Source organism: Lynx rufus, unplaced genomic scaffold, assembly GCF_022079265.1.
Source record: "Lynx rufus isolate CCGP_SWC_20201006 ecotype Redwood Valley unplaced genomic scaffold, mLynRuf1.p SCAF_4, whole genome shotgun sequence".
NCBI classification, from domain to species: Eukaryota; Metazoa; Chordata; class Mammalia; order Carnivora; family Felidae; genus Lynx; species Lynx rufus.
The window spans coordinates 162,386,427-162,530,605 of NW_025814856.1; the positions used below are offsets into that span (position 1 = coordinate 162,386,427).

At 45.1% G+C, this 144,179-nt stretch overlaps 1 protein-coding gene across 4 annotated transcripts; it reads right to left on the reverse strand.

Moving 5' to 3' along the window:
* Nucleotides 1-302: 302 nt before the first annotated feature.
* On the reverse strand, nucleotides 303-42,223 carry EZH2 (enhancer of zeste 2 polycomb repressive complex 2 subunit). 4 transcript variants are annotated; one of them, XM_047097022.1, is made up of 21 exons: nucleotides 41,664-42,223; nucleotides 40,695-40,818; nucleotides 40,008-40,136; nucleotides 29,538-29,585; nucleotides 26,035-26,151; nucleotides 22,994-23,114; nucleotides 22,033-22,173; nucleotides 21,070-21,172; nucleotides 20,199-20,362; nucleotides 12,386-12,477; nucleotides 10,782-11,019; nucleotides 9,791-9,960; nucleotides 9,316-9,410; nucleotides 7,648-7,688; nucleotides 7,081-7,206; nucleotides 5,929-6,107; nucleotides 4,665-4,760; nucleotides 3,942-4,023; nucleotides 3,213-3,293; nucleotides 2,963-3,047; nucleotides 303-622 (listed from the first exon to the last, which is right to left on the reverse strand). In XM_047097022.1, exons 2-21 carry the CDS (start codon nucleotides 40,809-40,811, stop codon nucleotides 562-564), a joined length of 2,286 nt encoding a protein of 761 aa, XP_046952978.1. In that variant the 5' UTR covers nucleotides 40,812-40,818; nucleotides 41,664-42,223; the 3' UTR covers nucleotides 303-561. The 4 variants fall into 4 exon arrangements, with proteins under 4 accessions (XP_046952978.1, XP_046952977.1, XP_046952976.1 ...); XM_047097021.1 differs by lacking the exon at nucleotides 29,538-29,585 and having other exon boundaries at nucleotides 40,035-40,136; nucleotides 41,664-42,222; XM_047097020.1 differs by lacking the exon at nucleotides 29,538-29,585 and having other exon boundaries at nucleotides 41,664-42,222.
* Between the last annotated feature and the right edge of the window lie 101,956 nt (nucleotides 42,224-144,179).

The following is a 144,179-nucleotide window of genomic DNA, read 5'->3' on the forward strand; positions in this document are numbered from 1 at the left end:
AAGGCAATCTCCCCCCCGCTATGGGATTTCCGAACGGCCACCTCGTCCAGCTCCATGATGGTCTACACAGAGATCGAGGCTTCAAGGCTCCTGTGCGCCAGGCCCCTGGGACCCGCCCGCCCAGGCCCCAGGACGCCAGCTATCTTGTCATATGAAATAATAACTGGGCAAGTTAATACAGGTAATAAATAGCCTTTAAATCGGGACCCACAGAAAGACACCCCAGGATTTCAGGGTGCGTGTGCTGTCCCCTCCGCGGACAACTCGGTACGATCAATGACGACACCAGGGAGAAGTTCAAGTATTCTTTTATTCAAAGTTGAAAAATGTACCATACTGCATTATTGCAAAAATTCACTGGTACAAAACACTTTGCAGCTGGTGAGAAGGCAATAAAAAGTTGATTTTTAAACTCATTACTATAAATTATTCTTACAGTACTTTGCAAATTCAGAATTTCAAACTGCATTTTATTCTTCTAAATTGCCCACAGTACTCGAGGTTCCTGAAGCTAAGGCAGCTGTTCCAGAAAGGAGGAGGGGGGGGAGGAGGTAGCCGATGTCAAGGGATTTCCATTTCTCTCTCGATGCCCACGTACTTGAGGGCGTCGGCCTGGCTGTATCTGAAAGAGCACGAAAACGCGGTGACCCGCGAGCCAGCACGGGGGAGACCGGCCCCCACCCCGCCCGCCTCCCGCAGCGTGGGCAGAAACTCGCTTCTACTCTGAGAACTGGACAAGCCTGTTGGAACGGCCCCCACCCCCTGCCATCCCCGCGGGCCCGGGAAGGTGGGTCCGCGTCACCACGGCCGGCCCCGCACCAGACCAAACAGGAGCCCCGGCCTCCGCGTGAAGAACCTGGACCCAGGGGACGGGACGCCCAAAACGGAGCGCCGTGGCTGCCGCGACCTCCCCGGGGCAGGGGTCCACTGGGGACCTGTCGGATGTGGTGCTGAAGGCCACCGTAGTAAGTGGCGACACGCGGCCCGGTTTTGCCGCCGCCGCACCCAAGAGCTGCGCTCCCCCGTGGGGGGGGGGGGGGGGGGGGGCGCGTATTTGGCCACAGGATGTAGTTTGCTCAACAGGCACCTGCTCACATCTAAACACGTTCTCGGCAATTTACCCCGCAGAGCCTGACGCCGTGTCCCCACCACCGGGGGCTGCGTGTCCTCTGCTCCCTGACGGCCCGCGGGACTTCCCACAGAAAGGACCCGGAGGTGACCGGGTAGGACGCTGGCCACCAGTGCCTTAACCGTTAAAATACTGAACACCGATGGCGCGGCGGGCGCCTCGGCCGTCGCAGGCAATGACATCGCTCTAACTGCGCTGGAGGGAAACAGAACCTCTGCCAAAAGCGAGTGCGTAAGGCTGCACGAAGGGCGAGGGTGAAAGTGGGCTTTCTCCACTCTTCTTCATACAGGCATACCTCGTTTTATTGCGCTTCGCAAACATTACTTGTTTTTGGCGGGGGCGGGGACTGAAGGTTCGTGGCAGCCTGACGGCGAACAGGCCGGTGCCATCTTTCCGTGTCTGGCACGTTTAGCCATTCGTGCATTATTTCAAACCCTCTCATTAACATCAGGCCCGTTCAGGTGACTGGTGACCTGGAAGTGACTGCTGGCACTGTCACGGGGCATCTCGAACTGCACCCATGTGGGGGGGGGGGAGGGGTGTCTAACGGCTACACGTTACAGGTGGTCTGGCCTGCCCGCACCCCTGCCTGGCCCTGCCCCCACCCCTCTCCCTCTGCTGGCGGGGGGGGAGGGGAGGGGAGTCCCTGAGATGCACCAATATGGAAATGAGGCCAGTGAGATGGGCCAGAAGCTAGGTCTCGGGCCATCAGTGAGCCACGTTGTGAAGGCGGAAGGAAAAGCTCGGGAAGGAAAAGAAAAGTGCTCCTCCGGGAACACACAGGTGCTAAGAAGGCAACGCGGCCTTCCGCTCGTGTGGAAGGGGTTGCAGGGGTCTGGACGGAAGGTCGCGCCAGCCACACGTCCCCTGAGGCCAGAGCCTAATCCGGAGCCAGGCCCCGACTCTGTCCGACTCCGTGAAGGCGGAGAGAGGTGAGGCAGCTGCAGAGGAGAAGCCTGAAGCTGGCAGAGGTGGGTCAGGAGGTTCCGGGAAAGGCGCCGTCTCCACAGCACGCAAGCGCAGGGCGAAGCGGGGGCCGCACGACACCCACCCCTTCGGTGGAGACACAACAGCCTTCTCCCGGAAGACGCCAGCCGGGCCTTCAGAGCCAGAGAGAAGTCCGTGCCCGGGGCTGACTCCCTCGTCGGGGGCTGACGCGGCGGTGACCTGGACCGGCAGCCGGGGCTCGGTGACCGTTCCGAACACCCGAGGCCCCCGCGAACGGCGGGAGGTCTGCTCCGCCTGCGCTCTGCGAACGCACGACGAAGCCCGTCGGTCTCCAGCACGGTCACTGAGCAGGGGACGCTGGCTGCTGAGTTCTGCTCAGCCAGAGATCCCTTTCAAGAGGGGGCAGCTCCCTGGCGGTGCACCCGGTCACATCCCAGAGCTCTGACGGAGACGGACGGGATGAGGGTCGTGCTCGTGCCTGCCGCCACCCCCGCCATCCTGCAGCCTGTGCCTCAGGCGGCCACCTCGGCCTTCGAGTCTAGTATTTAAGAAACACGGGTCACAAGGCGACTGAAAGCCACAAGGTCGAGCCACTGTTCTAGATGCCGTCACTGTCTGGCAAGCACCCCCCGGCAAGAGGATTGGGATTCGCTTTAGTGCAGGGGCCTGGAACCGAACCCGCGATAACGCCGAGGTATGCCTGTATTTCGAAAGTAAGCCTTACTTGTGTAACTTCCCCCCCACACCCCTGACAAATAATGACCAGAAATCAATCCCTCTAAGACCGGAAGATCCAACAAAGAGCTAAAAGCCAGGCTTTCCCCACAGCTTAGAGTCCAGGAAGAAAAAGCCCTCAGGTCACGCTAGAAATACGCTGTTACCAACCTGTAATCAAAAAACAGCTCTTCACCAGTCTGGATGGCTCTCTTAGCAAAAATCCCTATCCTGTGATCGCCGTTAACCATCATAACTGGAAAGAGATACACACACTGGGGTCAGTGAGCTGGATGAGGACGGGCCCCAGGGAGGGTCTGACTCGGGCACATAATCCACCTCTGTCCCCGGGCTGTTCAAGTTCACGGTCACTGGTCTGAAAGGGGGTTCTGTTGGCAATCCTGGTCCCTCTAGCACCTACCTTTTGCATAGCAGTTTGGATTTACTGAATGGTTTGCAAAACGAATCTTGTTACCCTTGCGGGTTGCATCCACCACAAAATCTGAAGAGAGAAAGAGAACCTAATGCAGTGAACAATTTCAGTCCGAAATCAGTAAACACGAAGTTACTACGGTTCTGGAGAAGCCACGGGTCAGGGTTGTTCAGGGCTGGCTTTTACGAAAAATGTGCATTCTTGATATGCCATTTCACCTTTTACTTTTTTTACTCGACAGCCTGCGGAACATGTTCGCAGAAAGACCTACTTGCTTCGGCGGAAAGTTACTCTGAAGGTATCGGGGGTGAGGGGCGCCCCCACCCCCCACGGCCTCACGTTCGCTGCCCCAAGACAGCGTCTGGAAAGCAGCTTCCTCATTCTCCCAGACCTTCTGAGAACAAGCAGGGAAGTTCTGGGGATGCGTCCACCTTCAGGGCTCCCCACCCTTCCCAGGTCACAGGGCCCGATGAGACCCGGCAGACTCCCCCCACCCCGCCGCCGAGGCCCCGGGGCAAACCCGCAGCACGTCTCCCAGCTGGAGCCGGCGCAGCACTAGCGGCCGGCGGCTCTGAACCATCCGGTTCAGCCTGGTGGCCTCGCCAACAGCCTGTTTCCGGGCGGTGAGAAACGCGCGACGCTTGGAAGTGAGGCGGAGACGCTCCCTGCAGCCCCAAAAGGACCCCTGGCTCGCAGATGCCACCCCCTCAGACCTACCATTGTTCAAGTTGAACAGAAAGCTGCACATGTATTTGTCGTAGACTTTCCCTCTTCTGTCTGCTTCATCTTGAGAAATAATCTAAAAAGCAAGACGGTTGTGGATTAGGTGACCCAAGCTCGAAGGGGACCACAGACGTTTCCCCACCTTCCTGACGCAACCCAACAGACGGTCCTACGGCTGGTTCCTCTCCTGCGTTCAGTCTACGTGCTGATGTTTCAGAACAGTGTTGACCCAGAAACACCATTCCCACATCTAAAGGAATCGTGCCTGGAGACAGCGACTGATCGACCAAAAATACAAACGGGGGGCGGGTGGGTGTTTCCAAAACGATGCCAGCCCAACGGGTCTTCTGTAACTCTGCGGCTACAAAAGTATATAATCAATGACACTGTTGTTTCTAGGTCCTTATCAATCAGCCTCTGGACCGAGTAGGGCGGACTCTCCAGCACGAAACGAAGCTCTGGTTCTCCCCCTCGTCCCCAGATGCTAAATGCGAAATGTGACGAGGACCGAAGCAGCCTAGGACCAGGCAGGCCAAGCCCACCGGCAGGAGTCAAGTCCAAGCTGAAAAGGCATTTTTTATGACTTCGTGGCTAACTGAACCCCACAGACCTACCCCGTGAAACCCCATCCCAGGCAAAGGCAAGTTACTACACACGACGCGAGTCCCCGCGGTCTGTACGTGCTGGCCCCCCGAGACCGGGTGAGCCCCGCCTTACCTCTCCACAGTACTCCGAGATGAATTCGTTTTTCTGTACGGGATCTTTGATGAAAATCCCCCAGCCCGCCACGTCGGACGGCGCCAGCAGCAGGTGCTAGAGAAGAAAGCGCCCGGCACCGACCGGTCAGCAAAGGAGGGCGAAGCCCGAGGGCGGCTTAACGCCCCGAGGACTCAGACCCGTCCTCACACAGCCACTGAGGCAGATGACATCGGGAGGGCTCCACCGAGGGGCCGGCTCCCCGGTGCTGCCGGCAGCTCGGAGAAGCCACAAAAACAGTGGGCTTTTTTGGGTAAATAAAGCCATCTCTGGTAATGCCCTTACGCGAACGAAACCCGGTCGGTAAAAAGTTATGTTCTTTTCTGTTGGAGGAGCTAAAAGAAGCCACGTCCACGTGAGCAGGAAGGAGGCTGTCATGCGGTGGGGGCGATGAGATTCTTAGGGCTGAGCAGCGGTGCCGGCGGCCCTGTGACGATGACACGACCTGCCTAGAATACGACGGCCCAACCCCTGAAACCGTCACAGCCAAAAAAATAAAACAGCTGCCACCGCCCCGAACACAGTGTCTGGCGGGAGGGCCCTACGCCCAGCGGTGCGGCCTCAGTTATGGCACACGACCGCTCACGACAGCTCGGTGACCGGAGCTGTGCGTGTCCTCCCACCCCGCCCCTCCCCCGCTTGCGCTCGCTCTTTCACAAATAAAATATCAGCTATCTGTAACTGAAGAAGCCCTTCATCTACCTACCCTAAAAACAGAAGATACAGAATTTCCCAAGTACGCGTTGTCAATTTCTTTTGTTCAGCAATAAACCTCCTGGTTGCTACGGTTAAAAGCACCCGCATGAAATTCCCGCTGTGTTGTTTTCAAGATTATTAAAGAAACTGGAACTATTTCCAGTGTGCAAAGTCCTCTTTCTTTTGCACTCCGCACAAAAAAGAACCTTGGATATTATCTGAGAAAAACAAGTCTCTAGGTTCTGATAGGAAGGAACACCATTTATTTACGTGGAGGCCATCCCGTTCTAGAAACAACTAGCAAAATCCCTCTTCTAAATCTGATGCCTTTCACAGCTGCTTGGCAGAATTGACTGGTTCAGGTGACAGCACTGTAAGGCATCCCGGACAGAACGGAGCAGCCTGCCTCCGGGCACATTCCCCAAAGAAAACCCAACCCTTCTCGGTCGGCCGAACCATGTGATAATCGCTTCACCGTCGGCCCTTAAGAGCCGGGCAACCCCCAGCACCCGGGGGGGACGAGCCCTACCTTCTTGGAGCCCCGCTGGATGCTACAGTTCTTGCAGGACACGTTTTTGCTGTCCCAGTGGTCGGCCGCACCACAGGTGAGGCAGAGGTCGGGGTCGCACTCGCGCACGGCCAGGTAGCACGGGCACTGCTTGGTGTTGCACTGGGCTTTGCAGCGGCAGCCGGGAAAGCGGTTCTGACCTTCGAGAGAGACGGTCCTGTCACCACCGCGGGGTCAACGTCACGTGGAGCCCTGCGTGGAGCCCTGCCTGACTCCTGTGACCCACCCCTCCCGCCCTCCACCCCGCCCCCGGACAGAAGAGGAAACACCAGGACACAAGTTACAGCGGTCACTACTGAGAACCACCACCCCGGGCTCCTGCTTTTCCGCTTTTACTCGCCGAACGGCATGCGTACTTCAAAGCTCTCTGATGCCCTAAGTGTGAAGGAAAAACGTGGGCTAAAGATGAGCCACGGAGGGGTGTCTGAGGGGCTCGGTCGGCTGAGCGTCCGACTTCGGCTCAGGTCACGGTCTCACGGCTCACGAGTTCGAGACCCGCGTCGGGCTCTCCGCTGACGGCGCAGAACCTGCTTTGGATTCGGTCTCCCTCGTTCTTTCTCTGCTCCTCCCCCCGCTTATGCGCGCACGCTCTCTCTCAAAAATAAACATTTAAAAACGAAAAAATAACAGTAGCAGCCATGGTTCGTAACCATTTTAAGAGTCCAGATTCTAGGTATTTCCCTGGAATCCGCACTGCCTGTGCAGTTTCACAACACGCGTGCAGTCAGGACGCTTACGCACACGTTCCTTTATGCTGAGTTCTAAATCCCGCGGACGGTTTCTGGTAGCCAGAGTATCTGGGTAGCCAACTCTAGACGCCCTGTAACCTTACTATTCCATGCAGCCTTACTGCGATTTCATGTAAACGATCAAAGAACAGCTCCCGTATCAAACCCACTTTTGCCTAACCTGCCCACAGACACGCACCGGCCAGGAGACCGGCTGGCCATTAGCACGGAGCCCGTTACGGGGGCCCACAAATCCTCGTAGGATAAGTGGAGGCCCTAAAAAGGAAACCCCGAGCAAGAGCTGTCGTGTCCTTGCTTTGATTTGGTCGGCAATTCAACATGACTAAACTCTCATGCAATTCATCAAAGCAAAACAAATACTTACACTCTGAACTACACTGACAAAACTTTTCACAAAAATTTTGTGCTATCACACAAGGGCACGAACTGTCACAAGGCTGACGCGGATGGTCACAGGGCTGGTAGTTGTAAACGTGGTTAGAGGAGCCATCTGCACAGAGAGAACAACGGCACACAGGTCACCCGGAGGTGTGGCGGGATCGATCGCACATAAAGAACGAGAATCTCTTCCGCGTTACACTCAAGGGCGGCAATTTTCCTCCCTGTATTTACAACGTGACACGTTTCTGTTTACAGAGCGATGGCAGATGTCACTTCCCATCCCCCAAGTGCTGGGGAAGTCCAGAACACTACCCCCCACCCCCCAATCCCAGAGTCCTCCCGTCACTGACTGACTCCCTCCATCCGACCAGCTCTCACTGCACCACAGGACTGACCGGAACTTCATCACCAGACATCCTCCATTTAAATGGGTTTAACGTACAGAAGTCAATTCTACCAGAATATTCCCCAACACTAATCCAGTTACTGTTCGGAAACAGATGAGTAGACCTTTTTAAGTTAATCGTAAGTTGAACGGAAAGACGCTAACCCTTTTTCAGCTGTATCTTTCTGCAGTGTGCAGCCCACAACCTGTAAAACACAGAAAATCAAGGTCGTCTTTGTGAAGCCAGGGAGTAGCCACCGCACAGATCCAACAGAAGCCGCTTCAGCGGGTCAGGGTGGGCCACGAACGTAGCTGTGCTCTGAATCCCAGTACGGCTGACCCTTGAACAACGCGCGGTGAGGGGCGCGAACCCCCTGCACCATCAAAAATCTGCATCTACCTTTTGACTCCCCCAAAACTTATAAGCCTTACGATACTAATTGGCTAATACGTATTTTGTACAATACATGTGCCATATACTGTGTTCTTACGATAAAGCTGCAGAAGAGTGTGTTGAGAAAATCATAAAATACTATTTCCAGGCCTGTACTTAACCCTACCACCCCCTGCAACACACATGTATATGAACCCAGGCAGTTCGGACTCGTGTTGTTCAAGGGTCAGCTGTAACCACAAAAAAAAGAGACCCGGCCCCCCCACCTGGCCATGGCCCTTCCCACCTCCCCCAGGCAGGACTCGGGGTTGGGCTTATTCGGATGCAGATGAACCAGAAATAGTAGTTTCTCTAACTTTAGGCATCTTTAATAATTCCATTGAGCCGTGTGATCGGAATTCAAGCAAGAAACTGACATCCAGCTCAAATTCCTGTGGGAAGAACTGCTAAGTTCTTCAAGTTCTAAATCCAGTGGGCCCTACCTTTCTTAAAGAAAGACAACACGAGCACATACACAACTTTCAAAGTGTGGCAGTCCTTTACTTCACACCCAACCATGTTTCTCAAGAACGCGGGAAAGGGGATGGAAATTAGACCGAGACTTCCACAGTTTCTGGCTCTGCACGAACAAATCAAGTCTGCCTTGGGGCGCCTCGGCAGCTCAGTCGGTTGAGCACCTCACTCTTGGTTTTGGCTCAGGTCATGAGCTCGCTCACAGTTTATGGGTTTGAGCCCCACATCAGGCTCTAGGGATTCTCTCTCTCTCTGCCCCTCCCCTGCTTGCTCTGTCTCTGTCAAAATAAATAAACTTCAACAAATAAATCAAGTCTTCCTGAAAACTCCCTTCCAGGTAAGCCTTTGTGAAAGGTGACCTTCACAGAGGCTTAATGCAAGGTGTCAAGAGTATAAAATGACATGGGACACCTGGGTGGCTCAGATGGTTAAGCGTCCAAGCTCAGGTCATGATCTCACGGTTCGTGGGATGGAGCCCCGCGTCAGGCTCCGTGCTGACAGCTTGGAGCCTGGAGGCGGCTTCGGGTTCTGTGTCTCCCTCTCTCTCTGCCCCTCCCCTGATGTGCACTCTCTCAAAAATAAACATTAAAAAGAATTTTTTAAGAACAGAAATTGACACCACACACGTAGAGAATTCAGGCTCCTAGAATAAAAACCAGGCCGGCGCCCCCCTCAGCTCTCAACACTCACACCCAAGAACACATGTTAGAGTAAATGCTCAAGCGCGGATGGAGCCATTACTACAGAAGCTTCTATTAGGTTCTCCTTAACACACCACATCGATTGCAGGGTACTGTGTTCTTAAGAGAAAAATACCAGCGACTACCTAGGCCGACAAGACTCCACATTCTGTCACCGAGCGAAGGCGGACCGCTGCCCTTGGAAGTGGCTCGGGGACCTGTCGGATCGGCCACACACTGACTTACCGGTGTTTCCTCTTCTTCTTCCTTGGAGGGGTGTCCACATCCTCGGCTGGCACCGGAGCTATGATGCTGGATTCTTTGACACGGAACTCATACACCTGGCAAGAGGCACAGCCACGGGGCCACGAGGACCGTGTGTTCAGTCAAACCAGTGTTACCCTCCCCCCTTCCCCACCCCCGGCAGCTGCCAGGCGTGGGGACAGAGCGGAAAGTCAAAAAGACACTGACCCAACCCACACTCTGACCGAGAGTCACAAGGCTCACCACCTAGTCTTCCTGGCCCTTTAGACCAGCCCTGAGAGACCTAAAGTCGGAAGAATCATTTTCCGTCAGTTCCCGCTCAGTGGAAAAAAGATCAACATGCTTTTTGGGAGACGAACAGGAGCTTAAGAATAACCAAGAACGTTCTTCTGTTTGGACAGGGACTGCCTGTTTTCCCTCTGAAGTTCCTGAACAGTGTTTTACCAGATATACTTACCTGCCTACAAGTTTTGGTCCCGATGAGCCTGGCAATGGCACAGAAATTGTCATAATACGTGCCAATGAGGACCCTGAACATCGAGGCCTCGGCACCACTCCACTCCACGTTTTCGGGAGGCTCGATATTTGGCTTCATCTTTATTGGCGTTTGACATCGAGAATTCGCTTCTAGAAAACCGAAATTACCCACTGGTCACGAAATGACAACCGGGGGCACCTGGGTGGCCCAGTGGGTTCAGCGTCTGACTCCTGATCTGGGCTCAGGTCATGACCTCACAGTTCGTGGGATCGATCCCCACGTCGGGCTCGGCACTGACAGCGTGGAGCCTGCTTGGGATTCCCTCCCTCCCTCCCTCCCCCTCCCTCTCTGAGCCTCTCTTCGTTCTCTCTCTCTCCAAATAAACAAGGAAGGGAAGGAGGGAGGGAGGAAGAGAAAAAGAAAACTCAGGGTTGTGCTTAGGACAAAAGCAGGAAGTGAATCATCTTGAGAAGGCTGGAAACAATCACTAAGCCTCCCACAGAACACAAGGCTGGGTCCCCTTTAACACAACATTCTAAATGCAAGCTGGGGGGCGCCTGGCTGGCTCGGCCAATAGAGCAGGAGACTCTTGATCTCGGGGTTACGGGTTCACACGCCCCACCCTGGGCATAGAGCTTACTCAAAAAGGTAATAATAAATAAAATGAAACCTGTTGTCACTCGGGTAAGTCACAGGGCCGAAAGCACAGAAACCTCACACGGAACGTCAACACCACTACACCGAATGAGAAAGGAACGCGACACGGAACGTGACCACACGCCGGACCCTCCACCTCCCCAGCACGCGGGCAGCGGTCTCCGCAGGCCGGGGCCGGGGTGCGGGCAGGGGCGGCAAGAAGCCAGCTCCACACCCTGAACGAGTCCCCCGGTCTGAGAGTTGTCAGTGTGCTGACGACTAGCCCACTAAGAGAAGCACTCGATCCGTCTCCTAGCGGTCACCCGCATCTCACCCGAGGAACTGGAAGTCTCGTCTTTTTTCTCCTCCTCCTCTTTATCGTTGTTCTCCCCGCCCGTCTCCGTCCCCGCTTCCCGGTCGCTGTCTGTGTCTTTCGATTCCAGCACGTTAATGGTGGGGGTGCTGGGCCTGCTGTTGTTGGGGAGCCGTCCTCTCCTGCGGCCTCCGGGCCGCTTCGGTGGCGTCTTTATCCGCTCGGCGGTGAGGGCAGCGGCAAACTCCTTTGCTCCCTCCTATAAAGTCAAGGACGTAGACATCAAGGTCAAGTTCTCCAACTCGTTTTGTTGCATGAGAGAAAAAGAATTGCACCAAGCAGGTCATCAGTAAATTCTCACGGTACCCACTTTTACCAATAATCATTTGCACATCCTGGTTTTCTATCTGCTTTTGACAGTTTGAAAATTTCCGAAAGATCGATCTAGGTGCTCTTTGTGCTACAGGGGTACGAAACCAGGCACGACAATTCTGTGTGAACTTGTGAACCATATTAACTGATTATAACAAAATATAAAAACATAGGTGAGTCTCTTTAAACACGAACATTCGTGAGAAGCATCACACTCCGTGCATGCGGAGCCAGACTTTCCTATTTCAGGGTTTAAGAAGCGTCTCTGGTGATATTTAAAGAATACCAGAAGAACACGAATCACATAAGCATGCTGGGCTTTGTCCCATCCTGCCTTACTATTAAAAAGAACATCCCCCTTTTTCCTGGGAGGGATGCCCAGCCCCCCAAAATCGTGAAAGCAGCACACTTCCACATCAACAAGTCCAGTAACCTGGTCTCGGAGAATATGTGCCAACGGTAAGATCACGGATTATACAGACCACAGAAACATCTTAGGGGAGCCCAGTAAAATTCGGCCTGGCCCAGAGCATTATAAAACTGTGCTCAAGACTCCGTGTTTACAGTGGCAGGAGAAGGGAGAAGTTTGAGAGCAGCCAACAGTCTTACACTTCATTCTACAAAAACCAAAATGCTTAAAAATAGGATACCTTCTGCAGGTGCCATTCAATGAATCTTCTGTCCAAAATCCAACAGGCAATATATACCCATTTAGTTCCTAGGTAGGAGTGGCTTGGTTCAAAGAGGGGAAATGGTAAAAATAAGATAGTGCCCATAAAACACTTTTCTACCTCTTCCTAAACCCTTATCTTTTCTTCATCATTAAAAAAAAAAAAAAAAAAAAAAAAACCTGTGGGCCCGATCACCTCACTCCAACCACCATGGGTCTGTGACTCTGAGGAAGGCTCCGGAACTACCCCGTACAATTACCGAGCTTCTGGGGCTGAAGGGGCTACCTGTGCTTCTCACGCTCACAAACCCTGTGGCGGGCGGAAGAGTCCTGCTCCTAACAACCTCGCAAGGTTGCTGAAGCGATTAACGCAGAGAAACCAATGAAACGAGTGATGAAGGACTAGACCGTGCAGTGTGTAACCGCGAGGAAAGCAGCTTGGGCAAGGGAGAGAGTCCCTGCCCCCCACACGGCCGAGGTACAGGAGCAAGAGTGTCATGTCAGCGCTGGCTCCGCAGACCTCACCACCGTTCACCGGGGACACTCCGCGAGTGCCTTCCGAGCGTGCGGCCCTCAGGCTTACCAAGTGCTGGTAACACTGTGGTCCACACGGCTTGTTGTCTAGAGCCGTTTCTGTGTTCTTCCGCTTATAAGTGTTGGGTGTTGCGTGAAAAGCTGCAAAATAAACATAAAATACCCAAATATAACTATATTTACTCGTCGTTTCCAGTTTCAGTGGAAACAACTGGTACATTACAACCTTGCCAACGTATGCTTTACATTACAGAACTTTCCTTCGAGCTCTTCCTAAACTGAATCATCTCATTGTACTCTCCTCAACTCTCCCCTGAAACAACCACCACTCCTCCCCACCAGCCCCTAACCAGGGAGGAAACAGTAAATTCTGGAATGATTAGGGATTTCCTCCTTTTCTCCTTGCAAGTGTAACTGATGCACATAAAACTCTCAACTCAGATCACGAACATTTGAGTCTTTAATTAGAAACAACGGATATATCCCTTCTACGATGAAATCAGGTTTCCTATTTTTACCCAAGATTTCTGGCATCTACAATTTCTTGATTTCTAAATAAAGGTCAGCAACCAGCTTGTCAAATGGGACAAGAATGGGACAGCACTTGTTTAAAACTAGTTTTTAAAAATAAAGAGGATGGCAGCTGGTGGGGGGGGGGGGCGCCTGGGTGGCTCAGTCAGTTAAGCATCTGACTTCATTTCAGGTCATGATCTCATGGTTTGTGGGTTCGAGCCCCACATCAGGCTCTGTGCTACAGCTCAGAACCTGGAGCCCGCTTCAGATTCTGGGTCTCCCTCTCTCTCTGCCCTCCTCCACCCACACGTGTGCGCGCATACGCGCTCTCTCTCAAAAATAAATGTTAAAAAAAATTTTTTACAAAAAAATTTTTAAAATATAAATAAAGAGGACAGGGCACCTGGGTGGCTCAGTCAGTTAAGCAACTCTCGGTTCCGGCTCAGGTCATGATCTCAGTGTGCGGGATGGAGCCCCGCTTCGGACTCTGCACGGACAGTGGGGAGCCTGCTTCAGACTCTCTCTGCCCTTCACCCCTCTCAAAATAAACTTAAAAAAAATTTTTTTTTAAGTAATAAGAAATAAAGAGGACACCCTCAGCCTACTGAAACTCCATTGCTTTGGATCAGACACAATTCAAGAACCTAGAGACGGCTTGCGGTCAGCGCCCTTCTATAGGAAATAAGTGGTCACACAAAACAGGTTCTAGAAACAAAAGTGTTTGAAACTTAAAATCCCCAAATAACCTGACAACAAAAAGATTCAAAGTATAACAGAGTGACAAACTAATGAAGCGTGAATGCACAGCAGTGAGAAGTTGGGGGAAACCTTCGAGAAAGCCTGTTCCAGCTACCAAGGCAAATGCTACAAATGCCCTGTTCAGAATTACAAGACGAAAACTATCTAATTTGGACAAAAACAAGTGACATATTCATGAAACGAACCATTTAAAAAACATCTGTAAAAAGCCATACTTCTATCCATAGAACTTAAATGGGATAGATGAACTGACTGATGAGGAAATCAAGAAAACAAAGACACAAAGTGATGTTGGTCTTGAAGTAGAAATTCAAGGCTCAAATTCTGTTTCAAGTGAGTTTGATTTCCCTGGAATGAAGAGACCAATACCATGACTAATTTAGCACTGGATTACATTTTTGAACAGTTGAGGACCCCTAAAATACAAAGTCGGAGCCTACGGAAGGTCAAGGCCACATCAGCAGCACATACTGAGTGATATATTTTTGGTAAAATTCGTTTTTAATCTGGATGTCTCCTCTGCTTAAAGACCGAAGTTCTCGATTTCACCTGAATCAGTGAGAAACATAAGACACGTGCGCAAGTGAAGACAGTGGCCACAGAGATGCCGCAGAGGCCCGGAAAAAAGCAATGGACACTCACGAGTCAAGTTTCAGCTCTAAAAGAAAAATTAACACATTGATGATAAAAGGCACTTTAAAAATTGCTTGAAGTACCACTGTTAATTTCACATTGCATTTAGCTCAAAAAAGAGAACTATTCTCATTGTTAGCCTTCCCTCAGCAGAATTTCAAACTTCAATTGTTTAAGAAAACTAAGGATACAAAGAATTCCCTCTTCCAGAAATGTCTGGACTATTTTAGATTTTCAGAGTACTTAATATTTTCACATAGGTGTCTTAAAGTACTAATATTTCAACTAAGTTATTAAAATATATTTCAAGCTAAATATAATCTGAGGGGAATCTTTTCATAAAGATTCTGAGGGGAATTTTTACATAAAATAACCTGATCAAGAAAACGGTTAAAAGAAAATTCAAGCAGGGCACTTTTTCTAAAACTTGACAGAAAGGAGAGAGCAAAGAACGTGGAGGGCTTTTTGGTTTTGTTTTTTTCAAAAGCAACCTATAAAATCTTGATGAAAAATCTTACCTTACGGTTTTCGAGCAAAGGTAAGAAGACTGTTACATATCCAGTTCCAATACCTGTATTTGAGTAAACTGGCGATTCTAAAAAACGGCTGCAAATACTAAGTAGCCCCTCAGAATCTTCTGACATTTCACCAAATATTGATGCCTCAAATGCAGAACTGGGGAATCCAAGGATTACAGAGCTGGAGCGAACCTTCGCAGTCACCTACTTCCAGTGGTGATTTTACAGATTAGGAAACAGGACTAAAGAGATAATCTGAGTAGCTGGTTAGCTGGCGGCAGGGGTGCTGAGACCCGCACCCAGCATGCTTCACCACGTGCAGGAAGAGCCACCTCCCCTCCCGCTAACATACAACACTTCTCAAACACTTTAGCTCATTGTCATGTGATAATTATGACAAAATAAATGATCACAGGGAAGTACAAAGTGTCAAGTTTATACATTAACTTCTGCCCAAAGTACTGATCTTGTCTGCTCCGATTAGAACTTGGTATTAAGAATTCTTACTGAACATACATACTTAATAGTTGTAATCCTATAAATTCTCTGTACATCAGAGATTTCAGACTATTAAGTATCTTACAAAATGACTGTGTCAATGCTCAGAGCATAGGACAGTAGTAACAGCAGGCAGTGACGGGAGCCAACAATAAAAGTTTCTGTGTTCAAAGCACACAGGAAGAGGCTCCAGGCATGACCTCACTGAATCCCCCACAAAATCCTGCAGGCATTAGGATCCTCACCCCCATTTATAGGTGAGGAAAATCAAGACGTAGGGAGGTTAAGTCACTCTGTTAATTACATGGCAAATATGAACTCCATATGTCTCAATTTTAATCATTACACATCTGAAAACTAAAAAAAAAAAAAAAAAAGTCAACCATCAGCTACAAACTTTGGAACACTGTTTCTGAAATTCTAACCATTAAAAATGTTAAAAGCTCTACAATTAGCATTAATACGCATTCCAAAAATAGACTTACATAATATCAAAAATGACAAACGGGTTTTATGCTTAAAATGGATTCCTCTGTAGGCCACTCAGGTCATAGAAAACCCAACAAAACATTTATTCCAGGGTTCTACTTTCGATCCTATGTAAGCACATAAAATTTCCCAACCTTAATTTCTCAGCCTGCCTTCCTTCCCTCCCTATCAGAAATGTAGACCCACCACAATCAATTCAGGAGCTGACCCTGGTTCCTCTAACAAGCATCAAAGACAGACTAGGCAGCCAATTTTAGGCTGAAACTTTTATAAAGAATTTACATCGGGGCGCCTGGGTGGCTCAGTCAACTCTTGATTTCGGCTCAGGTCACAATCTCCTGGTTCGTGGGACTGAGCCTTCTCTCTCTCCCTCGCTCTCTGCCCTTGCCCCACTCGCATGCACTCTCTCGCAAAAATAAATAAACTTTGAAAAAAAAGCAAGCAAGAAAGGAATTACAGGACTCCCAAGTTTGCAGAACAACCCGTTTCCAATTTACAAAATGGATCATGGTCTAAAAGTTATTTGGAATACAAAGTGGAATTTGTTCCCAAACCAAAACCATTTATCCTTCAAGGTTCCTTTGAACATGTAAGTCTAAGAAAAAAGACCATGGTCAGACAGATACTCAGCTTCTGGCTCGGATGAACTGCAAATCCCCCTAACCGTCGAAACTTCTTCCTTACCGACAGCCATGGTAGACACCCCTGACATCTAAGTAACAGGTGAGACCAGGTATCAGTGAGGCTACCACACAGAAATAATTAAAACAGAGAACGTTCAAAAAGGCCCTTCTCCCCAGAAGTTTAAAAATTCCCCCTTAGACAACGAGTTAAAAAGAAAACCTGAAACGTTCCTTAAAATTCCTGAAGAATAATAATAAACAGAACCTAAAAGAGGCTGAAACAGTGCTCTAGAGACGATTCATTGTATGTTAACCACATATATCCAAAAAAGAGGGAAGAATGAAAACAATGCAAAAATCTGACTCATAAAGAGAAACACAGTAAAATTAATACAGTAGCTGATTCTGAGGGAAAAATATAGGAAACAGATTTTTAAAACAAAATACAGAAACCACTTAAGTTCATCAAGAAAAATGGGAGAACGAAACATTTAATAAGCAGGAAAAAAAATCACTGGAGCACTCAGGTCAACTTTATCCAAATAAATTTCAAAACTTGGGTGAAATAGGTAACTTTTCAAAACTGATCCAGAAGTGATAGAAAACGTATCTGCTAGTACCACTGGTATTTAACACCGTACTGAAGATATCAGCCAATGTAATTAGACAAGGAAAGAAATTAAAGTCATAAAGACAGAGAATCTCAGTAATTGCCGATAGTCTACCTACAGAACTAGAAAACTCAACAAAGAATCCACTGAGAAATTATTATAAACAAGGACAATTCAGTAAGGTATCAAGGTATTAAACATGTAACATTTAAAGAGAAAAAGCCCAGCAACAATCCATTAATACCTAGAACTCATCTTACAAAAGAATGTACAAGAACTACGTGAAGAAAATTCAAGGTTACTAAAGGACACAAAAGGAAACTTGATCATATGGTTACACTTAATCCTCATTTTAAAATGTCAATTTCCCCGTGATTTATACGTTTAATGGAATTCCAATAAACATACTACCTAGACTTTTTTTTTTTTTATTAAACAAACTGATTCTAAAATTTACATTAAAAAAAAACAAGAAAGAATAGGCAGATCAGATCTCTGAATAAAACCTCCTGGAAGAGAACACAAAGAAAAAGACCCAAGCACACGTGGTAACAGGCAAGGAGGGCGGCACAGCAGTGAAGAGGGAACTTTCCAGTAAGTGGCATGGAAAACGACTAGGCAGCCTTGGAGGTGGGGAGAAGTGGATCCAAAACTCTATCAGAATCACTCGCTTCCAAAGGATCAAAGAGTTAAATGCAAAAGAGTGAAGTCAATACACGGTGGACCAGCTTAACTTGCACTTATGGCAAATGCTGTGCAGGTACAGCCAAGGTCATTCACCGCAGCGCCGTGGGAACGAAAGGCGCAACTCGATCCAAATGCAGGGTTCCGCTGCCTCCTATGACAGAAGGCTACGCAGCTCTCCAGACAGGAAGAGCGTCTACACCATGAAGTCAAAACAGGGAGAAGCCTCACTAGTATGGCACCTTGTGAGAAGGACAGTCAGGAAAAGAACATCTTTGCATTTTGCCGGAAGATACTACAGAAAGATACAGAAGAACGGATGTTAGTGGTTTAAGGAGTGAGGTACAAACGCTACGCACGGGGGCAGAGGTGGCAGGGAGAATTCACTGGACACCTTTTAATACATTTCTGAAGTGTAGGTCATGTAAATGACGACCTGTTTAAAAAATAACAATAAAAACAAGCCAAGTACTGTTTTAAGTATTTTACACATAATAATAAAATTAATCTTCACAACAGCTTATGAAGCACTATGTTATTCTATCAGAGAGAAAAAAACTTAAGGCACAAAATGCTATAGCTAACGTGTATCTAACAGTGTATTTACTGGTTCATTTTGCCTAGAAACATTTACAGTCTGTGAGATTCTGCTGAAGTTGATGGAAAGCAATGAATCCCTACACGATCCGTCGAGGCGGAATCCCAAAGAGACCGGCCCTAGTGAACGAGGAAGCAAGGGGCGCAGCAGCTGTGGACTCCGCCGGTCCACGTGCCACGGGTGGGCAGCCCCGCCTCCCACCGGAGAGAAGCTCACTAGTCAATGTCCCCCGCCTGACGGAGGAGGGACTGATCAGGTTCAAGGTTCATCACTATTACTCAAATCTGAAGATCACAATAAAATAACTCATGTGATCGGGGCGCCTGGGTGGCGCAGTCGGTTAAGTGTCCGACTTCAGCCAGGTCACGATCTCGCGGTCCGTGAGTTCGAGCCCCGCGTCGGGCTCTGGGCTGATGGCTCGGAGCCTGGAGCCTGTTTCTGATTCTGTGTCTCCCTCTCTCTCTGCCCCTCCCCCGTTCATGCTCTGTCTCTCTCTGTCGCAAAAATAAATAAACGTTGAAAAAAAATAAAATAAAATAAAATAAAAAATAAAAAAAAAAATAACTCATGTGATCATGTTCAGAAGCAGCATCCACTTCCTGATTCATTTGCACAAGGAAGGTACGAGAATGCTAAGTCTACAAACTGGACGGACCATTTCACTGACTTCCACGTAGAGCTTCCACACAACCATTCGCTATGGTGACACTTGGATGCAACTCATAATATTCTTAAGAACTGGGCACAACTTTATAAACCAACTGGGTGTAGGGATGCCTGGTTCAGTCGGTGGAGCTTGTGACCCTTGATCTCAGGGTCAGGAGTTCAAGCCCCACACAGGGGGTAGAGATTACTTAAAAAATACAATCTTTGGGGCGTCTAGGTGGCTGAGTCGGCCGAGCATCTGACTCTTGATTTCAGCTTAGGTCATGGTCCCAGAGTGGTGGGATCGAGCCCCACACTGGGCTCCACTCTGAGCGTGGAGCCTGCTTCAGATTCTCCCTCTCCCCCCAGCTCATATCCTCTCTCTCACTCTAAACAATAATAAGATCTTTAAAAAATAAAAAAATGAGGGGCACCTGGGTAGCTCAGTCGGTTGAGCGACCGACTTCACCTCAGGTCATGATCTCAAGGTTCGTGAGTTCAAGCCCAAATCGGACTTGGCTGTTGTCGGCCTGTCAGCACAAAGCCTGCTTCAGATCGCGCGCTCTCTCTCTCTCTGCCCCTCCCCCATTTATGCTCACTCTCTCAAAAAATAAAACATTAAATAATACATATTTTTTTAATTAAAAAATCATTGTAAAGAGAGAAAGAGGGAACAAGTGGGTACGGGGCAGAGAGAGAGGGCGACACAGGATCCAAAGCAGGCTTCGCGCTGACAACAGAAAGCCCGATGCAGGGGCTCAAATTCACGAACCATGGGATGGTGAACTGAGCCCAAGTTGCATGCTTAACCGACTGAGCCACCCAGGTGCCTGTCAACTGCAGATATTTTTAAAAGAAACTTACTCAGAGAACCAAAAAAAAAAAAAAAAAAAAAAAAAGAACACTAAACAGACAAAAATACCTACAAACATCTTTTTAGCCCATTTCTTATTCAACAAAATGCGTTCAACCATACGGCAGTGCTGCTCTAGGCTCTGAGATGGTTCATGGTCAGAGCTTCGCTACAAACAAGTGCTAGGTGAGCCTTTATGGGAACACCACTGACCCGTATTCCACGTTAGTGGGAGCCGGGTGGCCCAAGTCAAAGACTCCACAGCAACCGTCAAGCAACAAATTGAGCAACAACGGTCCTCTGATCCTAGCATAGTTCTCCGTCTTAACCGCCAGGCGAAATGATCAATTCTAGCTGCGATCAAGGACACCGCTTCCCGGCGCTGGACGACGGGACCCACAACAGACCCCAACGAGGGCGCGCGGCGGCCGCACTTACGGTGCAGGAAGCAGTCGTACTTGAAGCACCGCCTGCAGAAGAGCGTGTGGAAAGAGTGCAGGCTCTGCTCCCTCTGCACGGACTTGGCGTTCGGCCCGTCGATGTTCGGGGTGCACTCAGGAGGAAGTGCGCCCGGGAGCTGCTGCTCGGTCAGTTCTTTATACCTGACGGCGACCAGGGAAAAGGGAGGTGAGGGCACGGCCACAACTCCTTCTCTGAAAATAAAGTTTCTGAAAGGTCCCCTATAGCATCTGTGATGTTCATCGTGCCTCGGCCACACACAAGGAAAAGGTCTGACCTAAAACTAAAACCATCCTTATTTAGATGAAGAGCCAATTAAGCATTCTGTCCGGTATATCAAGAATCAAGGCGCAGTCAGTTAAGCGTCCGACTCCTGATCTTGGCTCAGGTCACAATCTCAGTTTGTGGGTTCGAGTCCCTCCATTGGGCTCCATACTTGGGATTCTGTCTCTCCTTCTCTCCCCCCCTCCCCAACTTGTGCTCTCTCTCTCTCTCTCTCTCAAAATAATACATAAAAAAGAATCAAGTTCAGGGATGGGATTCAAATCATGAAAAATGTTACCACATACATTAATTAAAATAAATAAACATCAACTACACTGACATTTCTATAAGTGTCCAGAGAAGTTCTCCTCTCCAAGCGCTACCGGAAATCACGCGTGTGTTTACTGGCACCACGGTAAGCGCCGTGCAGGGAAGCACCTCACGTACGTGGTGTCGAGAACCCCGCAGCACCATGAACACAGGAAGCGCGGGGGGCCGTCGGCTCCGTGAGTTCTACTTCTGATAAACCAAAACGCTGAGCTACGCACCATACAAGGCAAGACTGCCTCAAAAGAGCAAATCTTACTTTTCCTTTAGTTCTTCTGCTGTGCCCTTATCTGGAAACATTGAAGAAATGGCTTCAAAAATTTTATCGGAAGGAAATTTCCGAGGCGGGCGGCTTTCTTTGTCTGTATCAGGAAATAAGGAAGGGAAAAAAGATGAAAGAAAAGCAAGTCTTTCAATCTTGCATTTCCTCCACACAACTACATCTAACAAAGCTAATTTTCTACGAAAATTATCAACTCTGTGTTTCACTTACTTCTAACATATGTCACATGTCTGCATGGAGTGCCGGTAGGCTGGACGAACAAAACACTTAAAATCAAATATGGGAAGTTTCAGGTGCACCAGGAGGGAGAAGCCCCAGGGGCTAATCCCAGCTCGGCTACTGACTGGATCTGTGACCTTCTTGCCTGGTCACCTACCCACTGGGGTCTGATTCTTCTTTGTAAACTCTAAGGAGATGAACTACATGACCGCGGCCCGTCACAAAAACATTTCGCTTCTTTGAAATCGCAGTTGCTCCCCCACGCTCTTCTGTGCTGTTTACCGATGAGCTCTGCCAAGTCTCCGCCGACTATGGACTCTGGATCGGGCGCCGCTCTGAGAAGCCGTAACTAGCATAGGGCTCAAAAGCAGGGCTCTCGAGCCATTCAGAGGGGTGACCAGCACAGGGTTCTGGGTTCTGTTTCTTCCTCCAACAGCATACTAAATAAGCTACTTAAGTGCACTAAGCCCATCTCTTCGACTATAATAGATCTGATGCCAACAGCCACCGCTGGTGCACGTAAAGTGACTGGCACACTACTTGTGTGCAACGATCAATATATCGGAATGACGATTCTGATAACTACCCTGCAAAATCCCCCCAAACAGTACATTCTTTTGTTAGGCAAAGGAAGTAAAGACACTCAAGTACAGGATGAAACGTTACAAAGGACACTAAGATGCTGTCAGGACTGCACACAAACCTAATGAAGAAACTTACCATCTCTGTTCTCCTCCAGATCTTTCTGTTTTTCTTCTCTTTCATCAGGGTCATCGCCATCATCATCATCATCATCATCATTGTACTGACCAAGAGCATTCACCAACTCCACAAAAATTTCATCATTTATAAACCCGCATTCTGAAATTCATCAAGTCAAGTATCAGAAATATACAGAGGAAGGTGGTAATGCCAAGTTGACGCCGTTTCTAACGTGGAAGAAACAGCCAGAGCCTGTTAGCACTGGAACACTGCTGTTCAAATGAGGAGGGAGATCACCTTCAAGGCTGGCCTGAGGCAAAGTCAGGAAGAATTCATCTTCAACACCTGTCATCTTCTCTTTACTCACCCCCCAACCCCCGCCAGAAGTCTCCAGTGCCTGCCACTATAACCTGATGCCCTAGAAACGAACTGTGGCCTCGGCCTCCTCCCAACACCGCAGCTGACAGCCCTCACTTTCCCCAGAAGAGAAGGGACCATGACGACGTTACACATGCTACCCTCCTGCCAGACACTGACACGGTCCCCTGGACACCAAACGCAGAAGCCGTGAACGCGGGGACAGAAATGCAGGAACTGCGGGAGCTAAGGGGGACATCTTTCTGAGCACAGGGCCTTCTGGAGCCCATGTGTCATGTAAGCAGAGCCCCGGTCTTAATTTTACTGTGAAGGAATCTTAAAATCTACATACACTCAAACCATTCTATCTAATTTACATGTTACTGACATTATAATTTATGAGATAAGCAACTATGCATCATTTTTAAGTCAGCAAAAATGATTCTTCAATTTAAAAGTAGGGAAAACATTACAATTTTTAGGCTGGTAAGCCCAGGCCAATCCAGCAATAAACTTACTTTTAATATTAAAAAAAAAACCATGTTCACACCTATGCTTACAAATTCAGAATCTCTCTCAATGCTTTGGCCCCTTTTTCCAAGAGATTAAACACATGGCTCACCTCTATCCCCGTGTACTTTTCCATCATAGTTTTTTATTAGCTCTTCAATGAAAGTCCCATCCTGGTCTAAAACTTCATCCCCCATATAAGGAATGTTATGTAAAACCGTTTCATCTTCCACCTAAAAATAAAAAATGTATTTTAAAAGCAGGCTTATCCTAAGTATCAAAATATTTTTTAAATCAACGTAGGGGCAACTGGGTGGCTCAGTAGGTTAAGTGTCCTACTCTTGATCTCAGCTCCTGATCTCGCGGTTCGCAGGTTCAAGCCCCACATCGGGCTCTGCGCTAATGGCGCGGAGCCTGCTTGGGATTCTCTCTCTCTGCCCCTCCCAGGCTTGTGCTCATGCTCTCTCTCTCCAAATAGATAAACTTTAAAAATAAAATTAAAAATCAATGTAATGTAAAATACAATTTCTAAAGTAGATGTCTTTACTCAGTTCTCCAGATCTAAACTAACAACAAACTCAAAGCTACAAAAAAAAATAAAATAAAAGACCCCTCCCACCAAGAAGCATTATATGAGAAAACAAACTGTTCACAGCGGAAAAATTTTAAGAGAAAATACTCTATTTCCCTAATCTAACAGGTCATCAATCATTAAAACTTACCATTATTTTATGCACCTCAAGAAAGGAAAAAGTGTCGCACATTACGCTGTGACCCATCAATTTTAAGGCAAACCCAGAGTCTTAGAATCAATAAAATAAGGCTTATTAAAACCACTTATAAATAGCCATACAAAGTAAAAAAGGTAAGGATTTCCAAACTTCACTTAATGATCTAGTTATTCTGAGACCTTCAATATAATAAAAATCTGGGGATATAAAATAGATTATCATAAAGGTTATGCCAAAAGGATTTACTCTTATATGTAAAATAAGAACATTCTACAATGACATAAAATATTTTGATACAGAGATAAACAATCTCTGTATAATGCTAATCAAGACGACAGAGGAGTTTCTATAAAGGTCTGGAAGACAACAGGGGGGAAAAAGGCACTAACTTAGCAAGGAAGAACTGATCCGAGAAAAAGTTCAAGCAGAAGGGAGAACTCAAGGACACCAGGGACTGAAAGCAGATGTGTGGGAGGAAGAGAATTTTCAATAAAGAATAAAAAAGACAGTAATTATAAAGGCCATAGGGTTCTGAAGTCCATATTTAAACAAAGTAGGACGGAGCTGTCTTAAGAAGCCTTTCAAAGGGCAGCGGGGGGGCGGGTATTGGTTAAAAACAGAATTTTAGAATGATAGCTCCAATCAACAGAACGGACTGGCTGAGGGGCCAGGAAGAGGTGGCAGCCAGGGAGTGGTGCCGCGGGCTGGGACCAAGACGGAGGGGGAAGAACACACCAGGAAAAGGCCACCAGGCACTTGGACTGTCACGTAGCAGCAGGCAGGAAAAACCAGAAGGGGAAAATCTCAGATAATCCCCAGGTAACAAATTTAGGACAACCGCAGACTTCAGAAAGACAACAGGATCTTAGACAAATAGGAAAAAGGGAAATTGAGAGAGAAAGCACACAGGGGGATAAAAAAAATTAAGATTTAAATTTTAATGTACTGGTCTATCCAGATCCAAACTTACAGACAACTCAAGAGTCCACTTTTCACTAATCCCATCTGCACTAGGAGTATTAGGGGTTTTTTTGGATAAAAGCCACAATTAAGTGACAAACTGCTATTTTGTCTTCCCAACTGTATTCCACGTAACCTTTGCTCCCTCAAACGTATCCTAACCACAGGGTCTGCCTAATTTGCCTCGGTCAGTAACCAGCAAACCCATGGGTAACCCTAAATAATTTTGACTTTAAATACTATCTGCTGTCAGAACTTCAGTCTATGAATATCTGAAATCTCCCTTCAGCTCTTGCAATAGGATTCTTAAACTAGATGTTTTTGCAGAGGGCCTTAAACACACAAGTTTCAGCAATTATAGAAAAGTATCTGAACTTCATCTTTAATCTTCCACTATAAAATCTTTAAGTTACTAAAGACGTTAGAAACATCTATTTAAAAAAAAAAAAAAAAAAATCTAAGGGTGCCTGGCTGGCTCGGTTGGTACAGCATGGGACTCTTGATCTCTGGGTTGTGAGTTCAAGCTCCACCTTGGCTATGGAGCCTACTTTAAAAACAAAAAAATTAGGGGCGCCTGGGTGGCTCAGTCGGTTAAGTGTCCGACTTCGGCTCAAGTCACGATCTCGCGGTCGACGGGTTCAAGCCCCGCATCTGTCTCTGTGCTAACAGCTCAGAGTGTGGAACCTGCTTTGAATTCTGTGTCTCCCTCTCTCTCTACCCCCCCACCCCCCGCTCACGCTCTGTCTCTCAAAAATAAATGTTAAAAAAAAGAAAATTTAAAAACAAAATTTAAAAACCTAGTAAGCAATTCCTAAAGTAGGCTCACCAAGGACTTGTATCAGTACTTTTCCTTACTATTTTACATATCAAGTAAATAATGAAACTATTGTTTATTTAACAGTCTAAGTGAAGAATTCATACTCAAATTTCTTTTGTTCCATCCTCTTTCATCCTACGTCTATGAAGAATTAAACACCAGCATTTCTTTACAAAAGCTACTGGGCCAGTGTTATCTGTGGAAATATGCTTAAGTTTGTGTTTTATAAGCCCTGAGAATATTTCATACTGTTCAGTATCATTTAATAACACGCTGCCTAAAACTGTTCTCAATATAAAGTTCTCAATTAACAAAACCTCAAAATCATACTGAAATTACAGAATACTGCCCGACCTTCCCAAGGTAAGAACTATAAGCGTCCATCTTTTAACCGTTTTTAATCCCAGGTATGATTTCTCCTTAACACTTTTCCTTTGGAGAATATTTTAACTAGAAAAGACTAGAAAAACCACAACACCGTGAAGGCTTAAAATATATCTATCCATTAAAAAACACAAAGTGTTCTCATTTCGATAACTTTTTTTTTTTTTTACTTATTATCATTCTTGATTCACCTCGACAAGAAAATTGTTTTATTGAAAATAAATGATTATCAAATAAGCAGATGATACATGATTTACATACCATAAAATTCTGCTGTAGGGGAGACCAAGAATACATTATGGGTACTGAAGCAACTGCATTCAGAGTCTTTAATGGGATGATTTGCGTTGGAAAATCCAAGTCACTGGTCACTGAACACTAGAACAGAGAAAATAAAATTGACTCATAAGAATAAAAGGACAGCCTTAAACTGCAGCCATATTCTAAAGAGACACTGCCCACTTAAATCATTTTGAAAAGGAAATTCCTTTACCTAAGACAACAAAGTTCCTAAAACCATGAAGGATTCTCTCCTTTTTACTCTTTTACTTAGGGTGACAAAAATGCTTCAGATTTTGCAAATTTCCAAAAGCCTCCAACCCTTCCCATACTTACCAACATCAATCAGAATCAAAAACTGTATTTGTTAGCCTCAGGTCAGCTGCTCCTTGCTTTCACTATAAATTTCCTAGCTTGATGCTTAGTTTCTTTTCCATCTCAACCACATGGAATAATAACATATAACACCAAATATGTCTCTTAAAAATCTCACTTAATAAGAATATGGAAACTGTTAGGTTCACCTTTCTTATTTTTATCTTCCCTTAAAAACGAAAACAAAAACAAAAACAAAACCCCAAGCATCATTTGCTGATACTACCGGACGGAAAACAAATACGAAGGGTAAGAACAGATCTGAATTTCGATCACAACAAAACAGAGTGCTATCAATCCTGCAAAAGTATAATCTCGACATTAATAATAACAGCTAATATTATCAGGCACTTTCTACGGGCGAGGCACTATTTTAAACACATCACATGTCTTATCATATTCTGTCCTCAATACAACACTGTAAGATGGGGACTAATTCTTAGCCCCCATTTTACAGGTGAGAAAAGTCAGGTAAAAATAAGGTAAGCCATACGTTAACTAGATAGGGCTGGAATTTAAACCCAGAAAGAGAGTCTGACTCTGGAGCCTCTGCTCTCTTCCCCACTACACATACTGCCACGATACCATATCTCTATAACGTGTAAGTGCATATACTCTCTTGAAATACCGTATTTCATCCAACCTACGATGACATCAATTTCAAGGCATTCCATTACTTTCTGTATCACTAAGAAAATAATGTTGCCAGTTAAACTGTAACATAATGCTTTCTTATCACAGCAATTCTAAGATGCATTCCAGTTTCAGATGTTAAAATGTTCAAAATTTTGCATCTTTGATTCTATGAAATACGGTAAAAATCTGTGCCCAACTAACCACAGCACCTTCTATCCTGTCTAGGAATCCACCTTTTCTTAAGGAGCACCATTACCCAATTATCAGGCTTCCAAGAACCTTCTCAAAAATACCCTTGGACATCTATTTGTGATCTACAATCAGTGAAAATCGAGTAAAAAGAAGTAGTAAGCAAAACGGAAAATCCTATGTATACACACATAATTATTAAATGTTTCATTTCTATTTGAGAGGTGTTAAAAATAGCAGGGCTAGATTTGGTGAAATCACAGTGAAATCTCTGGCGCACAGGCCACACCTGGCCCTCAGCATCTCGTCAGGCCAGGGGGATAATGGTGCAATGGTCGGTCACAGTCACTGCAGCACAATAGTTCCTTCCTGGTGGAAACCGGTTTAGAGATCAGAGTAGTTAGACAGAACTGTGACAGTGATTAATCCATTAATTTGCTTTCCAAACGGCAAAGACAAAGATTGTAACACTAGAAAGCTCACTGCTCAAGTAAATGAGAAGGTAGGGAACAGTTCACTAAAACTCCAGAGCCACAATCTTCTCCTGTTCCGCACTTTGGCCTCTGATACAATTCTTCATCCATCCGTCCAATAATCCAATAATATTAGCAGTTAACATTTATTGAGCACGTACTATGTTGCAGGCACTGTGCTAAGTGCTTTATATATATCTTAACCACTCCTCGTGTCAGCCTTTAGCATCGCCACCTCACAAACGAGGAGACTGAGGTTCAGAGAAGTTCAGTAACTTGCCTAGTCAGAAAGGTAGTAAGTTACCAAGCCGGGAAGGAAGCCGAAATCTGCCTCCGACACCCAAGAGCTTCCTGGCTGTGCGAGGCTCCCGCCGTGGAGCGGCTCCCGGGGTCAACGAACAAGCACAACTGTGCACTGGGCGCCACACGGGAGGGGCGCCTCTTCCCCCAGGCCCTTCTCTTATTCCTGGTACTACCAAGGCGCCTCTCTTCCTCCTACCTAACTGGGTAAGCTTTGGGGCAAGGAGTGGTTATAATTACTGAATCAAGTACGATACACTGTCCAGTGATCTGAAGTGCACAGTAACTGTAATTTCTTACCAAAAAAAATTAGAGTTTTGAGGTTTTGTTTTACACCTGGGGGAAGTAAATTAACACTGTGACTTTAACTCTCAAGATTAGCCTCCTTTAAAGCTCAGGGGGTGAGGGAGAGCGTGCTGCCTCTCCAACTCTCATGTATCCACCTGCGTTACTCAGCGTCTGAACCCAAGGTCATACTTAAGGTCAGACGACTTAATATTCAATTCTACTACTAGACAGGAGGGACGCTGGCTCTGCCTCATCTGTTTGCTCTAAGGATGCAGAAAATACTCTGAATCTACTGAATGAGGTCCGCTGACGTTTCCCCCTGAACAGAAAGAACTTCGAGAAGCACAAAAGATGGCAAAGGCTGTGGCACTTAGGACCACCTCCAACCCCACGACGCTGTCATACCATGACCCCGTCACCTTAATCCTGTGCCCTACAGTCACCAAGGGGCCAGAAATCAGCTCTCTGAGAGCAAAAGCAGCTGAGACAGTGTGGTTTTTACCTCTCTGTCTCGCAATGATACTCAGCACAGTGTCTCAAAAAAGAGTAGGCACTCAAAAAATGTTTCTGAATGAGCAGACTGCATTTGCTAATTTTGCCTAATGGAGATTCGCTCCAATTTCCCTTTAAAGCTAAGGGAGCACCTCCTTAGAAAACTGAAGACCTATACCCACACCTCATGATCTATGTAGTTATGTCTAGAAACCGATCCCATTCCTTAACTATTAACCTTAACTAATAACCATATTCCTTTCATTTATGAAGTAATATTCAAATGCAAAAGCATTTGTTGGTAAAACAAGTTTGGGAATTCTTATTTATTGACTTAACAGAAAAATACTCAAAAAATTCCAGTTACTTACCAGTAACTTTTTTTTCTTTGAAAATGTATCATCCTTGACAGTTTATGTAATTAAGTCTCATATCACTCAGAATACTGAAAAGGATTTTGACCTCATGGGTCTCCAAAGCATTTTACCTGATCACAGTCAAGGGTCCTGGACTCAGGAACTCACTAGGAGACCTACACATCAACAAATAAAGTTCTCCGATTCTAGTTCCTACTTGAGGATCACACAAGGAAGTTACTATAGATGATTCATCATCAATGGTAAGTAAAGAAGGGAAAAAAAAAAACTATTGGTTTATCAAGGATGCTACATTTTCAGAGAAACACAGCTTACTGGTAAGTAACTGGGTTCCTCTGAGGATGGATAGACTTACATCAACCAGCTGGTACAATAGGCGACTGTGTGGCTGGACCACTGGGAGCTGGAGAGGGAAGTCAAGCCAAAAATAGTAGTTGTAGGAGGACACAACCAAACTGAGACTCTTGGCAGAAGGCTGGTTCCAAGTAAAAACTGTGTTATGGAAAATCGTAGAGGGAAGAGCAGGTGAATGGCCTGCAGGGAAGGGAAAGAAATTAACACACCCTACTATGTGCCAAGCACTGTGCTAGAGACTTTACCAAAGTTAACTTCTTTAAAATTCCCCACTACCCTATGAGGTCGGTATGACTCCCCATTTCACAGTGGGACATCCCAAAGGAAAATTGCCATGGCCATTTGGTCTCTGAACAATCTTTAACATCAGAAGGGTTAAGTCCAACTTCCGGATAGTAGGGGGAAAAAAAATACAGTCAGTTAGCCAAGTTAAAAATATTCTTGGATACTGGTTGGTCCATTTAATTCATGCCAGAGACACAATGAACTGTTGATATCGTCTTTCCAAGTAAAAACAATAAGGAACCATCTCACACCTAAGGCGTAGGAAAGAAAGGGTCAACTGCCACCCAAACTAGAGAAAAGCCGAGGAGGATTTCTGACACTGCCTCTATTATTCTTCAAAATCACAGCAGAGAAAAGATAACACACCCAAATTTTAAATTAGCCAGCCCTTCTGGTGAAAATGATAGCGTACACAATTTAATTTCAGACTGTTTTCATGCAAAGGAAGTCCTGAAGACAAAAACTGGAATGAGACAAATACCAAGTTTGGGTCAAGAGAAGTGAGAGAGAAGGGAGTCCCTAACCAGGTCTCGGGAGTGGATCAGGAGAAGGGGGGGGTCCAAGAGACGAGAGGCTCCAGCAGGACAGGGTCAGAAAGAAAAACCGGGAAGAAAAATTCCTGACCAGAGCCTGACACAGACGTATTTAGTATAAGGAGCAAATCGAGGGTGTTGGAGCTAAGAAATCAAAGAGTGGCTCATCCCAGGTCGTACAGTGCTTCCACTGTTCAGTATGTGATAAAGCCGGCCGACCCGACTGGGGAAAGGACCTCTCTACCTGCAGCACAGGGGTCCTGTGGGAGTTCACTCGAGCATCACAGAAAGATCCTTTGAGGGCCAGTTCCTATGCTTCTTAGAAAACACACCACACACACACACACACACACACACACACACACACACACACACACACACACAAATGCATTTAACACAGAACACAGAACATTTGGAATGCAACTTCAGGAAATTTCAACTCTTAAAACTCTCCCCTGCATCCTAATTTCAAAAGCCTGATTCTGAATGAAAGCAACCATAAAAATACCACCTCGTTAATCCTATTAAAACCCAATGCACAGGGAAAACCCAATGCAGTCTGGGGCCAGAAGGGGGCTACCGTAAATCATTCCTCATAATCTGCAGTTTTGCTACAAACTCCAGTTTTGCTAATGTAACTGGAAATCAGAAATTGAACAAGTCAATACATAAGTTTTGGTAAAACTACAAAACACACAAAAGGCACAGAAGCAGGTAACCAGAGCCATGCAAACTCAAATACCTAACTCAAGAACAGTCCTATGAGCAAGAAATATCATTTGTCACTGAAAAAATAAAAACAAGCAAAAACTAAGAAATGGAAGACAGAGGTTTATTTAAGTCCCTGGTTTCCATAAGCCGTGGCACCACGATCATTCTGAAGCCTTGCTTCCAGGAGCAGACGTGAGGCTGAACAAGTCAGGGCACCAGAGGCCCGAGTTACGCTGGAGACACCAGACCCGCACTAGGCCGTGGTCTCTGAGGAGAGGCACTAAGTCCTGGCTCAGGTGGAGATCTGCTCTGGGGACCACCACTCGGGTAGGCCAATTCGGTTGATCTTTGCAGGAAAGACTTGTGACTGCTCCTTTACTGTCCACTGACTACTCAGTTAAGTAGTGTTGGTTGAAACAACTAGAAAAGCTAAAAGAGAAAAATATTAAAAACCAAATCCCCCACTCATTTTTCATACCAAAGGAAATTCCTAACAGGTTAAGTATCAAAATATACAAGTGAGGGGCATGTGGCTGGCTCAGTCGGTGGAGCATGTGACTCTTGATCTTGGGGTTGTGAGTTCTAGCCCCATGGTGGATACAGAGATTGCTTAAAACTAAAATCTTTAGGGGCACCTGGGTGGCTCAGGTGGTTGAGCGTCCAACTCTTGATTTCAGCTCAGGTCGTGATCTCATGCAAGATCGAGCCCAGCGTCAGGCTCTACACTGACATCACATAGCCTGCTTGGGACTCTCTCTCTCCCTCTCTGCCCACCCCCCACCCCCCCGCCGACACACACACATGCACCCACACTCTCTCTCTCTCTCTCTACAATAAATACATTTTTAAAAATATAAAATAAAACAAAATCTTTAGGGACACTGGGTGCCTCAGTCAGTTAAGCCTCTGACTTCAGCTCAGGTCATGATCTCACAGTTTGTGAGTTCGAGCCCGGCATCCAGCTCTGTACTGACAGTACAGAGCCCGCCTGCAATGGTCTCTCTCCCTCTCTCTCTCCACCCCTTCCCACTCTCTCTCTCTCAAAATAAATAAACTTTAAAAAAAAAATTTTTTTTAAATAAATAAAATATAAACATGAAAACTAGAGAGGTAATTTATAATCTTTACTTTCTAAGCCTTTAGAAACACAGAAATCGAAAGAAATTCTAATTTGACTATGTAAACGTTTAAAACTTCTATAAACCGGTATTTGCCTAATAGTATGAATAAAGAATTTCTTCTTCTCTCCCTATAAGGTACATCCTACTATTTTGAAATCCTAAATATGCCCAGTCATCTTTTAAAATGTTGGACAGTCTTGGGGTGCCTGGGTGGCTCAGTTGGTTGAGCATCCGACCCTTGATTTCAGCTCAAGTCATGACCCGGGGTGGTGGGACTGAGCCCTGAGTCAGGCTCTGCACTGAGCACGGAGCCTCCTTGAGATTCTCTCTCTCCCTCTGCCCTCTCCCCCTCTCAGGCTTGCCCTGTCTAAAATTTAAAAAGGGAGCGCCTGGGTGGCTCAGTCAGTGAAGCGTACAACTCTTGATTTTGGCTCAGGTCGGGTTCATTGCTGAAGGGTGGAGCCTACTTGGGATTCTCTGGTTCTCTGCTCCTCCCCACCTCACGCGCAAGCTCTCAACACATGTGCGTGTGCGCTCTCTCTCAAAATAAACTTTAAAAATTTTTTAAAAATAAAAATTGAAAGTGACATTTGCCCACATCTGAGAAAAATTAAAAATAACTAAAGCTTTGGGGTGCCTGGGTGGCTCAGTCGTTTTAAGCATCCAACTTTGATTTCAGCTCAGGTCATGATCTCATGGTTGAGGAGTTCAAGCCCCACATCAGGCTCTCTGCTGCCAGTGCAGAGCCTGCTTCGGATCCTCTGTCCCCCCTCTCTCTGCCCCTCCCCTGCTCACACTTTCTCTCTCTCTCTCTCCCTCTCAAAAATAAACATTTTAAACGTTTTTTAATAAAAAAAAATAAAACTTTCATGAACCAAAATACACCAGGAATAACATCAAAATGGGAAGAAGGGAGTGGGAATCTGCAAAACATGATAAATAACTGAATATTTAACAATATACAAAAAGTCCTTAAAAATCCTAAGAAACAGTCCAACCTAATTTTAATAGATCCAACACCCTAGCAGTCACTTCAGAGAAGAAATATAAACAGACAATAGAAACTCAGCCTCACTGAATGAGTAAAGAAAAGCAAGCAAACTGTAATAACGTCTTACCTATCACACTGACAAAGATCCAAAAGACTGGTATTATGCGTTGGGAACAGAGAGGAAGAGACACTACCATCAACAGCTGGGAAGGTGAAGACGGAAAATCTTTTGGGGAAACAATGTGGTAATATCTATAAAAATTTAAATACGCAGGGTGCCTAGGTGGCTCAGTCGGTTGAGTGTCCCAACTCTTGATATCGGCTCAGGCCATGATCCCAGGGTTGTGGGATTGAGCCCAGCTTTGGGCTCCGCACTGAAAATGGAGCCTGCTTGAGATTCTCTCTCTCCCCCTACCTCTGCCCTTCTCCCTGCCTTGCATTCTAAAATAAAAAAAAAAAATTTTAACTTAATATGCATATCCTCTTGACTGAGTAATCCTATTTCTAGGAAGTTCTACAAAATTACTCAATGATACAAAGATGTACAATGAAGGGTATTCGCTAAAATACTAATTGCAAAAATAAAAACTAAAAAATAAATGTTTATCAATTAAGAATAGGGCAGGGAGCCTGTGTGGTCAGTGAGCTGAGCCTCAAGTCAGGCTCTGTGCCAAACCTGAAGCCTGCCTGGGATCTCTTTCTCTCTCTGCCCCTCCCTGCTCCCACTCTCCCTCTCTTTCAAAACTAAATAAACCTTCAAAAAAAAAAAAAAAAAGAATAGGGCAATAAATGATGTTATATCCAGTCATCAAACACTGAACACTGCATTCTTAGAGAATGAGGACCTGGACAGAGGATTTAAAGTGACAGCCCAAATGTGGGGGGTGGGAAGATGGGCAAAATGGGTGATGGGGGGAGAGATACAGGCTTCCAGTTATGGAAAAAGTCACAGGAATAGAAGGCACAACATAGGGAATATCGTCAATGATACTGAAAATAGTATATGGTGACAGATGGGGACTACACTTGTAGTGACCACAGCATGAGGTATAGAGAAGATAAATCACTAGGTTATACACCTGAAACTAATGTAACATATGTCAACTATACTTTAAAACATAGTTTTTTTTGTTTCAGTGATGGCCCAAATTGGCAGGCACATTTTATCTGGCCAGTAACCTTTTATTTTTTAAGTAAGCTCCACACCCAACATGGAGCTTGAACTCAGGACCCTGATATTAAGAATCCTGGTTCAGACTGACTGGGCCAGCCAGGCATCCCTGGCCAGAAACCTCTTAAAATAGTGTATTATTTATATATGACAATTATTTATACAAAATTTACATAATTATTTGTATAATGATAATAATAAATATTATCATTATTAACATGTTATCATATATAGAGAAAGAGATCAGAAAAAATCAAAAATCACAGGAGTTGTGCTACAGAAACTTTTGCCGTCTGTTTTATATTATTTCCGTGTTATCTGAATTTTCAAGAGTCATTTTGCAATGGCCTTTTAGTTGAAGAGAACAATAAGAAGTTTCATTAACCCAACAGATATTCATGTGACCTGGTATAAAGCTGCCTCAATCGATATAAGGTAGCTGAGAACTCTGCCCAACCCCCCCAAACGGTACTCAAGTGGTATTCTTTTATAAAATCTATTAAAAGAAGATAAAGCAGAATCCTAAGCAGTAAATTTCAGTCAATCCATGTTATCCCAGAAGTTCAAGGTCTAATAAAATCTTATTTCTCTTATTTCTTCAGAGCAATAAACAATTTTTAACAATGCAAGCTAGACAAGCACTTCTTCTGGCTCAACTGGTTCTTTAAATGGCTGTCAAAATTTGGTCTTGCATTTTGGGAAAAGAACTGGTCTTTGTAGATCAACGATTTTTGGTCTTGATCTTTGTAGTCAACTAAACAGGTGACAATGTATGTAAAATACCAACTATTTACACAATGTTCTAGCTGAAAACCAGCAAACTAAAAGCAACTTCTGGTTTATTCGTTGCACAAAATAAACATTTGACATTTTTTAAAAACTCACTTTTCAAATAAGATAGAGAATCTTAAGTTTAAAAAATAAACTCATACATCAAGTGTATGATATATATTTAATTACAGCATATTGATAATATAAACTCCGACATCTCAAGTGACCTTTTTTTTTTAATGTCCTTTTGGAAAAGCATTATAAAACCCATTAGTTTCCTTTCAAAAAAAAATAAGTAAATAAAAGGAAAGCCTCCTTTATGGTCACTTCAGAAAATGCTCCATCTATTTCAGCCTAAAGAAATCCAGAAAGTATGGAAACCAATTTGACAATAAACTTCATATATTGGAAAAAAAAAAAAAAAGGAAAAAGAAAAGAAATCCAGAAAGGAAGCAAAGGCTGAAATGATGTGAGAAGTTAATATGGTGGGAAGGACTGGCAGAGTTAAGGAAGACAGAACTGAACTCTCCAAATAAACACCAACCAGCACTCAAGAGAGGCAAAGAGCAGCAGAAAGCGACTTAGAAACCAGTTCCTTGAGGCAACAAGAAAGGATGGCTATGTTCAGACTGACAGCCATCCATTTATTTCTAAGACATGAGAAAAATGACCCAGCTCGCTACCATATTTGCTCAAATGGCTGAGAACCTAGACCTCCTGGTTCCACAATCTCAACATTTACAAAGGAAAGAAAGCACGTTACTGTATTTAAAGTTGACGGTGTACTGAAGAGGGCTAAATTATGTACTAGGTACACTAGCATATCTTTGTAAACAGTAACTAAATTTCTATTTACAATTAACGGAGGAAAGTGCATTATGAGTCAATAAATAATGCAATCACGTGTTTATGTCTAAAGAGACCACGTTTTTGTCTCCTTCAATAAAAACAGCAAGTCCAAACTGCAAACATATAAAAGAACGTACACTGTTATTTTGATAGAAGCCTCTTCCCCCTCCAAAAAATAATCTGTAAACATTAAATGTTACGTGATGAACTCATAATCATTTCAAATATTACTAGGAAAATCAAAATTGTTAAATTGTTAAAATTGTTTAACTCTTGGGGCACCTGGCACCTGGCTAGCTGGGTTGAGCGGCTGACTTTGGATCAGGTCATGAGCTCGCAGTTCGTGAGTTCAAGCCCTGCATATGCTCGCTGCTGTCAGCGCAGAGACAGCTTCAGATCCTCCGTCCCCCTCTGTCTGCCCTGCCCCCGCTGGCGCTCTCAGAAATAAAAAAAATGTTAAAAATTTTTAACTCTTCATAAATGAGGACTATGATGTCTTTCTAATGATGCTGCTTGTGTCAGACATCCTGAAGTAGCTCCACATTTAAATTGACATACAAAATTCTCGCCATTTTCATCAGTAAACATGACACAAAATTCTTACAAGAACATTAAATTCTCCTGAGAATCTGGAAATGCATATTGGCGGGCTATTTTTAAATTACTAAACCAATCCTACCACTTGGCCAGAAGACACATCATTTGCGCAAGCCTCTTTCAGTCATAATACACACAGATGATAAAAATCTCAACATGAACAATCGATGAAGTAAAGCGCCCTCTGGTTTTTAGCAAGAAATGGACAAATGTTCAAAAGAAATGCACTAAAGAACTACAAGAGTAGCTCCTAAACCAGTTTCTTCATGCAAACTGGAAAACAGACACGACAAAGATCAGGGCTACCGACGCGAAGGCTTACAGGAGATCAAGTTTTTTGACTGAGAAGACAAACTAATGAAAGTCACCTATACAAGCAACTGATTGTATAAACAGCCACATATTACATCGGTAAGGTGCACAACCCTTGGTGTGTATTTCTCTTAGTGACATTTTTCAAATGAAAGCTCCTTCAAAAGATTAACTGAAGGGCAAAGGAGATCAATGTCAAACATACAGCCACTGTCTTCAAGAAGTCAGAACTACTTTTAAAAAGAAAACTAGGGGCGCCTCCTGTGCCAACGTTCGACGGGCACTTCCGCACAGGCTCTATAACCTCGACGCCGGAAAGTGAGCGGCCGCAAGCGCCTTCGGGACACACGCTAAGAAAACGGCACATGGAAGATGTGGCCTCTAAGTGCAACTGCAGAGCCCCTTGATCTGAAGTCGGCGCCGAGGGCGGTCACCCCATCAGGTCACAGCAGCCTGTGTCAGACGGTCTCCGCTAAATTAACCCAGACAAAAACCTGTCGTTTTAAAACTGAACACATCTACTTTACAAACACAGAAGGGACTGAAGTCTAAGACTTGAGTGAAAAACTGAAAATTGTCATTGAATGGTGTTCAGGCCACAAAAGATTTCAACTGAAGACGCAGCACTTGCAAAGGATCAGCTTATAAAAATAAGCAGCTAATTAAAACAATGTTATAACAGCACTTCCCAATGTTGAAGGCCACAGACGTCAGGTGTTTGGAGCAACATTGCAGTCTGAACTTCTGCCAAGCCTACTACTAGGAAAGTCTTTGCAAAACACACTACCTCTTATTTCTCCTCCTGCTTCTGACCTACTTCGGACTCCCAACTTTTAAAGCATATAAAAGAAATTGACGTACAGCTGGGAATGCTCAAACCGAAGAAAGATAAACACGGATATACTCTCATCTTAAAAGTAAGGAGATCAGACAGAGATCATTAAAGTCCTTTTCAGTCCTAAAATTTTATTATTTTTATTGTGAGAACGCCAAAAAGCTTATCACAAACTGTATAAACGTTCAGCTTCCAAATGTCAGCGATGATGGTTTTAAAGGGGGAAGTAAAAGATGAATCACTTGAAGCAGAATCAGCTCTCAAGAGTAGCTCGAAAACTAACAGATTTGACCGGGTCAGAGTTCCAGGCAACAAAAACAGAGTTCCTGAGGCTGGGGGTGATTTTCCTCCTTTCCCATCATCCTATTTTGTGAAAATGGTTTTTCCTCAACCTGCATGGGGCACTAAGTTTAGAAAAGAATTTTGTTCTATTAAAATGCTAACTTCTTCTACAATTTCTCATATAAACTCACATTAAAAAGTTAGATATCTTTACACTCAATAATTTATCTCCATTTGACAAAATTAAAAGCAAAATTCAATCAGTAAGTATTCATTTGAATAATCTGTACTTAAGGTTACATCATGAACAATTCAACTTGGACATAAACAGCGAACTTGACTCCTTTTTTAACGTGTCTGAGCAAAGTGTACTCTTCTAGGCCCACATCAGATCATTAGAGCAAGCAAACTGACTGAAGTCTTCCAAGGCTCAGTGTCCTCATGGGGTGGGGGGGGGGGGGGAGCATAAGATGACCATCACAAACATTAAATGAGGTTCACGTGTGCAGAGTACCCAGCACTGGGTCAGAAATCATTACTGCCATCAACTTTTACTTATAAATAAAAGCTGGACTTTTGGTAGCATTTTGAGATTTGCAATGGGTGGCAAAAAGCATGTACTCCGTGTGTCTACTTCCTCCTCCAGATTTCTAAGATCTATTCCTCTGGGGAGAAGGAACAAGGTTTCCTTTTCCTTTACCTCAAAGTTTCCAAAAGGTCACCAGACAAAACTTTCACATAATTACTTAGAAGCCCCATCCTTATTCCTTTTGAGAACATTCTGACTAGCATAGAAACGAATTCCTTTCACCCTTAATATATGAATAGAAGTCATTTACCCCTAACACACGGGCCCTGACCTATCCCAGATGGTGCGGAAGGTGTTGTTAGCAGCATATGATATTTATCTACACAACTGCGAGCCCAGGCTTTAAAGAGGGGTCACCTGGCAAAATGAATAAATGACTAAGAATCATTCCAAGTCATGTGTCACCACCGAGACCACCACACCATGACCCAGTCACTAGGACTGGGCTACTGTGACAGCACCGACAAGTTGCTCTGAAGCCAGTGTGTCACAATCTCAACAGGTCTCACGCGGTAGCAAATTCTTGTTTATTACAGTATTTCATAAATATCATAACCTCACTGAACAGAGCCCACTGTCTAGATGCTTTTTCCATGTCTAGACATTCAGATAAACAATTACCCACTGCACGGTGTAACTTAATAAACTCCAAAGCGCTTTCTTCCTTCTGTTTTGATGCCCTTTCAAATAGCATTCCACCGCCTATGCCATCTTCTCCTATATAAAACAGGTACTTAAACCAAAATGCTTTGCATAAAACCCTACTGACTGGGTTCTATAGTTTTTAAGCTTCTGCCATTTTCTTCTCATTTTGCTGCCACTGTGTCTCATGTGTCATTTAATTATAAAATCTGCCATACGTTTATTACCTTCTTTTGAAAATAGGATTAAGATCTACTTTCTTCATTTAGAAAATGCTATATAAAAGGACTTCTGATCTCTCAACACTGAATTTAAAATTCTTAGAGAGCCTTAGAATTTGAACAAAATGTTCCAATAACAAATAACTTTCTTAGTGTGTGAATATGCATGAAAAGGAAACATTTCTTGTAGCATGGCTAATTCACACTAAGGGGCAGAAAGAAAGATAACTACGAGTCAGAAAGCCTTGCTCTAAATAGTGATCTGATGAGGACATTAAAGAGTATTTAGTTTAAAAACTTTTTAAAATCCACAATCCTATAAAAATCTACGAATCTACCTGGTAACAGTGAAAATATATTCTAAACGCTACAGCTCTCTTACAGGAGTAGCTCGTAGTGTTACCTAAGGCAGCCACCAACAGTTAGTTGCACATTAGAAAGAAATAGCAGTGAACAGATGGACTTCCAGAAGTGAGTGACTTCCTATCAATAACCAGCCAACATTCCAACAGCAAAAACCAGAATGCACTGATAATCACTCCAGTGCGTGAGTTAACCAACCTCCCTGGTCCCGCGCAATGAGCTCACAGAAGTCAGGATGTGGACAGGCTGTATCCTTCGCTGTTTCCATTCTTGGTTTAAGATTTCCGTTCTTTCCAAAATTTTCTGACGATTGGAACTAAACATACTCTTTAAAAAAATGGAGGAGAGGAGAAGAGAAATTGTTCATTGTTAGAAAATTGGTAGTATCTCCAAAGCAGGTTAAAATCTAGTGATTTCTCAAAAATATCAGGAGCATTCCTGCAAACACATATAGATTTTACACTAAACTGTAGTTTCCCCACATTCGAGTAACACAAACACACCACACCTATTATTTTGTCAACATGATATAAAAACGAAATCACAATGACTTTAGAAACACAAAACCATGAAACACATTCCTTTGTATGGGGGTCCAGAGTCTACACATGCAATACAAAAGATACACTAAAAAGACAGTGATTTCTAAGCAGATTGAACAGCCATTAGATTACAATCTTTCCATTATCATTACGGTGCCTGGTACAATCTTTATGCTAATTAAGACAGATCAAGGCCCTTGGCTTCCAAGCCTTCGTTTATCTTTACTATAAACATGACCTTGGCTGAAAATGGACCCTTTGCAAATTGAAACTTCTCTTTGGGGGGCGGGGAGGGGGAACGACCCTTAACCGTAGGTGCACTGCACAAAAGATAAAGCTGTACCTTAACTTCGTCAGCCCGCCTGAACCTCTTGAGCTGCCGCAGCCGCATGTACTCTGATTTTACACGCTTGCGCCAACAAACCGGTCCCTTCTCAGATTTCTTCCCAGTCTGGCCCATGATTATTCTAAAAGCAATGGTTTCATATTAAAATCACTAATCTAACCAGCCTGAACATGATCACTTGCGTTTCAATCCCCAGCAAACTAACAAACAAAGTAAATAATACATGACACTGTTGATACTTCCAAGAAGGGGGGGGTGCTCATTCGTTCTGTAGGGTTAAATGTAAAACATTTCATTCAAAGTTTAAACGTTTACTTAATACAACTTTTAAGAGGCGTTTTGAGTTACAAAGGTTCTCTACTCCCAAAGGACAACCGTCTTACAGAAACGTGATCGACCCCATTACGGAAATAACTCTATTACAGAAATACTCGAACAAGCTGGGTTTTAGTCTATGAGACTTCTGGAGCAAAAAAACAGACACATACTTTAAGTTTCTGATCATTAAATTAGCAGCTACAGGCATAAATGAAGAATGTAACTGAAAAAGGGAAATCTGAAACAGCAAAATATACACACAGCACTCACAGTAGGAAGTACACAGTACATCGTCTGGTGCAAACTCAAGCATTCTCCCCGCACACTTTTAATTAACCAGGCTTCTCACCTTCAGCACAGGGAGAAAAGTCTGTACTTTTGCCCCCTGTGCCACCTCTACTCACACGAGGGATGTCCCGGCCAGCAAACAAAAAATGCAGCAAATGCCGAGTAAATTCTTCCACCTTATCTGTAGTTGCGGGCTCTAGGAAGCAATTATGTTTGCATGTGGGGACAGCCCATCATTCCCCAGATGCCGAAGTCGTAACACAGAGTCCCCATTTTAAGTCTAAACCAGAACATCTGCTTCTCAAAGTATTAAAATCAAACTTGTGAAAAAATTAAATATAAATAAATAGAAAATCATACTTGTATCTTCAAAAGATTAGGACAGTTCTCTGTCAGATGGTGCAAGGTGCAAAGCCGTCACACGAAGGACGTTTGCTTTAGTTTATCTAAGAGCAAAGGAAAGCCAGAATAAATAAAAGGGGAGAGGGAGACTGACATTTTGCAAAGAGCAGCAGACCAGCAGAGAGGAGGTTGGGGGGCTGCAACACGGTCTGGGCACCAGAGGTGAGGGCGGCTTCTGAGACCACACTGGTGAGGAGAGAAAAGGAACAAGAACTGCTGAAAACTCGGGGAAGACTGAAGTATAGGAGGGGATGATGCCCCGGATTGAGCAACTGACAACTGAGCAGGGCTTCACTTCCCCGTCGGAGAAAGCCCTCGGGCAAAGAGAAAGCGCCTAAGGAGACAAGATCTGCAGGAAGGCAGGGAGCCCAAAGGTCAGCGGGTAACTTTCTGTCAGAAGAGTCAACCCACCGATGACAAAGAAAGCAGATGTGTGGATTTCTCAGGCTGAAAGAGCGGCAAGACAAGCGCGTGATAGACTAGATAGGCCAGACCGAGACTACACAAAGACACAGAACTTGCCCTTAGGGAACTTAGGTCCCACCCAACAAGGCTGAAAAGAAGAAAACACACTGAGACTTACAGGAAAAAGCGGGGGGGGGGGGGGGGGGGGGGGGGGGCGGTAAGGGGCAACAAAGGTGACAACTCAACCTTCAAAGCTGGGCTGGATTTCAAAAGGCCAAGAGAAATCGGAAGGGACCCTAAGGTATGAGCAGAGGACAGCTAGATACGGGACTCTGAAGGCGGGCAGGCCAGCGGGCAGGCCCCATGAGCAAAGATGGTCACCAAACTAGCTGAGGACCCCGTATTACAGGCACTGAGGGAATGAGGAGAATAAACAGGCTTCAGAACTTGAGAGAAGTCAGCTGGAGGAGGCCACAGAGATAACGTGAAAAGGATAGTGTGACCTCACCTTTGGGCTGCTGACGTAGAGCAAAGATAACAGCCCTAAACCCCGAGAAGACTGAACTCAGGAGGGCGACCCCATCTTTGAGGCAAAGCACACAGTGTGGAAGACAGAAGATGCTGAGGCGGAGCAGAAAGACACCAAAGGCAGGAAGAAACTGGGGCTTTATTTGAGAAATAACTTGGTGGCCATCGTCTGCTTTCCTATCTGCCAGTTAACAGATGAGCTCAGGTAACTCGGTGCAAATCCTTTTCAGACTTACGGCACTTCAAAGGCCTAGGAACTAGAAGGGAAAGCCATCAGATAAAAAGGGATTATCTTGCTTCATTAGCTCATATAACTCATCACAACTACCCCATCTGCTGCCTTGACAAACTCTTGGTCCTTGGAGGTAGCACCCCTGCACCTGAGGAAAGTTCCAGCAGAACATGGCACTTCTGATGTGAAGACAGGGACTACCACGGTTCATTTTTTTAAGGTACACATTTTATGTGCTGGTGAAGGGGCATCATTCCATCAATCACCATTTCCTGTTTTCAGCCGAGAATCCTCCTTGTTGAATAGTCTGGAATCCCTTCCATGGCATTTCTACCATTAGTAACTTTATCTCTGATAAAGTATGTCACAATAAAACAGCCTCTCTGACCAAAGGTATAAATGTACAAGTTGCAAGATCAACAAGAGAACATTTCAAAATCGATTATGGAACCAACCTCTCTGTAAGACAGCATGTATGGATAAATTTCCACGTTTATAAATTTCACACAACTCCTCCAAATAAAGAAGTACATCAGTGAAGGCTTTAAGCTACAGGATGGTCTGGTACATACGCCCAATAGAGAAGAAACAGGTAAAATTATGGTAATTCACTTACAGGAGATTATCCAAATACAAGGATCACGACCTCTGAATAACAATCTAAGAAATAAATCTAAAAATGTTTGGACTGTTTGAAAGCACAGGGATAAACAGGCTGGTCCACTAAAAAGTAATAAAATTTAAGGCACCATTTATAACGTTTTATATAAAATAAACCCTCTCCCACTATCACAGCATTTACAACATATTAAAATCCTATTTTCATGTTTTTCAATCCAACACATCCCCACTGTAAGTTCTTCAGTAGCAAGAACCATTTTTATTCATTTGTAAAATCGCAGAGCCTGGCTGTGTGCCTGGCAAGTACATTTTAAAACAAACGCAGACAACAGGTCTATTAACGCATGCTGACCGGGAACTGCTCAGAGTCCAGCTGTGCCCAGGTAGGAAAAGGGCAGGACTTTCCACGCAGGGGCACAGTTCCTGTGCCCCACTCCAGAGAAACCCCCAAGGAGATGAGTCTCAGAGACAATTAGGACCCTATGGTCCAGATGTCCCACCCATCAACAGGTCCGGAGCATACGACCAGGAGCTTCTGGAATTCTTTTTACTAAGGAAGTTGACGTGGCCTTACAGATCTTTACCAAACTAAGGGTAACATCAGTACCTCACAGCTGGCCGCCAGCACCAAACACACGCAGAAAAACGGAGTAGTGAGCCTCCAGATGTCAGGCGGCCCTCACCCTTCCCAGCGAGTGGCAGCCTCGGATCAGGTTTTCCAACTGTTTTCCACCACACCACAGCCCAGCAAATATTAAGCTACAGTTCCAAATATTCATACATCAGCAGAAAGAAACCTATGTGAAAATGACACGGCAGGGTGCCTGGGGGGCTAAGGCCGTTGAGCGTCCAACTTGACTTGGGCTCAGGTCACGACCTCTCGGTTCGTGGTTTTGAGCGAGTCAGGCGATGCACTCACAGCACGGAGCCTGCTTGACATTCTCTCTCTCTCTCCCTCTCTCTGCCCTTCCCCTGCTTGAGGGCCCTCTTTCTCTCTCAAAATAAACAAACTTGAAACTTTAAAAAATAAAATGACATGGCACTAAATGGATGAGGATTTGCGAATACATACAATTTATGAATTTCTCACAGATCTGTTTAGTTCCATAGGTGAAATGGTACTATATGACTTTTATCCAGAATATGAATAGCTTCTCTCATTCAAAACAGAGAGTACAGCTGTGGTCACTAAAACAGGATTCTACCTATATGCAGTAAAACCAAAACAACAGGTATTCTTTAATTCAAAAGACAGACCCGATCATGGCAGGAGACCGTCGAAACCGTAATACAATGCAGCAAAACCTTACAGAATAGCCTACCTACTTACAGGTTAAATAAAATCAAGGAAAATTACATAGTCTCGAGGCTATTGTACGAATCAACCAAACCCCGATATTCGGAACACAAGCCCCGGCATCCAGCTGTCCCCCTAGAGCAGACGTGGCGCTGTTCTGCCACCCGGCATCAGCTCACTTGCTCTGGACCTTCCCAGCAGCCCACCGCTCCCGGCACACAGTCCGGACACGTGACCAGACCGGTCTGGTCACAGGGAAAATCTCAGGAGGCTCCCTCCCAAGCAGGGACAAGAATGCTCACTCCTCCACTGAGACTCGAACCTGGATGGACGCTACCAAACAACCCTGGAAGCAAACCCGCACGCTTGAAAAGAGCCTGCAAAAAATGGAGTCAGTAACGGCAAAGGAAGAGACACGCAAAGCCGCGACCTGGGCTCTCGTCACCTCACTGAGACCTGAACCAGGCGAGCTTTGCCGAACCAACTCCAGAACCTCAGTTACACGAGCCAAGAAATGCCCTCCTTTTTTGGGGGGTCGTAAACCAGTTCGGCTCGGGTTTTCCTGCCACGTGAGACAGAGGGGCCTGAGACACATTCTCGTGTGGAAGGTACGCGCACAACCCTGCCCGAATTAACAGATGTGTTCTGGTGAGCATCTCCTCGCGGTCACGGTGAGGGCATCACCAGAGGGCCCAGTTACAACAGTGGGGCTCTGCTGCCCACCTGGTAAGGAGCCTCCTCCATCCTCTGGTCTGTACAGCTCCTGCGACATGCCAGGACACACGTCTCCACCTCTCTGGGGACAGGACACACAGCCCAAAGAACCAGCGTTCCTGTCCCCCGGGTCCAACCTGCGAGGGCCCTTTACTGAAGATGGTATCCCTGCCCCTCCCTCCTTACTCAGTCAAGGACAAGGAATTAAAAAAAAGAAGTTCCCTAGGCATTTTCCGTTCCCCCGATGCCTCTCTTTAAAGGTTCTTCATTCCTAAGTGATTTGCTGAATCAAGGCACTAGCCATGTAGTTAGTCTTGCCCGGTTCTGTTTCTACTTGTCTTAAGAAAACTAAATAATAAACTACATGTACTACTTATCCTCCCTAACTAAATTAATAGCACTAACTCGACTCTTTACGGACTACCAGACTCAATAATGTCAAATCCAAACCTAACAAAATTTAAATATGACGACGACAATATTCTTGATGTCCTTCCCTAACTAGAATGTCTTTTTACTTGAGTAAGAATGCCATAAAATTGCCCATTTTGAAAAACTGCCAGTCTTCAATAGTGCTTTTATGTTTAAAATGCTTTGAGGGCGGCTGTCTCATTAACAATTTCATTTATTTTATTTTTTTCCAAGTTAAACTCTCAGCCAACGTTGAGGCTTGAACTCACGACCCCAAGATCAAGAGCTGGCCAGGCGGCCCAATTTCATTTATTTTTCTAAGTTAAAAATCCACTGTTTTAATAAACTCAAATATAAGTTAACAGTAATTAAGATTTGCAGGTAAGAAGGAGACAGATACAAAGAGAATTTAGAGCGACATGTCGATGTTACTCTTGGTAAGACAAAAATTAATTGCCCGAGAAGCAGATCTCCTGCCTGAGGGGAAATAAAGACCGTGTGTCCTATGAAAGGAAGGGAAGACGGTGAGCGAGGAACCCGGAGCCAAACCAGTCAAGACTCCGTCTCAGGCCACCCCCCCCCCCCCCCCCCCCCCCCGCCTCGGTCCGCAAGGACTCAGGCTGGGTTACGGTCCTGCTCAGCCAAAGCTGGAACTTGAGTAGCAAACTAAATCACAATGGGATTAGAGTAACCGAATTAACAAAATAAGTATCCATGAGTCCATGACAGAAATAAGTGGTTAATAAATTAATGGGGGGGGGGGGGGACAAATCTCCCTTACAAGGAATTCCAAATAATAATAATTCTGTAACAGGAGAGGGAGAGCTCAGGTCCCTTCTCCGTGAGCACGGGCTGGACTCAGTAACTGGCTGCCACGGGAGAGTATGGCTCGGGAAACAGTAAGGTCACAGCACAGAAGCCCAGAAGGCACCACCCTCAAGTGATTATGGTTAAAAGATCAGGGATGAGCCACGCGGTCGTCATGCACAATGTAACGCGATGTGATGAGAAGGGATGTCACTTCTGTGGTATCCTTCCCCCAAACCTCACAGCCCATAGCCTCAGTCTAGAGCAGGAGAAAAAACAAAAATCAGACAAACCCAAACCAAGGGACATTTCTGCAAAATACTTGACCAATATTCCTCAAAACTATCAAGAGGACTTGAAAGCAAGGAGAGTCTGAGGAACCGTCACAGATGTGCAGGCCTAAGATCATTCAGTGTGGTATGGTCTCTGGCCTGGATCCTGGGACAGAAAAAAAACAAACATCAGTGGAAAAACTGGTAAAATCCAAATAAAGTCTCTAGTTTAATTAACGGTATCATACTGATGTTGCTTTCTACATCTTGACAAATGTACCAGGGTTACCGAAATCTAGTTATTCCAAAATAAAGTTTTTAAAACACACACACACACACACACACACACACACACACACACACACAAAGAAAGAGAGAATTAAGTTCTACAACAACCAAATATAAAGACATTCACTTTTTTTTTTTTTTCAACATTTATTTATTTTTGGGACAGAGAGAGACAGAGCATGAACGGGGGAGGGGCAGAGAGAGAGGGAGACACAGAATCGGAAACAGGCTCCAGGCTCTGAGCCATCAGCCCAGAGCCTGACGCGGGGCTCGAACTCACGGACTGCGAGATCACGACCTGGCTGAAGTCGGACGCTTAACCGACTGCGCCACCCAGGCGCCCCTAAAGACATTCACTTTTAAAATGACATCGACGTGGACGCCTGGGTGGCTCAGTCAGTTAAGCATCCGACTTCAGCTCAGGTCATGATCTCACAGTCCATGAGTTCAAGTCCCGCGTCAGGCTCTGTGCTGACAGCTCAGAGCCTGGAGCCTGCTTTGGATTCTGTGTCTCCCTCTCTCTCTGCCCCTCCCCTGCTCATGCTCTGTCTCCCTCCGTCTCAAAAATAAATAAAAACATTTTTTAAAAAATTTTTTAATGACATCAACTTTTGGGTAGCCTGCAGGCTCAGCTGGTGGAACATGTGACTGTCGAGCTTAGAATTATAAATTTGAGCCCCACGTAGGGTGGGGTATAGAGATTACTTAATAACAAAACCTTAAACACACAAACAAAATGACATCCACTTTTTAAAATGCTAAACAGGGACATCAGGGTAGCTCAAGTCATGATTTCACAATCATGAGATTGAGCCCCACGAGGGAGGGGTCTGCGCTGGGCATGGTGTGGAGCCTGCTTGGGATTCTCTCTGCCCCTCCCCTGTGCAAGTGCACAGCCTCTCTCAAAAAAAAAAATAAATAAATAAAATGATAAACAGAACAAAAATACATTAAAAAGTATTAAAATCCGATGTAAAATGTTAAATAGGAAAAACAACAAAAAAAAATGATTAGAACTAATTTGAAAACAAAGTTAAAAAGAACAGGCAGTAATCAAGGGCAACCGGTACTTTTATGAACCTTAACTTCAAACAAAATTGAGGGGAAGATTCCCACATATAATTGTACTATTTTAAAACTGAGATAACCTTGTATTTGAACAATTTAAAAGGAAGAAAAAAAAAAAACAAAAAACTCCATAAAAGCTTTAAGATGATGTCTACTTAAAAAGATAATGCACATTTAGGCTGCACTAATAGAACTACAGAATCTGAACCAAGGAAAGTAATTGTGCTCTGATACACATGCACTGATCAGACGAACCAAAAGGATTCTATACAATTCAAGTCCAGTTTAGGTGTGCTTAAGACAGCCAGAAAAACAGATCTTTGCCCCAGCTGCGAAGACAGCATTAGGCACATTACACAGAAAAGAGCATTTGAGTTTAGAATTTGAACAGAGAGAAGTGTTAATATACATTCACTCATTCAACACACACTTAGTGAACATCTAACACATACCGGGTACTATTGCAGAAACTGAAGAATTAGCAGTAAACCAAACAGACAAAAATCTGCAACCCCATGAACTTAAAATCTACTTGGATGGAAATGATCAAAAACAAAGTGAAATGTTTAGTATGTAAGATAGTGTTAAGTGCTATGAAAGCGCCCAAACCAAAGACAGGGGTGGTCAGCTGACAAAAAAAGGAACCTGGGCTAAAACACTTAAGGTAAATTTCCCTGGTAGAGATTCCCAAATAATTGGATTAAGTATCTATCCGATGTAGATTTCAGTACTCTACAATTCTCCAGTGATCAACACAGCCTGATAGGCTTTTCAAACACTGACATTAAAGATGGCATTCAAGGATTGCCAGGTGCCACTGTTCAGGTTAACTACTAGGTCTGATTATCCCGAATAAAAAGTTAACACACCATTTTATAAAATATATTTATGCAAATATCCATTATCTGTGTTAGCGTTATATCAAGCCAAATTAAAGAAACAGATTTGTAAAACTGGTCCTGAGGCTACAGCATTCTGTTACAAGCTCTAATGTTGGCTATTCAGTTTTAACCAAACAGTATCATTAAATACGTGCTCATCTGACCCTATTTAATTTCTAACTCTGCTTTGGTTTTACCGTAAGAAGTTTTTATCTGTAACATCTCCAGGGAATATATAAACAAAATTAAAGTCAAGTCAACTCTCAGATTCCATTTAACACTCGAGTTCCAAGAACGTATTAGGAAAATCCGGGGCACTTAAGTAATTCAGGAATAGAGCACTATGTGCTCTGACTGGGTTAACGGCAATGTGAATGCAGAAAAAAGATACCAAGAGACATTCTAAAATTAAAAATCAGATGTACTTACAGGAGAAGGAAAAAGGACAGATCAAAAGAGGTTAAGGCCTTAAGTGAGCCATCTAGATGACAAAGAATTTGGCACTTATGATGCAGATTGAGACGTTAATTACTCACAGGGTTGTCCCCAGCAGAGAGAATGATGGACCCTTCACAGGAAGGTTCACAGGAAACATACATACCTTTCTTCTCAAGCATCTGGTCTCAGGACCCCTTTAGTTCATCTGGGCTCTAACTGCAGGTATCCAGCATCTTAGAAATTACAACCTGAGGGGCGCCTGGGTGGCTCAGTCGGTTGGGCGTCTGACTTCAGCTCAGGTGATGATCTCACGGTCTGTGAGTTCGAGCCCCCTGTCAGGCTCTGTGCTGACAGCCCAGAGCCTAGAGCCTGCTTCGGATTCTGAGTCTCCCTCTCTCTCTGCCCCTCCCCTGTTCACACTCTGTCTTGCTCTCTCTCAAAAATAAATAAAAACATTAAAGAAAGAGAGAAAGAAATTACAACCTGAGAAATTTTTAAGCCACCAACTCATTTGGGGCACATGGGTGGCTCAGCAGGTTGAGCATCTGACTTCAGCTCAGGTCATGACCTCACAGTCCATGGTTTCAAGCCCACGTCGGGCTCCGTGCTGACAGTGCAGGGGCTGCTTGGGATTCTTTCTCTCCCCCTCTCTCCACCCCTCCCTCATTCACGCCCTCTCTCAAAATAAATAACTTAAAAAAAAATCAACTCATTTAAAAATAATAGCAAGGTTATTACATGTTAATTGAAATAACACCTTTTAATTAAAAAACTATTTTCTGTTAAAAAAAAGTCAGCAAGTGTATGGTTCTACATTTTTGCCAATTTTTAAAATATCTGTCTTAAAAGAAGACAGCTGCATCTTATCTGCTTCTGCATCCAATCTGTTACAATGCTGGTTTGGTTGAAGACTATGAAGAAAATCCATTTCCAAACAGGTATTTAGCTAGAAAATGGAAGTGTCTGAACAGCCTTGAGGTCATTGTGGATCTCATTACACTTAAACTGTCCTTTGAAAAAAGTAGCTAGTTGAGTTTCAACCTCCTAAGTACTTGTCCTCAAGACCACACTATTCTTCCACAAGCAGTGGTAGTTCCTTAACATCATCCCCCATCTGAGAAATATTGGTCCACAGGGTCATGCAGATTTTCCAGGAATTGACCTATTTCCCAAAATCGTATTTGGTAAAGCCACTGAGCTCATCAAAAAAGTCTTTTTATTAAGTATTTACTGGGAAGCTGTCAAGCTCGGTGACAGATACACATTTTCCGAAAATTCTAATTTTTGCTTGAAAGGTCGAACATTATCATCGGCGACAAATACAGTTGTTGTTCTCCTTGAAGGACAGGCTCCCCTCCCTGAAAAATGTTTGCCAAATACCTGTCTGAATAATCTTAGTCTGTCTGTCAACCCCTCTTTCAAGTAAAAATGTTCTCCATGAAAAAAGCGGCCAATGCAGCCTGCAACCCGATCAGGTCAGCGCCGTCCTCGTCCTGGAGGCCAGACCCGGCATACTTTGGTCCACAGCACTTTACACGTTCCCATCCTGTGCAACAGGATATTTAACACATGCACACTCAGGATCAGAGTTAATAAAATCAGCGACTTGACATTCTCTATAACTTTTTGGTGTTTTGTTTTGTTTTGTTTAGCTCTAAGGTGCCCGTGGTTTTTACCCACTATTGCTTCTCCACCACAGTTGCGTATGTCAACACAAGGAAGGAAGGAAGAAAGGACGGAAGGAAAAGAAAGAGGCAAATGACATTTTAGTATTTTACAAAGATGACTTCACAGACCCTCTGAGGTCCACAGACCGTGCTTTGAGAACAGCCACCGTAAGTACATCCAGACACCGTATGAATCAGAACCCTAACAATCCCTTCCTTTCCATTTGCCTCGCAAAGCACCTAGAATGGACAATATATTCCAATTACATACTTCTAAAAGACACACTTACAAGAACGAAGGCCTAGAAATCACCATTCTTGCAACTAAAAACAAAAATCCATGTGACGAATATTTAATGAGGGATACTTTGCCCTGCCAAACTATGGAACCTAAACGGTAAGATTTGGCATTCGTCTGTGCCAAATTAAGAGACTAAGGTCTAACAAAATGCATTTTAAAGAAATTGCTTATTTTCAAACTTGAGAGGCCTATGTCTAGCAAGATGCATTATAAAGAAATTGCTTATTTTCACCCATCTGTCTGTCCTACCCTTCACCACTGTAAGAAAGCATCATCAATGGTCACGGTCACTCTTCTGACCCTCCAGCTACCTAAAACCACCTCGTCCTACCAACCAATGCCCCACATACTCACACTTCACCCTGCTCCCATAAAAGAAAGATAAAATAAAAATCTTGTTCCAGGGACCTTTTCAATTCCTAGGATGCCTCTACTTGTATTTAGAAAGGAGAAAAATGACAAAAATATGCAAGCTCACTACTGCTGGACACAAGCATTCCACCCAAACGACACGCAAAACACTAGCAGAAGAAACTTCCACAACTTCTGTTTGAAGGACCTGGGCAAGCCAGAAATGAGAGCTATTATCAACCAGAATTTATGGAGCATTCTGAAAATCTAAACACCGTGTTGCAACAGGCATCTTGGTGCCTAAACTTTAGCAGACCACTCGGACATGCAACTACAGATAAGCAAGTATCATGAACAGCATTTGTGTTCAAGTGTTGAGGAAACAGATGAGCCAGTGGCTACGGAGAGAGAGAAATAAGGGCAAAAACACGTATCTCATTTGTAGCCCTGGTTTAAGTAATACTAAAAATGCACAGTACTGTCAAAAGGCTCAGAAAAATTATGGTAACGTGGCATCTTGGCTGAACAGAAAACACTGACTTGATTGTTATAGCGAATGTGAGTAGACCCTAAACTAATGCATTTTCCACAAAAATAAGATCACTCTCCTCCTCTAGCAGAAGAGTAAACTAAACTCGAAGTTCAACATGGAGGCTTACAGACCAGCATTCCTGTGTTTATCTGAAAAGGCTATCAGTTTACAAAGACAAGTCTTAGAAAAGAAACGGCCATCTAAATTTAAACCAACTGGAGGGGGTGCCTGGCTGGCTCAGTCAGTGGAGCATCCAACTCTTGATCTCTGGGTCATGAGTTCGAGCCCCATGCTGAATGTAGAGATTACTTAAAAAAAAAAAGTTCCATAAATTTAAACCAATTAGAGAACTGAACTATCATAAATATTGTAAAGAAGCTGCTTCAACTTTATAAAACAGATTAAAGTGACACTCAGAAATTAAAGTTTTCTTTGGGGCACCCAGCTGGCTCAGTTGGTGGAGCGTGCAACTCTTTCTTGATCTCGGGGTTGTGAGTTTCAGCCCCATCTTGGGTGTAGAGATTACTTAAAAACATCATCTTAATAATTCTGAATTGAAAAAAAAAAAAAAAAAAAAAAAGGACTGGGGAGTTCAAACTACTAAGCCCAAACCGTGTGCAGAACCTCTCAGAATTTCCAGGCATCCTGCAAGCCAAGTGACCATTATCTGGCAGTTTCGGCACCTGCACGTACACCACAGGGGGATAAAACGTGTGCGAGTGCCATCGCTTTCATCTATGGACACCCACAGAAGTCTTCATTGAGTGAGACCCTTCAGAAACTCCTCTGGCTCATCTCGGCCCTAACGTTCATTTTCCTGCTAAGAATGATAGTAGTTTCGGGACAAGATGGAAGTCAAGGAGGTAGGTAGGGGTAGTTAGGGGCTACAAACATTTCCATGGCTTTCCTACACTTAAGGTTTCTCACGAATAGAACTATACTGCTGAGGTTCTATATTAAGGTACTAGGTAACCTTACAGCATCATTTACAACGAATGATATCTTTCAGTATGTTTCACCAAACATATATGTTATCTACCTAATTTATGAGTATAACATCACTTATCACTAATATTTAACGCCCTGGGGGGAAAAAAAATCTCTTTTTCAGCCTCCAAATATCTATGGAAATGCTATAAGGAATTCATCAACTGCAGGGAAACCCATCATATAATCCCTGCAGTTACCGCCCTGGAATTTCCACAGTGACACAAAGGTTTTTAAGCAGGAAAAAAGACTTCCATCCCAGCACTTCCATGTGGCAGAGGAGAAAGAGAAGGCTAGGACGAGCACCCACCATCTAGGCCTCTGACTCTGGGGCCAGGAAACACAGCACTTTGGGAGTCCAGAGTTAAATATTGGTATTTTCACTAGCACAGAAGGTCTCTTTACACAGGGTAAGGAGGCGAACATCTCACCCTTTATCTGAATAGTCCTAATGGGTGAAGACTGAGGCAACCAACAGTGGGAAGAAATTTCCTTTCCAGAAAATGTGTATGGTACAGCCAGTATTTGGTTGCATGCTGTTAGCAGCTAACAAATGACACCAGACAAATGGTGAAGAAAACTATTTCATTTCTTTAAATACAAGAGTAAATTCTGTAAGAAAAACTGGAAAATAGTAACTTTGAACTTGCCAGTGCAGTTCTGTGTGGACAGAAACTATTTTCACTACACACAATACTCTCCGAATGGTACTGCACTTTGGATACTTCTGGTCACCAAATGTGTGGCGACACCAACTGGCCGTCCTACAATTTAACTCAATGCTGCCGCGAGCTACCTGGAGAGATTTGTCCCACCCTACTTCAGATGCCAACCGCAAGTCCAGATTGTCACCTGAGCTCCTACCAACTAGCTACAGACTGTAGGCTCCCATGATCCCCTTCTTGGTTTCAACTCATTTGCTAGGGCAGCTCACCGAACGCAGGCTAACAGTTTCTTTACTAGGTTACCAGTTTGTTATAAAAGGATGTAACTCAGGAAGAGCCAGATAGAAGAGATGCACGGGGTGAGGCACGTGGAAAGGGGGCGGGGCTTCCACTGTGGGGGGGGGGGGCGGCAGCAATCTCCCAGCAGCTCCTTGTGGGCACCAACCCAGCCCTTCTGGGTTTCTCCAGAGGCTTCCTTAGGTTAGCATGACTGAACTCCGTATCTCCAGCCCCACTCCCTCCCCAGACGCAGGGGACAGGGAGGGTCTGCAAGTTCCAACCCTTCTAATCCCAATATTAGTTCCCCCAGGAACTGGCCCCATCCATAGGTGCTTCATTTGCACAAACTCAGGTAAGATTCAAAGGGGTTTGTTGTGAGTATCAAGACACCTTCATCACTTACAAAATTCCAAGGGTTTTAGGTGCTCAGTGCTAGATACAGGATAAACTGATTACAAATCACAATATACCAATCTGATTGTTTACAAAGTTAGTTTAGTCAGATACATAACAGTCCTAAAAAAGCTTTTAGGTGCTTATTCCTATAATGCAGAGACAAAAAAGAGGAAAAAACGGGCTTATAATCACCATTAGAGATTTTATGAATGAATTAATAAAAAGAATTTGAGAGAAATGCGTATCATGTAACAACTCAGTTAAATGCCAGCCAAGAGGAAGCACAATCACCTGCGACAGGGATGTGACCTCCGGCCCAATGCTTCTCAAACTCCCCAGAGAAACGGCTCTAAATTGGTAAAAGAAACCAACCACCTTGAGTCCTACAAAGGACCCAGAGGCAGCAAAAGCTCAGGGACTTTGGTCCTCCTAGCTGCGTGAGCCTATACAAGTTACTTACCCTCACACCAAGGTCCCACTTCTTTACCTCCGAAACCGACTTCCTCTTTGAAGGCACATGGAAGTCCTCAATAATCACAACTTGTTCAGTTACTTGTCTGTCTCCTTTTTGCAATGAAGATCAAGTCCACAAAAGCTCTTTGCTAAGGAGACACAACTGGTTTAATGGCAGAGCCTAGACTAAAGCCGAAGTTCTTTGCACAAAATCTAGCTGCCAATGGAAGCTGCCCTTTAAAAATACCTTCTTCACAGAACTTGAGCTCTGTGTTACAGGCAGATATTCTCCAAAGGCCAAATTGCTTACAGGCCAAAGCGGGACAGCAACTCCTCATTTCCTTCCCAGCCTGTTCAAGCAACGTTTCTGCCATTTATAAGTCTTCTTGATTTCTCTAGAAGGACATTTCCCAACCTTTTCTGACTCGTCAACATTTTGCATAGGAACATATCCCATAGTACCCACTGGGACTGTTTTAAACAGTTTTGCTATTTTTGCTTGTACTATTAAATAATTTGAATATGGAAACAATTTACATCAAAAGTTTATAAATAAGGATACTCATTGCAGCTTCTTTCCACCTAGTAAGATGACAGATCAGTACAGTGGTAAAAAAAATTCTAAAGTTTATCACACTAAAATCTTTAAAATATTCAAAGGACAGATATTTCATTTAGCAAATATATAGTGCTTATTTTAAAATAATTAAAAATGCATGATTTTCAACAAAATTTAAAAGGAAAATGTTTGGTTTAGAGACCCCATGTTTATGAGGCACAAGGTAGATTCTCACTGAACAGTTGTTAGTTCTATTATTTGTAGGCACATGGCAGGCATTCGTGTATCTACAAATAAAATACGGTGGACATTTCACTATTAAGTTATGGCATCAAAAACGTACAAAAGCTGCTTTAATGACTGAAACTCTTTAACTGTTTAAAGAAAATCATCTTGGGGTGCCTGGGTGGCTCAGTCGGTTGGGTGTCTGACTTCGGCTCAGGTCGTGATCTCGCAGTCCGTGAGTTCGAGCCCTGCGTCGGGCTCTGTGCTGACCGCTCAGAGCCTGGAGCCTGTTTCAGATTCTGTGTCTCCCTCTCTCTCTGACCCTCCCCCGTTCATGCTCTGTCTCTCTCTGTCTCAAAGATAAATAAACGTTAAAAAAAATTTTTTTTAATAAATAAATATTAAAGAAAATCATCTTATTTTCTTAAATTTGGGGGTTTACTTACAAAGCACTTCTCAGTCTTTAGTACCAAAAACAAAGGCACTATAGATAAAATAGCCATGATGTTTTGTCTTTTTGACACATTTTTAAAACTCACTAGACATCTTGATGTATGAATTTAGCTCACATGAATGCAACTGAGGGCTAAAGATCATCCTGAGATAAATCTGCAGAATTACTATCTGACACTCCTCACTTGCTTCCAGTTTCTCAACCTTTTTGCCCTTAATCAACGGTATATTAAAGATATAAATTAAAATCTTATAATAATACCTGACAATAAGTAACAAAGTTCACTGAGTGATACATAATATAGCCATGTAAAACTCACTTGATAGAATCTAGAAGGCTCTGCTTTAGGGGCAGGGGTGCTATTTAAATTACTTACTGAGTCACTTCTAAAGAAGCGATCTACCAAGTTTTCATGGCTGCGATCGTAAATCCATTTCACAAAAACTTTATTTCTATCCACTATGTACAAAACCCTTTTCTACCTGCACCACGCAGATGAGTAAAATAATGTTTAAAATGAAGGAGAGAGGGAAACAAAGAGATGTTCTGTGGTATTGCTTTCTACGCAGGAGATAAACTATCTGGTTTGGTTGGGAAAGTTTAAGGGTGTTTTGAGCCAAACAAACTAAACAGTATCTTGAGATGCTAAAATGGCAGGGAAGGCATTCCAGAAAGAAGACAGAGCACAGACTTTCCACAGGAAACTTCCTGGAGACTAGTAAAAAGACCAATCGAGTGCAACAGAGGAAGGGGATAAGAAAGCTATCAGAGAGGAGACCAGTTAAGATACAAGAGTTCAGGCTGCTCTGCAGACTGCCTAGCTTCAGGAGTGTCTTACAGGAACTGACACCCAGGGAAAGACTGAGTTGGGCAAGGGCATGGTAACTGGCAGAGGTCTAGGACGCCCGACTGAAGCCCAGAGGCTTGCGTCCCCCATGCCCTTTACTAAATAAGGAGGGGGAGGAGTAATGGATTACTTGTATGATGAAGAAAAACTGAAAATTGTGAGGGTAATCCAGCTGTTGAGCAAAAGAAAGAACGGATACTCTGCAGAGATAAAACAAGCAGATGCAGAAATCAAGTATATATGCTCTTAAAAACCATCTGTGTATATAACAAAAAATTTACTTAACTGTCAAAATAGGTAGACCAAGCTTGCAGTCTTACACGTTTGCACACCAGATTCTAAGATGAGGATTACTTTTGACTGACTCTTAATATTCTCTTTATCCTTTAATTCTAATAACTGAAAAGGTCTGAATTACCCAAAATTGAAAATTTAAAGAACTACTAAATATTATTACTTTCGAAAACAGCTCAATTTAAAAATTCCCAAAAAACTTAATAAAAATTCCAAATCAAAAACCTAAAAAATTAAAATCCCCCATGCCACACACCTAATATTATTCGCATAAATAATATCCTTTTCATTTTCAGGTCTCTGCAAACATGTAACAGTTTGTTACAGTAAGAACTAAATGACTTTTGGAATAAGAATAAATTCATTTTCACATAATTTAACTGAATTTAAACAATTATGCCTCCAGCATTAACAATTCTTAACTTGACCTATACATTGTCAGTAACACACAAAAACCAAAGCAAAAAATTTAGTAAACATTTGCAATACATACATGATACCGAATGTGTACCAAGAATATACAAAGACCTCTCAACAACTCACTTAGACAAAAAAACGCAGTTTAAATGGGTAAAAGTCTTGATCAAAAAAACGTACACGAATGGCCAATGAGACAGATGAAAAGATACTCAACATCACTGATCACCTGGGAAATCTGAATTAAAACCACAATGAGATACTTAACAGTTTTTAGGGGCCGACCAAGTGCACTCAGACCCATGGAGCTGGAACTGGAACCAGAACCCTTCGCGTAAAATGGCACAAACACGTGGGAAAAGAGTACGGCAGTTTCTTCCAAAGTTAAACCAGTATTTACCGTATGACCCAGCAATCCAACTACGAGGTATTTCCCCAAGAGAATTTAAAAGATATGCCCGCAAATATGACAAATGGTCATAACAGCTGAATTAATAGCCAAAAAAACTGGAAACAGCCCATGTGTCCACCAACACGTAAATGAATTAAAAAAACAGTACAGTCACACAATGGACTACTACTCAAATGAAGAAGAAACCGCTGCAACAGGCAACAACACAGATAAATCTGAAAAACATGCAGGATTAAAGAAGCCAGTCACAGAAGAGAATACACTGTGTCACTCCGTTTTTAGGACACTCTTGAACGAGAAAAATGGGATCAGCAGCAAAAGAGGGAAATGACTGTATAAAGACCATAAAAGAACTCTGAAGACACCAGCGTCACCCCTTGACAGAGGTGGCGGTGACACACATGTATACATTTGTCAAAACTCTGCAGCCCGTAGTCTTCAAATGTGTTCATCTTACTGTACGAAAGTTATACTTCAATGAAGCTGGTTTTTCAAACTAAAAAACTGGTACCTTTCTAGAAAGCAACTTGACAAGGTCTACTAAAACTTGAACTGTGCATAATCTTGAAACAGCAATTCTCCTTGTAGAAAGTGGTCTCACAAATGATCAAAGATAGAGAAAGATGTTCTCTTCTTGAGGAGAGAACACAGTGTCCATCACAACTGGTTTACCATGTGATGACACATTCATAAACTGGAATACGATGTATTCTACTTAACAAAACGGCCTAATAGCTCAGTGTTGGAAACGGCACACTTTTTCTATCAAGGGCCACATTGGAAGTATTTTAGGCTTAGCAGGCTACGTGCAAGTCTCCTTGCGAATTCTTTTTTGGGAGTCTTGTTGTTGTTTTACGACTCTAAGAAATACTAAAATCATTGGCAGTTCATTGGCCCTACCAAAAAAATAAATAACAGACAAAACCCAGGCTGGACGCGAGAGATCATAACTCTGAAAACAAAGTGTGCAAATCCAAACCCTTAGGCTACCGCTACCTAGCTGTCACCGGCCCTCTGCACTTCTCATTATTGCGGTATCTACATAAAATATATAAAGTAAACAGAAGCACTGAGCACAGTGCCAAGGACACAGTGAGCACTAAAGAAATATTCGTTATTTTTTAATAAGAACAGGTCTCTATTGACCTAAAAAAAACTGTTCTCAGACAAAAGAACTTGATCCCATTCTTGTAAAATTTATGTATAAATGCATATTCATATGAATACATTGAAAAGTTGGGGAAACTGTTACGGGTAGGGACTAGAATTGGAAGGATCGAGAAAGCTTTCACTTTGTAGTCTAAATTGTTTCAGTATTTTAAACTGAACACCTATTACTCAATCAATAGACATTTCTAACATAAAGCATATGTAGCACCATATTCTTTACTTATAGGTCCTTAGCACACATTTCAACTTGCTAAGTGGTTAGTTCCATTCATGAGAAAGTATATTAATTCTCAAAATCAATACTGGCACAATAACTAAAAATCAACCATTTAACAACTTGTGCCCAAACAAAGTGACTCCACAGACCACACTTAAAACTCAACTGTACTCCTCCCTAGAGCAAACACCATTAAAGCTCTGGCTGAGAAAGAAATCTGCAAAGACATCTTTTAGTTTGTCTAGGGCATCAGACTGTACCTCCCAGACAACTACAAATTACCTACTTTTAAATATACCTTTCTGATGGAGTCAAATAAACTCTCTTCTTGGGACCAACAAGTCTTTAATCATCCGGGAGACCAGCAGATAATATGGAGTAGATGATATGGAATCCAACAATTTAAACTGGGATCCTGACTACAAATCCCTAGCTGAATGATCCTGGACAAATTCTTAAGCCCTTTAGACCAACGTTTCCTTAACCGGTAAAGGTTTGCAGAGTGCAATGCTATCACCATTGTTTAGTTTTTTCCCATTGTAAAAATACACAAAATTTAACGTTTTAACGATTTTTAAGTGTATAATTCAGCGGCATTAAGCACATTCAAAATGCTGCTTAACTATCACCACCATCCACGTCCAGAATTTTTGCATCATCCCAAACAGGAACTCTGTGTACCCATTAAACACTAATTCCCCAACTCCCCTCTGCTCTCGGCCCCTGGAAACATCTATTCTCCTTTCTCTCTGTGAGTTTGCCAATTCTCAGTATCTCCCATGGCCAGAATCACACAATTTTTCTCCTTTTGTGTCTGGCTTATTACCCTCATGTTTTCAAGGTTCGTCAACGCTGCTGTATCATTGTGTCAGGCAGGATGTCACTCTTTTAACGGCTGAGTACTACTCCACTGTATGCGTATTCCTCCATTTGTTTATCCACTCAGGTTGATGGATGCAGGGTGGTTTTAACAATAATTAAAAATAAAGCATCTCACATAAATGTTACCACAGTAGGAAACAAAACCAGCCAATGAATAAAGCATCTGGCAAACAGCAGGTGTTTTAACGTCTTTTTTCATCTTTGTTTTTGTCATATCTTTGTACTAAGTAGTATAGTGGCAAGATATGGGACCATCTTAGAAACTTATCAGCTATGCCTTTTGAGAGGTTATTGCATTTGCTAATCTATATTTATCCTATCATTTTAAAAGAATGAAAAGGCTACACCAGTAAATAATCTGTAATTACACTGGCACTACTTCCTTCAGTTTTAGCTCCAAAACCCACCTCGAAGTATTTCAATAAAGAACTCATCAATTTAACTAGACACCTTTCAATTAAAAGATTTACTACTGTCTCCAACACTTTCCCCTCCTTTTATTTCTGTACAAGGACCATCAATACTGACATCAAATCAAATTAAGCAGATAGTATATGCAAGGTACCCAGACATTCATCAAGTTTCTCTCTAGCTGCCTGAAATACCAAATCTGAATACCAATGGAATACCTAAAGGATATACAATTTTCAATGTCTTCGAGTATTATAACTAGGAGAAACCTTGGAACTTATCCACCTTGACAATTATTTTTCTTTATAATCACTGCTTCTCAAAGAGGGATAAAAACACCTCCCAAAGTTCACAACGGAAGGATTAACATACCCTATGTGCTTTGCAAAAAGTTCCTTTGTCAAATTATTTTCATATTTTGAAATGAAAATGATAGTTTGCTATTCTCTAGCAACTACTAGGTATACAAAGAAAAACAAGCCTCTGCCTCAAAGCGCTTAGAGTGCAGTGAGGGAGCCGGATGCATAAACAAGTGATTACAATACAATCTGATCCATGCTTTAATAATAAAGTATGAACAAAGCCCTGTGGAACACAAGGGTGCCTGGGAATTCAGGGAAGGCCTCTAGAAGGTAAAGGTATCCTCTCATTGTGAACCTTTCCCTGAATTTAATGAGCTGTTCCTCTCCACGGAGGCTCTACTAAAGATCTCACCTGTGTCCAGAATCCTTCACAACTCATAGAAAATGTCTTCATCGTTTGTACTGACATAAAGACTTCAAGGCAAATCCATAAATCATTTCTAATTGGCCCCAGAATACATTAAGCCACTGGAGAAACTTTTGTCAGTTTTTAAAAAGCAGATCAACTTTCTTAATCACTATTTATTTAGACCAATACAGAAATTAATTCACACTCCTTGAGTATACCAGTTCAAGGGATAGAAGATATCCTAGAAAAATCTGTGACCTGGAGAAATCCGCTTAAAATTTTTAAATGGCTGATACAAAGACAATTACTTATATATACACATGCAAGGCAAAGCTGGTATGAAAGTATTAGAACTTTTTGGGGGGACCTAAATCAACAAGTGGTGCTGTTTTTTTAAATCAGTGCTACTTAAAACTGATTTGTATACATTCACAATTCAACCAGAAATAAATTAAAACAAAAATTTTAAGCCAGCTCCCCAAAAAGGCTTTTTAAAAAAAATCTTGGGGCAAGTTTGAGGATAATAATTATCAATTACAGAATACACAAGGGAAAAACTAGAATTTATCCCAAAAGATCCAAATTTCTGCCAAAACCTGCGTAACGCATGTAACGACAGACAAAAACTATCAGGATTTTTTAATATACAATTATCAGCAACTAAATGCAAACATTATTTAATAATCTCAACCCTGGAAAGTCTGTTCAGTGGTGTCTAACACGGCAAAATACGGATAATAAAGACTTTTACACTGCATTTCTTTGTCTCCCGTTTTTATGAAACCATAAAAAAATAGTGGGTGCACATTAGATCTTTCTCAGAACACAAATCAGAAGAGCGCCTATGTGTTTCTGAATTCCTTTTCTTTGAATCTATTCACTTTCCAAAAAATCAGAACCGAAGATGCAATTTTTCTAAGTGTTTCCAAGATTTTAAACATTACATACCCTAATGCACCTCCAAAAAGACAGGATTCCTTATATCCAGGACTAGAATGCTATCATCTATCCCCAACTTAGAGACTATGAAAAGAAAATCAAAATATATCTTAATTTTATTTGCAATTAAATGAAAATGCTTATCAATAAACAAGTCATGTTTGAACACCTGTTCATTTTATTCCTAAATATGATTTAAAATTGCTAATGCTCATAAATGAAGAGTAATGGAAAATAAACTCCAAAACCCATAAAAGCATATCCAACTGTACCAGCATGAGTTTTCCAAAGGTTTTTTTTAAATGTTGTTTTATGTAATATTAAAACGCCATAAAATTAAAACGATCATCTTTGAAACCAAGAAAAGTAAACCTTGTAGTAAAATATTTTTAAATTCCAAAGACAGATTTTTATTTCCAAATGAATTTAAGTTTCAAAGACCCTGAGTGATAAACAAAGGAAGTTTGGCTTAACTGTGGACAGCACACATCCAATTTCTTAGGCAACAAACATTTCTGCAACCAGTCTTTTCTAACTCGCCAAAGCTATTGTTCACGGAAAATAAAACCAATTAATAAGAAATTGCAAGGCGTATCATCTAAACGCGCATTTGTCATAAGCGTTTTATTTTCGTCAACTATTTCTACCTTTCATCCTCATTCAACCCCTAGGGATTTGGGGAGTAATCGCTTCCTAAATGACAGTTGATTTCGTTAGCACCTGTCGCCATTCTCGGACGCATCACACAAGTTGCCCAAAACAGCTTGTAAATTTTTTTTTTTTTTTTAAGATTATGATTCTTTAGAAAGTGGGAACTCCCTCGGCGGGAGTTCACCAAGTTTTCCAAAATACCGTGCTTCTCAATTTCTCCCGTTTTCAAAAAGTGACCCCGTGGCACGGACTTTCTGGTGGTTGGAAGGGGGTACGCGAGGACGCGGGAACTCGACGGAAAGCCCTCCAAACGAGCCAAACCAGAAAGGAGGCGAACAGCCCGACCCTTCCCGAAAACTTAACCGAAAGCCAGGCAAGGCGGCGAAGGCGGCCCGGGACTGCCCGGTCCGGAGAGGTTTCAGGCGGCTCCGGGGGAAACGTCAGATGCGCGGCTCCTCCGAGTCCCGTCTCCGCACGCCGTCCCGGCCGCCGCGGCCCCGCCGAGCCTGCGCGCGCGCGCGCGGGGAGGGGGCGTGGGGCCGAGCCCGCCCACCCGCGCCCGCGGCCCGGGTTCCCCACGCCCCTCTCCCGCCTGCTGTCAGGCCCGGTGTCACTGCCCCTTCCTCGCGCCGAGCTCCCCCGAGACACAGTCCGTCCTTTGTCTGAGTGCGCACTCGGCGGCGAGGTCCCACCAACTTGTGTGTGTCCCGTCCCACCCGGGCGCTCCCGCCGCGACGCTCCACACAAAGGAGACTTGGGCTCCGGCGGCCAGCCCGCCCTGGGCACCGGAGCGCCCCCAGCCCAGCCCCGGCGCCTCGGGAGGGGCGGGCACGCGAGTGGACCCCTCCGCACGCCCCCCTCGGGCACCCGCCCCTGCTCCCGCCTCGGGTGTCCGGGGTCCGACGCTGCCCGCTCGCGGGGGCGCGCGGGCCACCCCGACCCCCGCGGCCCCCTGCCGAGGGGTCTCCTCTCACCCCGCCTCCAAAAGCGGCGCCCGGGAGAGCCCGCTCTGGGCGACACCCGGACGGGCAACGCGGCGGCGGGGATGTCCCGGCGCCGCCGCCGCCGCCGCCGCCGCCGCCGCCGCCGCCGCCCCTCGCCGGGCTCCAGCGCCCCGCCGGCCGGCCGGCCCGACAGCGGCGCGTTACCTGCGCCCCGCGCCCCAGCCCGCGCCGCTCCCGCGCGCCGCTCTCGCGCGCCGCCGCCGCCGCCGCCGCCGCCGCCGCCGGGGCCCCACCGCCTTCTGCGTCCCAGTGGGTGTCGGACGCTCCCGGACCGAGCGCCAAACCCGGCAGCCCAATCGCCATCGCTTTTATTTGGCCCCCCCAGTCCAACCAAGCGCCGCCCCGATTGGCGGGACGCGAGGCGGGCTCCCGTCCAATCACAGGGCCCGCCGGGCTCGGAGGCGCCGAGCCAGCCCCACGCAGAGGCGCCCGCGGGACTCGGCCGGGCCGGGCGGGCGGCGCGTGCGCGCGGGCGCGGGCGGGCGCTGAGGGACGCGGCCGCCGAGTGGAAGCGCCGCGCCGTTCCTTTGTTCTTTCGTTGAACGCACCGCGCCTCTCTGGAAGGCGGCGGGCAGGCGGGCGGGGACGGGGGGGCCTCCGGAGCCTGGAGCTCGGAGCCTGGGCGGGGGTGGGGCGGCGAGGGTGGGGTGGCGGGAACCGGCCGGAGGGCGGGACGGCGCGCTGGCGGCGCTTGGCGGGAACCGCCGCCTCGGAGTTCCCGGGCCGGAGAGGCGGGGCGGGGCCGAAAGCCAAGTTTGAACCAGTTCAAAAACTCGGGGGTGGTAACGGTTTCAACTGCCGCGCTCTTTTCCCCGCGCGCGGAGCGGGGGCCGGCGGGCGGGCGCGCGGCCGGCGAGGAGCCGCGAGCCGCCTGCCCGAGCGACCTGCCCGCTACTTCTGTCCGCTGGGTCCCCCGGCCCGAGGGACTCTGGCTGCTGGAGCCCGCAGTGCCCATCGCCCGCGAGACCGGGGCAAGAGCGACGTTACAGCTACTTCCCATTCCGCATTCAAGACGCCTGGTTCGGAGCCTTCCAGTGCACGTGTCAACGTGAAGAATCATTTATCAAGGATGAGTGTGTTTCACTTGCCTCCTGCTAATGCCCCTGGAAAACGTTAGGATAATTGCAACACTTTTCAATTATTACAAGATGGTCTGGGACTAAACCCGCCTCGACCCAGAGGAATTAGGAGGATTCGGTTGAGGACACAAGCTCCCCTTTGGTTTTATCTGTCAGTGAAGTTAAGATCAGTCCGAATTTATTTTTAGTTACACGGGAAAATAATCACCCATGTAAACTGGGATCCCATATTGTGCGTTCAGACAGGGTCCCCTATGAACTGCTGAGTTAAAAGCCTAAAGAAATCGTGTTTGTTGTATTTTTAATTGACTAAGGGTTTTAAGTGGCCATAATTCTTCGTTTGATGATTTAACCCGTAATTTTCCCCTTTTCCTAAATCACCATCCCATTCCTCACATGTATTCCGAACCAATTCAGTGTTGGAATTACATGTGCAGGGGAGCCACAGAGAAAACAATCGTGTGCCCAAATAAAAGCAAAATTACGAACACAAGACAAGAAGAGTGCAAGAGTTAATGCACCTGAGATGTAACCATAAAATAATATAAAAATCCCATCTATCATACCCAACAGTCACCAACACATTCATATTCCAAGGCAAAAAGCTTCATCTAGACCAGCAATTTACAATTGCTTCATTAAACAGCAATTCAAACCTCAAAAGTTAACTACTCATCCCTAAGTTGCTTATCACATTAGTTTTACCTGTACTTTATATATTAAACATTAAAACAATCTGGACATTATTGAAAGAAAAAATCAAGAAAATTACATTAACAGATTATCAGAATGCAAATCAAAGCCATATCTAAATACATCCAGCATGGTGTGAAACGGCATATGAATTGCTAAGGCATTTAAAATCAAGGAATGATGTTAGATCAAAACGCTCCCACCCCTCCCCCACCAAAACTCAGAAAAGGAAATTTTAGTTCGACTGAAGAAAGCATACGATCTAGATTGAGGCAGGGAGGGCACTGGAAATGGGAATGAACATCCACTCGCAGAATATAACAAAGGGGAAGGCCCCAACTGGGAGAATAAGAGAGTAGCTTAGAGAATAAGTGGGGCTGTATTATAATATTTATAATATGGTACATATTTAAGTTCAATACAATATGCAGGCTGACTTGGACCAGGAAGTAGGGATGCCAATGGGTGACAATATTGTCTTCGTTCAGTGCTGACATTCGGGTAAGCAAGACATTTTAGGTCACGGTGATGGCAGGAGAAAGGGATAATTTTAAAACCTTGCAAGAGAATTTCATTATATATGGAGGGCATACAGTATGCTGCCATTCTATTTTGTATATGGACATATACAGGAAAGTTGGGAGGGGGAGGTATTTTGTGGTCAATACTAAGAAGAATTTTCTGAAGATTTCCAAGCAGGGAGAGCAAGAAAATGTGTGTGTGCGCGCGTGGGGGGGGGGGGGGGTGAATGGTAGCTACTGTGGGGGCTTAAAGAAACAGAAAGCCAGGCTGAACACGAGGTGAATGTGAAGGGTGAGAGTCCCGAAGCTTTTTCGTTTCTGTAAAGACGTTCAGATTACAGCTGTACTACCCCTGGCAGGTGATTCTGTCCTCTGTTGAAGACAGAGATGAACTATTTCAGTTATGGGAGCAAACCAAAACTGGGCAGTTGAGCTCCGAAGTCGGGTTGTTACCTCTGCATTATACTCCCAAGGGCCTATCACTGCAGGCGCACAATTTATCCCCAGGGTTTTCCTGGGGGAACAGGAGAAGGTCAAGTGCAAAGTTAAGGCTATTAGCATCACAGAGCATTCCTTTCTACCCCAAGAATGGGATTTACTTCCTACACATTTCATTTATTCACTCTGCATTCAACAAGTGTTTATGGAGGAGCTTACTAGTTGAAAGACACTGTCCTGGGTGCTAGGAATTCAACGTGAGCAAGGCAAAAATCCCTGCCAAGGTGAAGCTGACATTTTGGTGAAGAGAAACAAACAAAAAACAAACGATGTGGCATGTGAGGTAATGGCAATGATATGGCAAAAAACCTGGCACGAAAGGAGTAAATTGAGTGCAAATGCAGTAATTTTAAAATGGCTTGGTAGGGAAGACCTCTCCCAGAAAAGGACATTGGAAGAAATACTTGACACAGAGGGAAGGGTGAGTGCCTGGCCCCAAGGGGGAGCCTGCCTCGTGTGTTTTGGGAACTGGAAGGGAGAGGGGACCGGAGACCGAGGCAGAAGAGGTGAGGGGGCACGGGCAGACCTTTTAGGACCTCTGAGGACCTTAGTTAGGACTGGACTTTCTTTCTTTTTTTTTTTTTTTTTTAATTTTTTTACCATGTATTTATTTTTGAGAGCGAGAGAGTGGGAGCAGGGAGAAGAGCAGAGAGAGACAGAATCCGAAGCAGGCTCCAGGCTCCGAGCTGTCAGCACAGAGCCCGACAAGGGGCTGGAACCCACGGACTGCGAGATCGTGACCTGAGCTGAAGTCGGACGCTCAACCAACTGAGCCACCCAGGCACCCCAGGACTTTACTTTCTACTTAAGGGAGAGGATTTTGAGCAGAAAGGTGATGGCAGCACTTAAAACGAGAGCATTCCAGTTGCTGTGTTGAGGGTAGCCAGACGTGGGGCAGGGACCAGACCAGAGGAGCAGCTCTGAGCCTCTCCTACCAATCCAGGCAAGAAGTGACCGTGGCCGGGAGCCCGAGTGGTAACAGTGGAACTGGTAGGAAAACATCAGATTCTGGATGTATTTTGAAGGAATAGGCAATAGGACTTGCTGACAGATTGGATATAGGATGCAAAAAAAGAGGTTGAAAGCAAGCCTGTGGATGAGCAAGTGAGTCATAACTGAGTTGGACGCTTCAGGGGCTGTAGGACCAGGAGGGGTTGATGGGGATGGAGGTTTGGAGATCAGAGTTTGGCTTGGGACACAGTGAGTTTGAGAGGCCTATTTTAAAACCAAGTAGCGATGTCACGTGGTAGCCGGGTGCAGGGGTGCACAAGCACCTGGCCCCAGGGGTCCCAAACCGACTGGGTTTGGCCGCTCGCTGCTGACAAAATCCAAAGACAGACGAGCAGTGGTGAAACAAGAAAGGAGTGTATTTCAGTGAAGCCAACGCAGGGAAGACTTGCGTCTCAAAGACTGGCTCCAAAGTGCTGAAACTACTTCTGGGTTTATATAAGGAAAAGGTGGAGCAAGGGTCGTTGAGTACAGGCAGCAAAGGTCAAGTCGGATCATTGTCCTGGGGTCAATCACAGGTGGGGTCTTGCTGGCCCAGGGGCTACAAAGGATAGTTTGGTTCCCCTCAGGGGATGCTTCGCCCTCAGGGTCTTGCCTGAGTTAAGAGATAAACTGGCGGGGCGCCTGGGTGGCTCAGTTGGTTAAGCTTCCGACTTCAGCTCTCAGATCCTACCACTGTCTCACAGCCCCTCCCCTGCTCATTCTCTCTCACTCTCTCTCTCACTCTCAAAAATAAACATTTTTTTTTTTACATTTATTTATTTTTGAGACAGAGAGAGACAGAGCGTGAACGGGGGGGGGGGGGGGTCAGAGAGAGAGGGAGACACAGAATCCGAAACAGGCTCCAGGCTCTGAGCTGTCAGCACAGAGCCCGACGCGGGGCTCGAACTCACGGACTGCGACATCATGACCTGAGCCGAAGTCGGACGCCCAACCGACTGAGCCACCCAGGCACCCCTCAAAAATAAACATTTTAAAAGAGAGAGAAACTGGAAAGAAGAACTGAATTAGGAAGTCTGAGATCAAATGGAGGTATGAAGTCCTCTTTCGAAGTAGGTGGTAAGTTTTTGTGAGGAGGAAAACTTTTCCAGCAACAATTTAGGCCCTAGTTATCGGGGCCTGCAGATTATTTGACAACAGATTAACGAGACTGTGTTGGAAGGGGGTGGGCCCCAGACCTTGAACAGGTGATAAGGGGTGGGTCCTGGAGTTCGGAAAACTTGGCCTTTGCCAAGAGCATGAACGGGAGAGTATGTGGACACCAGGCAGCTATGTGGGGAGATTAGGTAGAAGTTTACGTGTGATTACAACAGACACCCACTCGTGATTGAGAATCGGTCATTGAGAATGGGCTTACAGCTTGTTAGGGTGAAAAAGTTATGTTGTGACCTTGCATTTAGATCAATTCATTCTGCTTGGTGTTAAAACAATGTACGAGTCCTCGCAGAGATTTTGAAAACTGATGGCTTTGGGGCACCTGGGTGGCTCAGTCGGTTAAGCATCCAACTTCAGCTCAGGTCATGATCTCGAGGTTCATGAGTTTGAGCCCCACATTGGGCTCTGCACTGTCAGGGCAAAGTCCGCTTTGGGTCTTCTCTCTCTCTCTCTCTCTCTCTCTCTGCCCCTCCCCTGCTTGTTCTCTATCTCTCAAAAATAAACATTTTTATAAAAATGAAATAAATTAAAAATTTTTTTGGTTTTAGGCATACAGAGCAAAAGTAAAAACTGTAAAAGTTCTGAGAACCGTTCTCTCTGAGAACAGAGAGCCATGGGATATAAATTTGGGTAAGAGACGTGAGCTCGCCAACTAGGAGTGTCTGTTTAAGGTCTGAGGAGAGATGCCTCTCCTGAGACACAAGAGTGGCCTTACCCTGCAGGCTGGAAGGCAGCCCTGGTTGGGCCAAGGAAGATGTGGCGTAAAGAGAAAAAAAAATGTACTGCAACTACGTGGATGGAACCAGAGGGTATTATGCTAAGCAAAATTAGTCAGAGAAAGACAAATGTCATATGACTTCACTCATATGTGGAATTTAAGATACAAAACAGATGAACATAAGGGAAGGGAAGCAAACATAATAGAAAAACAAGGAGGGGGACAAACCACAAGAGACTCTCAAAATGCAGAGAGCAAACTGAGGGTTGCCGGAGGGGCTGGGGGAGGGGGGAGGGGCTAAAGGGGTCAGGGGCATTAAGGAAGACACTTGTGGGGATGGGCACTGGGGGTTGTACAGAGGGGGTGCATCCCTGGATTCCACTCCTGAAATCATCAGTGCACTATAATGCTACCTAACTTGGATGTAAAAAAAATGAAATAAATAGATGGATAGATACCTAGATGAAGAAAATGTATAAAAACATTAAAAAAAATTTTTTTAACAAAAAAGTGTATACCTAATTTGGTCATCATGTATTTTTTTTAAGTTTATTTTGAGAGAGAGCCCGTGCCCATGTGTGCGCATTGGGAAGGGGCAAGGAGAGGGGGAGAGTGAGAGCGTCCCAAGCAGACTCCTCACCATCAGCACAGAGCTCTACCCGGGGCTCAAGCTCACAACCCCTGGGACCAGGACCTGAGCTGAAATCCAGAGTGGGTCCCTCAACCAGCTGAGCCACGCAGGCGCCCCAGTCATCACCACCTCTGCTACTCACGCCCTGTGCCATCCATTCCCCTTGAGTGCAGGTGGGACCCACCTCCAACCGAGAAAATACAGCCACGCGAGCGATAGAACGTCACGTCTGAAATTAGGACCTACCCCCACCTCTTTTTTCTCTCTCCATCTCTCTCTCTCTCTCTCTCCACGGCTCTCTCGTTTCTTCTTTGGATGAAACAAGCTGTCATATCGGTTTCGTCTCATGTTTCCACTACGCTAAATTCTAGCCATATTGTACTATTCGCTTTCCTGAACACAAACTCAGCTGAATTGATCAAGATGTTACCATTTCATTTTAAGACTTTTAAAAGAGAAATTTGATCAAGTTAAATGAATGGATTATAACCGATTTCATGATTACAACAGGGTTAATGAGTACATTTAGCAAGGTCACTGGATTCAAGGCTAGTTTACAAAAATCAATTTCTATATGCCACCAATAAACAGAGAAAATTAATTTTTTTTGTTTGTTTTTATGTTTTATTTTTTATATTTAAGAGACAGAGAGACAGAGACAGACTCTGAAGCAGGCTCTAGGCTCCGAGCTGTCAGCACAGAGCCCAACACGGGACTCGAACTCATGAACTGTGAGATCATGACCTGAGCTGAAGTCGGACACTTAACCGACTGAGCCACCCAGGCACTCCTTTATTTTTTTTTTTTAATGTTTATTTCTTTTTGAGAGAGAGACACAGAGCATGAGCAGGGAAAGGGCAGAGAGAGGAAGACAGAGGATCCGAAGCAGGCTCTGTGCTGACAGCAGAGAGCCTGATGTGGGGCTCAAACTCACAAATCATGACCTGAGCTGAAATCAAGAGTCAGACACTCAACGGACTGAGCCACCCAGGTGCCCCGGAAATAAACTTTTAAAGTGAAATCACTTCCCTTTGGAAAACCATCAAATACCTCATAATAAACCTGATGAGAAATGAATATACAATACCTATATGCTGAATATTATAAGCCAATATTGAAGAAAACTGAAAAAAGACTTAAGTAGAGGCAATGTCATTTTTATGATCTAGAAGGTGCATGGATTCAACACAACGCCCATCAAAATCCCTGCAGTGTTTATGGGTGCATATGTGCACGTGTACATTGACAAGTTGAGGGGCGCCCGGGTGGCTCAGTTGGTTGGGCGTCCGACTTTGGCCCAGGTCATGATCTCACAGTGTGTGAGTTCGAGCCCCGCATCAGGCTCTGTGCTGACAGCTCAGAGCCTGGAGCCTGCTTCAGATTCTGTGTCTCCCTCTCTCTCTGCCCCATCCCCACTCATGCTCTGTCTCTCTCTGTCTTAAAAATAAATAAAACATTAAAAAAAATTTTTTAAAAATTGGCAAGTTGATTCCAAAATATATGTGAAATACAAAAGGCCGAGAGGAGCCGAGATAATCTTAAAGACGAACATGGGAGTCAGCATAACCGGATATCAAACCAAGCTTTTTAAAGTTATAGTAATTACAACAGTGAGAGTGGCACAAAAATGGACGAATAGTGGCACTAATGGGAGACAAAACAGAGCCTGGCAGCGGGCTCATACCTTTTTGGCTACTTGATTCATAGCAGAGGTGAGCCAGCAGTGTGTTGGGAAAGGACGGTCTTCGTGATAATCGGTGCTAGATATCCTCATGGGGAAAAATCTTGGCCTTCTACCTCACACCAGATGGGTTACGGATCTAAATGTGTAAGAAAACATAGAGAAACATCTTTATGATCTTGGAGGAGGCAAAAAGTGCTTAAACAAGACACAAAAAGTATTCACCATAAGGGGGGCAATGATCAATTGAGCGAAATTAAAATGAGGAACTTCTGGGGCACCTGGCTCAGTTGGTTAAGCATCTGACTTCGTATCAGGTCATGATCTCACGGTGCATAGGTCGGAGCCCTGCGTCCAACTCTGTGCTAACAGCTCAGGGCCTGGGGCCTGCTTCGGATTTTATGTCTTCCTCTCTCTCTGTTCCTCCCCTACTCATTCTCTCTCTCTCTCTCTCTCTCTCTCTCTCTCTCAAGTGTACGTTAAAAAAATTTTTTTTTAATTAAGAACTTCTGTTATTTAAAAGACACCATTAAACGCCGAAAAAGCAGGCCAAAGATTAGAAGAAATCCACTATACTCCTATCTGACAACAGATTTGTCACCGTATTATATAAAGAGCTCCCACAGAACCTAAATTTTTTAAAAAGCCAAAGTATTAGGAAATGGCCAGGAAAGAAACAACACAACACCTGGAATGGGCACCCCAAAAGAGTAGATACACAAATGTCCCATACACGTATAAAAAGGTGGGAAATATCACCAGTTATCAGAGAAATGCAAATAAAACCATAAAATAATACACAGCCCTATGTACCTACTAGAATGGCTAAAGCAAACAAACAAACAAAATACAGAAGATATCAAGCATTAGCAAAGATGTGGGGCACCCAAAATGCTTAATAGACTGCCGATAGGAGAGCTGGTTTGCAAACTGGCCTCTGTACTCAGAGGGCAGAGAGAGACCAAAGAAAGAGGCAGACCAGTCCAGATGGGTGACTGGAGGTTTTAATAAGCAAGGGAACTTACATACGAGGCTTGTCTTGAGCTGCCTTAGGTCTCCACATCCACTTGCCAGAATCTTAAAAGTTTATAGGGGCGCCTGGGGGGCTCAGTTGGTTAAGCGTCCGACTCTTGGCTTCAGCTCAGGTCACGATTTCACGGTTTCCTGAGTTCAAGCCCCACGTCCGACTCTGCGCGGACAGCATGGAGCTTGCTTGCGATTCTCTCTCTGCCCCTCCCCTGCTCGTGCTGTCTCCGTCTCTTTCAAAATAAACTCAAAAAATTAGGGCCACCTGGATGGCTTAGTTGGTTAAGCTTCCGACTTCCGCTTAGGTCATGATCTCACGGTCTGTGAGTTTGAGCCCCACGTCGGCTCTGTGCTGACAGCTCGGAGCCTGGAGCCTGCTTCGGATTCTGTGTCTCCCTCTCTCTCTCTGCCCCTCCCCTGCTTGTGCTCTCTCTCTCTCTCTCTCTCTCAAATATAAACATTAAAAAGTTTATATAGAGGCCTTACTGGGGTTCAGCACCTGTGCTGTCACAACACCCTACTCTCTCAAGGGGGTGTCCTCAGAATAGCTCTCGCTGTGGGAACAACGGGTGGGGCATCAATTCAAGTGCAGGGGAGGGGTTGAGGAGCCTCCAGCTGCCCAGGTCCAGCTCTCAAGTCAACCACAGCCGCGACCTCTTAATTACCTCCTCCAACAAGGGGCATAAGTTGATACAACCATTGTGGAAGGTTGAGAAGAAATGAACTTGAACAGATATTGAATACTCTATAGGCTAGTCATTCTGCTCAGTATAGATCTAACAGGTATGTACATGTGGACATAAGTAGGTATGTGTACATATTTACCAAAAGACATGTACCCGAATATTCCTAAGAGCACTATTCCTAAAAGCCACAAACTGGAAACCATCCAAATGCCCATCAACAGTAGAACGAATAAATTGTGGTAAATTTACATAATGGGATGTCCAACAACATTGGGAATGAACAGTCTACAGCTACATGCAACAGTATGAATAAATCTGATCAACAGAACATTGAGTGAAAGAAATCAGTCAAGAGGGGCGCCCAGATGGCTCAGTCGGTTAAGCGGCTGACTCTTGACTTGAGCTCAGGTCATGATCTCACGGTTCATGAGGTTGAGCCCGAGTCAAGCTCTTTGCTGACAGCGTGGAGCCTGCTTGGGACTCTTTCTCTCCCTCTCTCTCTCTGCCCCTCACTCCCTCTCTGTCTCTCTATCTCTCTCTCTCAAAATAAACAAAACTTTAAAAGAAAAGAAAAAAGAATTGAGACAAGAAAAGAAGACCTCTCGGCCATCAGCCGAAGCCTCAGAAAAGGCACTTGGAAAGACAGTTGTTTATAAGCGAAGTCCTACGGCCTAAAAGGCAACAATCACTGCTTGTCTTTTACCATCAAACTGAAAAAGCAAAACCAAACACAATTTCTGAGACAAGAATCTGTTCAGAGACGCCTTTGCATAATTCAAGAACATAAGCTTTTGCCACCAAAACGCTTTATCCTCATTTCAGGTGGTTCAAATATTTCACTACCAGTTACATACTAGTTCAAGTTCAATTCCAGATAATGTTATACTTATTAATGGCAGAGGGCCTGTTACATTCATCTCTGTATACTTCGCTGTACTTAATGTGTCTTGTGTATGGGATGTGCTTGATAAAAATCAATTAAATAAAGGACTTCATGAATTAGTCAGTCGGTGAATAAAAGAATGAGTGAATGAGCTATATGAATACTTGTTTTTCCAAAATCCCTGTATATATGCCTCCTTTTCACAAGTCTGACCCTGGTAGCTAAAGAAATAGAGAATGTCTTCTATATGGTTTCTTCTAATTTGGTGGCATATTTTATTATAACTTGGCTACCTGAAATACTCAGGCAGTATCGCTATGGAATTTTGTTTAGGGCTGTTCATAACAAAAACAAAATCTAAAAAAAAAAGCCCCTAAAAGCAAAACCAAAACACTCCAAGGTGTCCACAAAAGGAAACACAACAAGCATTTTCGATCACTGTACCTGGAAGGATTAAGAGAGGGAGAGAGGGAGGTGGAGGCCAGGGAGGAAAAGAAAAGCAATTCTGCCCAATAAAGACAGGCAATGGTCTTCTGAAGACACAAAGGAGGAGAAACGAATCAAGAGTTCAAGTTCTCTGAAAACACATGCCATCTGGATAAAGGGAACCTAGGTTTTTCCAATGACTCCCAAGATGTTTCAATTAAAAAGCACGGCTTTCGTTCTCCACAATGTATATTGAACACAACTGAGAATGATTTCATTCGGTAAGTAGCAAGCTTAAGGAACTCATTACCCTAAAATACAGTATAATTAGACACACATAAAAGTTTCTTTACAATGTTTGCATAAATGTTTAAAAGTCTGAGCCATACATGATCATTCATGTATGTATTCAAAGGGCATTTACTTAACGCTTGCTTTGGTCCACACCCTGCTTGTACCAGATCAGAAATACAGATGGGGGAAGAGAGAGGGAGACGACACAGAGAAGGATTCCTCAAGAAAGCAAGAAGAGGGGTGCCTGGGTGGCTCAGCCGGTTAAGCGTCCGACTTGGGTTCAGGTCATGATGTCACCGTTCGTGGGTTCGAGCCCCGTGTCGGGCTCTGTGCTGACGGCTCGGAGCCCGGAGCCTGCTTCGGATTCTGTGTCTCCCTCTCTCTCTCTGCTCCTCCCCCCCCCTCTCTCTCTCTCTCTCAAAAATAAATAAACATTTAAAACAAAACATCAAAGAAGGAAGGAAGGATGGGATGGGAGGAAAGGAAGAATGAAAGAGATGTGGGGTTTGCAGCAGACGAGTGGAGTTAGCGATGCCAAGGTTCGAAGTTGGCCAGGTCAGCAATGAGGTGAGGTAGACACCCCCAAGAGCAGAGTGAACTGGACCCATTCAGCAGCCCCTTCCTATGACCAGTGGGAATGGTGGGGGTGGAGGGGCGAGCAGGGGCGGCTAGAAGATTAATTCTCTGTCCTCTAGAGTCCTCGTTGCCTACGATCTCTGAAGCAGCAATGTGTGTGCCCGGGACCCTGAACTCAGGACCAGGCTCTATGAGGTTTCTGACGGGAATTTCTAAGTCTGGGGTGAGCTCTCTCTCTCTCTCTCTCTCTGGATAATAAATCTTTCCGGAAACAAGATCCTCAACCTGATTTCTTGCTTTTCCTACTCCAGAGTGGTGCCCTCCTCGAACTCCTGTATGTCATAGTGAGTCCCAGCCGGAAGATTTCTCTAGATCACCCAGTGTCCTCCTGCCCCTGAGGACCCGTGGGCAGAAGGCTACTGGACACACTCAGGGCTGGCGTCCTGCCCCTTCTCTGGCACAGGACATCAGGCTGGATGGACAAGTAAGGCAATTCCTTTTGCAACTCTGGCTTCGTACAAGTTCCACGACACTCTATTGACATGTCACTTTGCAACCGCAAACAATTGCCATGTTCTGACTGTTGACTGAAGACGTTCCTACCATTACAAGAAGAGTATGTTCCAATTCAACACTTTTAATATAAGGAGCGTTTCCAACTGCAGAAATTCATTCCTCACTTGAGGAGAAAATATTTTCCCGCTGATGAAATTTATCAATGTGGTGTATAATCTTTTGGGAGGAAAACCCGTAGCAGCGATAAAACGTCAGCCGGGAACCATATGTTTAAAAAAAAGCAGCCATTTTAAACTAAGGACAATATATCAATGATAGAGCTGATTCACTTCATCGTGTGCTGCTGTCACACCCATGTCACCTGTGAAATGTTTGCAAAAAAATCCCTAAGCTTAGAACATTACTGGAAATGGACCTCATAAGTCACTTTTGGAATACTTTCATACCAAGATCATCCTAGGATAATCGTAAGAGAATGATCAATTGCTCCATACTTTTTAGGTTATAAATGCAAAAGAAAATAGTATCTAACAGTCAGTGCACACTGGCAGGAACTTCTCAGTAAAAAGACACTCATTCCGCCCATAATTTTATTATTTCTCAGACCTCATATTATTTTGTAAGCCAAGGTTCTTTTAAAGCAGGCTGGATTCTGGCACAAAATGAGATTACTAAATTTTTCGCTAGGTTGTTAAGTCATCACTACTTTCAGAGCATAATAATCGTATGCCTTTTAATAGCAATATCTTAAAGAACCAGTGTCTATTCCAGATCACTGTTTTTGTGTACCAAGTGTCCCAATACTGCTTCACAGTATAAACAAACCAATTCTACTCTATCCCATGGCTAACCAGACAGGACCTATGACGTCTCTCTCTCTCTCTCTCTCTCTCTCTGTCTTGTTTTCTGTAACATTTGTGTTTGAACGTTAACGTTCTTGTTTTAATTATAACTTTTTTTTTCCCCTTCAGATTATAAAGAAATGAAACTTGCCCATAGCCTGTCTTCCAAAGAGAAACACTTTCACCATTTTGGTGCATTTGCTTTCAGTCTTGAAAAGCAACTTTTTGGTTTGATTTTTTTAAGATTTTTAATTTTTTTTAATTTATTTTTATTTGAGAGAGAGAGAGAGCACATGCGAACAAAGGGGAGAGAGACAGAGAATCCCAAGCAAAGTCCATCCTCAGCATAGAGCCAGACATGGGGTTCGATCCCACGAACCTGAGATCATGAACTGACCTGAAATCAAGAGTCAGAAGCTCAACTGAGCCACCCGGGTGCCCCTATTTTTTTTAAAGTAGTCCCTACGCCCAACGTGAAGCTTGAACTTACAAACCCAAGATCAAGAGTCACATGCTCTACGGACTAAGCCAACCACGTGCTGCAATTTAACTTTAAAACTTTTTTTCTTTTTTAAAAATGTTTTTAAATGTGTTTAATTTTTGAGAGAGACAGAGCATGAGCAGGGGAGGGGCAGAGAGAGAGGGAGACATAGAATCTGAAGCAGCTCTAGGCTCTGAGCCGTCAGCACAGAGCCCGACGCAAAGCTCGGTCAAACGTTCTTGATAAACTTGTGTTTTTCAAAATATGATGTTAGTGAAACGTGAGGACCGAGGACGCAGGACTCATACCTGTCAGGAGTGCTAAGTGACAAGTCTTTCAGGAAGGCAGTGTGGGAATATTTATCATTATTGCATAATGGGCCCCCAGAGGGCCCATTCCTCCATTTAGGAATCTTTCCTACAAAAATTCTTGTTCATGCACCTAAAGATAAGGATAGTCACCAAAACACTGTTTATAATAGAAAAAATTAGCAAATAGCTTAATATCCATCATTAAGCGTAGAGTTAAATGAAGGGTAATATAGCTTTTATGTATATATACTTATATATGTTACAAATACTATGTTGCTATTAAAATGAATGAGATTAAGTGAATTTAGATCAAATGTATTTCTTAAAGTTTTGAATTAAAAATAGGAAGTAAACCTACATACACTGATATTTACAAATCTCCCAGGACGCAGTATAAAATGAAAAAAGGTAAATTCTAGAACAGCGTGTATGGTATGACCACATCTATGCACATACACTCATAGATACAAAGAAAAATGCACAGAAAGGAGCTGGAAGGATGTGCACAAAACTGTCACCCCCTGGGACAGGAGCACAGAGGGGGATGGAGGGGTGGGAGCCTCACACTCAGCTCAGGGTCACTGTGGCTGACCTGACTCTTTATAGTAAGAACGAATTCATGTATGACTTACACAATTTTAAAAGGCGAAACTGTCCAACGCGCTTCATCACCGTCAGAGAACATATTCGTTTAGTCTTTAAAAATACCACCTCGGGGCGCCTGGGTGGCGCAGTCGGTTAGGCGTCCGACTTCAGCCAGGTCACGATCTCGCGGTCCGGGAGTTCGAGCCCCGCGTCGGGCTCTGGGCGGATGGCTCAGAGCCTGGAGCCTGCTTCCGATTCTGTGTCTCCCTCTCTCTCTGCCCCTCCCCCGTTCATGGTCTGTCTCTCTCTGTCGCAAAAATAAATAAACGTTGAAAAAAAAAATTTAAAAAAAAATAAAATAAAATAAAAAAATTAAAAAAAAATAAAAATAATACCACCTCGGGGCGCCTGGGTGGCGCAGTCGGTTAAGCGTCCAACTTCAGCCAGGTCACGATCTCGTGGTCCGTGAGTTCGAGCCCCGCGTCAGGCTCTGGGCTGATGGCTCAGAGCCTGGAGCCTGCTTCCGATTCTGTGTCTCCCTCTCTCTCTGCCCCTCCCCCGTTCATGGTCTGTCTCTCTCTGTCGCAAAAATAAATAAACGTTGAAAAAAAATTAAAAAAAATAATAAAAATAAAAATACCACCTCTTAGATGATGAAAGACATGTGATCATAAAACATTCAGATAACGTAAACATGGGATCAAGAAGATAAAAAAATCACCAGAGATAGCCTCTCGTACTTTCTTCTATTCATGTGTGTGTATATGTATACAGATAAACATGTATATGTATATATATTTTTAAGACAAAATTGAGATTATATTGCGTATATATTTTATACCCTGATTGATTTTTCATTTCATATTTATCATGACAGTAGCATGTGATCAGAGTTTGAAAACATGGTTTTGTAAAAATGTTTTATTGGTTAATTTTGAAAGAGAGAGAGAGAGAGAGAGAGAGCAAGTGCATGAGTGTGGAAGTGGCAAACAGCGAGGAAGAGAGAATCCTAAGCAGACCGTGTGCTGTCAGCTCACACAGAGCCCAACGCGGGGCTCAATCTCACAAACCTCGAGATCACGATCGGAGCCGAAATCAAGAGTCCCACACCCAAACAACTGAGCCATCCAGGAGCCCCGAAAACATGCCTTTTTAAATAATTCGAGCATACAAAAACGTGGAAACTTATATGGTGAACACCCATGGACCCACCATCCAGCTGGAGAAATGCTTGAGCTGTCCCAGTTGTAAATTACGGATTAATAAACTCCGTTTGCACACTCTTCAACCCCATTGTCCCTTCTCTCTCCCCATCAGTAACACATTGATTTGAATTCGGTGTTTGTCATTTCCGTGCAGGTTTTAGACAATTTACATAATATAGGTGTGTGCAGAACAATATGTAGCATTGCTTTGCTGAAAACATGGCTTTTGTTTGTTTATTTGATAGGGGTGCGGGGGAGAGGGGCAGAGGGAGAGAGAGAAAGAATTCCAAGCAGATTGCAAGCTCAGCACGGAGACCAATGTGGGCTCAGTCCTACCACCCTTGGATCATGACCTGAGCCTAAATCGAGAGTCGGACGCTCAACCCACTGAGCCATTCAGGCACCTCTGAAAACATAGCTTTTAACGCCTGATTAATATTCTTTTTTTAAGTTTGTTTTTTAACATTTATTCATTTTTGAGAGACAGAGTGTGAGTGGGAGAGGGGCAGAGAGAGAGGGAGACCCAGAATCTAAAGTAGGCTTCAGGCTCTGAGCTGTCAGCACAGAGCCCGACGCGGGGCTTGAACTCACAGACTGTGAGATCATGACCTGAGCCGAAGTCAGATGCTTAACCGACTGAGCCACCCAGGTGCCCCTATTTATTTTGAGAGAGAGAGAGGGAGAGAGAGAGAGAGCACAAGTGGGAAGGGGCAGAGAGAGAGGGAGCAAGAGAACCCCAAGCAGGCTCTGCTCCACCAGCACAGAGCCCGAGGCGGGTCTTGAATCCACTAACTGTGAGATCATGACCTGAGCTGAAGTCGGATGTTTAACAGACTGAGGCACCCAGGCTTCCCTTGATTAATAGTCTATATTGCAGACATGCTGTAATTATTCAGCTTGTCCCCGGTGAGTGGGCATTTTAGAACAAATAGCATTTTTACATTTCCTTTTTAGGTAAAGTTAAAATAAGTTGATATGAGGGGCGCCTGGGTGGCTCGGTCGGTTAAGCATCCGACTTCGGCTCAGGTCATGATCTCACGGTCCGTGAGTTCGAGCCCCACGTCGGACTCTGTGCTGACGGCTCAGAGCCTGGAGCCTGTTTCCGATTCTGTGTCTCCCTCTCTCTCTGCCCCTCCCCTGTTCATGCTCTGTCTCTCTCTGTCTCAAACATGAATAAATGTTAAAATTTTTTAAAAAATAAAAAATGAAAAAAATAAGTTGATATGAAAAAGGTGCAGTCACCTTGGTGGAATACTCTAGCATAGTCACAAACTCCAGAGCCAACCCCACATTTCCCATGTCTTCACTTGGCTCTGTTTTCAGAGAACTTATTTGCAAATCCACTGTGAAAAGAGTATCTTCTGGAGGCCAAAGAAGCCTTGAGCCAGGGCTAGGCTCTTCACAATCCTGCTCCGGGGCTCTAGCTTCGCCCCAGACACCATCGATCTTTCAGGCCACGTGCTGGACGCAGACAGCACGGGTTGATTGTCCCATTACCCCTGCTTGCCAGACTGGGATAGCTGGTTTCTCTTTCCAAGCTTGACTCTTTCTTCTTTGTAACGTGATCATTGTACACGTCCCGTTCTAATCTGACCATAATCTCCTTTCCTCTCTAGGCTTAGGTTTCTCCAAATAAGTCAGATATCTTGTCACCTGACCTGACATTTCATCAAAATGATAGTCACGTCTAGGAAGCCGCTACGAAGTAGATCAGTCACCAGGAAGTATGACAAAATAACAATACCGGTTCCTGAATAAACATGGCAGAATTTCTACTCTCGCAACCAGCAGTCGGCTTCAAGAAGGAGTAAGTTCTTTCAGTCATTGCTCATACCCTCTTTGAAAACCTTCTTTTGAAATTGCCTTCAGAAACAGAATCTCCCTGAGGCGCCTGGGTGGCTCAGTCGGTTGAGCGTCCGACTTCGGCTCAGGTCATGATCTTGCGGTTCGTGAGTTCAAGCCCTGCATCAGGCTCTGTGCTGACGGCTCGGAGCCTGTTTCAGATTCTGTGTCTCCCTCTCTCTGGCCCTCCCCCGTTCATGCTCTGTCTCTCTGTGTCTCAAAAATAAATAAACGTTAAAATAAAAAAAAAAAGAAACGGAATCTCCTAAATGGTGACCAATCTTTTCCTCCCGACAGTCGGTTCCATTTACAAAAGCGCCTGAGGGAATTTGGAACCAGCTGGGGGGGGGGGGGGGGGTGCGGAGCTCTTGCCGGAACTGCCCTGTCTGCTAGTGAGGTGACATCGGTAACAGCCACATGGGCTGTTGGTGACCAGTATCTATTCTGATGGGTCAGCGCTTCCGCTGTCCCAGTTATGAAAATAATTTGAACCTCACCCCCCTAGATGACTTGATCTCCCTCCCATTTCCATTAGCCATCCCCCTAAAGGACCCCCCCCAAATTATGCCATTCTCGTTACACGAAAATACACAGTTGAAGGAATAACTGTTGACTTGTGGGTCATGTGAAAACATTCTTGGGCTTAAGAGATGTGCTTTACTCTTTCCAGTTCATAGCAGAAGTATTTTTTTTAAGTTTATTTTATTTATTTTGAGAGAGAGAGAGACAGAGAGAAAGAAAGCGTGAACAGGGGGAGGGCAGAGAGAGGGAGGGAGAGAATCCCAAGCAGGCTCCACACTGTCAGCGCAGAGCCCGGACGCAGTGCTTGATCTCACGAACCGTGAGAGCATGACCTGAGCTGAAATCAAGAGTCAGACACTTGACCTAGTGAGCCCCCCAGGCACCCCTGAGAATACCCTTTTTTTTTAATTTTTTTTTTTAACGTTTATTCATTTTTGAGACAGAGAGAGACAGAGCATGAATGGGGGAAGTTCAGAGAGAGAGGGAGACACAGAATCTGAAACAGGCTCCACGCTCTGAGCTGTCAGCACAGAGCCCAACTCGGGGCTCGAACCCACGGACCGTGAGATCGTGACCTGAGCTGAAGTCAGATGCCCAACTGACTGAGCCACCCAGGCGCCCCAAGAATGCCCTTTTTAAAGCAATTAATTTGTATAGCTTAAAAGAAATGAAAAGGACAATCACTCAAGTGACTGCTGAAAATGTTTAAGGGATGCCTGGGTGGCTCAGTCAGTCAAGTGTTGGACTCTTGTTTTCAGCTCAGGTCATGATCCCAGGGTCATGGGATTGAGCCCCCCATCAGGCTCTACACGCAGTATGAAGCCTGCTTAAGATTCTGCCCCTGCCCCTCTCCACCACCCCTCTAAAATGAAATTAAAATGAATGAATGAATGAATGAATGAATGAATTTTTTAAAGAAAACCTTTGAAAGTCCAGACATTCATTTTTTTCGGACCGATGAACAAAGGATGAGTTTGAAAATGGAAGAGCGAAATTCAGATCCAGAAGGAGGCTCCTTGAGGATGTGAATTTGCTCCACATGCAGAGCTAACACCAGGCTTCAGAAAAGTACATGGAACATGATGGAGAATCAAGGAGAACAAAGATGAAAAGCTTTTAAGCACCGACACATGAGGAGTCACCCGGACGCCCCTCAGTGGTCCACGGGGGAGCAAGGGACCCTGCGGCTGGGCTCTGCCACCCAGGAATGGCAGAAAGTGACAGGGATCAAGGCTTCAGGCTGCTTATCCACCGTGAGCATGGCTGGCCCAGGCCACGTTGGATTGAGACGCCAATGAGGCCAGTGAAAACCATGGCCCCGGTCAGTGAGAAGGCTCTGAGTGTTCAAAAATTCACGCTTGTTTTGTAAAATGCATTCTTTTGCTAGCAATCAACCCACATCCTCAGGACCCAGTGCTCAGAAGCAATTCAGGTGGGCGATTTTCTGTATTACGACACACAAAAATGCAAGGCAGGTGCATGATTTATTTTATTTCACAGCGTTGTACTTCATGATCTCAGTGTGGCTGCAGCGGCCTCACGTGCCGGACGGGGCTAGAACAGCACCGGCATGAGAAGAAGAAGGAACAGCATGTCTTGTTAAGCACGTAAGCGCTCACTGAGCCTAACCGGGTTCATGTTCTGGCTCTGTGACCTGGGACCTTTGGCGGGTTATTTACCACCCCGGGGCTCAATGTCCTTATCTGTGAAATGGAAATAATAAATAATTACCACTTCATAGGGTTATGGTGAAGATTTGAACAAAAGAATGCATGGGAAGAATATGGCTATTGTTTTAGCCATTATCGTTAGAAATGCTGGTCATGGGGCGCCTGGGTGGCTCAGTCGGTTGGGCGTCTGACTTCAGCTCAGGTCATGATCTCACTGTTTGTGGGTTTGAGCCCCGCATCAGGCTCTGTGCTGACAGCGCAGAGCCTGGAGCCTGCTTCAGATTCTGTGTCTCCTGTTCTCTCTCTCTGTCTCTCTGTCTCTCTCTGCCCCTCCCTGCTCGTGCTCTATCTCTGTCTCTCAAAAATAAATAAACGTTAAAAAAAATGTGTTTTAATGTTTATTTTTGAGACAGAGAGAGACAGAGCATGAACGGGGGAGGGGCAGAGAGAGAGGGAGACACAGAATCTGAAACAGGCTCCAGGCTCTGAGCTGTCAGCACAGAGCCCGACGCGGGACTCGAACTCACAGACCGTGAGATCATGACCTGAGCCGAAGTCGGACGTCCAACCGACTGAGCCACCCAGGCGCCCCCCAAAAAAAATTTTTTTAAAGAAATACTGGTCATTAACACGGATGGATCTTGTGAATACAATCTCTATATCACCCCGGAGTACAGACAAACCATGACAATAATAATGATAAAATAACTGATCTCCTTTCACAGAAACACGGCTAGTTCTAGAGAATACCAACGGTAGATGATCTTTTGGAAAAGCATTATTGAGATCGTTCCTGTAAGCATAGCCTAATTGTGTTCAGGAGGAGGAATTGTATCTCCCACACCAGAAGTGCTGGGCATCTCTCTCCCCGAAGAAAATTCCTTTAATTCTTAGTCCTGTCGGGTTCTAAGAACTGTGTCAGAAGAACGTCAGAGGCCGTTCCTTTGTTACCAACTCCTTCCCTTACAGGGCGGCGTTGTCTTCCCGTTCTTCTCTGCCCCCTCCTCCTGTGAGCTCTGCCCCGGACTGCATAGTCCCTCCTACCAGCACTCAGGTCCCTTTCCTCCACCCTGGAGGCCCTATGACTCAGTTTGGCCAATGGCATGTTCGTGGATGTGATACAAGCAAAGGCTTGAAGTGCATATTTGGGCTCGCCCTCTAGCAGCTGGCACTTCTGTCCCTGCCATGGGAAAAACGTGTCCCAGCCAGCCTTCTGGGCCAGGAAGTGTGAAGCAGACCTGGATCCAGCCTGGGAGTCAGAGCCAAGTCCAGTCACGCACAGGCTGGACCAACCAACCTGCAGACACAGCAGTGGTCACATCACCGCCGTTAAGACCACTGAGCTTTGGGAGGCATTTGTTACACAGCCAAAGCTGACTGAGAAATTCCAGTCCGTTCGCTTTTGGTGTACCGTAAGGAAAGCTTTTTTAAAAAATCCACAAATAGGGGGCGCCTGGGTGGCACAGCCGGTTGAGCGTCCGACTTCGGCCGGGTCACGATCTCGCGGTCCGTGAGTTCGAGCCCCGCGTCGGGCTCTGGGCGGATGGCTCGGAGCCCGGAGCCTGTTTCCGATTCTGTGTCTCCCTCTCTCTCTGCCCCTCCCCCGTTCATGCTCTGTCTCTCTCTGTCCCAAAAATAAATAAACGTTGGAAAAAAAAAAAATCCACAAACAGGACGCCTGGGTGGCTCAGTCGGTTAAGCATCTGACTTTGGCTCGGGTCATGATCTTACAGTCCGTGAGTTCAAGCCCCACGTTGGGCTCTCTGCTGTCAGCACAGAGCCCGCTTCAGATCCTCTGGTCCCCCCGCCCCCCTCCCCCCCACCTCTCTCTCTGGCCCCGCTTGTGTGTGCTCTTTCTCAAAATAAACATTAACAAAATCTTTAGGGCCGCCTGGGCGGCTCAGTCGGTTAAACGACCAACTTCGGCTCAGGTCGTGATCTCACTGCCCGTGAGTTCGAGCCCCGCGTCAGGCTCTGTGCTGACAGCTCGGAGCCTGGAGCCCGCTTCGGATTCTGTGTCTCCCTCTCTCTCTGCCCCTCCCCCACTCACACTCTGTCTCTCTCTCTCTCTCCCTCAAGAATAAATCAACATTTAAAAAAATTGTTTTTAATCTTTAAAAAAAATAAAAATTCAAAATTAGAATCCGTAAATAAAAACAGATACAGATACATATGAAGTAATACATAAGTTTACATAAATAGCCTAGAAAAAATGTGACCAAATTTACTAGAGGAGAATATGCTTTCTCCTTCCTCCAATTTTCCGAGTGAGTTACTAGAGTATAAATAAAACATGAAACGAAAATCTAATCTTTAATTAGCAGATTAGTTTTTTATTTCAGTATGTAGGCAATGGGATAGGATAGCACGGGTTTATAAAAATAGTAATGTTTGGAACAGAAAAGCATGTACACTTAAAATTAATTACATCAATTATGTCTCTTTTCCTATAATTACTTCTGTTTATTGATTTAAGTATTGTTAACCAAAAATAAGGTAAAGTCCACTATCCTTTATATCAGAAAGAACACTATTTGGTCCAGAGGATTCATGCTTTCCACTCCGGATTCTTCCCAAACATTTCCTACATGTATGTTTTTAGCATAATCCTAGGGTAGTGTTATCCAATGAAAACATCATCTAGATACTGCTGGTACATTTTGAAAAGACAGAATTAGGGGCGCCTGGGTGGCTCCGTCAGTTAAGCATCCAGCTTCGGCTCAGGTCATGATCTCACAAAGTTCATGGGTTTAAGCCCCTCTTTGGGCTCTGTGCTGACAGCTCAGGGCCTGAAGCCTGCTTCAGATTCTGCGTCTCCCTCTCTCTGTTTCTCCCCTGCTCGTGCTCTGTCTTGCTCTCTCTGAAAAATAAATAAAAACATTAAAAAAAACAAACAAACCAACAACCTCAGTCTTTCTGTCTTTCCACTTTGCACATTGGCCATCATCCCCAGGCATGTCACCTCATGGTTGCAAAATGGCTGCCGTGGTTCCAAGTATCACATGCAATTTCAAGGCAGAAAGAAGGGGGAAGCTACTACTGAGTCAGCCACTGCTTTCTCATGTAGCAAAAAAGCAAAAACGCTCAAGAAGCTTCCCTGAAGCTTCCCTCTTGCATTTCATTGGCAAGAAAGGGAACACATGCCCACAACACGACTCGATGAAAGGGAGACCGGGAAATTGATTCTGAACCTAGTTAAGTATCTCTCCGTAACTGAGCTCGCCATCGAGGAAACTGAACATCTAAAATGGCAGAGCAAGAAAAATCAGATTTTCATGGTTCGTTACGTTGAAAATACGGAGACCAAAAGTTAAAAACTGAGTTCCTTCTTCAAAGCAAAGTCATTATCAAGCATCTGATTACAGAGCATTTTACACGGAAACTGCATGAACCTGGCTCCCGAGGCTGAGAATCTGTAATCTGAGACAATCTGGTAATAATCTCATTTGGGCCATCAAAGGGGAGGGCGTAATGTTAAGTTATTAAATAATACGTGATGACTTTTAGAAGTGGAACCTCTTTTGAAAATGCAAAGCGCTGGAATTGGTAGTTAAGTCTTCACTCCATGTTCCAACAAGTAAAATCAGAGATTGCCAGTGATGTGTGTCCTAAATCACATCTGCTACTCTACAGAAACAGATGACTGCGTATGCTTTGATTATAAAATAAGAACGGTGATTTGTATTCATGGCTGGGAGAATTAGTATCCTTACTCTGCAGTCACACCTCGAAATAATGTGAGACAGAATGATGATTCAAAGTTTATTCTTAGGCAGAGAAAAACAAGTATATAAAAGAAATAGAACAGAAAATGGGGGGGGGGAACGTAAAGGAAATTCTTCTCTCTGCCTAGATTAAGAGAATTTGCTTGTCGATCTTCTTGCCTTCTTTGTCGGTCCAGTAAAGCAACATCATGGGCAACTTCAGGCTTTTTTTAAAAAAATTTTTTTTTCAACGTTTATTTATTTTTGGGACAGAGGGAGACAGAGCATGAACAGGGGAGGGGCAGAGAGAGAGGGAGACACAGAATCGGAAACAGGCTCCAGGCTCTGAGCCATCAGCCCAGAGCCTGATGCGGGGCTCGAACCCACGGACCGCGAGATCGTGACCTGGCTGAAGTCGGACACTTAACCAACTGCGCCACCCAGGCGCCCCCAGGCTTTTTTTAAAAAACAAAAAAATCCTAAGCTTCTGGTTCAACTTACCACATTTCCTCTCTACCAACGGACGTTCTCCGTGACTCCTTCTCTTGGTCTCCGTGGGATCCTGTACTTTGCACTAGCTTTGATCTTGTAAAAACCTGGATCGTTCTGCGCGCCATCTTGAAATATCTCCCGTAAAGCTGTGGCCCAGGGCAGACGGAGGAATGAACTCAAAGGAGGAAAGAGCAGTCTGAGAACCCTATTCTCAGGCGGAGCCGTCGATGTGATCTCAGCGAGAACCGTGGAAGGGACACATCCACCCCTCCCCCTGGGCCACAGCTCAGCCGGCAGGGCCTTGGTTCCATCCAGGGAGGCTCTGGGCTCCGGTTCCAGCCCGGTGACTGTGAGATCCTGTTTACTCCCAGTCTGAGCCCATTTATCTGAAGCAGATGCTTGCTGGAGGCCGCCTACAATCGCAAACTTACTTCGGCCCCTTATGGTTTCCTTCTAGCTCAGCGTCAGCCCCCGTGGCTTATTTATGTTCAGGAACGACTTGGTTTGCCGTCCCAACTTTTCTCCCAAGCATAAATAACCGCAGCCTTTACGGGGCTTCATAGGGTGGGGACAGGTCTGGGTTCCAGGGGGAAATTTCTCCCTTAACCTGACCAGAAGTACAGCCATTTCACATCTACTTTCTTTTCTTCTTCTTCTTTTCCTTTCTCTCCCCTTTCTCTCTACAAATGTATCGCAGAAACCTGCCATTCCAGTAATGCAAAAGCTATTTTACTCCAGTATTAAAGTTGTCCTAGATAACAGGGCTGGTGGTCCATTTCATGAAAATTTATTTCCATACATATGAACCAACAATTTCAAAGACTCCAATGCATATAAAATTAATAAACCTGAACACTGCCTGATAGCACAGCCGTGGTGAAATCTACAAATTGAAATCACTGTTGCAGCCCGAATATATTCACATTTGAAAACCACTTGACTTTCTTCACCACATACATGTTTGCTCTGTAGTGAGCAGTCTTGGTGTGGGGCCGGGGCGGGAGGGGGAGGGGGCACCGTTAGGGCAAGTTCAGCATTTGGGTTAAGACAAGAGTAGAAGGTCTAGCGCGGGGGCCATGGAACTGTCCCGGTGGTTCCTAAGCCACCAGATGGGGTAGATGCTATTCATCCTATTGTGCATTCATTATTCTATTGTTCTGCATTGTGCCAAATATATAGAAGGCACTCATTTAATACTGAATAAACAGCCCTCCCTTGACTCTCTTCCTGATGAGGCTTGCCCCTTGGGAGCAGATCTCGCTAGGCTTTATTAAGACCTTAACCAGCAAGACTATCATTCAGAATAGAAGGTGGGGGGTAAGACCTTAACTCATTTAGGGGTGTTCTCTGTTTCCTTTGAGGCAGGGGATCATCCATAAGCCTCCAGTTCCCTGATACAAATCAGGACCAGATGCTCTGGCCACATCTGTGTTTCAGTCCGGGTAAACATATCTGTAAGAGGCTCCTGGGGTCAGGTTCCTGGTTCCACAGTCCAAGCTCTATAGTTGGTATCTCAACCTTTCATCGGGTTTCTCCAAGCCAGGCGAGCACATGACCACCAGTATCTTTCTTCCATCCGACTCACAGCCGAGCCCACCGCGTAGCTTAACAATAATATCGTGTCCTGTGTCCCCAAAACATTTGATAAGATCGTTCAGAACAAATACAGATCCCCCAAGGGATTATGGTCCTATTAATTTTGATTTTACATCTACGTTAGTCACATTAATTCCTCCTGGGCTGAGATTTATACCTATTTCACAATCACTATAGCAGCAACTAGAGAATCTTTTCATTTTCTGTTCTGATTTATTCAACTACATCTCTTTGCATCTAGAAAAAACCAAAAAGACTGTTTCTCAAAACATTTGAGAAGCTGAGGTGATTACGTAGAAACTGACTGTGCGATCACCAATTTCTTGGAAACCCTGTTGAGGTTTTTTGCTTCCTACCCACCAGTGGCACAGCTCGTAACCACACCCCTTCTCAGTCCTTAAGGTGTAAGGCAGCATGTATTAAACTTCTTTTTATTTTTAATTTGAAAAAAATTTTAGACAGAAAGAAATTGAAAAAATAGCGCAAATAACTTTTTTTTAAGTTTATTTTGAGAGAGACAGAGACAGCGCGCGTAGGGGAGGAGCAGAGACAGGAGGGAGACGGAGAATCCCAAGCAGGCTCCTCACCACCAGCATGGAGCCCAATGTGGGGCTCAAACCTATGAAACCACGAGATCATGACCTGAGCCGAAACCCAAGAGTCGGTCGCTCAACCGACTGAGCCACCCAGGTGTCCTGCAAAGAATTTTTATACATCCTTCACTGAGATTCCCTGAATGTTAACATTTCACATTCATTTTCTCTCTATGTGTTCATATACACACAGAGGGTGCTCAATTAATGCATGTTGAGTTACTTGATAGCTTGAGGGCATCGGATTATACAACATCTAATTCTCCTTTCGAAGGAATCTATGATCTTATCGCTTGTACATAAGGTGAATCTTTCACAATGTTTGTAATATGTCTTCACACATCGAAACGCTAGTAACCGGTCAATTCAGCCACATGATAAGCTAATAGTTCAGAGGCAAATACTTGGCATTTCCCCCAACATCACATTAGATGCCAAGTCATACAAGAATTGTCTTATAAATAGGACATGAGTGAGAGTGAATTATCCCTGCCCAAGAAATAAAAAATTAGAGGAAGCTGAGACCCTTAAAACACAGAAAAAATCAGCTGGGGTAGATCAAAGCCACCTTCCCACGTGGGACTCCCTGAAGCTTAGAGGCAACATTGATACCCGTACTCGTGGGTCCCACAAGTGCCACGTGCTGAGCAGAGGTCCCCAAGTCTGCGTGTTTGTTTCCCTGTGATCCCTGTTCTACTTGGTGACATTGTCACCAATTGTGGGAGTTGAGATTTCTCCTCAAAAATTTATTTCATTCCCAGTTTCTTTTTTTTTTTAACGTTTTATTTTACATTTGAGAGAGAGAGAGAGAGAGACAGAATGTAAACAGGGGAGGGGCAGGGAGATGGAGACAGAACTTGTCAGCACAGAGCCCGACACGGGGCTCGAACTCATGAGCAGTGAGATCATGACCTGAGCCGAAGTCGGACACTTGACCGACTGAGCCACCCAGGCGCCCCAAGACTGTGGATGTGGTTGTTTCTGTCCCATTGCCTCTTGTGAGGTTAGGGCTAGCAAGGGTAGAGATAGGCTGGCATGAAAGGAGCTTGGAGATGGGGCTCTAAATGCCACCACCAGGATAACTCCTCAGACTCGGAGGGACCATCAGGTGTCCTGGTGGTTTGTCAAGGGACCGTGGGGGGCGAGGGGGAAGGACCCCAGAGAACTGCCTGCCTACTCCTGCCTACGCTCTGCCCGTGTTCATCTCCGGATCGCTAAATAACGTCTCCCTGTTTCTTTGCGTTAAAGGTGAGCAGCAGCGGTGTGTGGCCTGTTTTCAAACACGCTGCATCAGGTCAAGGCTAGACGAGAAAGGAGCTGCAATACAGATGAGAGAAGGGAGAAATTCTAGAATTCTAGAGACGAAATAGGCAGACCTTGGGCACTAAATGTGGGAAGTGAGCACGAGCGGCAGAAAGAGGCAAATTCACCCTGTTGAGGCCCTACTGTGTGCCAGGCACTGCACATACATAGTAGGATTTATGTGAGGCAGCCTTCATTAGCCCCACCTCATGAGAAATCAAGTCTCAGAGAGGTGAAGTGACTTGTCGAGCTCACACAGCTAATAAGGAGGAGGTCAAGACACTGCCCATTAACATAAACCGTTTTTTTTCCCCCTGGTTTAAGCAGCATAACCTAGTCTTCAAATGAAATCTGAAACAAAAGCCCAGCATATAAAACAGATCTGCTCTCATGGGGCGCCTGGTTGGTTCAGCCGGAAGAGCGTGCGACCCTTGATCTCGGAGTCATGAGTTTCAGCGTCACGTTGGATGTAGAGATTACTTCAAAAAATAAATACACTTTTTTTTTTTAAGTTTATTTATTTTATTTTGAGAGAGGCAGAGACAGCACAAGTTGGGGAGGGGCAGAGAGAGAGAGAGAATCCCAAGCAGGCTCTGCACCATCAGCACAGAACCTGATGGGGGGCTTGAACCCATGAACCGTGAGATCATGACCTGAGCTGGAACCAAGAGTCCGACACTTGACCAACTGAGCCACCCAGTGCCCCTAACTACACTTAAAAAAAACAACAGATCTGTTCTGGTTAGAAAAGGATAAAGGGAAAGGCAAAACTATGGAGACCGTAAGAAAATCAGTGGCTGCAGGGGGTTAGAGGGAGAGATGAACAGGTGACGCACAGAGAATTTTTAGGGTGTAGAAATGGCTCTGTACAATACTATAATGGCAGATACGTGTCATTGAACATTTTTCCAAACCCATAGGATGTACAACACCAAGAGCGAACCCTAAAGTCCGCTACGGACTCTGAGTGGTGATGATGCGTCAGTGTGGGTTCATCACTTGTAAGAAACGTCCCACTCTGGAGGAGGTGTTGACCGCGGGGAGGTTACGCGTGTGTGGGGGGCAGAGGGATGTGGGGAGTCTCTGTACCTTCCTCCCAATTTTCCTGTGACCCTAAAACTGCTCTAAAAATAACGTCCATGGAAATTTTCTTTTCTTATTTTCTAAAAAAGTTTTAATGTTTATTTTGGAGAGAGACAGAGACAGAGCATGAGCAGCGAAGGGGCAGAGAGAGAGCGAGACACAGAATCTGAAGCAGGCTCCAGGCAGTGAACTGTCAGCACAGAGGCCAACGTGGGGCTCGAACTCATGGTCCGCAAGATCATGATCTGAGCCAAAGTCAGATGCTTAACCGACTGAGCCACCCAGACACCAGAAATTTTCTTTTAGAAAGGATGAGGGGTCTCTGGTCCCCCCCAACCCCCACCTCACTCTTCCCTTTGGAGGTCCCTGATGTCACCAAGGGTCTTTCAAGGCACAGGCTGTATGAAAGCCACCATCCCCACCACGAGAGGACAACCCCTTCTGTGAAGAACCCAGAGCAGCCTTCCGCAGGGTACGTTACATACGGGGTGCGGCCCTTTCTTCCACCCACTCTGATTTCCGTTCCTGGGACTCCTCCCCCAAATGAATAGCAGGGATCTACCGCCCAGAGGACGATCCTTCCAGGCGTTCGCCCCACCTGACACCTCTCAGGTCATAAGGAGCTCGCATAACTAGAACGTGTTTGCCCCAGACCTCCGGGGGATCCCCTCCGGCCCAGACAGCATCTCAGGCCAGCTACCCTGCGGGAAGAGAAAGAGTGTTTAGAGACAGACGTGGCCAGGACAGCTCTGGGGCCCGGAGCTCCTACACCTTCCATTGCTCAGAAAAGAGAACGCAAGAGAAAAAGAGGTTTCCTGGTTCCGTCTCCCTAGATGGCAGGCTTTTTTTTTTTTTTTTTTTTTTTTTAACTACTAAAATTCCTATTTATTTCCTTGTCTCAGAGGCCAACACAGTGCAGAACCCCCGGAGGTATTTAACAAAGGCACACTGAACAAAGAATTGTGAGGCCTGTAGGGGGATTCTCTCCTCATCAGCTAGGGACTCGCTGAACATAGTATAACAGTTGCAATAAGTGATTCAAAAGCAAGGAGGGGCACCTAGGTTAAGCATCGGATGCTTGACTTCAGCTCAGGTCATGATGTCATGGTTCATGAGTTCGAGCCCCAAGTCGGGCTCTGTGCGGACAGCTCGGAGACAGTGGCTCAGACCATCTCAAAGAACTGTCTTTCCATCAGTAAAGTTTGGCTTTGAGTTGAGTTTCATCCCCTTGATGTGTGTGACTAATAGGACGCAGCAAAAGAGATGTCATTGCAGTTTCTGACCAAAGCCTCCCTGGGCTGGCCCTAAAGTTTTCACATCCCGCCTCTTGGGAATGGAAGAGAATTTTCTGCCCTGCTGCAAGAAATCCGCGCTGCATGGAGAGGCCACACGCAGGTGCTCCGGCCCACAGCGCCGCCTAAGCCCCCAGCCAAACACAGCATCAACTGTGGCCATGGGAGACATACCATCTTGGACATCCAACCCCGTTGGGTCTGCAGATGATTCCAGTCCCAGCCACCATCTGAGATTCCTGAGAGAGAAGGGCCCAACTGAGCCCAGGAAGCCTACAGAACTTTGAGAGGTACGTTCATTTCCTAGGGCTGCCCTCCCACAGTACTATATACCGCGTGGCTAAAAACAATAGAAATTCATTCTCTCACAGTTCTCGATGCTAGAAGTCTGAAATCAAGGTGTAAGCAGGGCCGTGCTCCCCCTGAAACCTCTAGGGGAGGGTCCTTCCTTGCCTCTTCCAGCTTCTGGTAGTTCCAGGTATTCCTTGGCTTAATGGCAACAAGATTCCAATCTCTGCCTCCAATGTCACATGGCCTTCTTCACTGTTGTCTCTGTCCAATTTCCCTCCTCTGCTGAGGACACCGGTTAGACTGGATTTGGACCCACCTTAATAACCTCATCCTAACTTGATGACAAAGATCTTATTTTCAGATAAGGTCAAATGAGGGTTAGAACTGCAACATATTGAGGCACCTGGGTGGCTCAGGCGGTTAAGTATCCAACTTCGGCTCAGGTCATGATCTCACGGTCTGTGAGTTCGAGCCCCGAGTCGGGCTCTGTGCTGACAGCTCGGAGCCTGGAGCCTGCTTCGGATTCTCTCCCTCTCTCTCTCTGCCCCTCCCCCACTCGTGCTCTGTCTCTGTCTCTCAAAAATAAATAAACATTAAAAATTAAAAAAAAAAAAGAACTACAACTTGTTTTTTTTTTGGGGGGGGACACAATTTAACCCACAACCCTTGTACACAAGGGACATAAGCTGACTATCTAAAGGAAGTCAGCCTATGATTAAAAAGTGGATATGCAGATAATTGAAATGTGAGTGGAAGATTGTTTGACTTGCTTTTAGTATAGATTTAAATTGGGTTTTGCTCTGTCTTTCTTATGATGTATTCCCCATTAATGTCTACTTTTACAAGAGTCAAGGTCTTTATTCTAAGCTTGTGCTATATAAATAACCAAAGGCTAAGAGTCAGAAGAGTTGTATCTGTCCCTGACGAGCTGTGTGATCTCAGGCAAATCAACCAGCCTCTCTGGGCATTAACTGCATTATTCAACAACCATACATTAGAACCCTACAATATGGTGGCAGCAGTAGGGGATCAAGTGTTCACACAGCCCAATGTCTCATTTCACAGCCCAGGAAGTCAACCCGTGTCAGGTGAAAGGAACTTCCAGTCATAAACCAGCTGTATTCTGATAGTATTCATCTGTTACATGAGGGGCTTGGGACAAATTTTCTCAAAGGCTTTTTCCAGTCATTAAGTGGATTCTGATTCTAAAGCCATGAATCTATATTTTACCCACTTTCAATGAGAAAGAAATATTACATTCGACTCAGCTGACGCATTTCTGAGACTCAGAAGTTGTAACTGCCAAATTATGTCACCACAATTTCCTTGACTTTGATGCTTATGAATTATGAAGCCAGTGAATAGAAAGTTTCATCAAACCATCAAAAGCTAAAAATGATTTTTTTTTTGTACTTTCAGTTTGCATGACTTTGAGGTTGCTGTTTTTGCTAGTCCTAATAATGTCTCCATGTTTTTAAAAGCCCCTCGAAGATCTCATCGTGGCATAGATAAAGCACAGGGCTCACCTACCAAGAACTCACTCAGGCTTGGAAAGGCACTCATTGCCTGATTTAATAGAAAAAAAAAAATAATTGAGACTAACATGCAAAATAAAAGTATACATCACATATAAGTGATATATATACACATACACATATATAATATATACATATGTGTATATAGCATATACTCATACATCACTTTCTTTGCAAATAGGAAGAGATCTCAAATGTTGTATGGGTGTGTGTTGGAATTGTGGGTTTCAGATGTGTATTAGATTCAGCCTCCAGTTACGCCCAGTACCAGGGTACAACACTTAATAACCTGTAGGAACATTTGTATGAACGAACTGCTTTTGGAAACGAAAGGCACGTGATACAGCATGTAAGTTGATAGCGACACCAAGCATGTGCTGGGTAAAAAGATGCTTCAATAATGTACCAGGAGAAAATCTGAGTAAGTGGGCTTAAGATACAGTTTCAGACCGTATGATTTGCCACCGTAGCAAAATCCGAGAATATGAATCAGAATTAAAGAGTCATAAAATGAGAAAGTGTTTGCTACCTCGTCAGAGCACGATACCAATCGTGGGCTCCAAACGTGTCAGGAGCACGCAGGGACCATTTCTTTGTTCCTGGACGCTCGTGGGCTCCTTCCCCTCTGTTCCCAAATCCTTGTGAAATGCACTTTTATAGCACTTGACCCATGCATACTCATTATCAGTTTATAGTTCATGTCCCTGTCTAGGCTGTGAGCATCTGTGGGGAGATAAATTATGTCTTAACTGTCTTCGTGTACCCAGGGTCTGCCCGTGCCTCGGGTACAGAAGGTGATCAATGAGCCGTGTTTCTCCAGTCCCTCCACCCACAGCAACAAAGATGCTGTGGGTGATGCAGACGTGAAGAGGGAGCCGAAATAATGGGGATTTGAAACAGAACAGATTTTTTCCTCGCAGGCAGCTATGGGTAACTGTTAACAAATTTGTCGTTCATTCATACCTTCCCCATCCATCCCTGTCTCGGCCGGCGGGGTAACTTCTAGCCTCTGGACTGCTGGGTGAGGCCCTCCTTACCCGCCGCCCGACGACGGCAGCCTCCGGGGCAGCCGTCTCCCCGAAGCACCTGCCGCAGACTCAGACGGGAGCAGAGAACCGCCTTCCGACCACAGGTCCTCCTTCCCACCAGCTTCCGCGGAGTCCGGAGCCTGACTCGGACGTGGCAGTGATGAAGGAGAGGGACGTTTTCTCCGGAAAAAGAGTTCTGGAAGCAGAGATCTTAGTGCACCTCCGTTGGGCCGTACCCTTGCCAGGGGTCCTTCTGCGCAGAAGGGAGAGGTCCCCCCCCCCCCAGACAGGATCTCGTATCCCAGCTGCAGTCCCCCGTCCACCCACGGGAGATGGCAGTTCAACTGTCACAGCCACGCGTCGTCCCCTCCCCGTTCCCAGATCGGGGACAGTGAGGGTCCGTGTCCTGGTTCCCTGCAGCACGGTCAGCGGTGCCAGGTCCCAGGCACTGGGCCTCCTGCTCCCTTCCCACAGGAGGACGAGAGCCAGCTGGACGTCACTTGTGAAGGTGGAGCTGGAATCTGCTGGGTGACACCTCGCCAGCAGGTCCTGCCAAAGCCTGAGCTGGTTGCCCCGCGGCTGCCTCACGAGTTGTACGAGAAGCTTCTCCCCTAATTGTCTTTTCCTCCCCGGTCCTTTTTGCCAGTGAGCCAACGGGAGCCTGGCTCTGCTCTTCACACAGCTCTGGGTCGGACAAAAGGCACAGCTGGTGACCAGGCAGCAGGTTTCGTAGAGACTTTTCTCTTTCCCTCGAGTTTCCTTTCCCACTGCTTTCTTTCGAAGGCATCTCGTAAATATCCGCCGAACCAAGGGGGGGCTCCTCCCACCTGCCTGGTACTTTCCGCATCACTAGTCCCTTCCGTCTTCCAGGGAAAGGTAGGCTTTGCTCCCGCCCTGCTCTCCTTCTCTGGTTTGGAGGCCGAAAGCTTCTGGTGAGCCCCGGTCTTGTCTAAAGAGGGGTCAGGAATGTTGCGCGCCGCCCCACCACAAAAAAGGGAAAGATTAAGAACGGACAATGCTCTGAGGTTGGCGATGGCCTGGGTCAGGTGGAGTCCTTCGACAGAGGAGTTGCGGAGAGAAGTAACCTAAGGCTGTGTGTAGGGTGCCCCTGTGGATCAGACGTTTTCAGGTCCTCTGATTCACACCTCTTCCTCGCAATCGCCTCAAGAAGAGGGCAGGGTTCCCATTTCACAGACGCGAAAATGGTGGCCCAGAGATAGTAACTAGGCCTTCCCAGGCTCCTTCAGCTAGCCCCTCCTGGCTGTCTACGAGAATAATTTGTTCTTGTTTCATTTGATCACATGGCTACACTTCATGTTCCTGTGCTCATTCTAGTCTCCTGTTTACGCAGAAGTCTCACAAATTTCAAGCATTAGAGAATTCTGGCTGGGAAGTGTGCAGCAACCTTCCTGGGTGAGCGTTCAAAGCAAGTACATCAGGGAGGGCACACTTCCCAAAGCACAGTCTGCGGAGCTGGGTCCAAACTGTTACCAAGCTGCCCGGAGAAAAATACAAAAACTAACCACCTCAAAACTTCTAAGGCCAGGCTTTTCAACCTTGACACTGCTGATATTTTGAGGCTGATTATTCCTTCGTGGGGTGGGGGGCGGGGCCCGTGCTGTGCATTGTGGGACATTTAGCAGTATCCCTGGCCTCAGCCCACCGGACACCAGTAACACCCCCTCCCCAGCTGCAACAGCCAAAAAATGTCTCCAGACATTGCCCCCTGTCCCCTGGGCGCAGAATCATGCCCACCCCCCTGCCAGTTGAGAGCCCCTTTTTAAAAGCAATTTGCCCAAGGGATTTTCTATCTTTTCAATCCGATACTAAAAACATCGGACCTTGAATTTTGTATGTCTTCCTTGTTTTTTTAATTTCATCTCTCCAGCAATTCATTTTTAATGATTTTATTCAAGTATCAGTCTGCAAAGGCATGGGGGAAACAAAAAAAGGCAAAACAAAACCGGTGTTTCCCCCTCAATGGTTGGAGAAGCCCTGTTTGGGGGAAGAATATAACAGACACCCTTGGGAGAAGGCCACCGGGGGGAGACAAGAACTATCCCACCAGAATCCTGTCCTATCCTGACCGATAACTGGGGGGAGGGGGTGGCCCTAAACAGAGCCTTTTAATATTAAATTTTTGAAAACCATGTGGCAAAGACACAAACCCTCCTCGCCACCCCCCCCCCATGTGACACAGCTCCCCTTAAGGTTTACCAGCTTCTCATCTCGTGCCCCCCCACCTTTCCTAGTCTGGCCAGACAGACAGACATCCAAATGTCCTCCTTCTCTCCCTCTGACAATGGATTTTCAAATGGTGGCAAACCTTTTGCCCTTTCAGACAGCGCACGCAGGAAGGAAGCAATCTTGATGGATTATAGCAAGTAGATTACTTTCAGGCTCTTGGCAATACTGTTTTTATTGTCGATGTCACCCACTTCAGCTCTGTATATTAATATGTCTTTTTCTGATCACAAAGGAAATACACGCTTGTTGTAAAATTTGAGTTTCATCGAAATCTGTAACTCGAAAGGTAAAAAGAAGTCTCATCTCACTCTGCCCAGCTCCTCATCGTGAGCACTGAGGTTAGGTCATCTTCCAGAGCTGTGTGTACCTATAGATGTGTGCATGTGTGTATGTATATTTATATACATATTAAATATATATATTTAAACAAATGGAATCATACTATGTATTCCAGTCTGTAACAGTTGTCCTCAGATATTAAAGGTTGCATAAAAAAGAAATGCCAGGCAAAGGTTCTGATGCTAAAACGAGAACAATTGAAAAATCATATATTTGTAGGGGCACCTGGGTGGCGCAGTCGGTTGGGCGTCCGACTTCAGCCGGGTCACGATCTCGCGGTCCGTGAGTTCGAGCCCCGCGTCGGGCTCTGGGCTGATGGCTCGGAGCCTGGAGCCTGTTTCCGATTCTGTGTCTCCCTCTCTCTCTGCCCCTCCCCCGTTCATGCTCTGTCTCTCTCTGTCCCAAAAATAAACGTTGAAAAAAAAATTTAAAAAAAAAAAAAGAAAAATCATATATTTGTAAAGCAAAGAATTACTGAGAATATACCTCTCCAGATTTCAGAAATGTGAAAATTTGCCGACGTGTAGCCATATGGTAAGTATGTTTATTTCCTTAAAGTTCACCCAAAAGGATTGTTCTCATGCAGTATTTATTAAAATGTATGTTTTCTGTCTAACGTTATGGAACAAAACAAATATTTCCCTGGACCAGCCTAACCATCTTATTAACTGTAAATTGCATTATCTGAAATGCAATCAATATTCTTCTGGTATACAATGCTCCTAACATATAATTCTAAACCACATTAGTACAGGGAGAAGCCTGCAGAAGATTTAACAGGCTTTGTCTTGCCTAGCTATTGTTCAGATTTCTTCATCCAGACCCTGCAGTCTGAACTGAGCATTAATTATCACCGAGAGCAGGGAAAATGTCATTAAAAAAAAAAAAAAAAAAAAAAAAACAACTGACAGTCGTAGGTCAAGAAATGGCACTTTCAGGTTTGGATACCCAAATCAAACATTCCTTCCAAGAACATGCTTGGAGCGTATTTTATATATTCCAAGTTCTGAGCTGGGGGCTGTGGGTGAACCGAAGGTAGTAAGGGTGTGGTCTCTGCCTTTGCAGAGGTCTCTTAGGACACGGTTTCTCCCTTTAAGAAAGAATATACTGCGGGCACCTGGGGCACCCAACTCTTGATTTCAGCTCAGGTCATGATCTCACGGTTTGGGGGATTAGGGCCCCACGTTGGGCTCTTTGCTGATGGCACAGAGCCTGCTTGAGATTCTCTCTCTCTCTCTCTCTCTCTCTCTCTCTCTTTTTCTCTCTCTCAAAATAAATAAATAAACTTTAAAAAGAAAAAGAGTATACTGTGAAACATTTTATTCTTTGGTGATTTAAGCTCACATACTGGATATCAAGTAAGCATTTTTGCTGATTAAGTGCCTATTAATATCACTTTCTCAGTGGATGTAGACATCTCTTACCTCACACTGACTATAATTTTTTAAAGTTTTCTTAAATTGAATTCCTGCTAAATGAATCCTACCCTTATAAAATCAGACAGGCTTTCCCGAAACAAAACAAAACAAAACAAAGAGAGCACTGTCTTGGAATGCAAGAGAAGTATAATTTAAAAAGCAGGCGTCTAAAAAATCGCACGTACTGAAAATGCATGCATTGAGCAAACACTCAATAAATTTTCATTGTTGAATTAACATATGAATAATATTAATATTGGCCATATTTTTCAAATTCCTCTTTGTCCATAAAGGGCTTACCCACTTCCTAAGTCTGACTTGGAAAATGCCAACACAACCATCCGTGTGAGAGGAAATCTATCCAGAAACCCTGCCAGGAATTGGGTGTCTGTTTCACATCCAGTCTCACTGTAGTTCCTGGGGCTTTAGGATTTGGTGAAGTTCCACCTCACACGCAAACCTCCCTACTTATTTGGCTGTGCCTCCAAAGGAATTTTTTTATAGGCCTTGCTTTAATTTACTTCTACAGTTTACTTTGGTCTTACCAATGTATTCGGTAAAGAGGTTAAGTGGATAGTTGATTCCTTTCCTAAGACTACGGACTCTAATATCCAAGCCTCGGGGTGAATGGTCTGATCTCTAAAAACACCGCTCTCTCCTTTCTGACCTGGTGAATCTGACCCAACGAACACCTCCACCGTTCTCACCGGAGAGGCAGCTCCAAGGCGACCCAAGTTTTCACGGAGGGTGGTCACTATCCCGTGATCAGAGATGCCTTCAATGCACAGTCTAATAGTAAATACATCCTTACGTGTACAGACATGTTTACAACTACCACAAGTGTTGGATTTAAGATGATACACCTTTTGGGGCGCCTGGGTGGCTCAGTTGGTTAAGCTACTGATTATGGCTCAGGTCACAATCTCATAGTTCATGAGCTCGAGCCCCACGTCGGGCTCTGTGCTGCCACCTCAGAACCTGAAGCCTGCTTTGGATTCTGTGTCTCCCTCTCCTCTGCCCCTTCCCCTGCTTGCACTCTGTCTCTCTCTCTCTGTCTCTTTTTAAATTTTTTAAATGTTTTATTTATTTGAGAGAGAGAGAGAGAGAGAGAGAGTGAATGGGGGAAGGGCAGAGAGAAAGGGAGACACAGAATCCGAAGCAGGCTCCAGCCTCCGAGCTGTCAGCACAGACCCCGATGCAGGGCTTGAACTCACAGACCGTGAGATCATGACCTGAGCCTAAGTCAGATGCTGAACCGACTGAGCCACCCAGGCGCCCCTCTCTCTCTCTTTCAAAAATAAATAAGCATTAAAATATAAAAATAAATTTAAAAATAAAATAAAATTTTAAAAAGGATGACACATCTTTTACACAAATTTTGAAATTAATTACTAACTCTGTAATATATAAACGAATCTTTCTACTAGTTCTTAATTTTTCCCATGGTAGCTTTTATGCTCTCTCCACTCTTATCCCAAAGCTTTATTTAAAAGGTCACCTGGAAAAAAAATAATAAATAAATAAATAAATAAATAAATGGTCACCTGGGGGTGCCTGGGTGGCTCAGTCCATTAAGCGCCTGACTTCAGCTCAGGCCTTGATCTCACAGTTTGTGGGTTCGAGCCCCATGTCGGGCTCTGCACTGACAGCTCGGAGCCTGGAGCCCGCTTCGGATTCTGTGTCTCCCTCTCTCTCTGCCCCGACCCCACTCATTCTCTCTCTCTCTTTCTCTCTTTCTCTCTCTCTCTCTCTCTCTCTCTCTCAAAAATAAACATTAAAGGGGCGCCTGAGTGGCTCAATTGGTTAAGTGTCTGACTTCATCTCAGGTCATGATCTCGTAGTCCGTGAGTTCGAGCCCCGTGTCAGGCTCTGTGCTGACTGCTCAGAGCCTGGAGCCTGTTTCGGATTCTGTGTCTCCCTCCCTCTCTGCCCCTCCCCCACTCACACTCTGTCTCTCTCTTTCTCTTAAAAATAAATAAATATTAAAAAAAGAATAATAATCCTGACTTCTACTAGTTGCTAAAAGAAGAAAATCACTTAAACTCCTCCGTATAATTTGCCATAATATTCAAATCTACAGGCTTTAGATCAGGCTTCCCTTAGCAGGAGATGTTCTGTAGAAATCCTGAGACTGTCTACTGACATCATCGTCACATCAAAACCCCGACCTCACATACACACACACACACACACACACACACACTCGCTCAGCTGATGAGATGTCAAGCCTACAGAATTTCAAATGACGTCAGCCACGGCTACTACGACGTTCTCGGCTGGCAAAATCTCACAATGAAGAGTCGGAAGTGTTTTAACAGTAGCCAGGAGTTCGTACCACAATTTCCTGCCAGGATGTCACCCCCCCCCCCCGGTAAATTCTCCTCTGTCCAGGATTAGTTCCCCCAGCAGGTGCTACATCCTCCCTCCAGAACTTTCCTGGTGTACCCGATACTGTCAGTTACCCAGGTCTACAGGTAATGATTTTTTAAAGGGAGGAGCAATGGGAAGTGAGTCATTATAAGGTTGGTTTGGTGGGAAGGAGAGAACGGAGCCCTAGTTCTAGCTTTGTTATGTTATTATGGGGTGGAAAAAGATATATTGAAGTCCTAGCCCCCAGCACCCCAGAATGGGAACTTATTTGGAAATAGGATTTTTGCAGATGTAATTAGTGATGATGGGGTCATACTGGAGTAGAGTAGGCCCTTAATCCAATATGGCTGCTGTCCTTACAAGAAGCAGGAAGACCACCATGGGACACACAAGGGAATGTCACATGACTGCAGACGCAGAGACTGGAGGAGACAGGGGTTGGAGAGATGTATCTACAAGCCAAGGACACCAAGGGTTTCCAGCCACACCAGAAGCAGGAAGAGGCAAGGAAGGATTCTACCCAGAGTCTCAAAGAGAGGTTGAACCCGGTGACACCTTGATTTTGGACTTCCAGCCTCCAGAACTGTCTGACAATCTAGTTCTGTTGTTCTCAGCGCCCCAACTGGTGGCACTTTGTTAAAACAGCCATAGGAGACTGACCCAGGCACGTGTAGACATTGGACGAGACCCCTCATCTTCCCGAGAGTTTTTGTCACTGTATAAAACAGGCTGGGGGGCGCCTCGGTGGCTCAGTCGGTTAAGCTCCAACTTCGGCTCAGGTCACGATCTCATGGTTCATGAGTTCGAGCCCCACATCAAGCTCTGTGCTGACAGCTCAGAGCCTGGAGCCTGCTTCGGATTCTGTCTTCCTCTCTCCCTGCCCCTCCCCGCTCACACACTCTCTCTCTCAAAAATAAATAACGATTAAAGCAATTTTTAAATAATAAAAAAATAAAACAGTCTGTGAGGCAGGTGCCACAGGACTGTGGGGAGCCTTTTGTGTAAAATAACTAGAAAACTCTGGTTATAATTTGTTTCCGTTCAATTCTTTTCTAAAACCAGCTCAGAAAGGGTGGGGCAATGATTAACCGTCATTTGGTGGTTCACACCCGGGACAAGTTGGGTCACATTCTGAGAGCAGAACGCATCGAGAGTGCCAATTCCTTGCGTGGATGTGGAACAGATCCCGGCCCATGAGGGGGTCCAGCCACCTGGCACAGCGTGTCCTGGGCACTGCCGAAGGGCAGGTTACGTCTTCAGGAAGAAATTCTGAAAGCAGCACTGATTTTACTCCTCACACCGGCAACCCAAATGAGCACAAGTTTTACTGAAGACCACAAAAAAGTCTATCTACAGTGTTCTGAGGATGAGTTGACCTTTACCGCTTTCTAGAAGGTCTAGGTGTCGATTTGCACCAGCTTGAGGTTTTTGCCTCCATTTTTCTTTGATTGTTTTAAATTTCACAAGTAATTTGTAAATTACACTCTCCATTTAAAAGATTCAAATGAGGGGCGCCCGGGTGGCTCGGTCGGTTGAGCATCTGACTTCGGCTCAGGTCATGATCTCTCGGTTCGTGAGTTTGAGCCCTGCACATATATCAGCACGGAGCCCGCTTTGGATCGTCTGTCTCCCTCTCTCTCAAAAATAAATAAACACTTAAAAAATGAAATAAAAAAATAAAAGACTTAAATGAGGCGCGCCTGGATGGCTCAGTCAGTGGAGCACGTGATTCTCGGTCTCGGGGTCAATGGGTCAAGAGTTCGAGCCCGCCCGTTGGGGACAGAGCCTCCTTAAAAAAAATTAAAACTGAAAGATCCAAAAGATCCCCTCAACTCACCCCATTCTAAACGTCACTCTCTTTCTAAACCTAAGCCTCCATAAGCCTGTAGGGTTGTCCTTTCCCCCTTAGACATGGCCTGTATATTCAATCTGAATTTCGTCACAGTATAACCTCTTCACGTTGTGCTCCGAGAATTTTGAGCTTTTATGATTTAGGTTGGGTATTCGATAGAAACTGTAAGTACCCTTTAAAATTTTTTTCATGTTTATTTTTGAGAGAGAGAGGGAGCACAGGGAGGGGAGGGGCAGAGAGAGGGGGACACAGAATCACAAGCAGGCTCCAGGCTCCCAGCTGTCAACACAGAGCCCCATGCAGGGCTCGAACTCACAAACCACGAGATCATGACCTGAGCTGAAGTGGGACGACTGAGCCACCCAGATGCCCTATAAGTACCTTTTTAAAGCAATTTGCATTTAACGTTAGGGCCCTGTTGTTACACAACTATGTACAATATAATCATACAGGTCTTACGACAAATGAAGACCGATGTCGTACAGAAAAAGACGAGCTACACCTCGGAAGCTAACAGCAGTTAAAGTCCATGTTGGCCATGAAAGGAAAGTTCAGAATGCCCGTGAATGCGGTTTATCATTTCTGTCATGTCTACGAGTTCAGTGATTAGGGTTAGAAGGTTCCAAACTGAGTATGGGCTTGACAAAGATTCTATAAGCAACAAATGGAACCTGCCATCAAAATTGTTCCCTTGTTTACCTTAGGTCACGGGGCCTCTCTTGCAAGCCCAGAGTCCTTTTCTTTTTTTAAGTAGGCTCCATGCCCAACGTGGGGCTTGAACTCACAACCCTGAGATTGAGAGGTGGCTGTGCTACCAGCTGAGCCAGCCAGGCACCCCTTACTCAAGTCTTGTTTGTATCCTTTTTCCTTCACTCTCTGTGCAGCCGATCCACCCACGCCCTTCCTGAATGTATGTTGGCTTTGACCTTCCCAGAGCCACAGTAGGGCCTTCATGGCCTCTCCCCTAAATGGTGCCTGCCATCTCCTGACCAGACACCCTGGCCCCCCGGTGCCCTTGAAAACTTCCAGGCCCAAAGCTTCTTTGTCCTGCTATAGGAGATGAAGTGGGCCCAGTATTTTCTGGGGTAAAGATTTGAAGTTCTAATTAGTTCTCATAGGAAAAATGTGGCCACGCCTTCAGGTTCTCGGTGGGCCACCTCCTCACGGGCTGGCTGACTCCCCACGTGTGAATTCGTGGGTACCGCACGTAATGAGAATAAGTCCAGTTTTATGGGAAACGAGATCCATAATTTCCACTGTATTCTCAAGGACTTTCTTGACGCCACAAAAAAAGGCATAAGAACCTTTAAATATTAGAATCTCTTCTGAATTTCAACATTGGCCGGAGAGCAGATTTAAATTGGCTACTCATTCATCCACCCTTTAAAATAAAGGTAGGGATGGGGTGCCTGGGTGGCTCAGTCGGTTGAGCATCCGACTTTGGCTCGGGTCATGATCTCACGGTTCGTGGGTTCGAGCCAAATGTCAGGCTCTGTACTGATGGCTCAGAGCTTGGAGCCTGCTTCGGATTCTGTGTCTCCCTCTCTCTCTGCCCCTCCCCTGCTTGTGCTCTGTCTCTCTCTCTCTCTCAGAAATAAATAAACATTAAAAAAAAATTTTAAATAAAGGTGGGGGGGGTTTGTCTGGCTGGCTCAGTCAGTAGAGCATGCAACTCTTGACCTCAGGGTTCTAAGTTTGAGCCCCATGCTGGATATACAGATTACTTAAAAATTAAATCTTTTTTTTTTTAAATTTTAAATAAAGGTGACAGGGCCATGTATTGCCCCACAGCAGGATCAATCCTTCATCGAGGTAAGTCACCAGATGAGAATACAACGGTACAGCCATGGCTTCTTGGGAAATGCCGAGCTTGACCCATGGTTCCTAGCTCTGACCTTGGCTTTGTATTATCAGGTTGTTTTCAATTTGCTTAATTTTCCCCACAGCACTCACTACCATCTAACACGCTATGTCTTCTAGTTATTTATTTTTCTTTTTTGTCTGTCCCCCTCCATTAGGCTGTAAGTTTCATGAAGGTGGTGGGAACTCAATCCATTTCAGTTGAATGAATGAATGAACGAATGTCGTATTCTCCCACCATCCAGTGGAACTCTCCACATTACCTTTACTCCATCTCAGTCTCTCTGTCCACATCTAAATTCATCCGGACTCCGATCTCCCATTTCCAATTGCCTCAAATCTTCTCCTCCTCCTTTTAGTCACCGCTGCCACCACCATTTTGCCCAGTGACCCATGAATTAGCTTCCTAAATAGCCTCCCTGGCTTAGCTCTTCCCTTGGTACACCCTAAATTGCCATGTCATATTCGTTCCTAAAAATATCACTTGGATAATGTCCCTCCCCACCACTAGCACCCCCCACAAAAAAGGGAAGCAATCACAATGGCTCTAAAACACAAGATTATAACTTCCTCTTTATACTTCTCTGTTTTTTCTAATTTTTCCACATTAAAGGTATCCTCCTTTTACTATAAAAGGTTATGGAAGAGAAGACCCCAAAAGGCTCCCTCGTGCTTCCACAAAGACTCTCCACCATGTGACCACCACTGTTCCCATGCCCTCAATTGCCCTGCCTGCCTCCTCCGAACGGTCTCCACCCTTCTACACACAGAGGAAGCTGAACTCTGCCCTGAACTTCAGTGACAGAGTCTCCCTCAGATCTCATGAGAGGAAACCAGATGGGTCGGGGCGATTCCAAGGCACGAGGGGCTACAGACGTCATCAGACGGAAGCCATAGGTAGAAGTCGCACATCTGACCAAAGAAGAAGCCCCAAAAGCAGACACTGGAGGCCTTGGTTACACTGCTCGCTCCAGCACTCTGAAATTCCTTCTTCTCGCTCCATTATGCTTCATCTGAACTTGCAGCATTGCACTGATTTTTCTCCCCGCTTACTTTTTTCATGTGAGCGTGGTCACTGTGCTTTACCACTCAACAAACCGTAAGAAATCTACAATGCAAGCCCTCCTCTGCGGATAAAGGAAATTGATTTTTTAAATCCATTTGGATTCACCAGAAACAACTGCCTTTTAACACCCATCTGAACTCCTACCTAATTATTTTTAGGGCTCTGGGCTAGAAAGCAAATTGCATTATGTTCTTCTAAAAGTATATACTTACAGAACCATCTGCAGTCCCTTCAAAGTAAGTCACTTCTGGAATACATATTGTTATAAACTCTATTAGATCATAGAATTACGGGGCTGGAAGTGATCTAGAGAACTGACAAGTCCCCACAGTCTTCAAAACCACATATTAACTAGGCCAGAAACTAAAAGGCTTGTTCGGAAATTTCCTGCTGCTTCCACAGCCCCAAACCGTAAAAATATTTTTCGTGTAGAATGAGACCAAATCCATAAGCATTTTATTTTATTTTTTTCATGTTTTTTTAAATTTATATTAGAGAGAGAGAGCGAGCGAGCGAGTGAGGGATGGGCAGAGAGAGACAGAGACACAGAATCCGAAGCAGGCTCCAGGCTCTGAACTGTCAGCACAGAGCCCCACATGGGGCTCGAACTCACGAACCGTGATATCGTGACGTGAGCCGAAGTTGGAGGCTCAACCGACTGAGCCACCCAGGCGCCCCCATAAACATTTAAAATTAAAAAAAAAAAAAAAAAAGGAATTCAAGAAGACTTTTCCAGTGCTAGGACCCATGATTGCTCCCCTTGCGAAGGACGAACGTCCACAGGAATCACGTGCACATCGGAGGCCTGCCCCACCCTTTCCAGTCCTACACTGTCACTAGGTTATGAGACTCAGTAGCCACCAGGAGCCAAATGTCACCAACAGAGTTGACCCCCACCCGCGTTGCCATGACAGAAGCCGGCAGAAAGGACAGGCTCTGCGACATTTATATCCAAACACTGGCCGGACTCATTCTAACCTGGACAAGTGCTCAGAAGCATGTTTTTTTTATACAGTAAAAGCAAGTCAGGCCCTACCCTGAAATGAAACGTGTAGTAGAAGTCCCAGTCTCCCTCCTGTTGCCCTGCCCCACCCCGTGCTGGCTTTTCCGCCTCTCTCCTCGGACGTTCAGACCTCCCAGAACCTCCACCTTCAGCGGGAACAGCCAGACGCACTCAGCGTTCATTTGTCCAGCGCGGGTTCTTGGAGCAGCGCGCCCCGTACTCTACATGGACATTCTCCTCTGTTCTTCACAGCAGGACTCTGATGAGCATCCTCTGATCCTCGTTCAGCGGGTAAAGGATCGGAGGCACAGAGAAGCTTGGTAACTTGCCCAGGGTCACACAGCTAGTAAGCAGTAGACGGAGCAAGAGACTTGGACCCAGAGGTCCAACGTCAGCGGCCACGCTCTTAGGCTACCTTGTTCAACCTCCTCACGGGCCTGGGGCCTCCCAGCGCTGATGGGAACGGTGCTCATTGTTAGGAGGGGGCAGAAGGTGGTGCGATGTATAGAAGGAGAGAGCCTGACCTGCTCCGGGGACAGGAATAGCTTCTCTGAGAGTGAGACGTTGCAACCGGGGCCGGCAGATTGGAGAGTCAACCGTGGAAAGAGGTAGGGAGGCATGCTTCAGTCCAGGAAGTCAATCACTCATCCATTCATTCATTCATTCATTCAGACACTGAACTGCCACCAGCTGCCTCTCTCGGAGGCATCGGCATCTACAGTCCATTCCCGAGGCAGGAAGCAGAGGGTGAAGTTCAAGCACTCGTTAACCCTAGAAATACTGACCCCGTGTGGTTCCATCGTTAACCCAGGGAATCAAGAGCCGCTGGAGGCTGTTGGGCAGGTGGATGAGGACACTTCCCTCTCTTCCTGAGATTGTACGGCGGCCGCCTGGCGGGCAAGGCCATCCCTAGATGAAGGCCCTCCTCCGGTTCGCGTGCTGGTTACCAAGCCTCTCTTCAAGGAAAGAAGCCGAGTGCCCCAGACTCTCGCTGCACTCCGTGTACAGGGATGGCCGAGGTGACATCTAAGCCCCTCTCTGCCACTGAGTTCGGGGAGGGATCTACTGAGCCCCTCCAGCCTCCCTGGGGCCACCCGCTGTTTGATTTACAGACCCGATGATCAGACGGTGACACAGACCTGCTCCCTATAAGAATTCAGTTGTGCACCTGGTAAGTCCCTGACGCTTCAATTTCAAAGTGTAACACATCAGGCGGTGCGGTTTGCTTTCTGGTCATTGTTAGCATCGTGGGAAAAGATACTATCTGAGCTGGAACAGACCTCTGAGAGCAACTCTAACAGCGTTTACCAAAGCGTGTTCCGTGGAACCCTGGCCCAGAGGGCTGCTCTACCAAGAAGAAATGGGCTCGCGGTATCGGCTCCCAAACCCAAGTGCATCGGCCTCCACACCTCAGAAACCTTCTCCGTATCAGTATCACTTGCGGCGCCCTCCTGGAACGGGTGCCCGGATCCCCCCCAATCCCACCAGAAACCGGGGCGCTGTTTCTAACTACGCTCTTTCCCTTACTTCTTGCAATTCCTCCCCAGAGCTGTTCTCAGAGCTGGCCGCTTTTGCCCCATTTTCACACCCATCACCCAGCGTCACCGGTACCCCTCCTCTAAAATATTACAGGCCTCCCATCGGTTCTGTCTATTCCCCACAAAGCAGCCAGAAGGGTGTCTGCAATGCACACAAACGTCACTCCCCCAGTTAAAATTTTCGATAGCTTTTGTCTCTGCCCTAGGACACAGCCCCAAATCCCCCCAAAGGCTTTTAAAGTTCCATAATCATCTGGAGTCAGGCCTTTCTCCGATTTCTCCAGCAGTCCGTGCCCTCTCCGCAAATAAAATGTTATTTGCGTTTTTCTCTGCCACTTTTTCCCCTAACCTACCACTGTCAGGGCTCCAAGCTCCTGACGGCTGCCCCTCCGCTGCCCCCTGACTCCCCCTCATAGCTCCCTTGGAATCCACCATGGCGTGTTTTTGTGACACCCATGAACTTCACTGGGCGGGGTCTCCTCGGGGGGAGGGGGCTCCGCCTCGCATGATGTCTGGCTTAGGAGGCGTTCACTAAATGCTACCGAATAACCGGTAATATTAGAGGGAAAATAAAATGTAAAAATTACACCTGATGTAGCTCAGAATTGCCTAAACACACGTGCCCATGGGATTCCTCTCTCATTTAGCCTTGCCAAACTTGCGCTTCTCCGGATGTTCGGGGGGCAAGCAGGTCCAGCGCGTGTCTCTCATTTTATGGATTTCTGGGGCCCAGGCTGGTGGAAAGAGCTACCCAGGGTCACTTAGCACGTTAGTTCTTTTTTTTTTTTTTTTTTAATTTTTTTAACGTTTATTTAGTTTTGAGACAGAGAGAGACAGAGCATGAACGGGGGAGGGGCAGAGAGAGAGGGAGACACAGAATTGGAAGCAGGCTCCAGGCTCTGAGCCATCAGCCCAGAGCCGGACGCGGGGCTCGAACTCACGGACCGCGAGATCGTGACCTGAGCTGAAGTCGCAGGCTTAACCGACTGAGCCACCCAGGCGCCCCAGCACGTTAGTTCTTGAAAGAGCACAGTTTGTTCTCAGAAAATAACCTACAGCATAGAATTTAACTATTTTAACGCTACCTGGAGATGCGTTAAAGCTAAGAAAACCCACAGAAATTAGAAACCTTAATTAAGAGGGAACAGCCAGGCAAGGGAGGTGAGAGACTGGTTTTTCATCACTCACACTGAAATAAAATTGATTAAACAGTTAAATGAGGGGCGCCTGGGTGGCTCAGTCGGTTGAGCGTCCAACTTCAGCTCAGGTCACGATCTCAGGGTTCATGGGTTCAAGCCCTGTGTCAGGCTCTGTGTTGACAGTGCAGACCTTGTTTAGGACTCTGTCCCTCTCTCTCTGCCCCTCCCTTGCTCATGCTCTCTCTTATTAAAAAAAATAATAATAAAAAATAAAAAAAACCTGAGTTGTCTCATTCCTATGTGTGGCCCACCTGGCAGATACGTCTTTCTCTAGCTGTATGAATACGGCTGGCTATACAGTTGACCCTTGAACAACTCAGGAGTTAGGGGCGTCGATCTCCCCCACCTGCCACAGTCCAAAATACGCACAGTACTTCTGACTCCCCCAAAACCTAACTACTAATAGCCTACTGTTGACCAGAAGCCTGACTGATAATAGTTGATTTACACTTATTTTCTATGTTATATATATTGCAGGTTGTATTCTTACAATAAAATAAGCTACAGGGAGAAAATGTCATTAACCAAAACATCAGGAAAAGAAAATACATTTACAGTACTGTATGATAAAAAAATACATACCTATAAGTGGACCCGCAAAGTTCAACCCTGCGTTGTTCAAGAGTCAATTGTATTTGACTAGATAGCTTTAAGGACAAAAGGAGGGGTGCCTGGGTGGCTCGGTCGGTTGAGCATCTGACTTTGGCTCAGGTCATGATCTCACGGTTTGTGGGTTCTAGCCCCTCGTCAGGCTCTGTGCTGACGGCTCAGTGCCTGGCGCCTGCTTCGGATTCCGTGTCTCCCTCTCTCTCTGCCACTCCCCTGCTCACACTCTGCCTCTCTCTCTCCAAAATAAATAAACATTGAAAAAATTTATTAAAGAGAAAAGGAGGTATCATTAGCATAAATCCAGGAAAATAGAAACACATAACAGGAAAGGAAAAGAGGACACTGATGCAATGTTGGCCAGTTATTAAAATTAAAACTCTGGAGAATCAGACTCAGTAGTCACTAATGAACGAATTCAAACAAATCTTTATTGAGGCATTAGATTAAGCACCCTGTAGCTCAGAGAAGGTAACTACTCCATTTTTTTTTAATGTTAACTTATTTGTTTTGAGAGAGAGAGAGAGAGAAAGACCATGAGACGCAGAGAGAGAGGAGAGAAAGAATCCCAAGCAGGCTCTGAGCCATCAGCACAGAGCCCCACTCGGGGCTCAATCCCATGAACCCCGTGAGATCATGACCTGAGCACAAATCAAGAGTCAGATGCTCAACCAAATGAGCCACCCAGGCGCCCCCTCTGCTCCGTTTTTTACAGTATGTGGCCCCAGGAGATGTTTTGTTTTGTTTTGTTTTGTTTTGTTTTCAAATAAGTTTCAATTTTAATAAGACCCTCTACATACACATTTGCTACTGAAAATTAAACTAGCACATCAAAAAAAAATGCATTACGATTCCAATTTTTGAAAACCAGAAAATCTAGTCTTTGCACCCTGCCCTGGTTATAATTATGGTCTAGCCAAACCACCCAGTATTTTCTCTATGTGCCTCCTGCACAAGTTACTTGGCTTCCAATTTGATGTTAGGTTTTATCCTTCTTTTTTTTTTTTAACATCTTTTAAAAAATGTTTTTATTTATTTTTGAGAGCAAGAGAGCCTGAGCGGGAAAAGGGCAGAGAAAGAGAAAGACACACACACACAGAGAATCCGAAGCAGGCTCCTGGGTCCGAGCTGCCGGCACAGAGCCCTACTCTACAAAGCGCTAGTCGGACACTTAACCCAACTGAGCCACCCAGGCGCCCCCTGTTAGGTTTTATCTTAATGACTTCAGGCTTCTCAAACACACAGGCAACACTCAAAACCTATGAGTGCTTCCTTGGCTCAAATCAAAAAGTGGAACTAAAGCATCCTGAAGTCATTCGAATGCAAACTACAGGATTCCTCACAAATCACTGATATCAAGGTAGAAAAGACAAGACAGAGCCAATATCCTAGACTATCAAAATATTATACCATTGAAAGCCTATTGACAGACCGAAGCTCCTTCTAGATCTTTGGATTCCAGTAGAAGTTGATGCTCAGGACTCAACTTGCTACAAAGTAGCCTGGAAAGAACCATATAGCCCAGAAAGAGCGAGAAAACCTGAAACTCCAACAAACCACCGCAAGAGAAAGAACAGGAAACGTTATGTACTTTCTCTGATTTACTGACCTGATGGAGTTGTTTTGAGGGTGAAATGAGCTCTAGTAAAGCTCTCAGTACAGTGCTCGGCAAGGGAGTAAATCTCAAAAAACAAAACAAAACCAAAAAAAACATTAAAAGAGAGCTGACTTACCTTGGACATTGCAGATCTAGGACTGAGACCATTTCTATAAAGATCAAGGGCTAACCTCCTCTCCCCGACTCCCACACCCCATCAACCTCTTTGATCATACTTGCTCCGAGATTTCCTGTTAATTCCTTCAGGTCTGTAGAGGAGGAAAAAACTTTTCCTGGACCCTCTCACTTGCAGTGTCCCGCTCCATGAATTGCACTGACTAAAGACAGTAGTAAGAGAAGAAAATAGAGTAGATTTGCGCGTGTAGCACTCAGAGCCGAGGGAACACTCCGTGATGAGTAACTCCAAGGTGGGGGTTAGAATTTGGAATTTATATACTTAGTAGGGGAGAGGAAGTGGGAGGGGAAGGCTCTGTGGGAAGAACACACAGGATTCTTTCGGAAAGACAGATAGGTTTTCAGGAGAACAAATGCAGAGATGAGGAAGTTTGTGATAATGTTTGTCTGTACAAGTTTGGGGGGCGGGGTCTTTCTGTCTTCTGGAGAGCCATAAAACTCTCCCAGGGAGGGCATTTATGAGTAAGTAGACTTTCCCCAAAGAGGAAATTTATGGCAACCCTATTTCCCGGATGTTGCTGCTTCTGGTCAGATAAGGGAAACTCCAGAAAGTCGATACTCCTCTGTGGATTCTCAATTGCCCTCAACTCAAAATAATTTCGTGTCGAAGTGGCATATTTTGGGGTGACATATCCAGATTCCCTTCAAGTACTGTAAGCATTACAAAGGGGAGGAAAAGCTGATGTGCTTCACCAACTTCTAAAGATACCAGAGATATAGAAAGAAAAGTGGAGTTGTTGTACAAGCTAAAGATTACTACTACAGAAATTCCTTTGTCAAAACAAAGAATCTTAAAATTTGTAAGAATGCCACTAGAGTAATTATCCGCCTTTAAAATACAGCATTTGACAACCTAATACCTTTCTTAATCTACTGCCTTTCTTAAATTATATACATTTTTAATCACCGAGACAGCTACTTCAGACTTCAGAATCTAAGTTTTTTGTATGAACATTTTTAGCTGTACAATTTTCAAATCTTACTACCTTAAATTGGAGGTTTTCTCCATTTTTCCAAAATTCTCAACCCAGCCCCAAAATTCCCAATTTCCAAAGTTTTTCTCACTAATCACAATAGGGAATTAGGAAGTCAGCTCAGCCTTTTTCTGAATAATTTCCTGGTTTTGTCCTTACAGGAAGAAAGAACAGTAAGTTAGTAGGAAAACCCTAAGAAATATGTTGTTTAAGAGCTTTAGCTTGACGAAGTGCAGGAAATCTGTCAGTTTCCCCAACAGGAATTTTTTTTTAATTTAAAAAAAAAAAAAAACAAATCGAAACTATCCTTACCAAAAAATTCAGATGCTGCCGATATCCGAAGGGCTCATTTATTAAATCTATTTCACATTTTGGTTTCCAGGGCGTGATTCATATCTTACGTATAAAGCCAAGGTTCAACCCTACATCCTCCCTCGAAGCCCTCTCCCTAAAGAAAAAGAACTTCAAGTGTTCGTTGGCAATGTGTTTTAAGTGCAAAATACTTCGCGGGCAATCTCCTCTCAGTTTGTTAACTTTCACCACGAATATTTAAAGCTTTGAAAGGTCACCAATGGTTTTGCATTTGCCTAATCAGTGTTTTTAAAGGAATACCCCGGGCCTCTGGTGGGGGAGGGGGGGTCTAGAAAAAGTAATTTATGGGTGATTCAAGCTGCTGAAGAACTCCCAGGATAGGGCTTTTAGTGCACACGAGGTTTGGGGAGGGGGGGAGAAGGGAGTCTTGCCGGAGCCACCTGTTTCACTCCCTAACTCACCTTTAATCCCTAACCACTAGAGACGTGGGTGTAGACGTCCAGGATCTGGGGGGAAGGGGCTCCTAATGATAAAACGAAGCTGAAAGGTGGCACCTGCCAGGCCCGGGAGAGCGACCAGCAGGCCGGCGCCGGCGCCCCCTCCCTCCCCTGGCTGCCCACAAGCTCGCGACACTGACACGAAACCCACCAGGACAGCGGGACAGCCCCGGGCGCCCCGCCTGCAGGCGCAAGGCGAGCGCGTGGCTCGGCTTCCTCTGCAGCTTAGCGCGCGACCCCTCCCAGCCCGGGGCCAGCTGTCCTCGCCCAGACCCAGGCGCCACCCTCACCCTCGTGGCTGCCAGCCACCCTCCCGGTTTACTTTCATATTCAGCTAGGCACTACCCACAATGCATTTGTGAAAACGAAATGCAAAAAAGGTTAGTAGGTAACGTAATTCTTACAGATACGACTTTAAAAATAGCGATTTTGTTTGGTTTACCTTCTGTTCTAATAGGGAAGTTGTACACGCCTTATTTTTCATGCTTATGGCATAGGCCATGAAAAGTCTCCTTACTTAGAAAATAGTCTGGATAGGAACTATAAATAATCGGAGATGCAGCTTATTTCATAGTTGGTCCGAGGGTTGTGGGTTATTGTTAAGTTGTTTAACAGTGTCTCCCCCCGACAACCATACTTGACTGGCTTTGCCTTTTGCCCCATCTAGAATGGTCACCATAGGCAATGTTTACATAAATTAACCAAAGTGCATACGAAAGTAACCTTAGTTTATGATGTGAAAAGGAAAAGACTTTCCAAATCATCTAGTTGTCTGTAATTTTTTTAGTAAAAATAGCTTGCCAGCAGCATTTATGCATTAACCGTCAAAGTGCCTGCAGAAAAACAAAAACAAAAACAACCTACAAGAATGACATAATTTTGATTAGCTTTAAACCTATTCAAGAGCATATTTGGATTTTAGAAATCCTATAAGGAAGATTGTTAACTTGTGGCTAAACAGCAATGTATCTCTCATTATAAATCAGGAGGGAAGATGGAAAAAAATCAGTTGAAGAACCTTCCTTTCAAGAATATATGTATAGTATCATCTCATGTATCTGTGTATATAAATACAGGCATGTTTGTAGATGGATAGAAAAAATCTGGAAGATATACATCGAATTGTTAACACTGTTTACATAACTCAAGGAGGGCATTTAAAGAACCTTTCAGAATTAAAAATATGTATAGAAAGTTTGTTGCCATAAATTTAATTATTTTGTAGGTATTTGGGAGTAAGCTCAGAATGTACACTTTTAGCGAAGGCTTGCTTATTTCACATATAAAGTGCGTAGGTTTCACAGTCGGGGATCAATACCCAGTTTAAAACCAGGTTGGAGAGGAGGTGTCAGTTTCCACTCGGTATCAAGGCTTCCTGCTCAACATTCATCCATCCTTTCAGTTGTCAGCCAGCAGCTGTCATTTTGTTGGTTCTTTGCTGTGATCTGTTAAGAGTTGACACTAAGATTTAAACAACAGGTTGCAACACATTGGACGACTTCATTAGGAAATAAACTCGACAGCTTTGCTGAGAATCTGCACCCTCTATTGTGAACGTGCTTTAAGAAAAAAAAAAAAAAACCCACTTGAAAAATCCGAAGGAAAGGTTCTAGGTCCACTAAATCTTGACAGACAAAAAAAGGGCATCATTTGTTAATGAGGACCGTACTTATCTGGGAAGCACCTGCAGGTTGCATTCACAGGCTGATGGAGGCTTGTTGAAAATGGGTGCTTCCTGCCAGTCAGGCTTGTTAAACTTAATATTTAAGTTAAATCCTGAATCAAAAAGAATTAAGATACAAAGTCTCCAAATTCGAGGAGTCTGGTTGTCTAGAAATGTTAGAATACCAGAAGCTTGGTCAATGTTGTAAACATGACGGGCATTTCATTCTCTGCTTCAGATGACTCAAAACCTGTCCGGTGAGGTCTGTAGTGTGGGAGATGGCTAGAAGTAAGCTTTTGCTTATATAATTCCAACCCATGACTCAGGCCTATGATGCCAATGCCTCAGATCATGTTGTTAGTGTCAGGTAATCTTCCCACAAAGATATCTATATCATAGGGAAAAAATGTAGCATCCTTATAAAATAATAAAATTTTAAAAAAAAATCAATTCGAGGGAGATCTTGTGGAAATGAGGGTTTCATCCAACCTTGTCACTTCTGGAATTATTCAATGATCCTGCCTTTTAGTCTCCATCCCCGTGTGTACTCCCAGCTCCTTGAGGGAGGCCTGAATGCATTGACACGTTTCCAAGAAAAAGAATAAGGCAAAAATAATGGGTGTCACCTCCAAGATTAGACTGGAAAAAGTCTGTAGATTTTATGAGGCCGCTGGAACTCTCTTGCTTGCTCTTGTGCTCTCTCTCTCTCTCTCTTTCCTGCTCGTTCTCCTCTTTTCTTGGAGGAGGCCAGAAGGTAGAGAACAGCAGTCAACAGCAGTCAGGCTTGAGGCCCCATGAGCTTGAAAGCAGCTGTCTCCAGTGGAGCCTAGAGATGACCACAGTCCCAGCTAATGTCTGCATTTCAGCCCATTTCAGAGTGACAGACCCTGAGCCTGGCCAGATTCCTGACCCAGAGATGGTGAGAAGGCCAATGCTTGTCTTACGTTGTTAAATTTGGGCTTAATCCTGGGCAGCAACAGATAACTGATACATACATGCCCTTTACCAAAAAGCGCGGCCATTGCTTAAGCAGATCTCGAAGGCTTCTGTTTCCAAAGTCTCAAAGGCTGATCCACACGAGAAAGTGAACTGCTTAATCAGTCCTCATTTTTGCCAATCCCAGCGTCTTCTCGTTGTACTCACCCTTCTTGACTTTGTTTGACAGTTCTAAAAAAAACAAACACAAAAACAAACAAAAAAAACCCCTACCTTCCAAAGAGGAAGATTCGCCACCACAAGGAATACTAAAAAAGACTATGGCACAGCTTCCGAAGACAATTTCACTTGGTTTCCGATCTCTTTTCGCCAATGACTACATCCCTGGAATGATTCTTCCAAGGCGATTATTGTGAATGGGATAATGCTTGCTTTAGATTTAATACACAGATGACTCAATGAACGAATTGTGCCGAGTTTACTTTGTATCTAGCAAATGTATGACATGTCCACTGATGATTACTCTCTGAGTTAGGTGCTCTCGTCTCTGATTTATGGACAGAAAAGTGAGGCAGAGAGGGTTTGCTGGAGGGCAGGGCGCACAAAAAGCCAATGCCAGGGCAGGAATCTAAGCCAGACAGTCGGATTTGGGTCTTTGCTCTTCATTACAAAGCTATCTGGCTTGTTTGCTCTGATTTCTAGTTGTGTCTCATACAATAATATCAACACAATAACAAAGTATAGTTTCTTATTCGTTGTGGTTAAACTTCACCTCTACTCAGATAATATTTCGATTTGATGGGTTTAGAAAATATACAAAATATCAAATTACTGTTCTTTCACACATTCTCCTGAAGGGAAGGGAAAAGAGGGGTGCCTGGGTGGCTCAGTTGGTCGAGTATCCGACTTCGACTCAGGTCCGGATCTCGAAGTTTTTGAGTTTGAGCCCCGCGTGGGGCTCTGTGCTGATGGCTCAGAGCCTGGAGCCTGCTTCAGATTCTGTGTCTCCCTTTCTCCCTGCCCCTCCCCTACTCACACTCTGTCTCTCTCTGTCTCAAAGATAAATAAACATTAAAACAAAATAAAAATAAAAAAAGAGAAGGAAGGGAAAAGAAATCAAAGCATCTGTGTTTGGGCAAATTTAGGAAGGAACAAGCTCACAAAAGCAAATTCAGATTTGGGTCTTTATGTAAAACCTGACAATTTTTTTTTTTTTAAGTAACCTATCAGACTTTGAGTAAAACTTTCTGCTCATTGGGCTAACCCGCGTCTTATGTGTCCAACTGGAATGCTAGCCAAACTCACGCCAGATTTGCAGTCTGGCTTTTGGGAGACGGCTTTACAGCAGCTATCCTGTTAGAAACCTCAGAGGACTAGTTACTTCACAACATTCCTTTAGTGAGAAGCCTACTTTTTCTTTTTCCTTTTTTGTCTGTGAGGGTACCTGGCTGGGTGTGTTCCCTCTGGTTATAACCAAGGGCAAGGTCCTTGCTGATTCCATTTCCTGGGACAATTCTCTCCCTTAAGTCTGTTCCTTCCTCTTGGGAACCACAAAAGACCCTTTTTATACCTTTATTGTATGTTACTACTTGACATATCCTTTGTTGTTCTATAATAATTTATAAATGTGTCTTATGTCCCCAGGCAAATTAGAACCTCTTTAGTGCTGGGAATGCAATTGTATCCATTTCATTAGCCCGGCAACGCTTTGTACACAAGCGTTGCTTATTCTAAGGAATGAGAGAGAGCGAGAGCGAGAGAGAATATAAATCTTAAGCACGCTCCACACCCAGCCCAGCACAGACACAGGGCTCGATCCCACAATCCTGTGATCACAATCTGAGCCGAAATCAAGAGTTGGGCGCTTAACCGACTGAGCCACCCAGGCGCCCCAAGAATACTTTTTTTTTTTTTCAACGTTTATTTATTTTTGGGACAGAGAGAGACAGAGCATGAACGGGGGAGGGGCAGAGAGAGAGGGAGACACAGAATCGGAAACAGGCTCCAGGCTCTGAGCCATCAGCCCAGAGCCCGACGCGGGGCTCGAACTCACGGACCGCGAGATCATGACCTGGCTGAAGTCGGACGCTTAACCGACTGCGCCACCCAGGCGCCCCACCAAGAATACTTTTAAGTGCATGAACAGTTTTCATCCCCAAGGATCCACGTTCTCAACTATAGACGGGATCTAGGTGGCTTCAGAAGTCATGCAAGCACCAAAAGGTGCTCAGTTTCTAATCTTTAATCTGCTGCAGCCAACCTTGTGCGATTCCAAACTGCTAAGAATATTGATGAAACTCAGCAGGACAGAGGATTCACTCTGAACTTGACCATTTTGATGAGTTCCCAGACTACTCTTGTTGGACAGTGCTATTTTCAAATGGTTTCTTGATTTGTATTCATTTGGCCATTATTCAGCAATTTAAATAATGGCCCTCAGGGACTTCCTTTAATCCCTAAGCACCTGAATTCAGAATGGATCCTACAAGTCCATGAGCTAACCCTTGAGTTTTCCTCTCTTTTCCATCCTTTACATGAAGTCATGAACACCATCATTTTAATAAGGAGATTGTCAATAGTTACTGGCACCCGCTTTTAGCAAGCACTGTGGCAAGGAACGCATAAGAGAAAAACCCTCGGTCCTCAAGTAGCCAAATAAATGATTTACCTGCCACTATGTTTCTGTCCAAAGTCTATGAGAACACTAAAGTATGATGTAAAGTCCCCGTAGCACAGTTGACAGATCAGGGACTTCAAACTGGAGAGGTTGGACGGTTCACCCAAAGATGCACGGCTGGGAAGTGACCCAACCAGAACTCAACTCCACTTTTCTGATGCGAAGCATGATGCCCCGTCCCAAAATCCTGACGGATGTGTTGAAATATACATCCCGCCTGAGGAATTTCCAAGGAGAGAGAGAGACTATTTATGACTTGAAGAGCTTTTACCGAATTTTAGGGGCACCTGGCTGGCTCGGTCCGAGGAGCACGTGACTCTTGGTCTTGGAGTTATGAGTTCGAGCCCCATGTTGGGTGTGCAAATTACTTAAAAATAAAATAAAAATAAAAGACAGAGACTTCAATGCATTTTAAAGAAAATTATAAGCACAATGCAATTTATAGGGTAGGCTATTCAGTTTGTGAAAATTGCTAAAGAAAATAGCTGCGTTAAAAGTGTAACAGTACATGTAGTAAGGAATGTTAATAGCAAAAGAATATATTTCCAAGAACACATGTAATATTTTTTTTAATTTTTTTTAACATTTATTTATTTTTGACACAGAGAGAGACAGAGCATGAACGGGGGAGGGGCAGAGAGAGAGGGAGACACAGAATCGGAAGCAGGCTCCAGGCTCTGAGCCATCAGCCCAGAGCCGGACGCGAGGCTCGAACTCACGGACCGTGAGATCGTGACCTGAGCTGAAGTCGCAGGCTTAACCGACTGAGCCACCCAGGCGCCCCGAACACATATAATTTTTGACTGACAATTACTGACGGGAATTGATGGTCATGTGATGCCATCAGGCACGGAGGGATGTGCTCGTGGCTAAGAGTTTGGTTAGGAGTAAACTGCTAGGGGGCGCCCGGGGGGCCTCAGTCGGTCAAGCATCTGACTCTCGGTTTCAGCTCAGGTCGTGATCTCACGGTTCGTGGATTCGAGGCCCACGTCGGGCTCTTCACTGGCAGCACAGAACCTGCTGAGGATTCCTTTTCCCTCTCTCTCTGCCTCCTGCCCCCTCCCACTCAAAATAAATAAATTACCTTTAAAAAAAAAAAAAAGGGAGGAGGAAACCGCCAGGCATGCGGAGGGTAAAGGGCCGCCTACAACAGGGGACAGTGAGCTCTCTGAGGCCACGCAAGGTCACTTCGTGGGGAAGGAAATAGCCAGAGCACGCGGCAACAGTCTCTTGGCTTTCCTTGAAATAGCTTGTCATTTTCACTGGCCTCCTCCGGGAGGAAATAAGCAAGACCACTCAGCAGAAGTGAGGTTGCATGCCTATAGCTTCCTGTATTCAGTGCACACCCGGTGGATATTCATGACAAACGAATGCCACTTTCTATAGCATAGGTGCTGTCAGGATCCAATGACTTAATTGCGGGTGTCTTGCTCTCAATGTCACATACAGAGAAAGGTCCCGAGTGCCTAGAGAAGGTTGCTAGGCTAAAACCAAAAGGCTGCTGTCACCTTGCTAGGGACGGAACGTTTATGTCCCCCTCAATCCGTATTTTGAATCCCTAATCCCCAATACAATGTTATTTGGTGGTGGTGTCTTTGGGTGGAGCCCCCATGAATGGGACAAGTGCCTTTCTAAAAAGAGACAGGAGAGATGATCTCTCTCTCTCTCCACCCTGCGAGGCCACGGTGAGAAGACAGACTTCTGCAAACCAAGAGAAGAGCCCTCACCAGAAATCAAATCTGCTGGTGCCCTGCTCTTAGACTTCCAGCCTTCAGAACTCTGAGAAACAAAAGCTTGCTGTCCAAGCCCCCCAGTCTATGGTCATTTGTTTTTGTAGCCTGAGCTGACTGAGACACAGCTCATCAGATTCCATTTCTACTACTAGCAGCAACGTGTGCTCATGCACAAGTTAGGCTCAGTTTTCTCAGTATTAAAATGGGTATAAGAATAGGGGCGCCTGGCCGGCTCAGTCAGATGCGTGATTTTGGCTCAGATCGTGATCCCAGGGTGGCGGGATCGAGCCCCGCATCAGGTTACACGCTGAGCATGCAGTCTGCTTGGGATTCTCCGTCTCCCTCTCCCTCTGTCCCTCCCTTGCTTGTGCTCTCTCTCTCTCTCTCTCTCTCTCTCTGTCTCTCAAATAAACTTTTTAAAAATGAAACATAAAATGAGTATAACAAAACAGGTGTAAGCTCCTCACCATCAGCCTTGGTGATGATTTTTTTTTTAATTTGACACTAATCAATCAATCAATCAATAAAGGCAACAAAAGCAAAAATACGGGTACCTGGGTGGCTCAGTCGGTTAAGCGTCCAACTTCAGCTCAGGTCATGATCTCACAGCTTGTGAGTTCAAGCCCCATGTCGGGCTCTGTGCTGACAGCTCAGAGCCTGGAACCTGCTTTGGATTCTGTGTCTCCCTCTCTCTCTGCCCCTCCCCTCCTCACACTCTGTTTCTCTCTCTCAAAAATAAATAAACATTAAAAAGAAAAGAAAAAGCAAAAATAAACAGTGGGGGGCACCTGGATGACTCAGTCTGTAGAGCATGCGACTCTTGACCTCGGGGTTGTAAGTTCAAGCCCCATATTGAGTGTAGAGATTACTTTTAAAAAATTAAGATCGTTAAGTTAATTAACTAAATTAAAAATAAACAGTGGGCCTACATCAAACTAAAAAGCTTCTGAACAGCAAAAGAAACTTTCAATAGAATGAAAAGGCAACTTGTGGGATAGGAGAAAATATTTGCAAGTTATCTACCTGATAGGGATTAAAATGCAAAATACATAAGGAACCCAAACAACTTAATAGCAAACCAACAAACAATCCAATTAAAAATGGGCAGAAGATCTGAATAGACGTTTCTCCAAAGAAGACGTAAAGATGGCCACCAGGTCCGTGAAGAGGTGCTTAGCATCACTCTTCATCAGGAAAATGTAAATCGAAATCACAGTGAGGCGTCACCTCACAACTGCTACAATGGTTATTATATTTGTTTTTTTATTTTTAATTTTTTTATGTGTCTTTAGTTTTGAGAGAAAGGCAGAGAGAGACAGAGTGTGAGCAGGGGAGGGGCAGAGAGAGAGGGAGACACAGAATCCAAAGCAGGCTCCTGGCTCTGAGCTGTTGGCACAGAGCCCGACGTGAGGCTCGAACTCACAAACTGCGAGATCATGACCTGAGCCGAAGTCAGACGACTGAGCCACCCAGGCACCCCTACAATGGTTATTATAAAAAAGACAAGAAACAACATGTGTTGGTGAGGCTGTGGAGAAAGGGAGCCCTCGTACCCTGCGTGTGGGAATGCAAACTGGTACATCCACTGTGGAAAACAGTGTGGACGTTCCTCAAGATTTAAAAAACGGAACTACCCTACGATCCAATAATTGTGCTACTTGGTATTTATCAGAAGGAAATGAAAACACTAACTTGAAAAGATATTCGCACCCCCATGTTCGCTGCAGCGTTACTGACAATAGTCAAGACATGGAAACAAACTCAGTGTCCATTTGATGACGAACGGACAAAGAAATTGTGGCATATATGATGGGGTATTATTCAGCCATAAAAAAGAAGGAAAAGCTTGCCATTGGCAACAACATGGATGGACCTTAGCATTATGCTAAATGAAATGTACAGAGAAAGACAAATGCCTATATGATCTCACTTATATGTGGAATCTAAACCAAAAGACAAAAACAAAAACCGAAATCACAGATACAGAAAACAGATCGGTGGTTGCCAGAGGTGGGGGTAGGGGGATGGAGAGGGTTGGGAGGGGGAGGGGTTAGGCAAAACGAGTAAAAGTGGTCCAAAGTACAAACCTCCAGGGGCACCTGGGTGGCTCAGTTGGTTAAGCGACCTATTTCTGCGGGGCTGGACCTCATGAACTGTGAAATCACGACCTGAGCCGAAATCAAGAGTCAGCTGCTTAACCTACTGAGCCACCCAGAGGCACCTGAGAGTAAATCTTAAACGTTCTCATGAGAAAAAAAAAAAATTGTGACTATGTAACTGTGTGTGTTGACAGATATTAACCAGACTTATTGTGGTCATTTCACAATGTGTGGAAATAGCGAATTTGCATTAGGCATATACCTGATGCTAACATAAGGTTACAGGTCAGTTGCATCTGAGTGTTTTAAACACAGGCCTAACAATAGTCCTATCTCACAGAATGGTCTGGAGGGTAAAGGACTGCTCTTAGCACAGTCCCAAGCAGCCAGTGCTGAATTAATGCTGACTGCTGTAATAATTATTATTATTACCTGCTCTCTGTTTCATAGGCGTGATATTTTCTATATTGCAGAGCTGAACGCTGTTTTGCTGTAAACTATATGCTTTTCGACAACATTATTTGACTCCAACTATAAGGGATTGTCTTTGAACACAGTTCAACATAGATGCAAAAAAAAAAAAAGGCAATAAAACTTCCCAGAAGTGCCCCTTAATAATGCAGCACTCACCGACAGGCAGACTTTGAACAAGGCAATTTTTGAACTGGTTTTGAGTCACAAAGGAGAAAGATGAGCGTCCTGGCCACGGCGAGTCTAGACTGGGAACATAGCAAACGGTGGCACCAGGTCCCCTCAGGGCCCCTACACGTTCACACTTCCGCCCATTTGGGCCCATAAGATATTCTCATTCCCGTTTTACAAAGGAGGGAAGAGAGCCGCAGAGAGACAAAATGGGTTCCACACAGCCAGGGGTGGCCGAGTGGGGGAAAACACCAGATCCCCAAGCACCCCACCCCCCCCAGGTCGTTCCCACCCCAGCACGGCCTGCTGGAGGTAGAGGTCTGCCAGAAATGCTGGTCCTGGGAATGGGGCAAGAGGTGTGTAGGCAGAAAGAAAGAGGTGAGTACAGAGGAGAAAGAAGTAAGATTTTAAAACGGAAAAAGCTCCCGAGGGGTCAGCTTGTCCACACCAGAACGCCCAGAGCGTTCCTGTTTTTAGTCTGCGGGGGCCTTGCCGCCTCACCTGACACCAAAGGATGCCGCGGGATGGATCCTCTCCCCTGACAAGGATGCGCTGAGAGTCGTTATGAAGGCCGGCTGTCCCCTGTGGTTGGTGGCTCCGCGCTCCCCGCGCCCCGGCCCTGGCTCAGCCCGGGGCCTGCTCGACAACGGCTGCAAGTGCCAGGTGGAACCTGTTGAAGGAGAACCCTGGAAACACCGAGAACCGCTGCTCTGCCCCCGGAAGGGGGCTTTCAGCACCGCAGACCCTCGCACAAAGTCCTTCCCCGGAGGCGCAGACCCTGACACCGCCTGTCCCACAGCGCAGGAGCCCAGGCAGGTGTCAGGAGTACCCCGCCCCTGCCCCCTGCCCCTCCCCGGCTGCTGTCCTGGGGCCCACATCCTTCAGGATCCCAGCCTGTGAATACCAAGTGCCACCTTCGGAACCCAAGCCTCCCCAAGAGGAGGGCTGATTGGCTTGGAAGAAACACCTGAACATGTTTCATCCTGCTTGTTTCCTTTTTCAAGTGGGAAAACCGTGGGAAGAAGCCGCAGCTCAGCTTTACAGAGGGTTCGCGACGTTCTGGTTGCTTAACGTCCCTTTACAGGTTCATTTTGGGTCTGGAGAATTCCATTTACATCAGATACAGACGTTTATGTGGGGTTGTTTACACCACACGGGGATTTGTTTACTCTGTTTTCCTTATTCCGACTGGCCCAGCTGGAAGCAACGAAGGGATGAGATTTCTGATGATCACCCAAACAATCCTACAACACGAGTATTGGAGGTTATGTATACGCGATGCAAAGGAAACAGACACTGTCCCGATATATCAAACTTCGGATTTTCAGTTTTCTTGGCTTATTCTCTACACTCTTATTTGCTGCTAGTCTGTCTTGTAAGGGCAGTCTTTGTTTTGCTTTCTGTTTTCCCACTGAACTTTATGTGGGAGACTTCCTTTGTACCACCCAGCTTAACAATTTTCAATTTAATTAATTAACTAATTTGAGAGAGAGAGAGAGAGCACGAGCGGGGGAGAGGGGCAGAGGGAGACTCTTACACAAGCTCCATGCTCAGTGCAGAGCCCGACACGGGGCTGGATCCCACAACCCTGGGAACAGAACCTGAGTGGAAATCAATTCTCAGATGCTCAACCGACTGAGCCACCCACGTGCCTGTACAATTCTCAGCTTTAAAGCTGAGTAACTTTCCATCTCACAACTAGATGTATAAAATATATTAATGCGTTTCTTATTGTTGGATGTGATCTAGGGAAATAAGGGTTTTTATGACTGAGGGCGGGGGGGGGGGGGGATGTGGTAATTTTGAAGGCTGGGCAGGTACTGCTGCCCCAGGGCAGCTCTGGATGGGACAGAGGGACAGAGAGGCAGGTGGAGAAAAGGAGGGAAGATGTGACACACCTGAATGACTTTTGCAGCTGGCCATCCATATTCCTCGGATTCAGATTCAGAGCTTTTCTTAAGCTGAGTTCGTGGTCAGGCTAGGGGGTCGGTGAACACTCTGACGTTGCATATTGAATGTGTGCACTTTTGTGAGCGTAGATGTATAACTTTCATCAGAGACCCAAAGAGTGTAATAATCTGTAAAAGGTTTTGGGGCGTCTGGGGGGCTCAGTCAGCTAAGCGTCTGACTCTTGATCTCCGCTCAGGTCACAATCTCACGGTTTGTGAGGTCGAGCCCCGAGTTGGGCTTCTTACTGACAGTGCAGAACCTGCTTGGGATTCTCTCTGTCCCTCCCCTGCTGGTGCGTGCTGTCTCTCTCTCTCATTCTCTCTCTCTCTCTCTCTCAAAATAAATATTTTTTTTTTAATTTTTTTTTTCCAACGTTTATTTATTTTGGGGACAGAGAGAGACAGAGCATGAACGGGGGAGGGGCAGAGAGAGAGGGAGACACAGAATCGGAAACAGGCTCCAGGCTCTGAGCCATCAGCCCAGAGCCCGACGCGGGGCTCGAACTCCTGGACCGCGAGATCGTGACCTGGCTGAAGTCGGACGCTTAACCGACTGCGCCACCCAGGCGCCCCTCAAAATAAATATTTTTAAAAATGTTTTCACAGGTTTTTTTAATTCATTTTTTTTTTAATTTACATCCAAGTTAGTTAGCATACAGTGCAACAATGATTTCAGGAGTAGATTCCTTAATGCCCCCTACCCGTTTAGCCCATGTCCCCCTCCCACAACCCCTCCAGCAACCCTCTGTTTGTTCTCTACTGGGACAGATGAACCCCAAAGATGCCTTTAGAGGAGCCTCTGGGGTGTGGTTTGATGCACCGAGGCTGGAGGGTAGGCCCAACAATAATAGAGTGTGGAATACAGAGGGATAGGTTGGTCGGGGCCAGGAGGTTGTAAGACGCATCCCTTAATTGGGACGCCTGGGTGTCTCAGTTGGCTAAGGGCCGGATTTTTGGTTTCTGCTCAGGTCATGATCTCACGGTTCATGGGTTTGAACCCCAAGTTGGGCTTTTAGCTGACAGCATGAGCCTGCTTGGGATTTTCTTCTCTCTCCCTCTCTCTCTGTTCCTCCCCTGCTCACCTGCATGCTCTCTCTCTCTCAAAAATAAATGACCATTTAAAAAATAATAAAACTAAATAAATAGAAAACCCAGTGAACACGGGCTGTCTCCGCGGGTTGACCTGTAGCTCCGTCACCTGAGTGACTCAAGCTCCTGTTTCCCTGGTTCAGTCAATGCTGTGAGGGCCCCAGATGGCCTGCCCACGTTCCCCAACCCCAATGCCGCTTCCTTTCCAGCAGCCGGACGTGTGGCACCCCCTCCATGGACCCCCAGGTCTGGCCTCGCACGTGCGGAGCAGGGTCGGGGGGGGGGTCCTCCTTTCTGACTGACACGGCTCTCAGGGATTAAGTGATTATTCACCTGCCAGTAAGCAAAAAGAAGTTTCATCACTTGCATCCAGTCTGGCCCTGGAGAGTCGCACACGCCACAGTCCACGGGTGAGGCGTTCAGCTGAGCTCCTAGAAGATAAGCTTTCTTGGGGCGCCTGGGTGGCGCAGTCGGTTAAGCGTCCAACTTCAGCCAGGTCACGATCTCGCGGTCCGTGAGTTCGAGCCCCGCGTCAGGCTCTGGGCTGATGGCTCGGAGCCTGGAGCCTGTTTCCGATTCTGTGTCTCCCTCTCTCTCTGCCCCTCCCCCGTTCATGCTCTGTCTCTCTCTGTCCCAAAAATAAATAAACGTTGAAAAAAAAATTTAAAAAAAAAAAAAAAAAAAAAAAAAAAGAAGATAAGCTTTCTTGATCATCCCAGCATCTTCCAGGCACACACCACGCGGGGCCCCACACCCAGCACGACCTCCCCAGACGTTTGTACGACCACTGAAATGATAAAGCACCTGATTCCCGTTCAGATTTTTTAGATTTTGTTTGTTTTTTACTTTCTAATGTTTCACCCGTTGCTAAAATCGTATCAGAGCACAAGTAAAAGCTTATAACCAGCTTACAGAGTATTGAGGCACAATTTACGTGCCATACAATTCAGTGATTCTTAGTAAACTTGTAGAACTGCCCAACCATTGCCATAATCCGGTTCTAGGACGTTTTTATCGCCCTCCCAAAAACGTGTCCTACAAATCACTTTTTGCAAGGAAGGGAACGTCCTGGCCTTCTATCACTATAACATCACCCTTGCCTTTTTCCCCCCACATTCCGTGGTGATCTCTGCCCAAAGGCGACATTTTGTTATTGCTGTTTCCACAGTTATATTCTCCTCCAGCATTTCAGAAGGGTGGCTGTTTACATCCCATGCACAGAGATTTTTTAACTTCTTTTTTTTTTTTTTTTTTTTAAGTAAACTCTGGGGCGCCTGGGTGACTCAGTCGGTTGAATGTGTGACTTTGGCTGAGGTCATAATCTCACCGTTCGAGAGTTGGAGCCCCGAGTCGGGCTCTGTGCTGACAGTTCAGAGCCTGGAGCCTGCTTCAGGTTCTGTGTCTCCCTCTCTCTCTGCCCCTCTCCTACCCATTCTCTCTCTCTCTCTCTTTCTCTCTCTCTCAAAAATAAATAAACATTAAGAAAACCCTATGCCCCAAGTGGGGCTCGAACTCAGGACCTGGAGATCAAAAGCAGAGATTTTTTTGTTTTTTCAGATTTTATTTTTAAGTAATCTCTACATTCAACATGGGGCTCGAACTCACAACCCCAAGATCAAGAGTCACATGATCCATTGCCAGAGCCAGCCAGGCAGTCCTAGCACAGAGATTTTTACAGGGGGAATGCATATGGGAGACCGGCTTAGAGCTGGCTGCAGATGTTTTTGTCCACAGAAAGATTCCCTCTAAATAGCTATTTGCTTTCCTTCCAGGCCAATAGGCAGCTCGTGACCGTGACCCGCAGGGTGGATGGGAACTGGACAGCAGGGGGCTAATGGCAGGCGGTTCTCGGGTGTGGCGGGAGAGCAAGGGTCATGGGCAGGGCTGCGGACAGCCTGCAGAGATGGGCCTGTGGAAGACAGGACCCAGAGGTGCGTTTAAAAGGGCATTTAAATGTCATCTGAAAAATAATAAATAAATAAATAAATAAATAAATAAATAAATAAACAAATAAACAAATAAATGTCATCTGAAGACAGCAAGGGCCATGGAAGGGGTTCCAGTATATTCCAAAGAAAAGCACAGGTTAGCGCTTGAAAAGTATTCACCCCTGTGACCAAATGGCCCATTTTCCTAAAGAATTGCCGTGTTTCCAGGTCGGCCAAAGCCCAGCCTTCAGGTAGCCTAATGATATCATCTACCTTTCCACTTGTTTTGGGACCCCCTTCCCCGGGCTGCCCCCTAGCTCCCACCCCACCCCCACCCCCTCCAGCCCAGGGAACGTGCACTCCTGCTGTATTTGTAGGACCCTGAGCTCAGCACCGGTTAAACTCCCACTGAAGTCAGAGACATTCGAGTCACAGCCACGTGAAACCCACCCTGTGGGTTTCGTGAAATCCAAGCACCGCTTTAATGGCTACTTACACAATATTTTCTTTAAATAAATTGATTTGTTTTACTTAGATGCTTCTTTTTAATTTTTTATCCTTAGGGAGGAATAATCTGTATACAGTAAGATGCACCCATTTTAATCGTACGGGTCAATGAGTTTTGACAAATGTGTACATACACAAAATCACGATCAAGATGTAGAATATTTTCATCACCTCAAAACAGTTCCTTTAGGGCCCTTTCCTGTCCTCACCCCATCCCGGACAACCACAGATCTACTTCTCTTACCATAGATCAGTTTTCCCCTTTCTAGAATTTCATATAAATGTTGTCATTAGGGGCACCTGGGTGCCTCAGTTGGTTAAGCATCCAACTTCGGCTCAGGTCATGATCTTGGGGTTTGTGAGCTCAAGCACCGAATCAGGTGAGCTCAAGCCCTGCTTTGGGCTCCACACTCCCTCTCTCTCACTCTCTCTCTCTGCCCCTCACTCACTCACACTCTCTCTCTCAAAAATAAATACATACATACATACTGTCATTAGGGGCACCTGGATGGGTCAGTCAGTTAAGTGTCCAGCTCTTGACTTTGGCTCAGGTCATGATCTCATGGTCATAAGATCGAACCCCCAGTCAGGCCCTGAGCTGAGCTTGGAGTCTGCTTAAGATTCTCTCTCTCTCTCCCTCTGCCCCTCCCCAACTCTAGTGCTCACTCGTTCTCCCTCTCTCTCTCTCAAAAACAAATAAACTTAAAAAAATGTTGTCATTGGATCTGGCTTCTTTTGTTCACTATTGTTCTTGACATTATTCATGGTGTTGCATCTATTGCTAATTTGTTCCTTGTCTTCCCGAATAATTTTTAGAAAATATACTTATTTTTTCCTTTAATTAATTAATTAATTAATTATTTTTATTTAATTTATTTATTTTGAGAGAGAAGAGAGAGTGCGTGTGTGAGTGTGAGAGGGAGGGAGGGGCAGAGAGAGAGAAACCCAAATGACAGTGGCTTGAGCCCATGCACGCTTACTGTCCTCATGTCCTCGTGTCACAGGAAGCACGTTGCTGAGCAGTGTCCAGGGCTGGACCAAGGCCCAGGTGACGTCAATGTGCCAGGATTTCTTTCTCCTTGTCTCAGGCCATCTTTAGTGAGGGCCTCTGTCCTCATGCTTTCGGGATGGTTTTTCCAACTCTAGGCAACGAACCCCATTCCGGGCAGTGGGGTTCCTTTCTCTTCTCTTTGTCCTGTTTCTATTATTTCACTCAGCGACAGGGGGATTCGAGAAGGAATTCCGAAAAACTGCATGTGTGCAGGCTACCATGTTAAACAGAGGTTTATTACCTACATTTTGATGAGAGATGTCGGAGACCAGAGTGGCCTTCCATCCAAATGAATGAAAAAACCTCTCAAGTGTGGGGAAAGGGAGAATAATTTTGGACTGCTCAGGCTTCCAGGAAACCCCAGCTAACCTATTTTGGCAATCAGTTATCATCACTGCATGAGAGATTATAAGGATGATGACAAGAGACAGTATCTTCCGTCTACACTCTCCCGAAGTCTCAGCCCTTTCCTTCTCTGAGCCTCGGTTCCCAGGGAACTATACTAATTCTCATTCTGGCTACTTAAAAAACTTCCAGTTACTGGCCAAGCTCAATGTGTATGAAATTGGCAAACATTATTCCTTACAAAGTGACATCTCTTAAGCATTCAAGTTAATTACACTCTTTTTTTTTTTTTTAATGTTCATTTATTCTTGAGACAGAGCGTGAACAGGGGAGGGGCAGAGAGAGAGGGAGACACCGAATCGGAAACAGGCTCCAGGCTCTGAGCTGTCAGTACAGGGCCCGACGCGGGGCTCGAACCCACGAACCGTGAGATCTTGAACCGTGAGATCTTGAACCGTGAGATCATGACCTGAGCCGAAGTGGGACACTTAACCCACTGAGCCACCCAGGCACCCCAAGTTAATTACACTCTTGAACACACATTTTCTTCTGTCCCTGAAACCTTCAATTCACTTAACATTTAGCATTCTAAAATATTTAAAACAGGAAAATTCAGCTTTGGCAGGCTTGGGATGAGCACTGGGTGTTGTATGGAAACCAATTTGACCGTAAATTTCAGATCAACAACAACAACAACAACAAAAGCTTTGGCAGGCAAAGATAAAAATTACTAAGATTTCTTGATCCCTTTTTCCCGGTTCATGTGCCATTTCTTGCCAGGGGGGCTCATAGCTAACCAGTGAGTGGGACTCCACTAACAAAACCATTGGTAAAAGTCTATTTTGGGCACTTTATGGCAACTTCTAAATAGTAACAGCAGTCTTAAAGCTGAAAGATACGGTCATATTAAACGTGGCATAAGTATTTGACCTACTGTAACTATTAGGGATCATTAGGAAGGGAAGAAAAATTCTGGGAAATACCAAGTGTGAACAATAACTTGTTCTTGGCTACGAAGTTCTCTAGCCAAAGCTCTAGCTAGCACCGAGTGGACAGAAAGTGAATCTTCTGTGTGTTTACTGCCATCTGCTGCTGCCTCGAATCAGAAAGGCATTTTGCAGATTATAGACAGGAGGACGATTTAAAAAAAAAAAAAAATCGAAGCTCATTTTGCGGACGTTACACGTCTTTTTTTTTCCTTTATTGCTAAATACTTGACCCAACTATGTTCATTTTTTTCTGTGAGCCCTGAATGTCCTGAGATATTTGTGAAGGGCAAGAAGCTTCTACCTGGTCATTTGTGTCGATTTCCCATCATGCAACTGCATTCATTTTGAATATCAGTTTGTGTCAAACTGTCTAACATTCAAGGTTGATAATCGGGAAACATTCACATTTTTGTACCAACAAACTGTACGGTTCTTGTAACATGAAACCTTGTTAAAGCCTATTGAAACATGTCATCCTAAGTTATTTGGAGTAGCTACTTAAGAGATTTATATAACGAAAGTGAAAGTACTCCTCTTGGCTGGTCCGATGGCAGTGGGGTATCAGAACTTATTAACATTAGTGTCACTAAAGTTGGTATACACCCCCCCACTGCTAAATTTGACTGGCTTTTTAGGTTTGATTTTGTGTCCGATTACAAAGATAGCCTTGCATTCTAACCAATTACAAAGATAACTTTTCAAACTTTTCGCTTTGGGGGAAAACAGTCTTAAAATGAGTGTACGTATAACAACCAGGAACAACACTATTCTTTTGTCTAAGTTTGTTCTCTTTTGTGTAATTTTTAAAAATATTTCTTTTATTTTTCAGAGAGAGGGAGGCAGAGCGTGAGCAGGGGAGGGGCAGAGAGAGAGGGAGACACAGAATCCTGGACTCGGGCTCCAGGCTCTGAGCTGTCGGCACAGAGCCCGACGTGGGGCTCGAACCCACGAAGGTTAGATCATGACCTAAGCTGAACGGACTAAGCCACCTAGGCGCCCCTCTAAATTTAATTATGATGGTATGTAATCTCTCTCTCTCTCTCTCTCTCTCCCTCCCTTTTATTTTCCTGTTTTTTTGTTTTTTGTTTTTTGTTTTTTTAACCCGACATGGTCTTTTGCAGGTTTGATTCTTTTGTTTGTACTTAGCCTAAATGCCAGACAATTTCCTCCAGCTCCGGCTCCAGGGATTGAAGCCCATCTCCTCCGTAGAAGGCCTCCGGGATAAAGCTGAGGGTTGAGCCTCAGATGGCAGCTGAGGAAAAAGGAGGGCTCTACAGGGTGCCTGTTTGCTGGGGAGGGAGGAGCGGTTTCAGGGGACTACGGACAATCTCCCCCGCTTGTCCCCTTTTGAGGATCCAGGCTCTCCTGGCCGTCCTGGTCCCCTATTGTTTGAGCTGCAAATGCTTGTCAATATCTGTCTCTGGGAGCATCTCTCGGCAGCTCAGCCCTCCCCACTCTGTTCAGAGGAGTTTGTGGATGAGAACCAAGGTGCGGGGCAAAGAGGGAGAAACCCTCTAGTTTCTCCCCCACCCTGTTCTACTATATTTGCTTTAGTTTAAAATAATAATGATGATTAAAAACAATAATAAAACCAGCATAATCTTTCCTTCCTAGAAAATAAGACTGGCCACTGGAGCAAGGCAGAGAAAATAACAAGGGTAATGTTTATTCCCCAAAGCTCCCGATTGTGGACAAAAATAATACAGATTTCTTTTTCTGTTTCTTTTTTCTGCAGTGGGAAAGAGGGGCAAGGGCTGGTGGCTGAGTGACAGAAATACAAATAGGCTGCACCCCCAGAAATACCACTTTAGATGATGTCTAGTCCAAACCTCATCGTGATTTCAACTGGTTACAGGAAATGACGAATCAGAGCAAACAAACATCTGAGTAATTGAAGCAACTTTCCCATTGCTCCCCAAACCACTTTGCCTTTTGTATCTGAATAGTGTTTCCTCAGTTGCTTGAATTATGGCCTCTGCTCTTGTGTGTGTGTGTGTGTGTGTGTGTGTGTGTGTGTTGGGATCAGAGTTCCAGAGACAAGCACAGCAAGAACAGTGTACAGACTCACACTGTGTGGCAAAGTGGGCTTGTAGCAGCAGCCCCACGACGTCTCCTCTGCGTGGTCCCTTAAGGACTGATCATTGTTTTGATCCAGATATCAAATGTCTTGCTTTCCAGGGACCAGCTCTCTGATCACCACCCCCCACCCCATCTCTGAACCCCCAGCCACTGCCTTTGGCAAAAAACACCCTCCATCACCTCCAGGCAGAGTCCCCTGTGTGGCCCTTATCCTGCTCCCTGCAGTCTCATTTTCTCATTCTCCACCCACTTTTCTGGCTGGAGAGTTAGTGTTTCTCAAGTTCTTTCCCCCAAGCATTCCTTGTGCCCGGCACCCAAACTCCCACTTCCCAGGTGCTCGATAAGGGTTTCGGGGGCCTCTGGGTGGCTCAGTCAGTTACGCATCCAATTCTTGATTTCGGCTCAGGTCATGATCTCGTGGTTCGTGAGTTTCAGCCCCGTGTCGGGCTCTGTGCTGACAGCTCAGAGCCTGGAGCCTGCTTCGGATTCCGTGTCTCCCTCTCTCTCTGCCCTTCCCCCACTCACACTCTGTCTCTGTCTCTCAAAAATAATAAACATTAAACAAAATAAAATTAAAAAAAAGAAAGAAAGAAAATGAAATTCTCATTAAATTAAAAAAGATGTGCCTCTGGAATGGATGAACAATTGAGTGAATAAATATTTCATAAAATCCACTGAGCAAATATGCAAAATTTTCAAAGCCTTGGTTTAATAGCTTATTCCTTTTAAAAAAATGTTTATTTATTCTTGAGAGAGCGTAAGCAGGGGAGGGGCAGAGACAGAGGGAGGCAGAGAATCCAAAGCAGGCTCCAGGCTCTGAGCTGTCAGCACAGAGCCCGACACGGAGCTCGAACCCACAGACCGTGAGATCCCGACCTGAGCCAAAGTTGGACACCTAACCGACTGCACCACCCAGGCGTCCCCAGAAATAATTCTTTTTCCTTCCTTGCTTCCATCTGTGCAGAACGGAAGTGTGAGCTTCCTACTGCAGCAAGGAGTTAACCAACAACAGAGGTTGTACTGGGAAAGAGACAAAATCGACCACAGGAAGCTGGATTCTTTGGTGACAACCTACCTCCTCGGTGGCACGATCTCCTTGCTGTCGGTTACGGATGCTTCTGAAGAACCTCCGGGTGGGTTTCTGAGCACCACCGCCTCATGTGGCACACTGATCAGCCCCGGGGGCCAGAGGACACCCCAGCTGCTTAGTCATTGTTGTCATTACTGTTGTAAAATAGATCCCGAAGAACATTTGATTTTTGTTTGTGGAACAGCTACTAGTCCCTGACCCCCAGCCCCACAGCCGGGAGCCTCAGAGAAGGTGGCCCACATTCTTGGCATGGTGTGATGGTGTTGGGGTGGGCAAGAAAAACTTTGTCCTCCAAAAATCAAGGTTGTGTGTTTCTTTTTTTTTTTTTAATTTTTTTTTTTCAACGTTTATTTATTTTTGGGACAGAGAGAGACAGAGCATGAACGGGGGAGGGGCAGAGAGAGAGGGAGACACAGAATCGGAAACAGGCTCCAGGCTCTGAGCCATCAGCCCAGAGCCCGACGCGGGGCTCGAACTCCCGGACCGCGAGATCGTGACCTGGCTGAAGTCGGACGCCCAACCGACTGCGCCACCCAGGCGCCCCGAGGTTGTGTGTTTCGATGTGCCTAGTGAATCATTGAGAGACCTACACGGATATGGCCGTGTTTCAACCACTCGGGCCAAAGCAGCTTCTGTGGAAAGAGTTTAAAGAGATAGTTCCTTTTGTTCCTTTCTTTTCTTATTGGATTCAGGCATTCAGATCACAGGCTGACTATGGAGATGATGGAAAAGAGACTTCGGTGACCACACATAACAAAGAATAGAGTCTTAGCAAAAGCAGTTCGGAAAAGGCACTAAACAGATGACTATCGGCCTTTCCAAGCACCAACATCAATCCCCAGAGAGGGAGAAAAATCTGATTTCCAGAGTTACCACATTCCAATATTCAAACTGTCCAGTTTTCCACCAAACATTATGAAGCATACAAAGAAACAGGATGGCTGAGCCACAGGAAAGACAAAAATTGTCAGAAACCATCCCTGCAGAAGCCCAGACGTTAGACTTATGAGACAAAGTCTTCAGATGAACTGTGTTAAATATGCCCCAAGAACCAAAGGAGCCATGGACAAAGATCTAAAGGAGATCTCGAGTGTGAAGTGTGAAAAAGTAGGGAATCTTAACAGAGAGATAGGGATTATTTTTATAAAGAACCAGAGAGAAAGTCCGCAGCTGGAAAGTACAATACCTGAAATGAAAAGTTCAGTCGACAGGGTTAACACCCCAGAAGAATACCCTGGGGCCCCGTAAGTCATTGCTTCCCGTTCCAACCATATGCTGCTTATAAGACGCTCACCGTAGATCCAGAGACGCAGGGGTGCCATAGGACCCAGCAATTCCACTTCTGGGTATTTATCTGAAGAAAATGAAATCATCATCTTCCAAAAAAATATCTGTCCCCCCATGGTCCTTGCGGCATGATTTACAACAGCTCAGATACGAAAGCAACGTCCGTGCCCGGCGATGGATGAATGTTTTTAAGTTTTTCTAAGTTTCTTTACTTATTTTGAGAGAGAGAGAGAGAAACACAGTGCGAGTGGGGGAGGGGTAGAGAGAGAGGGAGAGAGAGAGAGGATCCCAAGCAGGCGCCAAGCTGCCAGAGCAGAGCCCAACACGGGGCTCCAACTCAGGAAACCGCAAGATCATGATCTGAGCTGAAACCAAGAGTCGGACGCTTACCCAACAGAGCCACCCGAGCACCCGCACGACATGTTCTTTATGTATATAGTATATATACTGTATATTTACAATGGAATATTATGCAACCGTTACGAATGAAACCTTGCCATTTGCAACAACATGAATGAAGCCTGAGGGCATTATACTAAGTGAAATAAGTCAGACAGAAAAAGATAAATATTGTGCGATCTCACTTACACGAGGAGTCTAAAAAACAACGACAAAACAAAACAAAACAACAGAAAGCCGCGAGCACACGGATAGAGAATTGCTTGGAGCAGGGGGTTTGGGGGAGGGGGCGGAAAACGCGTGAAGATGGCCAAAAGGTACAAATTTTCGGTTATAAAATGAGTAAGTCAAGAGGATGTAATGTAGAGCATGGTGACTATTGTTAATAATACTGTACTGCAGATTGGAAACCAGTGAGAAAACTGGATCTTGAAAGTTCTCATCACAAGAAACAAATTTTCCTTTTTCTCTTTTTTTGTTTTAATGTTTATTTATTTTTGAGAGAGAGAGAGAGAGCACAAGCAGGGGAGGAGCGGAGAGAGAGGGAGACACAGAATCCGTTACAGGCTCCAGGCTCTTGAGCCGTCAGCACAGAGCCCGACGCGGGGCTCGAACTCACAAACCGTGAGATCGTGACCTGAGCCAAAGCCGGACGCTCAACCGACTGAGCCACCCAGGCACCCCACAAATTTTCTATAACTACATATAGTGACATGTTTCCTGGACTTACTGTGGTGACCATTTTGAAATACATACAAATATTGAATAATTATGTTGTACACCTGAGACTAATATAATGTTATCTGAATTATACCTAATAATAAATAAATAAATTGCAGCATACCTATAGCAAGTAAAGAAATTGAATTAGTACTTTTTTAATGTTTTTTCTTTATTCTGAAAGGGAGAGTGGGGGAGGGGCAGAGAGAGGGGGAGACAGAGAATCGCAAGCAGGCTCTGCGTTATCAGCACAGGGCTCGATCTCATGAACTGTGGGATTATGACCTGAGTCGAAACCGAGAGTCGGACACTTAACCAACTGAGCCACCCAGGCACTCCTGAATTAGTAATTTGAAAGATTCCTAACAAAGAAAATCCAGGATCAGATGACTTTATTGGTGAATTTTACCAGACATTTAAAGAAGAGTTAATATCAATCCTACGCAAACTCTTCCAAAAAACAGAGTAAGAGGGGACACTATCGAAGTCATTCACTGAGGCCAGCATCACCCTGGAACCACAGCCAAACAGACACCACGAGGAAATAAAACTGCTACCATCAATTATGAATATAGACCCCCAAATCCTCAACAAAATAATGGCTAACTAAATCCAACAGCGCATCAAAAGGATTACATCCATGGCCAAGAGGCATTTGTCTTAGGAATGCAAGGTGGTTCAACCCAAGAAAATGAGTCAATGCAATAAACCACGTTCATAGAACAAAGAGGAAAAATCCACAACGATCATCTCAAGATGCAAAAAAGGAAACCATGGGACAAAACGCAAGACACCCTTTCATGATAAAAACACTCAGCAAACTAGGACTGAAGAGGAACTTCTTTAACCCGATTAAAGGACATTTATGGGGCGCCTGGGTGGCTCAGTCGGTTAAGCATCTGACTTCGGCTCAGGTCACGATCTCGAGGTTCCCGAGATGGAGCCCCGCATCGGGCTCTGCGCTGACAGCTCAGAGCCTGGAACCTGCTTCAGATTCTGTGTCTCCCTCTCTCTCTGCCCCTCCCCTGCTCATGCTCTGTCTCTCTCTCTCTCCATCAAAAATAAATAAACATTTTAAAAAATTGTTTTAAAGACATTTATGAAAAATCCACAACTAACATCGTGATCATTGGTGAAAAACCGAAAGCTTTTCTCTTAAGATCAGGAACAAGGATATCTATATTCACTACAGCTATTTAACACTGTACTAGAAGTCCTAGTTAGAGCAATGAGTCAAGAAAATTTCCCTGTCTTGGCTACTGTGAATAGAAGCATATGTTTTCCCCAAACAAGGCAGAAGGCAGAGGCCTAGGATTCCACTGGGTTCATTACCAACCACAGCCTAGTTCAGTGGCCCTAAGTTGTCCCTCTGATTTTTCTATCAAATTATAAGACAGTTCCATAGTTTATGCTAATTGAGGGGTTAATTCCAAAGCGGAGAACTTTCTTCCTACTGCCCTCCTTCCAGGAGTTTAGAAGATCCCTCACTGTTACCCTTATGTACCTCTGACGTCCTTAACTCAAGAACTCAAGGTGAAAGTTGGAAGATATTAGCGTCGATGTCCCCGGCACGGTGAATTTCTGGCTTGATGAGGATACCTGTTCCCAGCCAGGACCCCACAGTGTGCGTTACACTCTGTGCCTCTGGTTGAAACTCTGACTCAATCCCTTCCTTGAGGTATCTTGGTCTCTCAATCGCAAGGGATAAATCGCTTTACAAGGAAGTAGCTAAATGTTGGTCAACTTTGAGTGGACCTGTTTGGTTTTTTTAACTAAACAAATTTTTTTTTTTTTTTTAATTTTTTTTTTTTTTCAACGTTTATTTATTTTTGGGACAGAGAGAGACAGAGCATGAACGGGGGAGGGTCAGAGAGAGAGGGAGACACAGAATCGGAAACAGGCTCCAGGCTCTGAGCCATCAGCCCAGAGCCCGACGCGGGGCTCGAACTCCCGGACCGCGAGATCGTGACCTGGCTGAAGTCGGACGCCCAACCGACTGCGCCACCCAGGCGCCCCTAAACAAATTTTTTTAATGTTTATGCATTTCTGAGAGAGAGAGAGAAAGCAGGGGGAGGGGCCGAGAGAGGGAGACAGAGACTCTGAAGTGAGCTTCCTACTGACAGCAGAGCCCGACGCGGGGCTCGAACTCACGAACCGTGAGATCATGACCTGAGCCAAGGTCAGGTGGTTAATGGACTGAGCCACCCAGGTGCCCCTGTTTGTGTTTAATAAAAAGATGAGCTTTTTACTTTAGACTTACAGAATTATTGAGAAGATAATACAGAGAGTTTCCAGATACCCTGCACCCAGGTTTCTCTTATCATTAGCAGCTTGCAGTAGTAAGGTACCTTGGTCACAATTAGTAAGCCAATGTTGGTACTTTATTTTTGCGGGGCACTTTATTATTAAGTAGGGCGATACTGGATTCACATTTCCTGCTTTCCCCTAGTGTCCATTTGCTGTCCCGGGATCTCCCCCAGGATACCACATTGCATTTAGTAGTCAGGTCTAGACTTCTCTTGGCTGTAACAGTTTCTCCGGGTTTTCATGTTTTTGATGACTTTGACAGTTGTGAGGACTGCTGTTCAGGAAATTCGTAGAATGTCCCTTAGTTGGGATTTCTCTGATGTTTTCCCTCATGATTAGATCCGGGTTATGGGTTTTAGGGAGGAAGGCCTCAGACATGAAGTACTGTTGTCATCACTTTGCATCAAGGTTACCTACTATCACTATGCCTTATCACTGCTGATACAACCTTGATCACTTGGTTGAGGGTTTGCAAGGTTTCTCCACTGGAAAATTGCTCTTTTTTTCTCTCCCTTGCCATACTATCCTCCGTGGTGGAAAGTTGACTGAGCCAGTGTTTTAATGTCATCAACATTTCGTCTTTACATTCTCCTGGTGGCCTGACTTCCCTTGATCGTAACAACACCCACGTCTGTGTGTGCACGTGCACACACACACACACACACACACACACACACTTCGTACGTTAGCTGCCACAGACACCTTTTCCAGACGGCTCTTTCCCTTCCTTGTGCATAGTTCGTTTTCGAGTCTTGCCAGTGTGTCTGAACTGTACTTTGTAGGGTTTTGTTTTTAATTTTTTTAAATTTAAATCTAAGTTAGTTAACATACGGTGTAACAATGAGTTCAGGAATAGAATTCAGTGGTTCATCACTTACATATAACACCCAGTCCTCATCCCCAAAAGTGGCCTCCTTCACGCCCATCACCCAACACTCCTCCGGCAACTCTCAGTTGGTTGTCCGTGCTTAAGAGTCTCTTACGGTTTGTCTCCCTCTCTTTTTATCTTATTTTTCCTTCCCTTCCCTTACATTAATCTGTTTTGTTTCTCAAATTCCACATAGGAGTTAAATCATGTGTTTGTCTTTCCCTGACTTATTTTGCTTAGAAGAACACATTCTAGTTCCATCCGTGTTGTTGCAAATGGCGAGATTTCATTCTTTTTGATCCTTAATATTCCACTGTATATATATACCACATCTTCTTTATCCATTCATCAATCAGTGGACATTTCGGCTCTTTCCGTACTTTGGTTATGGTCGATAGCGCTGCTATAAACATTGGGGTTCATGTGCCCTTTTGAGTCAGCATTTTTATATCCTTTGCATAAATGCCTAGCAGTGCAATTGCTGGCTCGTAGGGTAGTTCTATCTTTAGTTCTCTGAGGAACCTCCATCCTGTTTTCCAGAGCGGCTGCACCAGTTTGCATTCCCACCAGCAGTGCAGAAGGGTTCCTCTTTCTCCGCATCCTCGCCAACATCTGTTGTTGCCTGAGTTGATTTTAGCTATTCTGACAGGTGTGAGGTGGTATCCCATTGTGGTTTTGATTTGAATTTTCCTGATAATGAGTGATATTGAGCATTTTTTCATGTGTCTGTTAGCCATCTGGATGTCTTCTTTGGAAAAGTGTCTGTTCGTGTCATTGCCTTTTTCTTCACTGGATTATTTGATTTTTGGGTATCGAGCTTGATAAGTTCTTCATAGATTTTGGATACTAACCCTTTTCTGATATGTCATTTGCAAATAACTTTCCTCATGGCGTCAGTTTCCTTTTAGTTTTGCTGATTGCTTCCTTTGCTGTGCAGAAGCTTTTCATCTTGAGGAGGTCCCAATAGTTCATTTTCGCTTTTCTTTCCCTTGCCTCTGGAGACATGTCAGGTAAGAGGTTGCTGCGACCAAGGTCAAAGACGTCGTTGCCTGTTTTCTCCCCTAGGATTTTGATGGCTTCCTGTCTTACGTTTAGGTCTTTTAATCCATTTTGAGTTTATGTTTGTGTCTGGTGTGAGAAAGTGGTCCAGGTTCGTTCTTCTGCATGTCGCTGTCCAGTTTTCCCAGCACCACTTGCTGAAGAGACTGTCTTTTTTCCATTGGATGCTCCTTCCTGCTTTGTCAAAGATTAGTTGGCCATACATTTGTGGTTCCATTTCTGGGTTCTCTGTTCTGTTCCTTTGATCTATGTGTTTGTTTTTGTGCCGGTACCATACTGTCTTGATGATTACAGCTTTGTAATACAGCTCAAGGTCCAGAATTGTGATACCTCCAGCTTTGGTTTTCTTTTTCAAGATTGCTCTGTCTATTTGGGGTCTTTTCTGGTTCCAAACAAATTTTTAGGGTTGTTTGTTCAAGCTCTGCAAAGAATG

What these genes read in the sequence shown, in the direction of transcription:
- EZH2 (XM_047097022.1), bottom strand. Translation starts at nt 40,811, where the DNA reads ATGGGCCAGACTGGGAAGAAATCTGAGAAGGGACCGGTTTGTTGGCGC. An exon ending in CCCTACAGCAGAATTTTATG is followed by an intron (nt 23,115 to 26,034) that starts GTATGTAAATCA and finishes TTTTATTTTTAG; the next exon opens with GTGGAAGATGAAACGGTTTT. An exon ending in GTACGACTGCTTCCTGCACC is followed by an intron (nt 12,478 to 20,198) that starts GTAAGTGCGGCC and finishes TTTATTTTGCAG; the next exon opens with CTTTTCACGCAACACCCAAC.